The sequence below is a fragment of the Myiozetetes cayanensis genome, unplaced genomic scaffold (genome assembly GCF_022539395.1).
Source record: "Myiozetetes cayanensis isolate MyiCay16 unplaced genomic scaffold, myiCay2020 scf3, whole genome shotgun sequence".
Classification (NCBI taxonomy): domain Eukaryota; kingdom Metazoa; phylum Chordata; class Aves; order Passeriformes; family Tyrannidae; genus Myiozetetes; species Myiozetetes cayanensis.
In genome coordinates this window covers 37,834,728-37,969,605 of record NW_026087521.1, presented here as the reverse complement: position 1 = coordinate 37,969,605, position 134,878 = coordinate 37,834,728, and the positions used below count along the sequence as shown (strand labels likewise).

The window sequence follows — 134,878 nt, the reverse complement described above, 5'->3', positions numbered from 1 at the left end:
CTTGCCTTTATCTTAAACTGCAGCAACAAGTTCTCCTGTGAAAATCCTTTCTATATGGCAGCACAAACTATAAATAGAGTTGTCTGGTTTTAAGAAAATAAATAGCGCTGTAAGGCCTACGTGGATGGGATCTGGAGGCCTGTCTGAAGCTGCACAACACAACATTACCAGCATCTGAAAGGACATAAGATTATCTATACTACCCTGTCATTTTCTATAACATCGATGGTAATAAATAGCATTTTAAACACAGCTTGTCATATTCTAAATGCCTTTCTTACTGGCATAAAAAAGCAGCACCTCTTGGTGTAAAACAGCATTTAAGAAAGCAGTGACCAAGTCTGCACTCTTCTTTATCTATAAGATGGGTGTCATTGCTCCTGTAGTTTTCCTCTCAGAAGGTGCTTAATTAGACTGGAAAAGCTGTATCTTGCTTGAAATTCTTTTTCCTCATCAACTGAGAGCACCATTCAGTTTGACTTTCATACTCCTAATTTTTGTGTCTTTTATTTGCCTTGTTCTGTCCAATACACGTGGTTGAGACTTCCGATACTACCCTAAAAATCTCTCTCTTTTTTGTCCTTTTCTTGATGTTTAGCGTAATTTGATTCTAAAAAAGAATTTTCAGGTCATCAGCCTACGCGTCACCAACCTCCCGGTCACTCAGCTCAGTGATTTCCTGACAGACCCTGGATGTTCATCTTGGTTGCTCAAAAGCTTCTTGAGCATTGACTTGCTACTAAGCAAATGAGACATGAAACCGAAATGTTTTACCCTCAGAGTGAACATTTTTCAACCTGTTTCTTTTCCTATTCTCCACCGAACTGAAATACACAGATGTTAGATATTTGTATCTGGTGCTAATTAACAAGTACCACATATCAGAGTTGTTAAACACAACCTTGGTTTTATCCTGTGAAGAGATTCACTGATTTTGTTTCATGTAGGTGCTGTTCTTTCCTTTCCGATTGTTCCTTCCGTTTCTCCTTAGGTAGAGCATCATCTTTTTTATCACTTGCTTTCAGCCAGAGATTCCTTAAGAGTATCCCTTGGCTATTTTTTCAGATATCTCCCTTATGCCTATAACACAAGAAGCGTGATAACATCATGGAGCTATCAGTGCTGACTTGGAATCAGCTTAACACAGCACAGCTCCCTTCCTGAAGGTGCTCACTCAGCCAATTAGCTCTGCTGAGAAACCACTGAGATTAAATCCCAGACAAATGGCACAGTGATACCTCTACCTTGTTTTCAACACCTAAGCTGTGCATTGTGCCTTTTTTTTTTTTTTCTCCTCCCCAGGGCTCGTACCATTTTTCTGCTTGCACTACCATTTTGAGCAACTGAATATATGAAAGCATGCTTTGAGTATTGTCACTATGCTGTTCCCACACCTGTCTACATGTATTGGACATCCCTTTCTCCAAACTGAAATTTTGCTTTTTTTCTTCTTTTGGGTTGTGTGGGGGTTTTTTTATTTGTATCTCTTCATGGACTGTCCACATTAAAAACTTATCCAGAGTAGAATATGCTCTTCTTCTCTTGCATGTCCTCATGATAAACGTCCTGAGTGACAAACAAGAAAATTAAGAAAGTTCATTAACTTTGTTTCCACTGCTTGTGTTCAAGCAAAGGGGAAATGAAAATGCTTACAAAGTACAACCGTGGTGGTTTGACCCTGGCTGAAGGACAGGTACTCACCAAAGCTGCTCTATCACTCCCTTCCTCAGCTGCACAGGGGAGAGAAAATATGACAAAAGCCTCATGAGCTGAGACAAGGACAGCAAGAGATACCTCACTGATTACTGTCATGGGCAAAACAGACTTGATTTAGGGAAATTAGTTGAATTTATTACCAATCAAAATCAGAGTAGGATAATGAGAAATAAAATAAATCTTAAAAACACTTTCCCTCCATCCCTCCCTCCTTTCTGGGCTAAACTTTACTCCTGATTCTCTACCTCCTCCCCCACAGTGGCACAGGGAGTCAGCGAATGGAGATGATGGTCAGTTCATCACATGTTGTTTCTGCCATGACTTCTTCCTCAGGGACAGAAGTCCTTTCCCCTTCCCCAGTGTGGGGTCTCTCCCATGGGAGACAGTCCTCCATGAACTTCTCCAACATGACTCCTTCCCGTGGGCTACAGTTCTTCATGAACTGCTCCAGGATGGGTTCTTTCCACAGGGTGCAGTCCTTCAGGAACAGATCGCTCCAGTGTGAGTCTCCCACAGGGTCACAACTCCTGTCAGCAAACCTACTCCGGTGTTCACTCCTCTTCCAGGTACCTGCCAGGAACCTGCTTCAGCATCTGTTTCCCACTGGGTCACAACATTCTTTTGGGCAGCCACCTGCTCTGGTGGGGATCTCCTCTACAGGCTGCAGGCCGATTGCTGCTCACCCATGGACCTACATGGGCCACAGGGGAACAGCTTCCCCACGGGCTGCATCACAGGCTGCAGGGAAATCACTGTTCCAGTGCCTGGAGAACCTCCTCCCCCTTCTTCCTCACTGATGGTGGTGTCTGCAAAGACTTTTCTCATATGTTCTCAGTCCTCTCTTCTCTGGTTGCAATGACTTCTGTGATATAACTTTTTTTTCCTTCTTAAATATGTTATCAAAGAGGCATTACTACCACCACTGATGAGCTTAGCCTTGGTCAGCAGTGGGCCCATCTTGGAGCTGACTGACATTGGCTCTTGTCAGACATGGGGAAAGCTTCTGGCAGAATCTCAAAGAAGTCACCCTTGGATCATTGTGTGGACTGAGGAGAAGGGAGATGTGACTAAAGTCACCTTCTTTGAGCCTCTACATTCCCCTGATAACATAACCTCGCCACGCAAATGCAATACAGTAACCAACCAAAAAAAACCACAAGATAGCTTTGTTCTGCAGTAACTCAATAAAAAAAAGAAATTATAATAGATGCATGATATTTAGATAAGATAAAAATAATCCTTAAGCTGTGGAAGAAAATCAGTGTAATCAAAATGAACATGCTCAGAATCCATATGGAATTAATACACCATTATTTGTACAGGGTAAATATTTTTCACATAAACAAGAAGTTTCAGCATTTCATTGCAAGAATTGGGCAAAATCCAAATGGCTTATTGACAAGTGATAGTAACTGTGTACAAACAAGAGATGAAAAATTTTAGCTTGTCATTGATTATATATCCTGAAAACATATAAATGAAGCATTCTCCAGTAAGCCTTATGCTGACTAAAGCAAAAAGGCGAATCTAGCCTCCAGTTCTACAAAATAATTTTTAAGAAGTGCCTAGAACTTTTATCTTTGACATTCCTTTAGTGCTTAGTACTGGTTTGTGAATTCTCAGAGATTAAAGATTGCTTCCTTTGTTGCTTCCTTGCAACAAGGAATTATTAGCAAAGCATGAATATTAATTTTTTTTTTGGAAGGGGAAAGGAAGAGAAATGGATTTCAGGAAAGATTATTTATTTTGTAAGTCACAATGATGACTGAAAAATTTGAATAAACTTAGGATCTCTTCATCTAAAATTAAATGTGTCTGTTGGTATACAGTTTGGGAAATAATGTAGCAGTTGAGGTTAAATCTCATTAATAGTTCTGGAAAAATTGGATGGGTGAAACTGCTCTGTGGGACATATAAGCAGAGAGGGAATCTGTGTGAACACAGGGCAGCTGCAGGGTCCCCATATGCAAGAGAATTGCTGGCTGAGGAGATGATGTTGCTGATGCCATTCTTTGGTTGTACAAAAACACGACCAAGTAAAGGAAGTGCTCTTTGTATTGATGAGGTTGCACCACTTTATGCTATCTAAATCTCGCAAGACTGGGTAACTGCAAGAAATAGCCAGTAATTTCACTTTAGTTTTGCTGGCAAAAATCAGTCTGCAGCTATCAGATGTCCCTTAGGTTAATACTGAAGGACCTCTAATAATACCTTTACCAAATAATTTACTTTTTTCTTCTTTAAAGTATAGAACACAGAGATTTGTCATGCTGTTGCATATATAAGCCTGGCGTGATTGTGTATATGTACACAAACACATGTATAAGTTCATACACACAGACTTCTCTATATTTTGATAGTGCTTAGGCTAGTGTAGTAGGTATGAGCCAGAGACGTGGATAAATTAAAGATAGCTTCTTAATCAATCCTAGCCTTCCAGTCCTCTACTTTGCTCATTATGGTCTTCTAAATTGCACGTTTGTGGTGAATTGCCTTAAAAGTACTGGACTTTGGGAGAAAGGGGAGTGGGGAAGTGGAGGAAGAAAAAAAGAAAGTAATGTTCCTTTAAACCTATCATTTCAAGTCTTGGAGTAATTTTAATTTTTTTTTTTTTTTTTTGGTAAAATGCTTCATTGTAACTCAGAAGCAATTGTCTACCCAGGTTACTGTAATTATGTTGATTGTCATTAACCATGCATTATGGAATTGTGTTTATTAATGAAGTGAAATCCTGTAAATAACACAGACATAGCTCATGAATACTGTATACTTAATTGGGGTCTTGGTTTGAAATAGTCCCCAGCTGACAGTGAAAAGATGGACAGCATTATCTTAGATGCAACCCCACTGAAGTGATGCACCATAAATGTCTTACTCTTCCATGCATTTAAGGGAATTGGAAATAGTTTACTGAAACTGATCTAAAGAATATGCACATCTTTCATGCTTTCAAATCCGTGTCATTGATTCTCATAATGGTCTTGGACTCCAAGTAACTTTCACTGTATGCTTTAAATCATTTCCAGCCTGAGTACTGTTGTGAAAATGCCAAGAATTTCTTAAGAAAAACTCATTTGATATTTCCCTTGTGGTGTTAGATAGCTTAGGACATAAACACTTGCATGCCCTGGTAAAGGAGAAAATTGGAAAAGCTAGCACCATCCAGCAGAGTATCAGCAACACAGGGTTTAAATTAAAAAATGAATATGGATAGTGTTACTTGGAGAACTCTGTTAGCTCCTCAGTGGGGTCAGACAAGTACAGAGGTTGTTGAGAGTTACAGTAACAAGAAACCAATGTATTTCCAACAATTAAGACAATAAAAGCATCTTTTATTATCTATCTACAAATAATATAAATTTCCATATATGACCCAGTAGAATGGGATTTTCTGCCAAGATCATAAAGTCATAGAATAATTCAAGCTAGAAGGGCCCCCTGGAGGTCACCTAGTTCAGCTGCCTGCTCAAAACAGGTATGGTTAGAAAAGATTGTTCAGAATCCCATCAAGAGTAGAACACCTCCAGAGAGGGAGAGTCACTAACCTCTGATGACCCTTTTTTCAGTGCCTAACCACCCTGACCCCCAGCCTCAGAGTCAAGCTTTTCAAAGCCTCTGGGTGACTGTATCTTTCTGTGTTACAGTGATTGTTTGAATGTCATCTTACACCCAGTGGTCTCTACAAAACCAGACAAGTCCCCAGTGGTGCAGTGGGTGGAGGTGGCTTGATCCTGCACCACCTGTCTCAGCAGTGCTCCAACTGCTGATGTAGCACTTTAAAGCTCTAGGGAGCTCCTACAGTTTAGGTTAATGGTAGAGACTACTCCTGGGGAAGGAAAGTGCAGACACAATGCAGAACCACTGTTGCTCCCTCACTGACATTTCTGTAAAAAAAAGAAAAAAAAAAGAATGAAGCCAGTTATTTTTAGTGGAGATTTTTAAAAAGAAAACTCTAAGAAAAACTTTACTTTGCAACCTTCTTTGTAGCATAAAAGTATCTGTTAAACTTTGGAACTAGCTTACATTTATGTAGTACCTTAATGCTAAAATACAAACACGGGGTTTATAAATACAATACACAATATCTAAACATATAAATACAGTGTTTAACATGTATATGTTACTTTTCATTCTCTAGACTGTCAGCTTGGCTCCTTTGCCTTAGTACATATAAACAGGTAAAACCTTAATAAAATGAACCAAACTCCTCACCGATCATTTCTGCTAAGGATATGAGTTCATGGACACTCATTTCCATGTGGGCATCATGAAAATCTCAGTAGTTATCATGGCCCTTTCTTTTCTGATATACATTTCACCGAGAATATGCAGACACTGATCATGCAGGGACAGAGGACCTGTAAAAGGGCTTCCAGGTGCCTACAGTAAACCTGTTGACTCCAGCTGATAATAGTCAATCTTTGCAAAGCAGCCCTTTTGCTCTTGGGCCTGGGTGATGACAAGAAAATTCACTTATTCTGGAGAACAACTCAGCTCCTGGCACAGGGAGATGAATATGGTTCTCCCTACTGTCTACTGGTTTTCCCATGAAGCTGAATCATATAATATGTTGAGTTGGAAGGGACCCACAAGGATTATCAAGTCCAACTCTAAGCCCTGCATAGAATCATCCCCAAGAGTCACACCATGTGCCCAAGACTATTATCCAAGCACTTCTTGAACTCTGGCAGGCTTGGTGCTGTGACCACTTCCCTGGGGATGCTCTGCCTGATGCCCCCTACGACATGGTTGGCCCTCCTGTCTGCCAGGGCACTGCTGACTCATATTCAACTTGTTGCTGACCAGGACCCCCAGGTCCCTTTCCACAGCACTGCTTTCCAGCACCTCATTCCCCAGCCTGTACATCTGGAGTTGCCTCATCCCAGGTGCAGAATCTGACACTTCCTCTTGTTGAAATGATGTAGTGTCCCTGTCCCAAACCCTTTTCTTCATAAGAGAACCTGGGTTATGGCTTATATCTGGATAATGGGAGTGGTTAAAACATCTCATGCTTTCCCTGTGTATAAAGTAACTGCATTGATACCTTAGGATGGTTTGTACCCAGCACAGATCTATCCGGCTACACCTCAAGGGACAAAAATGGACTAAGGCAGGCCTTGGTATCATCGCTATTAAGCAACAGCATCAACTCTACTGTAAGTTGAACACTGAGCAGTCCCTGATCTGGGCACTTGGTTTGTTCCCTATGCAGCATGTGCCAAGTGCATGAAGTGCATGAGTCAGGCAAGACATGAGTGCAGCATCTGCTGAAGAGACCAAGAGCAAGAAAGAACAAAGGGCTACTGCAAACCGTTGCACCGTGGTAGTGGCAAGGAATTGAGACTAGCAGGAACAAGCAGCCTATGCCATCCAGACCACAAACCCCAGCCTTGCAGCGTGTGGGCACAAACCACACCACCTGGCTCAGGAGTGAAGGCTTGCTCACTGCTATGGGTATCAAAACCAATCCAGAGTCTAGTAGCCTTGATTCTTTCCTTCCTTCTGCTACCCCACACTGTTTAATTATTGCATCCCACACCCATCCGACTTTTCCAAGTGGCTGCTTTTTTGCTGTGCTAAACCAGCACCACTGACAGCCTTGAACCTGTCACTCCACAAGAGCTGCTTCCCTGCCTGCTGAGTCACGACAGATGGCAGAAGGGAACACAGCAAGGAAGTTAATGAGACTGGGGAGCAGAGGGAGGACAAACTGCCCCATGGCTTAAAAATAGCAAATTAATATTTTAAGAAAGGAAAAGTGTGTTTGTGCATTGGAGATGGCTATTTTACTTCTCCCTGCTTTCCCACCGATTTCAGTTGCAGAGATACCTTTGCTGGTATGTCTCTGTTCCAAACAGCCAGACTGGGCTTACGGAACAGATCTGTACAGCCCTGCCAAACTCCTGCTGGCATCAGTATCTTAAGTGTTTCTTCCCTCATCCCCTATCACCCTTTTCCTTCCTTTATCATCTCGTCTGTGGTCATACATGGAACTTGGCAGCTAGTTGGAGAGGGCTCTCCCAGGCCACCAGCATTGTCAGCCACAGTGTGCATTTCTTGGGTTTTATCTACAAAGAAAGTTTTCTGGCCGATATGATAGGAAACTTCACTCACAGAATCCAAGAATGCCCCAAAAAAGGAACAATATAATTTTAGATAAGCCCTAGAGAATTAGATAAGGGATGGAACTCAAAAAACCAGGATGTAAATTAAGCTCTGTGTACCCAGATAAGATAAAGAACAAACATTACAATTTTTGATGGTGAAACACAATGATGCTGTGCCTGCTCAAGATCTGAGGTCAAAGCAACAAAGAAGACCTGGAAGGACAAAAAAAGGACTTCCAATAGAGCTGTGACTACATAAAGCAAACTAATGAATATGTATTAAGTAGGCAAGCCTATCTAATGAATACATAAATATCTGAATATGGGTAATAAAAAGCCCTGTCTATCTTTTGGCACATTCAATTAGAGGAGCTATTCTCCAAATGTCCAGAATGCTGAATAAAAAATGCCCTTTTTAACACCCACAAATTGCTGTTGAGGAGTTTGTCACTTTTTCGTATCAGATTGTGGAGGGAGCAATAACATTCTCCAGTTTATTGACAAAACTAAGCTTGACAGTTCATCCCACCTGCCCTGCAGTCCCCATAGTGTGAGATAAAAAAGTTAAGTAAGCTATTTTATCACTGGTCACTTGTTTAATTTCTTGGGGGAAAGTGGTAAAAATGCCCCACCCCTTGCCCTCATTCCCCTCATTTCTTCCTGGGCCCAAGCTTGTTTAAGAAACCAGCTACTTGCTCTAGGCTTATCTGGTTCTCTAGAACCCTAAATAGTGTTCTCACAGAGATTTCCAGGAAATAAAACACTGATGAATGAGAGTTAAGGAAAGGCCACAGTTTTAAACCCAGCATAGCGGGGGTTTGTTTGGACAAGTTGCAATACTAAGAAAAAGGAGCATCACCTTGTGCATTAGAATTTGCCACCTCCTGGTGACCACCTGCCAGACATGTGCAGGAATTCCCACCTCATCTGCAACTTCCATTTCACCCCTTTTAAGAAAAGGAAGGGAAGAGAATGAGATAGGTTACAACAACCACAAAACAAGGTCATTTCACTCAAGTCCATCCCGGCAGAAACCCGTTCTGAGAGACCTTCTCACACTCTTTCCCTGATTCCACTCTTGGCTTCAGGCAGACCCCTCTCCACTGTGTAACCCACATAGTCACTTTTCTGCCCAGGTGGCTTTTATCCTGGGATCTCTCACTGCAGGTGCTCCATTTGATATCTTCTCTTTCCTGCCTGCTGTAGGCTCCTGTGTCTCCAGTAGGGTGCAGGTTACGCAGGCCTCCTCTTAGAAGCACAACAAGTACCTTTCATTCCATTGTTCCTGCAGGATACTGTTCCTGCATTATCCTCTGCTCTTTGGCCCAAGTGAAGATCTGGTCCTTTTCTGTAAGCAATATTTTAGAGAAAATTAGAGCAACCTTTCTTGCACAGATATATCAGCCAAAGGATTGGAGGGGACAGCTGAAATGTGACATGGAAACATCTCCCAGTGAAAAAAAAGTGCCTACAGGCACTAAATTTAAAGCTGCATTTTAGTTGACTGAGTTATCAGATTGTGTTTAACAGCAACAGTGATACTTGTGGTAGACCCAACGTTTTGGAGCAGATACTGCTGTAGCAGAACAATTTGCATGTGATACTGTGTGAGTGAATACAGAGTCTAAATTCAGTTCTATACCAATTAAAGGACTGGATCAAGACCAAAAGCCATTACTGTTAAGACCACTGTCTTCCAGGCTGTCTTTGGAAATATTCCAGCAAGAGGCTAAGGATTCACCTCATGCAGTGTGACTTCTCTGTTAAGTTAGCCACCCACTATTTCACTAACGACTTTTTCTTCTCCAGTCTCTTTTGTTTCTCTTCCAATTTCATAGAATCCTAGAATAGTTTGGGTAGGAAAGGGCCTTTAAAGGTCATCTAGTCAAAGCCCCCTGGAACGAGCAGGGACAGCTTCAACTAGATCAGGCTGCTGATATTTGTTAAATATAAGTTAAATACCTCCACTCTTCCTTACACTTACCACAGCTTTGCTCCTTTGGGAAGAAGAGGTCACCAGGAAGCTTTTAAATATGACAATCTGGCATTTTGTTTAAGATTAATATAGTTATTTCTGTGAACTGTTCTCTGTGGGACTTCTATGCTGCTAAGGAGATCCTGTATATCAAAGGCTCTATTTGTAACAGAGTCCATATACATCACAAACAGAGCCAAAGTCATCCATTTATTAAGATCTAATCAGTAATGAAATATTTAATAGAATGGAGTTTAAGTCTCCTAAATAGTATCTTATACCTTTCCAGAAAGATAAAGCAAAACTTAGACTGTCAGAAAATCAGGAAATCAAGATTTAAATGTGAAGCCCTAAATCTAATAACTCATCCAGACTCATCCAACTGTTTCAACATAGGAGGAACATATGGAACACTAGAAAAATGCAGAAGTCCCAATTCTTCATATAGTTACATTGATAAATTATATCAGCTTCCTTCAAACATCACAATACCATCATAAAACCAGTATCATATTGGTTGGTTTGATAAATATCATTAATTTCAAGTAAATTTGCAAATGAACCATTCTATGATCTTTGCTTGGTAAATACCACTAAGTTTTGCTCTTTGTTGAACACAAACTTGATTTTACCTGTTGAGTTGCAAATTGGCCCAGCTGAGCCCCAGCTTGCAGTGACCAGCAAACTGGACATGAAGCTTCCCTCAAAGCCACAGGCTGCTATAGGAGATCCTGCCAAGCTCACATTATCTCCCTATGTAATTACAGCTTTTTAGTTCAGTGGGGTGTGATTAGCTCAAGCTGTAACTCATTTAGCGCACTATAATTACAGTGCACTCAGCTTCATGGTTGGTTTTGACCTAGAAAGGGTGTGTTCCTGGGCTTATTTTAACAATCTGTTGGCAGTGCCCATAGGCATCACCAAGCCTCACAGCTATAACATCTGAAATTCGACAGGCATTTGACAGTCTCATTACTGGCTGCCAGTGTCAAATGTGTGGATATTTCTGAGTGTTCTGCATGTTGGTTCCATTTGTGTGTCTTTACCTGACATTTCAAGACTTTCTCTTCTTTTAGCAACAGATGTCCAGTGGAAAAAAAAAAAAAAAAAGGTTTATTTATTAACTATGAGATTGTTACTTTGTTAATTTCTGATTGGAATATTCAGAAATATAAACATGCAGTAGGTGCTGGAGTTTTAAAAGGCAGTAAAAACTACAAGCTGTGCACAGGAAAAGTCTCATTTTATGATGAGGAATTATATCAATGCAATTAGGGCAGCAGATGCTTAATGACTGGCCTGAAAAAAAAAACACAGCTTCTAAAAATTTTTCATGACAATTTACCATTACAGATATGTATAAAAGATCAGTGGTAAAGCCACATTCAAAAGATTGTTCTTGATTTTTTGCATGTTTTTTTTAAAAAGAAAATATTTATTTGAATTTAAGTTGCCAGGTATCAAAGAATCAATTTTACCACCCCCATGGAGAAAAGCTGCCAGTTCATTTCCACAATGGTGATGGCTTGGTGACATAAAATCTTGCCTGCTGGTCACATCAAATAATCTCTCTCTTTTTTTCTGTGTTAAAAAGAGTCTTCCTGAAAATCTCTCTCATCTGTGTTGCTTTCATCAGGTATTTCTGGACATATGAATGATAAACTGATAAATTACCAGAACTGCTTTTCACTTAAGACAGAAGAATTGATTACATGAACTATAGAGAAAAGCCAAAACTAAATTGCATATTTCTTTGATCAGTAAGGAAGGAGCATTTTCCATTCAAAAATGTCTGGAGGATTGGCCCATGTTTTTAAATCACACACAACTAAGCACAGTGGCCTGCAATATTGTGAAAGCTTGGTATGACTTTCTTTTGGTGTTTTATACCCTTGGGTGGCAGAAAGGGATGCAGAAAATCAACACTGGTACAGATGAGACTGAGAACAGCCTGTAGCATAATAGATAGACTATACTATTGTTGCAGAAAACAAACTTTTCAACTTTGATTCTATGAAAAATACCCTTGTTCTGCAAGAAGTGCTGTTCCCATCAGGGAGGCATAGTGGAAGAGCTCAGAAGCATGCCTGCTTCCAAGGAAAAAGATGTAACAGGCAGATTTTCCTCAACAGCAAGTTAACTTCACTCTTCTGTGTAAGACTGAGCTCTCTAAATTGCTCTCAGGTTCCCCTGTCACCTATGCCTTGCTGATCTGGTCTTTTAATCCAAAGGCCTCCAAGACACCCCCAGACAAAGCATGAAGAAACATCCTCCCCTCTGGATGATGAAGGTGTCCCAGCAGATTAGCAGAGCACTGCTTGCAGCAGGCAATAATATCTGTGTGAACTGTGGATTACAAAGCCAAGTTACTGGGCTTTCTTACACAGAGAAATTGAAAGCAAACTATCAGTCAGACCTGCTGAGGGAATCTGAAAGAGATGAAATCCAAGGACCTTCAAGAACTCCTTTTCTTTAGGCTCTGCATGCCTGCATGTGTTGTACAGGCTCTGTGGCTAACAAGCATAAACGATGCTGGTAAAAAGCAACAGGAAGTTAATGTAATCCTTCTAAAGTGACATTATTACAGATGGCGACTGTGGGAAAGGGATTCATTTACCATCCATTACAAACACAGGGGCTACACTTTACACATAACAACACTATTCTTACATGTCCCAAAGGGTTGTGTAATTCTAACAAAAGCTTGTGCTGCTCTAGCTGAGGGTGATTGGGATTTGAGGAACTTTTCCCAAGGTTTCTTGTGGTTAAATGTGCATTTTATTAAAAGCACAAGTCTGCTACTGTTTGCCATGCTGAGAAATGTTGTGGGCAGTCAGGACAAAGGAAAATTAGGCAATGGAAACTTTATAGGTTGACAGACTTGACTCAGAGTAAAACTATATTAAGCCCTTTTCTGTGTCCTCTCTGCATTTTTCTCCTGTCACTTTTCTAAGACATTATTTCACAAATTCAGTTTCTGCAACTGGGACAGAAAACTGATTATAAGAGCAGTTACTTCTTCATGAAACCTTGCCCAGCTGATTTTATTATTAGGGGTAATAATAATATAATAATGGCCAGTCTTCGCGAGCGAAGATCCGGGGAAGGTCTTTACACCTTCCAGCCTGCGCATTGGATTTTTTAGGTGAGACACAGTGTGCGCGGAACTGAGCCCACCCTTTAATCCTAAGGTTCATCTGCCGGGGCCAAGCGAGCTTGGACGGTGGCAGCGAGGTCCTCAGGACGTAGATGGGTTGCCTTTAAGGGCTAACGAGCTCCACCAGCCCGGGAGTGGCCCTGACTGGGAATCGAACCCGGGCCTCGGCGGTGACAGCGCCGCGCCCTTACCACTAGACCACCAGGGGCTCCATTATTATTAGGGGTCCTGCTTAAATAAATACATAATTGTGCAGAGACTGAGTGTTTTCTTCCAAGAAGAGGGTGGAACATATGTCATGAGCTAGCTATTACAACAACAATGTGCACTAATACAGATGGATTCACTGATTAAGTGGCATTTTGATGACAGTGGCATTTCAGTGATTTTATCAACACCTAATTTCTTTTTTTTTTTTTTTTCATTTTGTAGTGGCATTTCAACTGTTCCAGCTATCAAGTTAAAAAGAAAAAAAAGATTATTCTTGTGTATTAGAGTTCCAAAGATGTACTCTTCACAGAAAACTAATTTAAATATGAGTTGTATCTTTGTACAAGTGGTGCACTGGAGTCAGCAGAAGTGTGAGGTCAGCTTCTCAAATGTTTAGGACTTTTCTAGAGAAGTGATTTCTGCAATTGAGCTGCTGGGGCAGCAGAATAGGATGTATGCAGCTTGATTCAAGTCTTTGTTTTGGACAAGTTTTCCATAGTCAATAGCCCTTCTTTTCTAGCAGTGTTCACATACAGAATCATTGAATCATCAAGGCTGGAAGAGACCTGTAAGATCATCAACCCAGAGATTACCACTGTAATCTCTAAACTGCTAAACTACATCACCCAGTACCAAATCCAGATTTTAATCTTAAATCCAAATCTGAACCCACTTTCCTGGGCAACCTATTTCACCAAATATGGTCACCCCAACAATGAATTTTTTTCTAATATCAAAGAAGATCGGGGGGAAGGGGGAAAAGGATATTACAGTCTGCCTATTAAAGCTGGACAACTGTGCAGCAAAGATGAAGATTTCCAAGGCAGGGAAACCAGAGAGCAAGAGACAACATGAACCTGCAGCATGCAGTGAAAAGAGGTGAAAAGAGGATTTGGAGGTGAGAACCCGTTTCCCACTCTGCCTATCTCTCCTCACTAGCCTATGAACAAGCTCTTTGTCCTGAAAACGTCAAATTTCCTTCTATGCTGTGCCCCTCTAAAAGGCAGAGTGGGAAGGGAGGGCACCCACTCAAGAACATCCTCAGCAGTATACTTTCTTCATGTCTGTGTTTCCCTAAGCCTATCTTTAGAGCAGACAGGTTTGTTTTCATTCTGTTTCTGACTCACCACAGAGAGAGAAGAGGTTCATAACTTCTGTGCATGGATTTGAGGATCTGACTACAGCAATAAAGTTTTGTGGATCCAAATCAGTAAGAAGTAGTACATCAAAGAGAACATGCTGCTTAGTTACCAGGATATCAGGGGCCATCTTCATGCCCTTTGGTTATGTGCCACATGTAACTCTGCATCAAGTCCCTCATAACATATACCAATTACTAAAAGTGACCCTTGCCACCAAAGAGCAGAGAATAATCTCAGACCTTCCCAATCTGTTCTATCTCTTTTAACATTTCCTTTATGTGAATATATACATATTACACTTATAATGGAGGCAAGAGCCTACCACATCTGCTCTCACGATTGTTCCTTTGTCACTCCTCTGAAATACATTCCAGCTCCTTACCCTGCTTGAACTGATTAGAGTAATGAGCAGTTTTATTCAACATCTTGGCTGTTCTCTGCCTCGTGTTTCACTTCTTAATGAGCGGAAAGGGTCAAATCACCAGCATCAGTTCACTCCAGTAGCTGGTCTGACTATCTGTACCTTCAACCAGTGCTACTTTACTGGTACCAGCTACATTCTTGTCATTTCCTTTTCCTTACCAGTGTCAGTGTCTCACTGCCTGATGGATTCTTACAGTTTCCATTAATATATCTCTATCCAGCAGTTCTGACCCAAATACGCCATCCTCTTTGGGAGAATTCAAACATCTTCACTATATTACCCCAACAATTATGTAGCTTCCTTCACCATGTAATGTAGTCAGTCTCTTTCCCCACCATGCAGACATGAGAGTGCACTCCAAGGGACATGCTTCCCTTGCTCTGCTCTGGGGAAGTGCAGGTTCCTATGGCACACTTCAGACACACATTTGCTGACTGCAGGGCTCAAGAAATTAACTCTGAAGCAGAGTGAGAGAATTGGAGGTGATAACCTCCCCCACAAATTAAGAGTCACAAATGTAAGGTGAAGAAAAGAATGAAAAGTACAGGTCTTTTTGTTAGATTGCAACTTGAAGTGTCTTCTAATTCAACCTTTCATCTCTAAGTCTTTGATCTGTCCATGGAAACACATAAAAATCAGAAAGGGTTAAAAGTTACTGAGAAAGACACTTTTTGTAGACCATAATTGATTCTTTCATTGATTTTCTGTACTTATATTACACTCTCTTGTGCATCTCAGTTTTAGTCCTGTGTCTGTAAGTTGAAATGAACGTACAAGATATTTCTCCTTAGCTCTTTCAGCAGGGTAGCAGCTATCCATCAGTGTCACATTTATTTGTTGCTCTGGTTATCACCCACCCAAACCTATGCTCTATGGAGATGTCCTTTTGAGAGATGTGGCCTTCCTTTGCTGACTACTCCTTGCAGACAATTACTGTTAATTTAGAAATAATTGCTCTTTTCAGGCATACATGCCTCTTGCCTACTTTTCTAAAGTATAACGTTTTTTCTACTCCTTGGAAACCCACGGAGGTTTACAAGTGAATTTGAGGATTTGTGCAGATTTGAAAAGAGACCAAAGGGACCCTCTCTGTGCAGAAAGCAGCATAACAACATCATCCAGTGGATTCTGTTGATTTAAAATGGTTTCTATGGTATTAGATCCACAGTAATTGCTATAATTGACACAAAACATTTAGTGCCAGGTGAACATATGTAGTCATAATATAAAACAAACTACAAGGAATTATTTTTCAAAAAAAAAAGAAAAAAAGAAGAAAAAAAGTGTTTTCACATAGTTCTACAATATGAAATGAGACTTTGATTACAGGGTGGTGGGCTAGAAAGGGAGGACTAGGGTTGTTAAACACATTCAAGTTCCTTTTCTTGATTAATTTGGTATTGGTTTCCAGTCAAGGAGAAAATATTAGAAGATGGTGCTGCTTAGGCAGAACAAACATGTATATATCATTTTTTAAAGACTAGAAAGGCCATTCAGGAATCTGCTGAGAACACTACATTGCTCTTTATTGAATTGGGTAATGCACACACATTCTAGTCCCATCTGTACCAGATTTCCAGAGATTAATATAGGATTGCAGCATTATAGTTGTCATTATAAAGCCTTTCCTCTAAAGATAAAAAAGCTTCAGTCATTAGTAAATGAGACCATACGATATTCTGCTGAAACAAGCTTTGTAGAGATGAAACACAGAAGCAGCAGTGAAAAGGACTCCCAGAGTTTCTGCTTGCTTTGAGAGGTGTGATGGAGCTGTGTGTCCATTTGTGGTTTCTCACAGAGGCTTTCATCACCAGCAAACAAAACACAATGGCTGGAGTAGAAAGTGCTGTACTCTGATATCTTTTCACAATAGGAACACGAATATTTTTGAAACGTCATTCAACTTTGGGAGGTATGGACAGCGTTGTCCACCCCTGCTCTCCTCAATCCCAGGCACTGTTGTGCTCCTCGAGTCCTGAAGTACACATTTTTGGCCAAAGAGTTGGGCCTGGCACAAGGAGCAAAGTCTGCATTGGCTTGTAGGCAGCAGGAGTGAGAAAGGCAATCCTACACAGAAACTAACCGCATCAACAGTATCATTTTGGTAAGTCAGCGTCAAAGCTAGAAACAGAATCTCATTTGTCTTCCACTTTTCTTCTATATAGGCACAATTAATTTAGATGTTCCCTACAAGGAAAACATAAGAGAGCCAAGGCTTTTTTCAGTACTACTCTGTCTCCAGTGGTCAGTGGATGGGCAGCAAGGACGAAATTTCTCTTGGCCTAACTCACAGTGCAAAAGGGTGCCTAATCAGATAGCTATTTGCTATGGAGTCCATTTTCATGTTTCTCTTTGTTCTTTTCCTTTCATTCTCCTCTTCTATTTCTGCAGTTAATCTTGTTCAGTCTTTTTGCAGGAGCTCTACAGAGAAAGAATAATGAAGCTACCGGTATCCTGTTAATTAAACTCCCTTCCTTTATTTATTGTGCCTGGAACACTCAGAAGTGAAGGGAGAATTTTGATAATTTTGTTCATGACTGAACATTACCAGTTCCTCTAAATTGCCAACACTATAAAAGAAATCACAGGTATAACAGTCCTTCAACAATTAGTGTAGGAACCTGGAGGGTAAATTCTTTTTGAAAGAACAGTTGTGTGAGATACCACATAAGATATGGTCTATTTACATAGGTGGTAAAGTCTTGTAGATGTGTAGGAAATTGCTGTTTCTAGTTTTAAAGCTGGCCTGTAAAGCTTCATGACAGCTCTTGTCATCTTCATGTTTATTTTCTTTATCTATCAACAGTTTCATATTTTAAATTACTTTCCTATTCTCTTCCCTCTGCCCCTTCAGTATCCAATGTTTCAAGCAATATCTTTGCAGCTCTATTTTATTGCTACTCCCTCTTCTGTTTCTTGTCTTCTCTACTTTCTAATTTCCATTACTAGGTAATTATTGTGACTTTTGATTCCATTCCATTTGGAAATAGGTTGTTGGTCTTTCATACTGTCACAATGTGGTTTCTTATCCTTAGGAGAAATTAATTTTTCTTGCATTCCAGACTCTTTACTCAAAGTACCTGAAACAGTCAAATCCCTTACCCTTATGCAGTCTTTTACAGGTTCCAGTGTTTGTCCTCTTCCAACAACTCCCTGCTCCAGGTCTTCTTTCTAGACACTTTGTCCCTTTTCACCACTCTACCTCCCCATCACTGCCTAATGTACTCCAGTTCTTGTTCTGTTGCTGCCAGGATTTGTGCAGTAGTAGGAGAACTGAAAATCCTCAAGAGGTTGGCTCACTGCTCTCAGGTGTTTTGTCAAGGACCACAAAGTCTTCATCAGCCAGAAGGAGCTGCTCCCCACATCTCAGCTTGGGCAAGAACTGTGCTTACTGCAGATCAGATTTCCTGGGAAAATGGGTACCAAACTCCAGCAAGTCCTTATGGAGTTCACATTAACTGAGCTACCAGAGTGCTTTATAACCTTTTCAAAAATGGTGTATTGTCTGGAGACAAGAAAATAGCAAATCTATGACATAAGGGCATTCCTCTGCCAAATATCAACTTCCATCTCTAACGTAGCCTTCATGGTAATGTGGAAAACTTGTTTTAATATGGAGCAGCACTTACTCATGCCATGGAGCCAAGTGAGGCTGCCAGGATGGGGAATTTCTGTGTGACCAGTAAGGTGGCAGCTGAAGAGTCTCCATGCCTTCCTGGTGTTCATATCTTCTCTTCCTAAGTTCAACTGAATAAAAGGGTCCCTTCAGTGAAGTGCCTCCTGTGAGAGACTGAAATGTTAGTGGTTAATGACACAAAACAATTGTTCATTTGCAGAGGTGGGGGGTGTTTTGCTGGGGCCGGGTTCGCACCCCTGGCTGAAGAGGAGGAGGATCCATTGACAAGAACCTGAGTTACCCTTGCCTTCGGAGGGGGGCATCATAACACCTCCTAACCTGGACGTTCACATTACCCAAAAGAAGCTCTGAAGATCACTGTGAAGGTCCAGATTATTACTCAACATGATATTGAAACAAATTATACTGACAACATTAATTGCTGTATCTCTACAGCACAAGATTCACAATACATCCCTAGCAAACCACATACAGCTCTGCACTGTTAAGAGTTTTGTTCTGCTCTACTCTATTCTTCCTTTTGCACATTTTGGCTTCTGAAACTGGGGGTGGATGTCTCTCTCTCCAATTATCCCTCTTTCCTTCCTATGATTAGACTTAATCAGCCTCTCAGACTCACTTATAAAACATCTTTCTCTTTACAGAGATATGGTTCCTGATGCTATCCCATTACTTCAACACAATCACATAATATCCCAATTCCTTCAGTCATTTACATAGAAAAGAAGCATTAGGAAATAACTGTTTGGCTGTTTATTGATGCACCTCAGTATGTGAAGAAAAATAAGAATGAGCCCTCCAATGCTGCCTTCTGTGAGTCACTAATAATTTCTCTATGAAATGCAGATGTGTGAGTCTAGCTGTGACAGGGAAGCAGGTGTGAAAAGGAAGTATGGCAACATTCTCCAGTTTTATGCTCACATGGCTGGTATAGAACTTATAAGGTGAAGCACTGAGGAAAGGAGAGCCTGTACGGGAACCATGAATTACCAAAGTGCACCCACAGCTGAAAGATGAATACATTCTGTGCCCCAGACCTGAGCTAAGATCACTAAATCAATAGATATCATTTCTTTTTTTGGGTATTATTCCCAAGTCACTCCCTCTACTAGCTCTGAAAGCTTTTTCCCATCTCCAATATTATCCCATCCCCCAAAACATAAAGAATTACTTGCCTCCATTCTCCACCCATCCTATACCATGCAGAGAAGTCAGCTGTGCTTGTGCCTTCCGTTCTGAGCAACAGAGGGGATAACTGGCCATCCTACAGATAGTTATGTCCAGAAGACATAACTTTTCTCCTTACTGCTTGGTTGCACAGAAATAAATTGTTTATTGTTTGCTGGGTCAACTGGTCTGACCATCAGGCAAAATGGAATCAAGGCTCTGCACTCTGTCCAGCTACCTGTGGTGAGGGGAATCATCTTAACAGCTCTGAACATTCAGATGTCAGCACCCTTAAGGTTGCAGGGGAGCTTCTCAATTCCCAGGACTAGTACACGGCCTTGACCATGGTCTAACTCTGAGTCAACCCTAATCTGCAGGGCTCTGAAGCCGTTAATTCCTGCTGCTGGCCTGCCAGCTCCCAGCAGCACTAGCACACAACAGAAGGCTCCAAATGTTGCTCTTGCTGTCAGTGAAAGCAGCAAAATCTTCTGGGGCATATTAGTAATGCTGATAGGTTAGAAGGCAACAGATGGAAAATAGGTTTAGAAGCTCTGGGGACATCCGTGATGCTCCAGGGACTACAGATGGCTGGGAATGAACCCAGTAAAAGCCACAGCAAAATTATTCAGGGTCTCTTACCTTACAGGCTGAAGGACCAACTTGGCCACCTTGTAAACAATGCCCATGACAGATGGTTGAATACCTATCTATTCAGAAGTTGCTAACACAGGGAAGTATTATGGCAAACCTTGAATTCTGCTAATCCAAAACTTCTAAACCTTCATAAAAGATACATGGTAAGGTTTGCTCAGAAACCAAAGCATAAATAAAACCTACACATTTTAGAGATGACTTAGTACTTCCTTACCCTTATTTAATATGGCTCATTAAAAGAACAAGGAACATATGACAGCTGATTTGTTCCGCTGACCTCAATTTTGAATAGAATGTATGAATTCATGCAGAACCACACTGCATTCAATCCTCTCCTATTACTTTCCTGAAAAGAGGGGGGAAAGTTCTTGAAACCTCATCTATTTTAAATTCTGCTTGTATTAAGAGAGCACAGGTGGAAGAATTACATTTAATTGCAGGATTTCACAGCTGGGCTACAATCTGAGGAATACAGAAGCTGGTAGGAGGGCAGGGAACAACACACTACCCACCCAATTCTAATGGGTTTACTTGCAGGATAGGACACCAGATAAGAAACGTGCCAGAACTGGTCTCTGAAAAAAAACCCAAATTATTTGACCACATATTTCTGTAGTTGAAAATAATTTTATTTATTTATCATAAAAATCAAGCAACGTATAAAAAACCGAATTTTGGCACAAGTTACATGAGTACCTGGTAACTAGTTGCTGTTGTTGCCAGTGGAAGGAAATCCTTCCTACTTGGGCTATTTTAAGAAGTTTCTAAACCCTCAAGCAACAATTTCAACAACAAAAAAAGAATCAATGGTTATTGTTAGAAAACCTAAAATGCAGTGTTTGCTAGAATATGAGATCTCAAAGCTTAGCCAAAAAGATGTATTTAGATAAAGAGTTCATGCTTACAGTCCATCTTCGTAGCCATTATTCTAACTCTTCTCTATTGTATCTGAGCACCTAATAAAGATGAAGTCATCCAACAAATATAACCTTATCTCTTGAGGGTATTGCACCCAATCTTCAGGTAGAAATTTGAAAACCTGACTGATGAGTGACTTGCCAAAAGATATACAGAGAATATCTGTATTGGTCCTGAAGTTAACACCTTGCTGCCTTACCCAGCAGCTCCTTCATCACAAGGTGGTGAATAAGGACCTAAATAACATCTGTAGCAAAATTTTATTTACTCACATTATTTAAATCATTTACTACAGTAAGTAACATAGTAAAGCATCACAAGAGCAGCCATATGATGCCATATGAAAGGTCTGTTTAGCACAGTATCCTACCTTCATCAGTGGCTGAAAATAGATGCTGAAAGCTGTCACAAAAGCTAAAATATCCTTCTACTACCCTTCTACTCAGCACACTTGCTTGTCTGATCTTCCTAAATTGCATGTCAAAGTTACGTAGAAAAACTCTGTGGGCTTTAATATGTATTATGGACAAGCTACAACAATTCAGCTGTAGTGTAAATCTGACCTACACGGAATACAGCTACCAGTCCTGCCAGGTAACTTTCAAATCTCATCCATCAGAAGTGATTATCTATTTTGTTATTTATTGAACTCCTAACTCCACAAAATTTTCTAGGGATCTGCTAGTCAAAAAAGGCTGGAGACTGCCTCTTTAGAGATTAGGTTTTGGGTGATTCAGCTTGCTGTTGCCTGTTCGTAGCTGAGAGAATTCTACCATCTGCTGGAGAGAAGAAAATCTTCTCTGCTTCCTGCAGCTATAACTACTCTTCCTGTACCTCATGTGCTCATCTCATCGTTGTTTCAGTATTTTTTTTATTTTACCTAAAAGTTTAAGATGGTTTAATGATCCTGTGTGCACACAGATTTGTCTAAGTCACTTGTGTGCATACACATATTGGTATCTCGGATGTTTACTCTATTTTTTAATTCCCACTGCTTTTTCATAGTGAGGCAAACACAGCTTCACTTCATTCATAGTAATTAGAAGCTGTATGTAGGGAAAAGAGCTTACTTGACCATAGTTTATTACTTCTTGAGGTATAAGGTGACTTGATCCAGGATGTTTCTGAAAGGCAGGCTTTTCATGCTGACTACAACAGAATATAAGCAAATTAACCCAACAGTATCACTCCAATCCAGTACAGCTCTTTACTTACCACTTTGCAACTTCCCACTAGCTTATTCCTAGGAATCAGGACCAACAATTTTGCCTGAGCCTTTGTCTGGGAACAGAAATGGCTTCAGTCAGCTCTTCAAATCCTGGCCAGTATTGCAGGTGGGCTGAGCCACTCAAGCAAAGTACTTGTCACAGCAGATACTTTTCCAAACTTTGGAGGCCATCTAATGATGAAAACAAAGAGAAGCCCCTGAACTCCATTACCTGCTGCGAGGTTTGACCACCATTTTTTCTTAAAGCACACAGCAAATGCAGCACTGACTCATGCAGTACCTCTCTCCCTTGCAATTAAAGAAATGCTGTGGAAGACTGGGCTGGCAGTTCTTTGGGACCCTTTCACAGTCAGCTTTCTTCAAGACCCCAACCCAGTACAGAGCATGTGCTCATTACAGATTTAAAGCACGGTAACAGTTTCTTTTTGTCCATCCTGCCAGCCTGATACCAGTTTCAACGTTAATTCAAGTTATCTGAAGGAAGAACACATTATGGCGACAGCCCTGCCTATGAAAGTGCATTCAATTCCAGACCTTTGTCAAAGAAGACAGAAGGCTGGCATATTTGCCATCACTACCTCACAGTGTTTATGTCCTGCATTAAACACAGGACACCAGCTCTAGATGCATGCAAACATTCATGCCTACAGGCTTGGTCATGCATCCTGGCTCCCTCTGCCAAGGCTTTGATGGATGCATTTGTTGGAGCCAAATCAACAGCTATAGCCCTCTTCTATACTGCTTCTCCAGTAGCACCATCCTCACTCCTGCAGCAAGCCCAAGAGCAAAAACACCAGGAATGCATTCCTGGGTGGGTCTGCTGGGCTCACATGGAGCTTGGCAGTATGATAGAATTTATTGCAACTCTAACTACCCCTTCATCCATGCAAATACTAGTCATATTTCTCTTCCAGGTAAATTAGCTTTTGTCCTACAACGAACCATAACAAAAACCAGCAGGAAGCCAGGCAGACAGAGAAGTTTTTTGCTCTATTCTTCTTCAGTTTCACTACTTTCACTACCATAATGTAACCCCAATGTTCAACATATATCTGTCTAGACACCCAGTTTTTAAACACTATTTATAATGATATACAATCTAAGAGTCAAACTCTTCCATAATCTGCAAGTCACAGGTTTAAAAAATACTATTTTATTCTTTCTATCGTGCATAAAAGCAAGGAAAGCAAAAGCAATGTGACCATATTTTGAACACTGTTATTCTGCTTTGGTCACCTGCAGTAACACCATCAAAAGAAACAGAATGATTTATGGCCTAATATATAGCTGTCCGCATTATGAAACAGTAAAACAAAAAGGAGCAGATGAAAATCTGGGAAGGTAGCTAAGGTATCTTTGATCTTATATGTTATTTCTCACTTCAAGTACATAAATGAAAACAGTAGGTTTCACTCTGCATTCTGTATATCTTATATCTAGAATAATATGAATCAGTTCCTTAGTGTGCATAAGGTATTCTAAACAAGAACATCATAGATTTTCTCTAGGAATGTCAGAAAGCAACACTGTAAATAACTTAAAATCCATATATGCAAGGAGATGCAGAAAAGACGTAAAAATAAAAAACCTGGAAGAATTCAAACAGCTAATTCTTATGATGTTTAAGTGAGGATAGAAAATACACACTAAAATCTTGCTTGCAGACACACTTTTATTACTGCATCTACATTATGACTTCAATTGGTTTGTCTAATGTAACACCCCCGTGCAGATACCTGCGTTATTTTATCAGTTACTTGTTTGGATAATCAGCTTGAAAAAAATCAACATAAAACAACTTAGGGCTACCTACATATTGGCCTGCACTGGTATAATTAAACAACTTCTAAAAATGTCATTGAATTCTGTATACGGATAAGACTTGAAATATCTGACTGGATATTGCTCAAAACAGCAAAAAAACATCTTCTGGAGAATCCACTGATAATGCTTCCATCATTCTAGAAACCAAGGTCAGAGAAAAACATTCTCTCTCATAGGCTTGTGAGTGAAAAGACTGTAAGCATGTCCTTGCTGTTTGATTGCTCTTGCTTCCCAAACACCTAGGAATCTCAACACCACTCAGATTTATGCATGCAAGGCCACCCCCACCAAGAAACCAGAATTAGAAGAATATCAGTGTTTGAGAAATGCAGTAAGATCCAGGAAATAACTTAGAGAAAAGTGCCTTTGCTGGTTTGTTTCAGTGTCTGGCAAGATGCAGTACTCAGCCAGTACAATTACTCTTTTGAATCAGGACTCTGGCTTGAACATAGCACACAGAATACACCTGTGCTGGGGATAAGCAGTGAGCAATAATAAGTAAACAATAGCTGCTTTCAGAGATCAAAACGGGGGTGTTTTTAAAGGTAATAGAGCCTAGAAAGAACATTCAGACAGTGAAAACATTCATTCAATTTCCAAATCATGTGAAGAAGGTCACCATCATTAAAAATTTGTAAAGATTTAATTAATTAGAAAAAAAGCCATACCCATCAGTAGAAATGAGAATTCTCTCTCCTGAGCCCACCCTTACCAAATCAGCAATTGAGTTCCTGTCTCCCACAGCCACTGAGCTCAGCATTGCTCCAGCTACAGATGCTTCCTCTTGCCTACAAGTTCTTTTCCTCACAAACCCTAAGCATTTCTGTTTGCCCTATTGTTTTCCTATAGCCTTTCCCTCAGACTGCATCATCCTGTATAGTTCACTCTCTGTAGCTGAGACAATATTAACTGTTTCCTTCATCTGGTGTCTTGCCCCCTACTCATCCCCAGTAAAAATTTCCTTGAACAAAACTCAACATGTAGCATAAGTAAACTGCTTTTAATGTGATTTATTCTAGACACGATTGTAGAAATCCAAGCCAAATCCCAAAATAGTTAAAAAGCAGCATGAAAATAGCTTCCTATTGCCAGCAACGGAGTAAGAAGCTGTGAATTCTTTTATTCTGACTGTATGCTATTTATAGTAAGCAGGCAAGCACAGGGGTGACTGCAAGTGACTCCAGGCCAAACAGAATGATGGTGAGATTTGCCAGGATATGAACTCATCATCACTCTCTCGCTGCAAAGTACAGATAAACAGGGAATGATGATTTCCTGCCTGATATTCCAGGTTTTTTGAATAGCCCATTTTCTACCTTGATCAAAGCACAAAATTAAGCAGGCATTTCTTCCTGCGACAGAGTGCTAGCAAAATGCTGAGGCATGGGTTTTCCTGGGGGTTGAAAGTCTTGTGCTTTTTGGTAAAGCCCTTGCTGTTTGGGATGAGTTTCCCTGCCACCTCCTAATGAGTTATAATGCCCAAGATGCTGAAAGAAATAGCAGCCAGATGGAGCTAGTGATTTATGCATTGTCGGGCACAGAGGATAAGTGAGAGTGCTTACAGGAGCCATGTGCAGCTTTATAAACTAATCCTGTAGTCCATTCATTATATTTGGGCTTGACAGCAGCAAGAGGAAACTTCAGTACACAAGCAGCTGTGAACTGCAGTGGAAGTACACTAAGATCAGTTGTAATGAAGGTTTTTAGCTCCCTGGGAAGAGTAGCTTACCTCAGTCTTTTGTTGAAGAAGAAAGCTCCTCCTGAAGATACCCCAACGCATCACTCACAGACATAACAGTCTTTTCAGGGTAAAGTTTTCCTCTGTTTGAGAAACAGGCATAAATCCTGGTATGCTTATTCTTTGTCACTTGGGTCAAATATTTTTGACTTTCTACTTCACTAATTCCATTTATGAAAAAAAGGCAATACTTTAAGTAGCTCTTATAGATATTGTGAAGCCATTTCTATATTACTAAATTGCTTTTCACATGCAAATGCACTCTACGGTGAAATACAATGCATTTTGCTTTTGAAAGGCCACCAGCCCATGTTTTAGGACATACAAAGCATGTGTTTCAAATGCCTGTCTAGCCATTATTGCAGTACCACAGGAAACCATGGATTTAGCAGAAGTAAAAGGTGTTTAAGACCTTTGTTACAGCTGGGGATGTCATGGCAGATGCTGTCTGGGCACATGAAGCCCCAGGGAGGCCTGAAGTGAAGGAGTGAGAAACAAAGAGTGGCAGAGAGCAGCCATTGCTCAAATAATCAGTACCTTCCCTTGGGATGACTGTGTGGGAGCTGCAGCGAAATAGAGGACTGGCATGGGAGCAGGAGAGATGTTCAGCCAAAGCAGAGCTTGAGGAAGGAAACGTGTTTCTTAAAGTGTTTAATTATATTCTCTCTTTTTCCCCACCCAATATCTGAATCAGTGATCAGTAGTTGGGGCTAACTGGGAGTAAATAAAAATTCCCTGATTTGAGAGTGTTTCACCTGTAACAGGACAAAAAGAAAAAAAACCAAACCCAGTTCCCTCCCCTCTGTGCAATTCCAGGAAGTTCAAAACTACCTCCCCCCCCCCCCTTTTCTTATTAATCATAGCAATGGTCTGGTTTTGCAGAGGCTCACAGGTTATGTACATATCTGTAGTTACTTTCCCCCCACCACTACTTGCGCAGCTGTGCCTGTCCTGCTGTCCCATACGCCCTCTCTTTTCATCTCTTTCGCTTTCAGGTCTCACCTCCACATTTTTTCTCCTCTGCCTATTCCTATGCCTTCCTTTGCTGTTGTTTTTTTTATATTCTAAACTTCACAGCTGTGCCGTTTGTATGAAGTATAGCAGCTCAAAACACATTCTCCTAGCAAGCAGTGCTTTTCTGAGGAGTGCTGGGACAGGAGCAGGTGGTTTTAGTCCTACTCAGTTTATATGGTAATGATCACTCCCCTGACTTAACAGAACCCTACCCAGGAAGGCAGGATTGAATTCAGAATCACTAAAATTTATTAGAAGTAATCACCTAGGTTCAGATTCAGCCACTTTTAGTTATGAGAAGCATTGTTTAATGAAGCTATTTGCCAAGTGAAAACTTTCATGAAAAAAATCAGCCCTTGAAATTTTGGGTTTCAGATCTCAGGATGCAATAATCTTGAATCTACACCCATTCCCACTGGTGCAACTCACTTGGATGAGGTGGGTCCATGTATGTAGTAAAAGTACCACGGTGCAGAATCAGGGCAGAAATACACACTGGAGAATAATGTAATAAAGTGTCCAACTACGGTGGTTTTTTTCAGTCCTATGTGTTCATGGCTATTGAAGACAAACTGTGTAAATGTTTTTCTTCAGTAAACAAATGCTATGCACAGGCTGGACTTCATGAAGCCTTTACACAAGCAAAAACAGAAGAAAAAGCATCACAGCTACCAGGGTTCTCACGACCAGAGAACTTTCACATTCATTTCAGTAGAGTACATGAAATTAAGGATACTGTTATATTACCTTTAATCCTTTTCTAAAACCCACAGAAGTCACTGGCAACTTTTCCGTTTTTCAAACCAGAAAACTAAAATTAGGAGTAGTTTATATTCCTACTCTGCAGATGTTCTATTTAGACTTCTATTTGTTCCTATGTACTAAAGTATTACTAAATTTGAAACATATCACATTGATTTCCTCCTATTCAGAAATTTCCTCAGGTAGAAGAAAAGAGGGTAATTCAACATGATTTTTTCTGATGTATTAATGCCAACTGTTGCTCATTATCTTGTTATCTTTTAGTGTTTACACAGATAACTTATCCTGGGCTATTTCTAGGAAATGAAAGTGGGCTAAGTGTATTTTCCTTGGTTGCTTTCTTCTCTCCTTCCATCCTTTCAAGGACCGTCACTGTGATTTCCATTTCACAGGCCTCTAGAATTTCCCTCATCCTCAATAATGTATATTTTCTTCTGCAAATAAATAAGGGCCTCAAGACTCCTGGGCTGTTGCTCATGGAGAAGTTTCATGGCAACTGCACTCACACAAATAAAACCTAAAATGAAAAGACAGCTCAGATATTTCATGAGACAGGAATGCAAAAACATTTAGGCAACTTCCAACTCTATTTGCAGACAGCAAGGTTACAAGCAGAGAGGAATGACAAGAATTTTTCTGTAGCTGGAGCAATGGTGAGCATACACATCATATTTAATTTGTGATGTTTATAGTTATAAACGTAGCTCTCAGCATATAAAGATCAGCTGTCAAGTCCAGATGTGAGACCCTGGCTTTTAACTTATTAAGAAGGTAAAAAAGCCACGATGAAGAATGAAAAATAGTAATGGTAAGGAAAAATAGTCATGGTAAGCATGACATGGTAAGGACCTAAACATGTGGGATATATTGCTTTTACATAGTTTTCTCTGCCTCAGATTTTCTTATGACATAGTGTCAGATAATACAGGAACTGTGTAGTACAAGAACTGAACTAGAGAAAATTGCCTGAGTTGCCTTTCCCTTGAAAGGCAGAAAATGTTTCATAAGACAGATGGGAGACCATGTAATCACAACACACATTTGCAGAGGTGTATGGAGTCTTGATTCAATTGCCCTACTGTTGCCTCCTGCGAGCCCCAATGGAAGCTTCCAAAACATCATATTGGTGTCTGTGAAGTTTCCATTGAGGCTCGCACAAGGCAACACCCTACTGCTAAATAAAAATCCTAATAAGACTCTGACAGATGTCTATGCTTTACACTGAATTAATGAATATTTGTCTGTGAGAGGAAATCAAATGTGACAGTAGACTTTCTTTGACAAAATCCCCCAAGCACTGACTATATAACCACCCTGAACAGTGAATATATAAGTTTTGTTCTCAGTAATGATGTGCTAGAGACCAAGCATTTACAAACTAAGTAAACTTAGCTATCTACCAAGAAAACGAAGGAACTGATATGTGGTCAACACTACTTAAGGTTAAGATGAGGCCTGGATAGAGTATGTTTTGTGGATAATGCATTAAGGACATACAATATAATAGCTATCATGGTCTAGCTGCATGGTCTGGCTTAGCCAGCAACTGAAAATACATCTGAGAAAAAGAAGGGCCTGGACTCACGCTGAATTAACTGAACTTTCTTTTTCCACATTTAGGCTATAGAATAGTATTGCATTCTATATAGTGGAGAGTTATTGAAAGAAATGTAAGGGTGAAAGAATCATCCAGAGGACAAAAGGACTTCAAAAGGAGACTGAAAAGAGAGCCTTGATAAAAAGCCTGTGATGGAAGGACCAGCAGATTCTGCCCAGTGACTTGACAAGGAACCAGAAAGAAGCCTCACAGATACAGAGGTCCCTTCTTCCACCACAAGCAGGCTATGTCCTTTCAAAAGACATAGTCCGTATGAGTTTGAGTATATTTACTTCCATTTTGTACACTTAGGAAGAATGATGCCAATGGTTTGGTCCCAGACACCATCTTAGTCCCAGGCAGCTCCTCCCTCACCCACCCCTCCCACCTGTAGGATGGGGAGAGAACCCAAAATGTGAAAATGAGAAAACTTGTGGGCTGAGATAGACAGTTTAATATGGACAGCTAAATCCATGCATGAAAACAAAGCAAAACAAGGAATTCACTTACTGCTTCCCACCAGCAGGCAAAAAGAACTGACATTCTGTATGACATACGAATGTTTTACATCCTTCATGTACATTTACCATTTAGTGCAAGAGTGGATGCATTTTTGTTTTCTATTTCTATTTCCTCACAATACCAAACACCAATACAAAGAGTTCTGACAAAACTAACTGCAAAGATGTGGCAGGTGAAACAGGTGCATTAGGTCTCCTTGCTGGAAGAACTTACTCTCAGTAGGATTACTGGATTAAAATCCTACTGATACAGCTAAATATAATCTTATCAAGATCAGTTCTCTGCACATAAGAAATATGAAGCTCTCTGCATGAAAGTTGGAGGCTAAAAAGAGGTACATGAGGAAAAAGAGCTTCTTCAAGACAGAAAAGGAGCTGACACAGCAGATATTTAAAGAGGACTTGTCAGACAAGAGCATACTGAAAACTGCAAAAATGACAAACCGGATCAGGGCTAAGAATACTTGAACTGATGGTGCAGAAGAATAAAAATATGCTTGTACTTGAAAAATGCCTGAGTTGAATTAAAAATCCTGTAACATCATGTCCTAAATAACTAAATATAATGCAGAAGATCAGGACTGGCATATCTCATAGAGACAAGCTTAGATCTAAAGGAAGGAGGAACATTCTGTAGTGCCAGTGTCTGTGACAGAATGAATAGTTCTACATCTTATAAACTAAAAATGAGATCTAACACTGGAAAACTAAGTTTGATTTTTTTTTATGTTAGTCTTTTGAATGACTGGAGTAAGTGATGGATTACTGCAGCAGAAGTAATTTCATAAGGATAGCATTCATAACTGAAGACAATGAGAATTTCTGTACTGAAAATTATAAATACTTCAGATACCTGCCACACAGTTTTTAGAATCAAAGTGGAAGCATTGTCATCTCATTTTTAATTAGCACAAACATGCTCACTTCAAACTAGAGGCTCAAATAATTAGCAATGTCTGTAGTTTTAAAGCTTCAAAACATTGCTTCTAAAACAGCCATGCATTACCAAACTCCATGACAAAAAGGGTACCACTAAACATTATTTCATACCATGTACAATGTACTTACCACCAAATAATAACCCTTTCTAATTTTAATTAAAACTCCAATTTCACTGATGTCAGAATGCAGATAATTTCAGAAGTGTCAGTGGCTGCAGAGCTGAAGGCTCTGTCAGCAGCACTGAGGGTCTCCCACAGAGAGACATGGAGGGACACAAAACTGCGCTTCTTTCCATCAGAACAGGCTAAAACCACTTTAGGTGAGCATTTGACTAAAAAGTCTTTTGTTACTCTGCTCAACCCCAGCTACTTTTTAATTAAAACCAAGATTTGTTAATTAGAACTAAGATCTAAATTTTAACTTTTACCAAAAAGGTTTTCTTTTTCAAGCTGAGAACAAAAGCCTCCATTCTCTTTGACAGGTGTTGGAAGCCAAAACTTTCAGGAAGAGTGAGGAAAGGACAGCTTCCCTGAAAACATAAAACTGCTGTATCTTTCCTACTCATGTTTTTAATACAATATTTCTAGTTTACTTCTGGTTTTGTAACTTTTTCCCTAGCTGTCAGAGCTCTCTATGTCTACAGATGTAGCAGGAAACTACTATACACTTCAGAGAACCCAAAATATAAAGGGAATGTGTGCAGAAGTCTCCCTTGCCAGGACTGTAGACTTCTCACTTTACTTCAGACCTTACTGTTGCTTTTAGTCTTTCTCCATTTTCCTTTACCCCTAAAGCCCCATGTGGTGAGTGTTACCACTAGATAATAAGATAACACTCAGTAGGATTACAATGAACAATCCTCTAGCGACTCTGCAAGTATTTTATCTGAGAATAATGCAAATTTTCTTATCTTCTCTTTGAACAGACCTTGTTTGTGTTCCTATAGCACCTACCAGCCCTAATCAAGTGCATATCATAATCACAGATATGTACAACCACAAAACAAAACAAAATACTCTGCCTTTTTGTTGTTGTTCACCTTCAACTCTCAAGTACAGATGAACTTGGGAACGCACCATGAGATGGCAGCACTGTCAGAAGCTCCCACGCTCCACATGGAAGCTGCTCTTGCCTGTGACTGAGTCTCATGTCTAGCACACAGCTCTTTGCTCACCATTTTACCCTTCCTTTTGCAAGAGCTGAGTCAGGAGGGAGCAGCTGTAGGTAGCTGATGTGAAAGGCTTGGTTCAATATGTTAGTGCAAATTTTATCCTGTAAGGAAAAAAGGAACTAGATCCTTTGTAGTCCTGAGTGCACTTTGTGGTCCTGAGTGCACTAATAAACCTTAACGGCTATGAGCAGCCTCATCTGCAGCTTCTGCTCATACCCATAGGCCCAGGAGCTCTATTTAAGCTTAGCCCTGGGCCTTCAGTCCTCACCTGAACTATGTTAGAAGGTTGGTCTCACTGCCTCTGTGGTTGCTGGACCTCACCCTAAGCATGACTGAGGGATCTTGCTCCTGGCTTCACCTTGGGTCTCGCTCTTCATTCTGATGCTGCCTTATGATCTGGACTCTTGGCTGAATGTGACCTCTGTCTCTAGGTCTACCTGGCTCAAGTACTGTGAGAGTGGGTCCTGGATGGTGAAGTCCCTGCCCTGACAGTACAAGCAGTTATTAAGTTACCCCTTTTGGCTCCTAGCTCACCTTCCCCTCATGGAACAATCCTGTTCTTACTGTTCCCTGACAACCTCAAACACCAGATCCACCTTAAAGTTACCTGAATCACTGCTATTTTAAATGGGTTGGAAATACGGTCTAATTAAAAGCCTATGTCAAAGATGAAACAGCTTCTCCCCTTTCATGCAGCATTTTTCATATCTTTTTTCTGATCATCGTATTAACAGTGTTGGTAGTTGTGGTGTTCCTACAGGAAAAAATAGATCTTTCTTTCCCTACTGCCTGTGGGCCTCTTATTGGTTTATACCTGGTCACAGATGCAGGCAAATGCTTTCCCTAGTCCAGCTCCTTCTCCAATATAGGAAGGATGTGGACCTCCTGAAGCAAGTCCAGAGGAAGGCCATGAAGATGACCAGAGAGATGGAGCACCTTTCCTCTGAGGACAAGCTGAGAGAGTTGAGGCTGTTCAGCCCAGAGGACAGAAGTCTCTAGGGTGACCTTACAGCACCTGAAGGGGACCTACAAGAAAGCTGAGGACAGACTTTTTACAAGGGCATATGATAGGACAAGGGGGAATGGCTTCAAAGTGAAAGAGGACAGATCCAAACTAGATATAAGGAAGAAATTTCTTATAATGAAGGGTGGTAAAACATTGGAACAGGTTCTCCAGAGAGGTGATTGTTGTTCCATCTCTGAAAACATTTAAGGCTGAGTTGGACAGGACTATGAGCACCCTGGTCCGGGTGAAGGCACTTTGCAGGGGAGTTGGATTACATGACCTTCAAAGGTCCCTTCCTACCCACACCTTTCTATGACTCTATGCAATTGTAGTATCTTCAAAATGAAATAGGGTAGATTCAGATTAGATATTAAGAAGAAATTCTTTACTGTAAGGGTAGTAAAACACTGGAATAAACTGTACGGAGAAGTTGTGGATGCCCCATCCCTGGAAGTGCTCAAGGCCACGTTGGATGGGGCTCTGAGCAACCTGGTCTAGTTGAAGGTGTCCCCGCTCATGGCAGGGGACTTGGAGGTAGATGGTCTTTAAGGTCCCTTCCAACCCAAAGCATTCCATGATTCTATGTATTTGTGGTAATAGCTGAGTATTTCTTCCACCTAACAGCCCTACGAATTGAGGTACAAGATCCCACTACTCATAATTTTTCTGTCCTCAAATCTGAAAACATGATACTTTGTGGTCATTTCCTCCCATTTTCCCCATATGAGGTCCTTAAATGCAAAATATCTATGACATAATTCAACTTTGTGCAACTTATGAAAACATCAGCATGTATGTGACTCAGTGTAAGCCATGTGAGCAGAGGCCTGAGCCTCTCCATAAACTGTTGTTTTTTGGTGTGCTGCCAGCCTCCCCTTTTATCACAGACAAGAATACAAGAACTCTGTAAAGCTACAAAAGCACTCCAAGGAGTAAGTAACAAGAGTTTATTGGTGACCTCCAGGAGAAGCAAAAAGCATAGTGTGGTGTCCTGGTTTAAAGACAAATATTAGAGTGGGAGCTCCAGTAAAATGAACTCTCTCCCCAGATAGACAAAAATGCAAGGAGGTATAAGTGAAAAAATAACAATTTACTGACAAGCAAAATAGCAACACATAAAGATACAAAACTGTCTTACCCACAAAAAAGGGGGAATTCATGGCCTCATGTGGTCCCCTGGGAACAACAGGGAAAGAAAATGGCAGAGGGTCCTCTCCAGCAACTACCCCAGTCCACCCAACTAAACCAAAGAAGCAATGGGAGAACAGGAGCAAAAGCAAAAACCCAAGAAAACTGTGTTGATCACAAGAAACTACGCTATTAAACTGGCCACTCTAAGTCACCCCGTCAGGTTCAGGTCTTAACTGCAGTGGTGGTATTAGTTCGGAGTCTCTTTGTTCCATGCCACATGTTGCCTCTGGCACGGTGTCTTGACCCACTTGGCTGGGCTGTGGAGCAGCAGCAGGGGCTGCTCTGTCACGGGGGAGCAGCGGGAGCAGCGATTCACGCGGTGGGAGCTGGATCAGTTGGGCAGCGGTTCGGTCAGATGGCTGGGGCTCCCCATGTGGGCTGTCGCGGTCCCGCGTGGTGGCAGCGATCAGTTTCACTGTTTTTCTTTCCCCACCTACAGTGGAGGGTGAGTGGCGAAGGCAACGGCGCGACCCCCGGGGCTGCTTCGATCCCAGAGTGGAGATGCGAGGCAGCAGCTCCCAGCTTTGCTGCTGTTCCCAGTGAGGCAGGAGTGATTAATGACAGCGAAGTGAGACCGCGGAGCAACTCCGATCCGCAACAAAAACCCTCTCGAACTCCCCGCGCCAGGTGGGCGGAGTGGCCCCTTCAGGTGACATACGAATAGTCTGTGCTATACCTCCCTCCCCTGGCATGTAACCATAACATGTGGATTCACCTGGCATATTCACTCAGTGAATCAATACCAGGCTGCACACAACAGCCTGGTATCACATCCTTTGTACATCTGAAACTGTAACCCCTCCACAGTTGTTTAGCATGACTTGAAGAATTCCGTGGGTTTTTTAATGGAATTTTCGAAGTGTTAAAGTGTGAAATACTGTGCCCTTGAAAATAGCTTTTAAAGCATTGCTCTGTCACACAGTAAGACATAAATGAGTCACAAATTGCACACACTTGCAGGACTGCTTCCCAAAGCTAGCCTCAGTCTATTGCCTGGACCATGACCAGCCTTGCGAATTAAGGCATTACAATGAGAAACTCCCTGTGAGTAGCTCTTGCAAGAGTGAATTATCTCATTACAGGCAGAAATCTTGTTTAATTATAAAAAACTTTGTACAAAGAAGCTTCATATCTAATGATGAAAACAGAATTGTTCTCTATATTATTCAACATTTTATACCTCATTGTTGAGAAGACAAAGCAATCTTCCAAAGTCACGAATATATGCCTATCTTTCTACAGAAGTATTAAAAAGTATTGAGGAAAGAATACTCAGCCTTTTAATTGACTGATTATTCAAGGAAGCAGAATGAAAAGATTGTGAGTGGAACATTAGCCCATGATAATGGACTCCTAGTGACACTGCTACATAATTGAGGTACAGCAGATAATTCTACGAAAAACAGATTGAGCTAAAAGGCTTATTTTCAGAGTTGGAAACATTAATCCTTTGTCGACTTTTCTGCGTCATTAGTGAGCAGATCAGCGCTGAAGGTGCCAGATACCTTCTAAATGTACTGACAGTACTTTCCATTGAAATAAGTAGAGAGAAGATGCTCAGCATTTCCAAAAGTTATGCATTTTACAGTTGTTTTCAGTATCGTCAACTGACAGCTGATGAAAACCTGAGGTACATGCTGATGTTATTTTAAATATAGTAAGAGATGTAAGTTGCTCCCAATGGGTGGATCTTCTTACCATGGATGTGTTTAAAACTGCTAGGAGAAGAGGAGGCTGCTGGAGAGGAGGAGGCTCAAGGGGTAACCTTATCACTCTTTACAACTACCTGAAAGGAGGTTGTAGCCAGGTGGGGGTCGGCCTCTTCTCCCAGGCAACCAGCAACAGAAGGAAAGGACACAAACCCAAGCTGCACCAAGGGAGGTGTAGGTCGGATATCAGGAAGAATTTCTTCACTGAAAGGGTGGTTAGACATTGCAACGGGCTGCCCAAGGAGGTGGTGGAGACTCAGTCCCTGGAGGTGTGGAAAGACTGGATGTGGCACTCAGTGCCATGGTGTAGTTAACGTGGTGGTTATAGGCTGGTTCGGTCATAGGCTGGACTCGATGATTTCAGAGGTCTTTTCTGACCTAACTGATTCTGTGATTCTGAGAAGTCACATTTTGAGATGGAAGAAAATGGAACGGGGAAAAAAAAAAAAAAAAAAAAGCAATGCACGGTTCTTGTTGGGATGTTGGGAGAGACCACGTCTCTCGCTGACTTACGGGCATCCTTCAGATGGTATATTATTTCCATTGTTACTACCTTTCGGCTGCCTATGTTATTCCTTAACACCACGCTAACAGAGCTCCCACTCGCACGCACAGCGCCGCCTGGGAGGGAGCAGCACCGCACTGTCCGTGCGGGCAGCAGGGACCCCTCACAGCCCCCTCTCCCGCCGCTCCCCGCGGGGGTGCCCGCTCGGCCGGGGGGCCCGCTCGGTCCCGGGGCCGCGGGGCGGGGCCGCTGCGGCCGCGCCTGCGCGCGCGCTCCTGCCGCGGCGGATGAGCGGATCAAGCGGCGACCGGGCGGCGCCGCGCGGGCGGGGCAGGAGCGGCGGCAGCGGCACTGGCAGAGGTATTGGCACTGGCAGTGGCAGTGGAAGTGGCAGGAGCAGGGACGGGGCAGGAGCGGCGGCGGCAGGAGCAGGAGCGGTTGGTGCCGCGCGGGGCAGGCGGAGCCCGCGGCGGGGAGGGGTCCTGGCCGCCGCCCACCCCGCACCGTCCGACTGCCCCTCCGCGCCTCCCGCCGGACGCGGCTGCGGGCAGAGGTGAGAGCGGCGGCGGGTCCGGGGCAGCGGACGGGAGTCGGGGTGGGGGTGTGCCATAATGCCACCCCGGTCCCTGCCGGCGCTGCGCTGCCGGCGGTGGCAGGAGGAGGTGGCGTGTGTGTCGCCGCCCCGGCGCTGGGCGGGAGGGGGCTCTGGGAGCCCCTCGGAGTCTCCGGCGGTGCTGGGCCCGCGGTGGGTGTTGCGGGATGCTCGGCGCTGGCCGGACCGGGTCCCGCAGAGGAGGCCGAGCGGGGCGCGACAGCCTGGGTCGGTGTCGGACCCCCGCGCTCCGGTGGAGGGGGCATCTCGGCCGGGGACTGCGGGGCCGCCTCGCCATCCCTGGCTATTCTGATTGCCGCGGTGACACCCCGGGACACCCCGGGGTCCCCCAGCCGCGGGTGGAAACCGGCCACGTTAAGTACCGAGCGCAGTCAAAATTTAGCTCCTTTGCCTGTCGGCGGCCGCCTTCCCCTCGCACTGGGAAAACAATCTTCTAACGTAGCAATGCCGCGGGGAATGAAGCCTAGATGCCTGTTACTGTCCCTGGTCCCTTGCTGCTGCCAGCCGCGCTTGTGACTCTATTAGCAGGCCCTCTAAATGGCTCACTTCCGAAAGAGCGCGTTCCCCTGCTGTCCGAGGGGGTTTGTGCTTAACGTACTCGGAGATCGTTCAGGTGAGCTGCGGACGTTTGCTTGAAATAGCAGTCTGCATAAATTGTGTGTTACAGCAACGTGCTATAGAATTCCTTCTCTGGAAGGAGGAAAGCCATCAATTCAGTGTGTCTCTGAAGATGTTTCTGACGAGTTTTATTGCTGCTACTGTCCAAACAAAACAGAGTTCTTGGGACTGAGGACAGGAAACCTTTCAAGAACGGCTGTTTTTCACCTGGCAATTTTCAGAACTTCAGTAATTTCAACTTAATCATAGGAAATATAAATCTATTTGATCTATTAAATTTTCATGCATTTGTGGCCCTGCTGATGCTTGTTAATTATCAACCTCATTTTTTAAGCATTAAAGAGATAGGAGTTGATTCTGAGTTGTTAGTCCACAGTGAATGGACAGTAGCAGAAATGTGTATGGAGTGGTGCTTCCCACTTTGTCAGGTCTGTTCGTCAGCAAATGAGAATTGAGAGTTGATACAGTTCCGGTTTTAAATGATGGAAAAAAAGAAGAGAAGAACATAATTGCATTTGTTGGCTATCAAGTAGCTGTAGAAAGGACTGGTGAAATTTTCTGTGTGCTGTTTTGGTTTAGAGTTCTCTGAAAACTTTTAAGGTCATTTGTTGTTTTAGCCATGTACTAGGTTTTAATCAAAACTCCTGAACTCTGAAGTAATTTGTTTTGTGATTACGCAACTTTCCAAAACTTGGCGTTAGAGCCCTCCTTTCCAGATGCTGGTTTAACGCTTCAGAATTGAAACTAGTTGGGAAAAGAGAGATGTGTAATTGTGGTCACTCGTGGGCTTTTTTTTTTTTTTTTTTAATTGTTGTAGAGTTGTGAAGAACATAGTCGTTTAGCTTGGAAAAGACCCTAAAAATCATGTTGTAAGTAAACTGAATTTGTCAAGGCTGATACAGCTTAGACCTACCAATGAATAGATCTTTTTTTCTACTTTAAACATGGTTGAGGGAAAGAGCTCTTTTAAACATACTGCTCTGTCAAATGAGTTAAAAACTGACTTTTCAGTAAAGGGCCATCCAGCTCATATTTCTGCTGCATGTGTAAACTTCCAGGGTACTTCAAACTCTGTTCTATAAATGCTTGTTAAAGTTTGTTAACTCTTGCAACATAAGGAGGGATTTTCTGATTTGCCGGAAAAAATGTTGAACTTGTATACTTTTAGCAGGGAACTGAATTGGGACAGAAAGTCAGAGTTCTCCTGTTCTTTTAGTAGCACTTGCTGTATAATCTCAGGGTTTTGCTCAAAAGGGAAATAAAAATGCAGGAATTATTGGAAAGTAATTTGAGGGGAAAGGAAGTTTATTGGAGACTGCTCATTTTTAGATTGCCTTTTCTTAAATTCTGTTGAAGTCATCGAAAAGGGTCTGAGATGATGCAACACTTACCCATTTTCTTTTGTCTGCTGTTATGCTTTCAAAGAAATTGTTGTGCAGTTACCTAGTACAAGAAAATGCATACTTTGTGTTCTGTGAAGCTGTGTTCCAGCCTCCTCTCCATCCAGTAATCTTTCCATGGAGCACTCAGTCAAGTTTTAATGAACTGTGTCAAGTCGGTTATTAGGCTTTCATCTCTTCACTGATTACTGTTTTACTACCTGCCTCCTCCACCTTCCTCCCCCCACATTTCCCACAAATTCTGTTTCCTGAATCATGTAGAGGAGTTTTCTAAGCGTTTTTGCTCACTTCACCTTCCTAGTGCTGTGAAATTCCTCTTGCTTTAGGCTGTCAGGTAACTTATCTGTTAGTCTCTTGGTCCTCTGTTTCAGAATGGAAAATAAATTTTTTTGAGAAATTACGTGATGTCATATACTTAAAACTTTGCAGTGGGTCAAGCAGTGGAGTTTGTTTTAGTTTTGTTTGTTTCTTTTTAATGAACATGCATCAAGCTCTGCATTACTCAAATTTATGATTAAACACAATTTTTATTGTTCAGCAAAATGGAGAATTGTGAAGGAAGACAGAAAAAGACCTTGTGAAGAAATAGTGATAGCTGTAGAAAACAGCAGTCTCACTACCAACAAGTGTGGATTTTGCTTCAGTCTGTGCAATGTGATAGAAGTAGTACAAACACAGAAGTCGATGATCCTGTTCCCCAAACTGTAATGTGGACATCTTGATCGAGTAATTGCGGTTCATAATACAGTATGCTGTTAATGAAGATCTTGCTTCTTCGGCAGATGTGCTGTTGGAGAGGAGCGGAGCAGTAGCAGAAAGCTTTTTGAGGCAGGTATTTGTGCAGTTGCTGTTTTTACAGGAAGTGAAGCAGCGTAGTTCTTTGCCTAGGCTATTTCAGTGAACTGGTGAGGAAGTAAAAAAAAGCACTTCTAAATGTTGAGTGATTCATTACTTTATTTCCTGAGTGAACTGTCTTTACTTTTTTTTCCCCTCCATATTCTTATGTGGTCATAATGATGTTGAATTAATTAATATTTTCTGATTTTTTAGTCAATATTTACAATTAACTTTTATTATAACAGGTAGTTGATGCTAATATAATTCAGAAATATATATCCTTTAAGGTAGAAGAGGTGATAGACAGTCTTAGTTGTTTGCTTTGGTTTAAAAAAACCAAACAAAACCCCTCATCTAACAAAAAACCCCACAGCAAGAAAAAATGTTTTGGTATTTTGGTGTTTTTGTTTTGTTTTATTTTGTTTTCCCAAAGGCTTTGATTCATTTTAGAGCACTGTTTCTGGATTTTGCTTGAGGGATTTCTTTTGCTGTTCTCTTGTGTTTTGGGTTGATAACCTCTCTATTGAGCTTCAGCCTGTCAAGACTTTCCTTCCTTCCATCTACCATCTACAGCTCTCCCACTAATACAGAGTGGAGAGTCATGCTTTGAGTTTAAAGCTGGAGCAATGTAAAGGGTTTGTAAAGGTCCTGCTTTTGTTGAGAACATGTGAACAAATATTGAGACAAGTGTGACTTTTGCAAATTTTCTAGATCTTAGAAGGTTTCATTGTAACCAGAAAATATAAAAAATATGTCACTGACTTTGAACAATAAACACGTACTTCATGGTATTGATAATTAGTAGAGGAGGTATACTGTTGCTGCCTTGTGGAATAATTGGAACACACTTGAAAAATCTGCATAGTTTCAGGGATGCTTTTGTAAATTAGCTTCTGATAAAGGAGATGGTTTCTCTGCCTAAGAAACTCCATCAGTTTAGACACAGTAGAAGCAGCTCTGTGTAGCTTTATCTTAAAATACACACTCTTCCACCTTGTGAGAATAGCAAGTTGCGTGCTTTCCCGGTGGTTTGTCTCATTTTTGTAATTTCATACTGTAGTAAAGAGACTTGGTGGAGCTTGATGTTTTGAGGACTGACACTGACTTTTAAAAAAAGGCCTATGTGCAGTGTTGAATCCTCTAAATGGATCACGTGAAGTTTGGGAAACAGTGCTCATAATAGGCCACTGATTAGTAGCAGATATGTTAGAAGTGTTTTATTCAGAGGAACTGTTTCTGAATTGTACACAGTTGAAATCTGGTGCAGTATTTCGCTATATTTGTTATAAAACAATGTTTTATTCCATCTGTACTCTACAAGAAGAAAATCTGTTGCAGATGTAACATATACAGTAGCATAAGAAGCCTCTTGAGAACAGCTAAAACTGCTTGACAGATGGTAAGAGACATTTGGGAAGTGATATTTTAATTTTGAGGAAATAGCTTGGACTTCTGGTGTTAGGAGAAGAATAAATAAACCTCATTTTCTTCACATTCTTAATTGTGGATATGAGGTTTTATCTCTGCATGTTCCCTCAGTGCACTGATCATTCATCCACTAAATACTACATCTGTCTCTCTAGAAATTCTTAAAGGTTACAGTGACTTTGATACAATAGCGGAAGGTGTGTATATGATCTTACTCTTTTTTCCATTCAGGCATTCATTTGTCCATTTGAAAGTGTCCTAGCTTGAGCTAGTTCATATGCTATCTGTATGTTCATACATTTTCCAGTGCATTAATCCTGTCACCCAGTGTTTGTGTTGTAGTACTGCAGAAGCTGTTAATATGACTATTCAGTTGAGATAAGGAAAACCAGCATGTTTCTTTCCAGAGTTATCTTTTGCTTACCTGCAAACAGAAGCCATGGTATTTTGAAGATTAGTTCAAAAGACCAGTGGGTTGCTTTTGAAAAGGATTGGACTTGGAAGTGCAGCTGAAATACTGGTCATTTAAACATGTGAAAAAATATTTTTATTGAATTTAGTGTTCTTGCACAGCTTCTGGAAGCATGTATGTTGTAGGAGACTTCTTTTGATTGATGGTTCTGGTTATTTAAGGAAGTACGCATGAGAAAATAGGTGGGGTTTTTTTAGAATTCACATGTTTAAAGCTGGTAGTAAGCAGGTGGTCTAGTAAACCAGGTTGGGTACTTAACTGTGGCTTGGGCTTTATTTATCCATTCCTAAGATAAAGCATTCCCAAGGCTTAATAAATTAAAATATGCTTTTCACCTCTCCTCCACTCTAACATAATGAATTACACTTGTAAATTATTTCCTTGACTCTTCAAGTAGCATAAGCATCATTCCAAACCTGTCTTTGTCTCATGTGCATCAGGGTTTTTTCTAAATACCTCACGTGGCCACAGTGATTGCATATTGTTCCTCAAAAATGTTCTTTAGATGTTATATTTCTTACAGATGATTTGGAGAGTTAAGGCAAACAATTTATTACTTAGAACTAGGTGGTGATACTTAAAGAGCGTTATAATCTTGATACAAGATTTGTGTGGTAAATTGTAGATTCAGTTGATTTCTAGTTCATGAATTATAGAAGATTCCTGGATTTATTCTAAAGGCAAAATGTGACTTATTAAGATTCAAGAAATACTTTTGGCCAGGTACACAGCAAGTTCCTTTGCTTGAAATTTTGTGGATTTTTTTTTTCTAATTACTTTGAAGACGTAGTAGAAAGGATGCTTTTATGGACAAAGTGAATACTTTTTCTAAGTAACATGGGTGGTGTTTGCTTAAATATTACATTGACCTAATTTTTTAGTTAATATATTCATATTTTATGGGCTTGCAGTCCTTGCAGGTTTTAAAAAGAAGTGTGAGGATGCTGTAAATCTGTGATTAGATACTCCTTAAATGGCACTGAATTAAGAAACTTGAAACCTTAGCTTCCCTTGTCTAATTGCAATGTAACAGGAAAGATCACTTGGTATGAGGATACATGGTGACAGATATAAGCCCTTTTAAATACTAAATAGTGTTATTTTTTTTAATTCTTGCACATTAAGTTCTGATATAAATAGCTGCTTATAGACCACCCTTTTTTCTTTGAAGCAGGCCATAGCATGGTTTGTTTCTGCAGGGGATGTAAATACTGTGGAGTGTATGACTGGAGCTAGGGAAAAATAATGTTCACAGCCATATGAAGCTTTCAAAATAAATCTCCACAAATTTTTCACCCCCTGCTCAAGCTGTTCCTCCCAGACTCGTCTCAGAGGTGGCTCCCTGAGGGACCTGGTGCGCCGTGCTCCTCTGTGCGTGGGGATGGGTGGTGAAGAGGAGCAGTGTAGGAGTTCTGTTCTTGGTGCAGTGGAATGCCAGTGCTGCTAAGCAGGAGACAGTTTATTTGCAGTGGAGGTTTTGGTGCAACTTGTGAAGCTTTATGCTGCATAAACCAAATACTGTTCTTTAACATAGAAGGGATAGCTAGGATATTGTTTAGGCATTAAACCAGTGAGTCTGAATAAACTGCAGTTCGTTGTTTTGCAACTGTGGGAATCGCATCCAGCAGCATCATACTGTACCAGGAGAGTGGGTTTACCATTGTTCGTCACTGGAGAACTAGTGTGAGAGGGACTGAAACATACTAGAGTTTGTCTGAAACTCTAAATACCTAACAGCCCAAACCCAAATATTTAATGTGGCTGTAGAAGATCACCAGTCTCCTTCCTTCCACAATTTTACCTTTGTCTCATAAGAACTCTGTTTTAAGGCTTTTGATGTAAGCAGAGTTCTCATGATATTTTTTTCAGTATTTTTTCCAGTGGAAAGCAATCACAAGTGCAAGTTTATTTGTGTAACTGAGCCAGTTTATATGTCTCTTTAAGAGTAGTGCAATTGACTTCATAATGCATGGATAATGTTTGAGTTGAAACAAATGTATTATGTCTTAATGCATTTGATGAAGTATGTGCTACTTGGGCCTGACTCTTGAGAGTGAACCACTTAGCTTTTTCTTCTCCCTTATCCCAACCCTTACATGTGTAGTATGAAAATGAGGCAGCTCATCTGCTTGATGGATTCATTTATTTATTCTTTCTTAGGCAGTTTACTATTGGTGCATCTCCTGCTTTGTGGGCAGGCACAGATAATCTTTGTGCTTCCTGTGAACCTGGCACTAGTGCCGACTCCTTGCCTGTGTTGCCACCTAGGCTATGGCTGCCTAACATGAAGCTGCATTTTTGTGTGTGCTTGACTGAACGCAGAGTAACTTCAGAGAGTTACAACTGGGAGCTAAACTAAATGTAAACCCTAGCAGTGATGCTGGGTGAAGGCTGTCTGAACACCTAGGGAGGCCTTGTTTCAAGGCTTGATCATTTCCAGGTGAAGAGAACCTGTGAAGTCAACCAAGTGCTTTAGAAAGTGGACCTCTTTTTCCCCAAGTAGGTGGATGTATAATTTAATTATTTTTGGTAGAAATCACATACTCTTATATGACTAATGCCAGTGTTGCCCTGTTTTTCCTTAAATCATGAAAACTGCTGCACTGCACTTTTTGAGGGACTACTGGATGCTCAAGTTTACTGGATTTTCTTTTGCAAAAAGGACTGAGTAACTTTAAAAAAGGATATATACTTTAAGTACTTGAAAGGTGCTGATTTTATTGATGCGTAGTCCATGTATAAATATGGAATAAAGTATCTGAAGACATGAGGTTGCTAACTAAGGGAAGTGTTAACTTTTTGTAGTATACTAGTCCTAGAAATATAAGAGTGATCTAGAGCTGAAATATTAACATGATGAAAATGACAAGACTTGGAAATGGCACAGCTATTGCTCCTTTTAGCAAACAGTCCTTGAGTAATCATGAATATCTGTAATTCAAGTCTAGAGGAAATAGCTTTGTCTGGAACCTGAAGGAGAATTAAATAAATAAAAGAAAAAACTTAAAAATTATTTGTTGAAGACTTCAAATAATAGCAAGTGTTACTGGGAGTTAAAAATGCAAGGGAAGAGTTCTTGTAGACTTGTGCCAGAAATAGGCATCAACTTGGTGTCAATTACTCATTATCTTTCTGGACAATATTGGCACATGGAGGTACTATACATCAACTAAACTTCATTAATACTCTGCACTGTAAAACTGGGGCAAATGCAGTGAAAATTTGGCTTTGACTGATCTTAGCGGGTTTATTATATTTCTATACAGCCGCCATACATTTATTCTGAGTATTGTATGCCAGACAGTGTCATTTTGGAAAACATATTAAGTTTTGCTAGTATGAGCTGTACACTTGAATAACTGATTATGCTGCAGCAGAAGTTAGTGCTTTATTCTTAATGCTGTCTTTCCCCTTCGGGAGGCAAAGAGAGAGGTCTGTGCATCAGGAGTCATTTAGGTCTTGTGCTGGGGAGCCAAAAGAGAAGGTTAACATTAGGAAATTTCAGCAACAATAATAATAGTGTTCAGACTTGTGTATTTTCAGCTCTCCAGATGCTTGACCAATAGTAATTCTCTGAATGAGTTATCTGTTCCTCTGCTCTTTCCATTTCTTATGGGGAGACCTTACAATCCTCTGTGATTCTCTGTGGTATTGTCTTGTGGTTTTTGTCCCTGATCATACTCTTTTCCAATTAAGGCAATGTCATGAAAATTATGGTAACATGGAGGAGAGGGGCAGGAGGATTGAGGAAGTCTTAAAATTCTTACCTGAAGTAACAGATAGGGTTAACTTAGTGTGACTGAACATCTGGCCATGCTTCTTAACATACTTAAGGTGGATGTAATGTGCACATCACTAATGGAGGAGTATCTTTTGTGAGTGAAGATGACTTCCATCACTTTCCTAACGTAACGGCATCTGCTCTGCTAATGTTGAGGTGACCTTTTTGCTTCTCTTCCATCCATTTTTTCTGTGCAAGTAGAATGGTGAGGGCCTCCTTCTTGTTAGTTTTATTGAAGAAGAGGCATTTGGGATTACTGCTTTCTCTTGTGAGATAATGACCTGTCTACTTTGTCCTGCAATTCCAGCTACATTACCTGTTCCAATTTTGGTGGATACTTCCATCTTTCCCCTGGCTTGGTCTCCTACAAAAATCACCATCAGAGTGCTGCAGGGAATTTTCTGTCTCATTTCTTGTAACTGTAGGCACCATCTGACTAACTGTGGCTTTCACAGCCTTATATTCTCTCCAGATAGCTCAGACACTGGAGGACTACTAGCTGGGGGAGGGGATTGGTTTTTTGGTTGTTTTGTTTGTTTTTTCTGAAGCTATATACCTGCTTGTGTTATTTAGGCAGTAGTGTGTGCTGTCTGTATGTGATACACACAGTGCCCATGTGGTATCTGCTTCACTGCAAGGACTTGCTGAACCTGTAGAACATAATTTGTGTGTGTGCACGTATATATTTGCATTGAAAATAAGTGTACTAGTAATACACTGGAAGGAGATGACCTCCTGTGAACTGCTAGCTGGCAATCCTCAGTTCAGGGCTCTCAGGTAGGTCTTCAGGCTGTCACAAGAGTTGGGGTACCTGTGACCTGGAGCCCTTAATTTATTTTTACCTCACTGTTTATATACTAATAAATATTATTTAATAATATAACATGTATATTATGTAAATGTATAAGTTATGTATTATAAAATTATATATATAATATAAAATGACTTCATTATTTGCAGTCTCCTTTAGAGAAATGAAGCTTTTTGTATGGGTAAGTAAAGCAACTTTGATTAATCTGTATGATGCAAATTGTAGACTTTGAAGGTATATCCTCACTTCAGTTAGTGTATTTAAAAAAAAATCCAACTCTAAATTGGGTCTGCACAGTACACGAAAAGTTGGATTTCTAACACTAAAGATCTTGCTGGGCTGTCTTTTATGATCTGTCAGAGGCTGAAAGATTGATGTAATAGCACATATTTCCTGTACTGAAATTACAATTTTGTAGTATTTCTTTTGTTAGCAAATGAAAAATCTCATCGGTAATTAAAACGTACTCCTAGTGATTGTAGAGAGAAGCCAATAGGCTGATGTTTGAATCTTGTTTTGTACGCAGAACTAAGGACCCTGCACTAACCTACCTATAGAGATTTACTGCTTGCTGTTTTTACAAACAGTGCCTTGATTGTAGCTTGCAAATAGGACTGTAGTTATACTTAACTGTCACTAAACTGTACTGCCTTGAAAAGGGTCAGGATAAACCTTAATGCAAACAGCTACATTAAAATACCTGGGATAGAAAATCATCAGGGGAAAGAATGGACTGAAGGCTTGTGATAGTTGTAAGCTGAATCACAGAATACTCTGGGTGGAAGGGACTCACAAGGATCGTGGAGTCCAACTCTTAAGTGAATGGCCCATATAGGGATTGAACCCACAACTGTGATGTTATTGGCACCATGTTCTAACCCACTGAGCTGAAACACCTCTTCAGAAATGAGGATTACATCTGTTTAAATGGTGCACAAAATTATTGAGTATAAAGAGAGGTTCTAAGACATAATTTTGAAATCTTCAACAAGAACGAATGTTCTACCTTGATGAAAAGAGTTCTCCTTTGATTAAAAAAAGCAAGTCTGCTAAGGCAAAGAAGCACCTAGCAGAAAGCTTGTACATGCTAATCAAGGTAGAACACAGAATAGAGATCAATGAGCTGCCCTATAAAATGAGGGAAATGGTGAAAAATAAACCTGAGAGAGTGTTCAGATAGGTCTGTACCATGTCAGCTAGTTTAATTAAATATTAACTATACCCGCTTACTGTCAGCGCTTCAAAGAACAGTGCTCAACATTCCTCTCTGTTCATTAACAAGAATATTTTCTTTGAAGCTTAATAATCAGTTTCTTTCAGTGTCATATGCTCCGTTTGGTTCTCAGCTTGGAGCAGGGAAACATACTTTATTTCTACGTAAGCTAAGAACCAGTGTAAGGAAAGGAGGCCTGTGGCATCAGAGGGCTTGGCTTTTGGTGGTTTACTTTGTTTTCTTTTTAAATTTGGATATCTCTGCTCTGGTCACTGTCAGATCACATGTTACAAACTGTACCACCTTGCTGTTCACAGACATATTCCTGTTCAATTAAAACAAGCTTTAGTACTTTCCCAATGTTTTCGGGTTATAAACAATATTTGTATTCAGTGAAACTTTAAAAATTTGTCCTTGTATATCTTATTGTTGATTTCTACATTCTTCCCGTACAGAGCTTGATTTATGTCAAAAACATTAAAGATCTGGTGGTTATTTTCGAGCCTAACAAATCAGTGACTGCATGTTGTACCATTTACTGAGTATAAATATTTATTTTTTGTTACTAATTGACCAGAAAAGAACTTAAATACCCAATATTTTTTACTATTTATTTCATCCCTTTTTATGAAATGAAGAAAAGTGGTTGTTTTTGCTTAAGCTACTTTGCTCTCTGATTGACAGATTGTTTTTGTAAATATAACCCACTTGTGAACAGGACTTGTGTTATCTCTTAATGTAAACATACTGAAATAACCTCCATTTTAACAGTTGCCATATAAACAGCATAGATGGAATTGGAGCATGAATAAGAATAAGGTAAAAGTCAACATTGAACTGTACTGTTTCAGTTCCTGTAGTCTGTGAGTGCTTTCAAGTATCACCTGTAGTCTTTCGTTTAAAGGGAGGAGAAATTATTTGCCTTTACATGCTATATAGGTTAAATATTTACCAATAGGAATCTCAGACACATGTATTGCAGATCTTGCTCTGCCTATCTTCCTGCATTGTAGTTCTTTGTTCCCTTACATGGATTTATTTCTGAACTCTATTCCTTAATTATTCTGCATAATAATTTGTGGACTCCTCCTTCCTCTTATTACAGCTACAAGAATTCATTATGCCTCTGAAATACTTCTCGGTATGACACTTCTCATGCTGTGAACAGTTAAAAATTATATCTTCCTGTCTTCTTCATCAGAACTTACACATCAGTCTGATGAAGATCCAGCAGAAAAAATAGACTACTGCATGGCTTAGTCTGCTTTTCGTAAAAGAGACCAGTAATTCTTCTGCAACACTGTGGTACTGCTGTGTAGTAACAGCAGGCTCAGGCTTTTCAAACCACTGACACTTTTGGTTTTAATTTTAAACTTCAGGAAGCTAAGGCTTGTTGCATCTTAAAAAAAGAGTGTTAAGGGTAAATTGATTGTGTGTTGTTCTTAAGAACTAAAGACAGTGAGTTTTAATTTTTTTGCTTTTAATTCTGTATACGGAATATTGGCTGGCAGTTGACCTTTTGTGAATTTGTTATGTACAAAAGCATTTGTGCCGGCAGGCATGGTAGGGGAAGAGGAAACCAGAGTGAGAGAGACATGATGTTACTCTCAGGGTACAGTGTCCAGAAATGATAGCTGAAATATGTCTGTGGTATTGAACCTAAGTTTGGACTGTGATTCATTATAGGCATTTTGTAGATATTTCTGTGGGTTTTTAAAAATGCTTAAGTTTCCAGTGTTAACAAACAATTTCATTTAAACAGTTCGGTGTTTATTTTGGTTTTGTTTTTTTTTTTTCCTTCACGGTTAGTTTCTTGTGGATGATTAAAACATAAACTGCTTGTTTAGTGGATGTTTCTATCGTGAAAATGCAGACTTAAGAAGCTTGGGTTGTCTTTCTTGCCAGATGAGTAACATCTGTTGTGATTCATTTGGTTTTAAGGTGTTGGGAAAAGTGTTATAGAAGTGAGCACTTGGCTTGGAGGATGTGTTTCTAAATATGGTTTAGTGCCTTGATAAGCAGATGATGTTTGAATTTCCACCTCTGTCTGTAAACTCTTGGATGGAGGGAAGAGAGGAATGTGGTGGGTTTTTGTGGTTTTGTTGGTTTTGTTTTGTCTGCGAGTAGCTGGTGTTTTTATGACTTGTAACTTGCTAGAGCTGACCTTCTGCATCTTGCACTCTGTGTTCTGCAGCAGGGCAGCCCAGACAAGGCAAATTGTAGAGTAGGAAAAGTAATTTCTAAACAACTTTCATGTTGGTGAAGACTTGGAAGAAGACCTGAGTAAAGGAAGGTGTGTGCATGTTTTTGGGGTTTTAATTTGCAATCTGAAGGTCTCATTGAATCCTCACCCCCTTTTCCGGTGTCAAGGGTCCCAAGAGTTGTGTCTTGAAGGAGGAGAGAAGAAATAATAGGGCTTTTCTCTTACCACTTCCAGTTATAGTAGGTACAGTTTTCCAGCTTCACTTGTAATCTGTCCTCTTCATGTGAGACAATGTTGCTGTTGCCCTCAGTACTCAAGGAAAGCCCCCTTAAGCTCTGGGGGCCTTAGTCAGCACACTGTTACAGGGCCATGTTCACTTGAAATTTGTTTTGTGTTTAAAAAAAAAAAAAGATTTATTTAAAAAAAATGTTTTGGTGTTTGTCCTGCTGTAGCTGTCTTTTGGATGATAGCTCTGTGTCATTAACTGTTTTGGTTATAATTGACACTTCTAAATGTCTTTTTTCCATCCCACCTTTATTCCATGTCCATAATAGTTTTATCTTTAGCCCCACGTTTAGCTCTCTTCTTCCACTTAAGGATATAGTAGCATATTTGTTTTTCCTTCTTTGCTGCTGTCCTACCTGTCTTAGCAATTCAGAAACCTAGTAGCATCCTTCTATGTTCTTGTTCTTTGCTTTACTTTCTCTGGAGGGAAATACAGGTGTTCCCTGATGTAAGCTTGCATGATGCATGCATATTTTGCAGTTGTGAAATTTTAAATCCTATGCATGGCAATCTTTGCTGCTTAACTTGCAAAGATCGTGCTTTTGTAACAGTGTGGGAGAAGCTGCAGTGCAGGTGCTTATGTCAGTGTCTCCTCCCTCCTTAAATTGCTGCAAGCATAAGCTGTACAAGCAAAAATAGTAACACTCCACTCCTCCCAGAACTGTGTCCAGGGAGGTTGTTACCAGCATAAATTTATTTCCTAGGAGCAACACTTGTAGGAGCCCCACTGCTGATATCAGATCTGGTGGAATGCAGTGGTATCAGTCTGCTCTCCATTACATCCTTGGACTTTGTTTGCAGAGTTAATGAAGATGACATATTATTGTGTCTTGGCTTCTGCTCCTCCTTCATAACTGTTTCTGCTATCTCATGCATTTTCTCTTTACCAGCAAATATTTTACTGAGTGGTAAAGAAAGTAATTTTGGTCTTTAGCAGGCTGTCCTTCCTCATAGGGAATGGAAATGAATCTCTTAGGAATTCTGATCTGTGAGCATTACAAAGAGACACTTGCATGCTCTGTGTCCTGAGAGCTTGTGTGTTTGTGCTTTGCTGGAGATGCGTAATGAGGCTGACAGCTAGGAGGAGGCTTTAATCTGGGGGAGCATTGAAATTGCTGGGGAGGTGGTTCCTAAAGCTTCTGATTTGGTAGTGATTGTGCCATTTTTCTACCCACTATGAAACAATGTGAACCCACCACGACGGTGGCATGGGATTTGCATAGTTTGCTCTTGATTCAATCTGTTTCTGATGGGCAGCAGAACCTCTAAGAGTTTTAGCAGGGGGATAGAACATACTTTGCTTTTGTCAACTCCAGTTAAAATTTTAGTAAGAAATGGAATTATGGGTCAAGGCAATATATACTTGGATTCATGTGACTTTTGTTTCCAGGAGTGAGCAGTAGTTCCTTCTTGTGAAGCTCCTGCTGTATTTCTCATGATGTGGACAGTCAACTTTAAGACAAAAGTGTCTGCTTCTGGGAGGTTCTACATGGAAACTGTGTTGCTGACAGTTTAGTGTGTTTCACCATCTTTTATTGTGAAACTGAGATGTTTGCTGTGCAGGCCATTATATTCTGGAAAGTGCCCCGATTTCAGGTCAATTGGAAGCTCAGAGGGTCCAGGTGTACCCACTTACACTAGAACAGCACTTTCTAGTCAGGAATTCAGAGTTACTACAGAAAACCTAATTTCATTTTGGTCAGCTGAAAGGAAATGTCTTGAGTGTGCTCAAATTCCGTACACAGGAACAGTTTATTATGAATCTCTGTTTTAAGGATGATCTCACCTTAAAATTTTTTAACTGGCATTATTTATTACTATTTCTTTAGTCGGTTGAGAAAATTGTTTTTCAAATTAATGCATCTTGCATACTTTCTTACCATGTATGGTATGTTCTGGAAGGGCCTGAGCTGAAGATTCTTGCAGCACCCTTACAGCGTATTTCAATAATATTCAACAATATTTTCTGTATTGTAGTCCTTGGCCCAGATTAAGGCAGGGAGGTCAGTTTTGTGAAATACCGCCATCTACAGCACTGTCAAGGGTAATTGAACAGCAACCAAGAGAACTCCTTGGAAGTTACAAGGCTTGTAGTATGCCTTAACTGAACATGGAGATGATTCTGACTTTTAGCCACCTTATAAAGGGTCTGTTTTTGAAACGAAGAGCTAATTCAAGATTGTTTATATACCCAAACAAATGCTTGTTGAGCAGATATATTGTGTATATTTGAAAATAAATTTTAAAAATGGAAAAAAATAATTAACACCATTCTGAACTCCAGTAGTGAATGAAGGTATACTAAGATATAACATGTATATTAGTGGAAACAAAATTCTGATGTTAAAACTGAGTCACAAATATAAAATCATGCTCATTGGCTCAGAATCACTAAAGAATCAGAAATCACTTTACCTGCTTTTCCTTCTGTTGAAAAAGTAATGTTTCTACCTAGTGTGTTAACTGGAAAAAAAGGCATGACTTTATTTGTTCTGACACTAAACACTAATAATGATGATTAATATGAAGGCATAGATGCAACAAGAAAGTACAGAGAGATACAGATTTTTTTTTCTGTTGTTATGATGCGACAGCCTCCTGTACCTGAACAACTTAGAAAAATTGTATTGTCCTTAAAAGAGGAGAATTTCATACCTGGCTTAAAATCTTTGAGTATAATATGAATTGCAACATCAAATGGAAAATTTTGGAAACCAGGCATGGTAATAATTTACTTTTAAGCAAACCTAGAGAGTGCTTTTGGTCTGCACCTGTGACTGCATTTGTCATGCAGAATAGCTCTTGTTCAGAGTATGGATACTCTGAAAGGCTCTTGTAAGTGACTGGGCATATGTTTACTATGGTCTTCTGTTCCCTTTGATATTTAGGAGTGTGACTATAGTCTTCTATTTCCTTCATTATTCAGGGGTCTGGTAATAGAGTAATATAGGGGTTGCCCCAGCTGCAGCAAAACCAAGGGGTTGAAAAGAAATCTGGTCATCAGAGATTCACATGCATCTGAATTTCATGGCAAGTAGGCATGATTTATTTTTTTTAAGAGGAAGTAACTATCATCTAGGAAAGAAGTTAGAAAGAAAAATGAGAATTCCAGGTTCTTCTGCCTGTCCAGTTGTTTTACTAATTTAAAAATTGCAGCCAAGGAAAAAGCAGGTTGGATGGCATAAATTTTATTTCCTTGTCAATAGCCAGTCTAAAAGGCAGAATGAATGAAGATACTTCACAGACTTAAGCTCCATGAATGTGAACTGTACCGTATGATTAATATCTGTTGTTAAAGGTAAGTGTGAGAAGGCAAAATCAAACTTCATAGCCCACCTAGCTCATCTTTATCCTTCATTTCTATACCTGTTTTTTTTCTGTTAAATCTACAGTTTTGCCTTCGTAAACCTTAGATGTTTTGGGATCTTTGTGAAGAATTGAAGAATTTTTCAGTTCTTTTTAAAATGTGATTTATTTATGAATTACGATTTTTACTAAAACAGCTAACAGATCCTTGAAGGTGTCTAAGGAGTCAATTGTGCTATGCTTTGTTTTTTGATTGAATACAGTATGCTATTCTCCAGTCCCAGAGTAGATAGACTGCTTAGCATTTTAATTGGTTTTCAAGATGAATTCAGCTTTAATGTTCAAGGCCAAAGACAGGGTTATGAAGGTTAATTATACTTACCAACATTTGGGAACAGTCAATTCTCGTATGTGAAGCGTTGGCATAGTGCTCTTCTCTTGGGGCGGAAATTGCTTATTACTTCATGACATATCTGGATTGCTTGTGGGCTTATTGTGGTTAGGTAGTTTTGATAGGTAAGCCTCTCAGTTATTTTACAGTTTGGGCTTTGAAATATCCAGCTGGCTTTTCACTTTAAATCTGGATTTTATCAAGTTAATAGCACTCCTGGAGTTACCAGGTCTTAATTTTATATTCTCTGTGTGTTGCACACAACTTGGATATGAAAAAGCTGAAGTTGTGGATGTCACAGACTTTCCAAAAGCCATTATGGGAGAGTAAAATGTGCCATTGTATTAAGAACTACTGGCTTTTGGTATTTTTCCTCAGGTTGTGATCATCAGGAAGCAGACAACTCATCCTTCTCTGAATTCTGTTGAGGGCTACAAAAGGAAGGAACAAAATCCTTTCTTATGGGAAAGATTATGTATGCCCCTGTTTTTGAGATGTTTTGAGGTGTTTTTGAGATTAGAGGCTCTGCATGCTTGTTGATGTCATTGAAAGCAATATTACATGTCCTTTTTGACCATTTTGAGAAAAAAACAAACCAACAAACTTTTACTCTCCTACATGTTCATGATAAGATTTCTTGGACAAATCAGAGTTTTTAGAAGTTAAAGACTCTTGTTGTAACTACAGTGTACCTGCTGAAGTTGACTGGTTTGTATCTGTGACAGCTGGTTTTGAATATTCAGTCTGGGCACTCAGTTAATGGTGAATTAAAAATGCAGGACACGAGGCTTCTCCTGTCACCCCTTTTAGCATTCCACATAGTTGAAAGCATGTAGTGCTGGTTACTCTTACACCTGCTCCTGCAGGAAGTCTCAATGGGTACATGCAGTTTTCCTCCTTCCGACATATCAGTGCAATGTGTGAAAGTGAGCGTCAGAGAATGGATGTGCCCCAGGAACAGTCTCTTACTCTATGAGGAAGTTGGACATAGGTTTTTGTTCAGTTACAGCTTTTGAGCTGTTGCTGCCTGGCTCCATATATATACATTGTGAAGTGTAGAAATGAGCGTTTCATTCTTTTTCTACATGCCAGACTTGAAGGCAGCTTACACATGTATTTCCAAGGGAATAAAATGTGTAACATTATACACAGAGGTGTAGCTAACTGCTGTGGCAGAGATACAGGGTATTGAATTGCTTTATGCTAATATTATCTTGGTACTTTAGCTCGCGTTATCTTGGTATAGTGTGTAATTTTAAATGTGAAAGTAAATCATAAAATGTTAATAACTGATAACTCTTGTCAGTTTGGGTGACAGTACTGGAATGAGGTAATGCTGTGAAAGGGAGGGATGTAGTTTTTGTCTTTTGAAAGACAAATACATGCTTTTTTGGAATTATTCTTTCCCTTACTTACTATAAAAATAGGAACAGAATTTGTTTGACCTCACAAGCGTTGCATCCTTCCTTCCAAGCACTTGTGCCTGTCTTCTGTCTGACCCTGCATTCCTGAGCTCTGTGATGTCTCTCACAACCTGCACCATGCTGTTCTGACTCCCTTAGCTAAATGAGTACGGGGAGGCTGGATAGAGGATGGTGGGGAAGCAGGATTCAAAACTTCCTATCACACAATGTTATGGTATTGCACAGCTGAGAGGATTGTATTCAGTTTAAATCAGGTGCTCAAACTATCTGATGGCCCTCTTAAACCATTTTATGGAAAAGAGAATTCCCCCTACTACAGTAGACTGGGTGAAAGGGCAAGAGGAGGTGCCCTGTCCGTTAAATATTTGTTTAGCCTTGAACAGAATAATTCTTTGTCCAGGATGCTATTTTTTCTCTCTTTGTTTTCTTCTCTGAGGCATTTCAAAGAACTTTCAAGGAAGTGTCAAGACTTTGTTTTCCTGTACATACTTACAACCACTCCCTGGTTGTCAGGGAACAGAACCCTTTATCCCAACCATGACACGTACTAAATTCACGCAGGCAGAGGAGAAAGCATCTCCTTTATTGGTCCCTGAAGCAAAATGTTAAATATACCCTGATAATATGTATTTCGTGCTGTGAAGAATCTTGGTGTCTCCTCCCAGTACTGGGAGCAAAAAGCATTCTGCTCTTCAGAAATGGGATAGCTTGGGGAACAAAATGTCCAACTCCTTGCTTAAGGCCTGGCTTTGATGTGTGAAAGGCTTGCCTTCTAATTTCAGCTCTGGCAAAAATTATATAAGTTCCTTGTTTGTTTGTTGCAAAGAGTGTGATCAGTTGTCTGACTTACCTTAGGCAGTGATATTGACCTGATTTCTGAGAGCTGTGAATTACAGATACGTTGTCACTTGATGATGCTTGTAATTCTTCCATAGCTGCTTGTTGTGGCAGGCTAGGTGCTTCTCCTGGCCCAAAGAAATGTCATGGAGGAGCATGTAATTTGTTAAATAGAAATGGGTGGGTAAACAAGGGGTTCGGTGCTAGGTCAGTTGCCAAGTCTGCAATGCAACAGTATTTTACAGTTGCAGTGGATCAGGCTATGTTGTTTTAATGTTATTAGAATCTTGTTAAACTAAAAACCATGTAAGATTCTTGCAGCAGTTCCAAATCTAAGTTGATCAGCAGTTACTCAGTAGCTTCAGAAGACAATCTTGGATGTTTGATGCTAAAAGCGCTAGTCCTTGCTAAGGCTCTGCAAAGTCCATTTGTAATATTTTTTACCTGTCTTTAAAAAACTCCCATTAAAAAAAAAACAACTTCCCCAAATAAAAAAACCAACCCCCCCAAAAAAACCTATGAAAGATTATGACTTGCGAACGTGTAGAATAGCACTGACACCTGAAAACCAAATTTATGTTCATCAGCTTATTTTAATTTAGTATTAAAGTGAAAAAAATAAACTTGGTGTAAACAATGGAAACCTAAATTAGACTTTCTAAATCTTTTTAATAAACCATGATGTGTAAGCCAGATAGTATCACTGCCTGTTTGAACCTGCTGCTACTCTAAGTTAGGATTTCTAGAGTTTTTCCTATTGCAGTAAGCTGCTCTGACCTTTTGTTCCTAAATTTTCATACAGATATCCTCTGTCTTGAAATTGTGGAAACTACCTTCTAGCACTAGCCAAAAGAAATCCAAATGAAGGCCATCTCTTTTGTCATCAACTCTATTTTAATATTAAGAAGAGGCACTGCTGCCAAGATACAGAAATTAAATTGCACGTGAGAATAAACATTAGATTCCTGTTTAAAATATCCAAATTTAATCCTGTAGAAAGTCCATTTCTTAAAAACCTCTCAAACACAATATAACTGTGTTACATCTAAGCACAGCTCAACTGAGACATGTTTGTCTGTGTTAAGTCTTCTTTCACACTTTTAATCTTGGAACTTCCCTTGATTTTTCCATTTTATGTATTTCAGTTTAGAGCAGAAATTAGGATTGTAGTTGCTTTCTTACCTGAGCTCCTGTGAAATGTATTCATGATGCTCATTAGCAGGACCCAGAGAGGTAATATCAGTTCTTATTTCTCTGAAACAACTTTGGGGTACAGAAAATGATTCTGCACTGGTAGGTCTTTGGGAGCTCTGGATGAATAAAGATCATCTATTTTATTCACTCCACATTAAAGCTATTCTTCAATAGTACTTGCTAGTGAAAAAAAATGATTACCACTTCCAGCGGTTCTTGCTACCTTTGAAAGCAATAGTTCGTATATACCTTCAGAACAGCTTTCTGCAACTTTATTCCTTATAAAATTGATTGTATTTTTGACCTGCAGCTAAGGCTTAAAATATTTCTGTATCTATGATCTCATTGTAACTAAGATGTTAAGATACATCATTTGATGTATTAGACTTTTAATACCTTCTAGAGGCTTTTTCAGCAGAATGGATGAATTTTTTTTCATATTCTTAAAATGTTTTTCATAGTCTTGAAATAGTTTTCTTTTTTTTCTTTCTTTTTAATGCTTTGACTCTGTGTTTGACAGTAATGTCTGTCAAGCTGAAGCATTTCTTTTAGGAAAAGCAAGGTTGGATTTTGTTTTGGAATGTTCCTTACAGAGGAAATCCAAATCTATCTCCTGTCTCAGGATGGCAACTGATTCTACTTTGGCATCAGAAACAGAAGGATTTGTTCTGCCACCTATCCAACTTGTCTGGGGAAACATATCTGCTGACTTATCTTAATTTTTCATTTCAGAAAAACCTTTAACAACAACACTGCTTTTCCTTTTGCCTTGGCTTGATTCCCTTCATATCCTGCAGGTGTTGGGCGAGTGTGTAGTTGTAAGCACAGTCCATGCTTACACAGGCTGTTATGGTTGGAATGGAGGCGAGTTAAAAGATGACCCTTAGCTGTTCTTTACCGCTGCTGTGCCAGGCCTGTAGGAGTCCTATGACCTAGCTCAGTTTAAATTATGTGCATTCTGTGTCTGTTTATTTGCAATAGGGGGGATTTCTCTGACAGAAGAAGGTTAGGGAGCACCTGCACAGACAGTTCAGAAAGGCAGCAGCCACAGTGGGAAAAGAGGGGTAAGGACCAGGTGTGGGGGACTAGTAATCTCCTAATCCCTTTCACATGTTTCTAAAAGAATGTGTCATACTGCATCTTCATACAGCTGCCAAAATGAGAGAGGAGAAATGACAGGGTGCCATCTGGCCTCTCATAACAGTGCAGAGCAACCTTTTTTTTTTTTAGAACTCTGAGCTATTATGAGAGGCATCTTGGTTTCTAATGCAAACTTTTAGATGAACATGAATTAACTAGACATCTGGGGAGATGTGGTGTATGCGAAAGACTATTAGTATTACCTTTACAGGTGTGAAAGAAAAGTGCTAATGCTGTTAGAAGAAAGGCAGGATTCCTTGACTTTAAATTACTAAATTTATCATGTTGCTTTCTTAAACCTTTTTTAGCTTTTTGTCCTTGTGCAGGAAAAATGCAAGGCCCAAATAGCAAATGTACCCTTAAGTGGCAGGGCAGAGTTCTGAAAGGAGTATGGTTTGCAATGTGTCTAACCATTAGTTTGAGCGCATCGTTTTTGCTTCAAAACCAAGACTGTCATTGGCCAATTTAACCTTGTTTTAAGGTTCTGTACAGCATCCCCATAGTTATTTTACTGGTTGGTACTGCAGTAAAATAATGTAAAAAATAAAATGTATGTAAAAATAAAATGCTAGGTTTGGTGTTGTAAGGTTAGATTAAATCTTCTTTCCCTAATTCACAATGAAGCAAAAAAAAAAAATCTTCTGGATATTTTATGAAGCTTCATAGGATCTCTCTGATTCTAACTTAAATGATCAAAACCAATGATTTATTTCCTCTCTTGTTCTTATGCTCAAAAGTTAGACTGAGGCCTAGGTAAAAATGTCTTACGGAGGAAAAGTGTGTAATGCTTCAAGTAACTAGACACCTGTAAGTGAAGAAATAGACATTTTTACCATCAAAACTAACAACTCATTTGAATTATGGGAACAGTCCTGCAGAATGTATCTTGAGGACTGGGACAGGTTGGCCATTGAAATACACTTCAAAGCTCTCCAAAGGACTTCTGAACTCTTGGACATAAGCTTTTAGAGAGGATGATGGATTTTATTACCTGATTCTTACCATCTCTTCTGTACTCCATTTTTATCAGGACAAGTTTGTCTGTGGGACACCTGTTTAAGGTAGTAATTATTAAAGTTGCAGTGGATATTCAGAAGTTAGCTACACTTTCCTTGGTGTTCATTGCCATCTAACTCTTTTAAAAGATGCAAAGTCCAGATACCTCAGCTAACTTATTTCTAGATGAGAGATGTTTTCAAGTCGTTTTCTTAAACTTCAACTTCCCTTTTTTTTGGTGTTTTGGTATTTGATATTTTTTTGCCTTCTGAAAACAGCACTACAGAAACAAAGGAAATAGCTGTCTTTGCATGTGGACTGTTTATTTGGAAAACAAAGAGGTAGATGATGAAACTCAGGGTGGAACTGTTTTGTACAGGTAGATTTGATGGCTGATAGCACTAAGTGATCACAGTATACTTGGGGGACTTGGGGCAGTTGTTGAGTTCTGCTGTGCTTATACTTGTAGCAGACTTTTGGGCATTCAAACATTGCAATTCAGAGTTAACATAACTGTGTCGTTTGTCATCTATGACTTCTCCTATATAATTACTGATTTTGTCAAGCTCTTCTGTTTGGACTGACCTGACAGTAGAAAAAACCTAGAGATTTACTCAACTCTCAAATTTCTCTTGTAGAATTGCACAATGCAACATCTTTCTAGTTCTTCCAAGTTCTTATTAGTGTAAGATGCTTAGCTTGAGAGTTGAGGAAAAGTCGTGATTTCTTTGTTTACCAGATATTTTACTGAACTGTATTATTCTGTTGCCCCTCCTCCATGTTTACCAGTAACTGAGCTTCAGTTCCTGCTTTCTCAGAACTAATCTGAACAAACACAGAGTACTTGGCATGCAGTAACACTGTATCATGTGCAAGAAGTTGGCCTGATCTGTAGCTTGTTGATGAAGTGTACTTGGTGTGTGGACTTGGTAACTAAGAGGGATGGATGATCTGTGGCCTTAGACTACAACCAGGAGGCTGCACTTCTTCTGGTCCACTGGATTCAAAGAACCTTTCTTGAAAGTAAGGTGTACTTCTATGATCATCTATGCTGTTGCTGCTCCCTCACTGCACGGAGCAAAGTGAAAGTGCCTTCATCGGTTGTATGACAGCGTGAGTGACATTTAGGTTATTTGAGAGCCTTGGTTTGATCACCTAGTTAGATTTAGGAAGTAGATTTCCTTTAATGTCTTAAAACTGTTCCTATAGTTACTAGCTCTTAATTTCTGTGAATCTTGTTCTTTTTATTTGGTTATTTTAGCACTTTCTCAAGAGCATTAGTTTAAACTTCCTTATGGACCTTACAGAACTGAATACACTCATAACCACACCTCAGAACTGCTTACCTAGGGTTCACCTGGTTATCCGATGAGTGGTTGAACACAAGTCATCAACATGTCCTTGCCACAAAGAAGGGGAATGGTGTCCTTGGATCCATTAGATGAAGCATTTCCAGCAGGCAAATAGTGATCCTTCCTCTCTACTTAGCACTGCTGAGTCCGTTTCTGCAGTGTTGGCTCCAGTTCAGGGCTACCCAGTACAAGAGAGACATGGACATATTGAAGAGAGTCCAATGAAGGGCCAGGAAGATGATCAAAGGCCTGGATCATCTCTTTTATGAGAAAAGGTTGAAAGAGCTGGGACTGTTAAGTCTGGGGAAGAGAAGGCTCAGGGAGATCTCATCTATGTGTATAAATAGCTGAAGGGAGGGTGTAAAGGTGACAGAGCCAGTGATGCCCAGTGATGGGACAAGAGGCAATGGGCACAAACAGAAGCACAGGAGGTTTTGTCCCAACATCAGGAAACATTTTTTGACTCTGAGGGTGATGAAGTCAAGGACCTGGGTGAATTTTTATCCTTCTTGACATCAACGTAAACAACTAGTTTTCTGTTCTCCTGGCATGCCGTACCTGTGCTTGTTGCCACGTTGATCTTTGAAGTCAATGTATTATTATGCCTGTGTCATCTTAAAAAAATTGCAGTATATTCTTACCTGATACACATCTCAGGCAATTTAAATGCTTTTGCTTATTTTAGGCTTTAAGGAAAGAAGTCAGGCATCCAGCAGAACTTAGGTCAGTTTGGATGTCAGACCCCTGGAGAACACTTCCCCTTTGGAAAGGGGATCAGCACACAGTAGCCATTTCAGCATGCGCTTGGTGCTGCCCAGTGACAGATCCCAGGTGAGGCTGTACCTTGCCCATGAGGTGTGATGCTGGAGAGCAAGAGGGTACTCTGATACTACAGTTTGGTATCATCAGCAAAAATAAGTTAAGATGGAATGCAGATGTTAACAAGTTATGGATCATGTGGATCATGCATTAAATGTATGTTTCTGACCCATTCAACCCTCTTCACACTTGGAGAGAAATAACTTCTTTTGTGGCATGATTTGTCTGATTGGTACAGCTGCTTTAAAATAAGCAATACCTTTGTAAGAGCTGGATTGTATCCATTTCTATAAAATGGGTGACTAGCTGGATGCCATCATATAGTTATTTTCAAATAATTTCAGCTTGTGTGTGTCCTCCTGAACACTTAAGCTTTTAAGAATTCTGATTGTGAAGGAACATTTGTTAACCTCAAACCAACCAAACTGCAAACACTTGGGAAGGTGGAGAGAGCAGCAAAGGCGTGTCATATATGTCCCCCAAAAACTAAAACAAACAAACAAACAAAAAACCAAACAATGAAATTATACATTTGTGGTTGTATCTTTAAATCTAATGGTTGGGTTAACTGAAGTAGAAAAGAGCTTGCTCACTTGTGGAAGCACCCCACATAGTAACCTGGCTGCGTTTGCAAATATTTCCCCTTCTCTACATTGATTAGAAAGTTGTTTCAAAACCCTGGGGCTTAGATGGTTAGAAACATTCTGTAATTTTCAAAATAAATCTCTTCTCCAATTTCATACTTATTTGACTCTTTGGCAATATCCTTTTGCTGAGAGAGCCTTTTTCCTTCCTTGGTATTTATTTTGGCATATTTCAGAGGCAATATTGTTCACTTTTAGCCTTCATTTTGCCAAGAAAAATAAGCGAAGCTAGCTGTCTACTCATAAGCTAAACAATGTAGGGGAAGGTAGTCCTTAACCATTTCTGCACCTGCTTTACTGGTCAAACATGAGCAGGCCAAATTTTCTCCTTCCCTCTTCCAGAAAACTTCACTGCAGCCTTCAAGACCCTGCTGGATTATAAGTATCTTGGGCACCACAAGTGACTGTGAATGAATGCTAGGGATTAGACAGTAGGGTACCTGTCTGATGATACTGCTCTTGAGACTGAGATAAGGAAGGGGTGTAGTGGCTGTGGTCATGTGAACAAATGGAGGAGCAGAATACACCCAGGAGCATTGGCAATAAAAATTAAGAGTTAAAAAATATTAAATATAGAGATGGGTTAAAATTTTTTTTAGGGTAAATGTTCTTGTGTCAGGAAAGATCTGTTTATTCAGATAACTTGAATGTGGTTGCAAGTTTGTATAACTAAAAAAAGCTGACAAACTGCTTTAAATATGAGTGCATACATCTGTTTGCTATGCAACTAATTTTTCATCCTGTTTAGAAGAGTTTAGCATTTCCGTAAATTGAATATGCATGCAGTCTGGTGTTGCTGAATTTCCTGCTAATAAGAGAACCTAAAATGGGTGTGGGGGGGAGAGATGACAAGGAACAGACATCGAGTTGTTACGCAGTTCTGCATCCTTGTGCTGGGGTGTGGAAGGTGTGCGTCGCAGTGCCTGCTGCTCCAGGAAACAGACCTTCTGGGGCGAATTCCTCCTCCTGCGGTAATGCCATATTTTCTTTTATTAATGCAAATTAATCACTTGTAGTAATCTCCTTTCAGATGTCTACTGTTTCTAATTTACATGAGAACATGTAGCCCAGTTATCCTTTCCAGTTACATGCCACCTCAGTTAATTACTTAGGAGTTTGAGCAGTATCCTCATCAGTTATTTGCATTAAGTCATAGGGAACTATTAACTTTGCAGTTTTGTTAGCACTCAGTCATTTTGTTAAACTTTTTTTTTTAATGCTTCCTTTTGTGTTTTAGTGACATGTGGTAAATTGCTATAGTGTGTTAATACTGCATGTTTTTCCTGAGGAAAAATTCTAATTCTAATGTGCATTTACATAATACAAAACAAACAGACAAGATAATAAAAACATATAGAAGTAGTTGAATAAATGTTTATTCTTTATAGTGAGATTTGTTTTCACAAGTGTCTATTTCTTGAGACAGGCCTTGAAACAGAAGACCTTGTGCATTCTGGTCATCTGTTTGACTTTCTCCTATCCTCCTGCACCCAGGATGCTCCTTAGGTTCCCTGGTGGGGACACTTCCTCCCACCTCACCCTTCTGTCCTCATTTAAACTGTTTCTACTAAAGCTTGCTGTAGCTTGATATCTACATTAAGCACCATATGCTAACATCCTATCTTAAAAAAAACCCACCACGTCCATGCTACCACTGCTCTTGCACAAGTGTTGGTTTAGCAATCTAGTTTGTAATTCATCTGCTTCCTGCCCCCACACCCTGCCCAAGACAAAATTAAATGGAAAAAAGTGTCCTTGGGCTAATTCTCTGATCAAACACTTGCTCTGGGTGGTGGTGAGAGCAGAGTGAGCATGGCTTCGCTGACAGTGGAACCACAGGGTATTCTTCCTGTGGAATACTAACTGTACTGTTTCACACAGTTCAGTGTACAGCTTTCTCATCTACTTGTATCTTGCTGATGAAGGCTTTGTACAGACCAGCAGAGCAGTGACTGTAGTTGGGCATCTCAGTAGGCATCCCAATCTGATTTGCTCCTCTCCTGAAACCCCTAAACGAACAAGTGGTTAAAGTGTGTTTTCCCCACCAAGTTTTGCTTGATCCCAAAACATTTTCTTGTCTCACTTGTGACTTCAGATGTGCTGCGAATACTAAGATTCATTGTAGATTTCATTCTCGTGCAAAAAAATTAAATAGGAAATGCTTAAAGAATGAGGCATTGCTTTCTGTCTGTGTGTGGTGACCCCCAGCTGAGTGCTTGCTCTGCCACAGAGGGTGCTGGCTTGCACAAATTATTTAATTTGTGTGTCTTGGTTCCACAAAGCGATACGTGGCTGTTTTTGGAGTTACACTGGGAAACCCTCAAGTCTGACTGCTCTGGAATAGCTTTTTTGTACCCAAACAGCTTGTGTGCACACGCCTGTGGGGCGGGAGTGTTGTGGCTGCTGGGAACTCTGGAACAAGGGGAAGTACAGCACAAAACGTATGCATTTCTGGGTTTTTTTGCAAAACTTTTCCTTATTTGTAAAAATAAATGCTTGCCTCTGTGAGTAGCTTCTGTTTTGGCCATTTTATTTGAAAGTATTTTATCCATTCCTAAAAAGTTAATTTCTCTGGGTAAATATCCATGTTTTGCAAGCAACTGTAAAATGCAGAGCTTGCATTTAGGACTGTTTACCCTCTTAAAACTTATAGGAGAGAAAGGGTAGCTCTATAACAGATTTCAACCCTTGGAATTGAATTATTGTATTTTTCTTCTCTAGGGTCTCAAGTGGCAGGATGGAAGAACTCTAACTGGTAGAGAGACAGACAACAGGCCCTTTCAGCATGGAGACAACTCCGGTTGATGGGGAACTTGATAGAAATTCAGTGAGTAACTTAAATGTGCCTTTACGTAATGAGATGAATGTGAAGATACTTTTGCAGGGAGAAGATAAAGTGGATTGAATCTGTTCAGTTTTGGGTTGAATTGATACTTTTCTGGTGAATGTATTTGGAATATCATGTAGTATCATGTACCATTTCCTAGATTCTCATGGCAAGAAGGCTGAATGTCAAAAATCATTTGGATTTTGGATTTGATTTTTTTGGATTTTATCTCAGAGTCTCAAAGAAAAAAGGTATTCCTCTCAGTCTAATTGGCATTTGCTAGTTAGTGACTATGAACAATAGAAAAAATAATGTATTTCTTTATGGAATGAGGAGCAGAAAAAGCAGGAGAAGTGATAATTATACGTTATCAGAGCAATCTGAGGTTAAGAGTTGATAATCTGTACTGATTATAAAATTTCTGAGTTAGCAAAGCTCTTTTTAAGCACAGTTTAAAACCAGGAAAGGCTAGTGATTACTATCACACTTCATCATCATCATATTGAAATTATATAAGAATCTGGTTTTCCACAAGCTGTGTTATGTAGAAGCACTCCAATAGCTGAAGCAGGAAGTGTTTTTCAGTTTCCAGAGTTACTTTGTGATAGAAAGCACTGCCTCCCAAAGGCAAAAATAGGATATGTTTTCTGTAACTGTGGTGAAGGTCAAGTTTAACGCTTCATTAGTGACAAACTTTATTTGTGACAGTCAGCTACTACATAGAGCTATTAATTTGTTCAAGTGTTTTATTACTGTTTTTATCTTAAGCGATGAATTTGTAGACAAACTATTTTGCAGTGCATTAAGAAAATCCTTGACTTTTTCCTGTAATAAACAAATTCATTATTTTGTTGCATGGACAACACATCTATATTCTAGATGCAAACATACTCTGACTATCAACTCTCACTGTTTTTTAAAAAACCTGTCAGTTCAGTTGCTGTGCTCCTTGTTTCCTAAAATAAAAAAAAAGTACCAGTTTACAAAAAACTTCAAGTAACATAAAATGTGCTAGTTTTCTTTTTGTGACATGCATTCAGAATAGCATGATCTTAAAAAGGTATCCTGAAATGAATCTCTGTATGTCTTACCAAGTCTCCTTCAAAAGAATGGTAATTGTAAGGATAGATTGCCTTTCATCCTGTGTGCTTATGCACCTAAAGTGTAATCTCAGAACATTTTTTTTTAACTGGTATACTGTTATAGGCTACTCTAAGCATTTCTTACCAAAATATCAGCTCATCTGTCTTAACAGCTGTTACAATGTCAAGTTTTTTGTTTTGTAGGCAAGTGTTAAAAACGTTTTTGAAAGCTTATCTGGTAGTCTAATATTCTTGATCTGGTGTACAACATAGTAAAAAAAGTGAAAATTAAATACTAAAACCCTCATATACATTTTAAGAGAGATCGACCAAGTAATTTTGAAGACCTTGAATCAATGCAAATCCTGACTCTTCCCAGAAGTTTAAATTTTTTGAAATAATTTTTAAAAGTTTTCTGTATTCCAGACTTTGAACTGCAAGAGGTTGGTTTGGTTTGGTTTTTTGTTTTTTTTTTAATGTTCCATTTGTCTAATTAAGATTCATTAAATACATGAGGTGCAACATGTGTGATGAATACTGATTAATATTTTTTCCCACCATTTTAACTCCTTTAGGATGTTTCTAGGAGGTACCTGAGAGAGCTCTTTTTAGAGGTGTCAGCTTTCTAATTTGTTTTTTGTTTGTGTGTAAAAACAAAACAAAATATAACAAACAAACAAACAAACCAGAGGAGATTATAGAACTTAATACTGGGATCTTTTTTCAGAATCAATATAGGGAGAAAATGAAATTCTTTTCTAATGATTAGGTTTATACATACTGCATATAAATCTGAACACAAAGGCTGTTGCAGCTTAGCAAACTATTTTTGTAGTCTGGCACCATTAAAACAATGCAAAATACTAGAACCTTTGGTTTGAGTTCTTGTTTGACAACAGTTTTTGCCTATCTTTCTACAAAATAGTAATTTAATTTTAACAGGCCTCACCAACTCAGAACATTACCTAGAAAGATGGGTAAAAAACATTCTTTTTCAAAATTAATTTTTTACTAATTCTCAGTTGCCTCTAATTTTTACCAAAACATATATTTAATAAATAAATTACCTGTGATATAGCTTTGACAGTCAGTCCCTGCTATTTAAATACATCAATAGACATAGAAGTACCTTTTTTCCTTGAAGTATAGGATAGAGGTCCTCTTTACTGATCAGATTAGCAGGGTGGGTTAGTGGTCCTGAACTTAAATGTAACTGGAATAATATTGATGATTTACACATATTCAGTGACTACCTTCAGGAAAAGTCTGTCTTCAGCAGAATGAAAACTCTAACTTGGCTTTAGAATGGACATTTCAACTCTTATTAAAAATGTAACTGTAGGTTTTGATTGTAAAACTAGTAAGTATATTTTAAAAACTTATCTTTGTAGTATGACATTCAGACATGTTAGTATGACACATGCTTTTTCTTTTACCCTAAAATTCAACAGGAAAAGGATTTGTTTTTTTAGGACAACTTGGCATATATAACTTAAAGTTTAGTAGCAGTTGTTATTAGTTTTATTTCTGAGAAATGAATGTCTAAAAATAGTGCTTTTCTGAAGTACGTGAACTACCTTTGTATAAAACCAGAATTATGGTTGCTGTCTGATGGGATGCTTTATATTGCTCGTTTTATTCCTAAATCTTACTTAAAAATTTTACTGTGAGGAGGACTAGGTTTTGTATGTTTTGATAGCAGCATTTTAAGGAAATTGTGCCTCAGTAGAAGCTGAATTAAAAATGTAGTGTTGAGAACCTGCCTTGTGAAAGGACTTGTTCTGTAATCTGTAATAATCAAAGTCATCGATTATGTAATGTGAAAAAAAGGGTAGGCTGTGTCTCTGGAAATATGCATATGTTTCTCTTAATTTTGTATATTTAGAATAAGAGTTGTGGGAGGTGATGGACAGTAATGTCCTGTGAACATGCTTTTCAGAGCAAACACTGAAGTAGTAAAACTGTTATGTTTTATTCCTTTGGTGGTTTGGATCCCAAATCCGCAGAGATATGAATTGCAGATGATAGAGGTGCAGTAGGCCACCAGAAAATGAAGAGGTCTTTTTTCCCAAAATAGTCTTATTTCAGTACCTTAACATCTTGCATCAGTGTTTAGAAATACATCTTCTGCATATTTTAGGTAAATATGCAGGCCCAAATGCGTCTAACGAAGAGAGGAGGTTGACCAGCAACGGAGGTAGTTTGGTGTGTAAACAGAATGTCTGTTGGAGAAGATCAGGGACAGAGTTAGACAGGCTTGTGTTTCAGCCTCTGGCGTAGGAGCTGTTTGTACCAGTTCATAGGATTAACCATGCAATGCTAAAATATTTACATGAAAAGCCCCTGCACCATCGTCTCCGGTGACAGGTTGCCCTGCTCTGTGGTGTCATGTTGTATCTTGGTCAGGGCTACTTGAGAGGCAGGCAGTGAGACTGAATCTGCTGCGGTGCTTTTTCACTCTCATTTCTTCAATATGTAAGTACTCGGTGTGAGTGAACATTCTGTCCCAGTCTCTGATACTTCTGATCCTATATGTCTGTTTACAATGTATTTTTCCAGATCTGTGCTCTTGGTTTCCAGTTGTGAAATAAAGCAGACCAGCGCTGAATAGCAGTGTTCCCCGTCCTTCAGTCAGTTGCTGGATCTCTGTACAGGCTTCTTGCTCTCTTGTCAGTCACTATTCTCTTGAATCTAAAATCACCATAGGGTAGTACAGTTACAGTCCAAACATAAATTGTTTCCTAATCTGCTGTTATATTATCTGTACGTTAAAAGAAATACTTTGACTTGAAAACCATTGAATTCTTGAATACTTTTCATGTACTAGTACCGAAACCTGCCTGTAAGTTCATGGGTTCCCTGAGCACCATTTCACTTTGATGTCAGTTTAGTCTCTGACAGGAATTGAAGGTTATTTACCAAGTTTGCTTATATTTTATTTCAACCTTCGTTGTTTAATCAAATCTTGTTACAGAAACTGCAGAATTATGAAAGGTTCCCTCACATTTCTAATGATGTGTACTGCAGTTGCTGTATTCTCACTGCAAGACTTTACCTTTGCAGATTGCACTGTCAATTCAACACCCCTAGGCACATGTGAAGGTTAACAAAAAGAAACATATATTAAAAAAAAAATCTGTTTTGAGATCAGGAGTGCAAACCAAGACACTTACTTGCAAAGATTTTGATTATGATTTTTTTTTTGTGTGTTTCTTGCTGTTTAGTCCTGATAAGAGAGGCAAGATTGGATCCTCTTTAAAGCAGGGCAAGAATTTCTCTTCTTTATGGAACATAAGTTTTTTTCTTGAGGATATAGAAGATACATTATGTTTGGATTAATTTTGAAGGAGGAAATGTTCATGCTGATCAGTATACTTGTTTTCTCCTTTTCAGAAATTTCAAATGTAGTAAATCCTTTAAGGCGTAGGTGAAATTTGCCTTACGTCTGTACATGGCTGAGCGCAGCAGGATCTTAGCCTTGATTTTGGTCTTGGCTAGCAACAATTTAAAAAAAGATTTCAGATCAGATATCAAAAAGGAGTACAGGCAGTTATTATGTAGTTACCCTCCACTAGTGCCTATATTTGATGCATTCAGTGGAACAGAAATAATTTTTTATACATGATTCTTTGGAAGAACTTTGATGTAAAATATCTGCTTAAATTTAAAACTGCACTACTTGTCTTGCATCCTAAGCAATTTAAAATATTACCTGTGTTTGTAGATAAGCTAATCTGTGGTTTCTAAGTTGTGTCTGTGTGCAAAAGCAGTTAGGTTTGGATCAAACATTAGTGGGCACTGACATGTTTTTGATGACGTTAAAGGTTTTTTCTTTCCAAAACGCTTGTCTGAAAGTGAAATGGTTTTGGAAACAAATTTTATGTTATTTCAACTTTTTTCAGAGCCTCAGTCTTTCGAAAACATTCCAGCTCAAAATTTCTTAAAAAATGTTGCGTATCAAGTCGTATGAGCACTAAGTTGCTGGTGGAAAAGTTCCACTCACAATAAGCAGTTGAGGTAGTTGCTGTTTACTAATGATAGCTTCTAATTATGGCTTTTCTATAAGCATATTTGTCTGTCAGTTTTGTTGCTTCAACTTTTCTGAACTGCTGAGTCTTTTGAGGTCTTGCCTTTGGCATTGAGGTGCATGTTGTATTTTAGTTATGAACTAACACTGTTTTCGTTGTCCTTCTTTCCCGCTGCTGCTGCTTTTGTGCACTTGCTTCTTCCTGGCCTGGATTTTTATGTTTGCTGTTCTTCGTTCTTCAACTATATGTGTACACAGCAACATGGTGAGAATAGAGATTCTCATGGACCATCAAGTAAGTAACTGCTCTCTCCTACAGTATGTTTGCACATATGTTCATAATAGCATATATTTTGCATATGGGCTGCTGGGCTAAATACTAGGTTTTCTTCTGTATCATAATTGAGAATTTGAAATATGATGAAAATTTGCTGTTGGAAAAGTATTTTGCCTGGCAAACAACTCATCTGAATTTTTCCCTACCTTTTTTTTTTTTTTTTTTTTTTTTTTTTTTTCCAAGCGGGAAAAGTTTTTTCTTCACTTCTCCCAGTCATGGCTGAAAAAAATATATCTTTCATATTACTTATCTGGAAGAGAAGCTATTTTTATGTGTTTGAAATGAAACCTTTAAATGCTACTGTAGTATAGATAGTAAAGATATGGAAATAATGGTTCAGAAAGGCTTTTGTTTTTGAGCTTGTCTGTTTATAGTGCTATATGGTTCACTTAATTTCAACAGTTTTATGTATTCAGAACTGAACAGGTGTGTATACTGTATTACTCCAGGACTGGATCTGGTGAGGTGAAAGGAAAAACTTCAGACATGTGGGTATATATATGCTTGCATGCAACCAAGGACTTATCGGTGCCATTGGTTCATGGGTGTGATGATAGTATGATTGGCAGAATAATTTTGCCTGGGATTAAGAGTTTGCATGTGTGGGGAAAGGAGAGGTGCAGGTACAAATTGATTCTTTTTGAAAAGAAATCTGTGCAGAAGCTGTGGTCCTAGCTGATATGGCTTACTATAGACATGAAGAAAACAATGTTGAATTGAATCATAATAAACCTTTTCCTATATCTGATGTTATTGTACTATTTTCAGGGGTATAGGCACTTTGATATGCTCCTTATAGAAACAGAAGAACTCCAAATCTGACACTTCAGATTTTTTCTTTCATAGTCTTACTTGAAATAAATTGACTGTAAATACCCTGATTTGTATTTCTGCAATCACATGAATTGTACTGAAAAACATGTAATCTAATGACCAGTATGATGAAAATGAACAAAGAATGTATCCTCAACTCTAACAGTTCTGTTGGTATTGAAATGTGGCCTCTAAAGAGTCAGGAGGAGGCTTTGGCATTTACTAATTCATGTTTCTTCTCTTAAATTATCTTCTGCTTGTCTTCAAGAAGATAGATGGTATGAGTTTAAACTCAGTTGAAGGAAGGTATGAAGAGAGGTTGCCTTTCTCTTGGATGGATGCTCTGAAGCCTGAGTGAAAGTCTAAAAATAAATCACCACTTTGAGGCCTTTGAGTGGTTGGCAATGCCATTGTATGTTTTCTCAGACACACTGAGCATATACACATTAAATCTGTTTTTCAAGTGGCAGAAATGGCATGTGAAACCTAAGAAGAATTAGAATAATAGAATGGAAGGAACCTTAAAGATCATCTAGACCCACCCCCTTGCTGTAAGGAGGAACATATTCTATTAGCTCAGATTGCTCTGAGCCCCATCCAACCTGACCTTGAACACTTCCAGGGATGAAGCGTCCACTACTTCTCTGGGCCACATGTTCCAGTGCCCCATCACCCTCACAGTAAAGAATTTTTTCCTAATATCTAATCTAAACCTGCCCTCTTTGAGTTTAAAACCATTTTCCCTTGTCTTGTCACTATAGACCATGGTAAAAAGTCTTTCTTTTATTTAATTAAAGACTGCAGTAAGGTCTCCCCAGAGCCTTCTCTTCTCCAGGCCAATCAACCTCAACTCTGTTACTTTTCTTTATAGGATGTGGTTTTTCCCCCTGATAATTTCAGTAGATGATGCCTTCCCCAGGAACATTTTAAAAAACCCATAAAACTCCTATTTTGGTTGTTCTCACCTAAATTCATTGGAAAGTGTAAGTGCTTTGAAGATTAGTCAGAAACTGAGTGTGGGTTTTGAGACTTAACATGTTTTGATTAGTTTGCCAAGATTTCACTGCAAAGCTATTTCCTGGGTTGACTGAATTGTGGCTATCACAAAAGTGGCAAAGAAAGAAGTATTTCAGGAGTAGTTTAATGCTGTGTCTGTATTCAGTAGCAGCCTTTTCACCACCTCCTAGTTTTGTTTCCATCTTCTGTCTTGTGTCTTAGACCAGCCAGTCTTATTACCTTCTTTCAACCATCTTCTCCAAAGCAAATTTCAGACTTGAAAACCTAATTTTCTAGAATGAAATGTTTTGCAAGACAGCAGTTGAGTACCAGTTTCATAAATAGCAGTGAAGTTCTTAATAGAAATCTATGCACAAGCACATAACATCATTGATGGAGAATCATTTTATATTTCAGCAGTGGTAACAAACAGCGATGAATCACAGCTTGTAACTCCAGGAAAAATGAACCAACAACAGGGGAAAGAAGCCTATTTTACTCCAACCAAAGAGTTACTCCAGCCGTGTCTGAGCCCAGGAACTGCCCATAGCCATGGTAAGACAAAGCTGTTTTTTACAGAGGTTTTCAAGAATTTAAATTCTGATGTTAGTTATCTGTTCCAAAATCGGTTCAAAACCACTGCCTTTTACAATAAAGAGGTAAGAAAGAAAGCATATTGAAATGTGTGTAATTATTATTATTATTAAATGCATATTAATCTGAAACAGGAAAAAATGCGTTATGTGGGGCACTAATTTATTAAAACATGCTGTGATTTGTGGGATGGGAGAGCAGTCCACATGATGGTAAATCATATTTGTATGTAACTGATGGTAACATCCTTTTCTCAGTACTTAAGTTGTGTCTTTACTGAAAACTTCAGGCTTTTAAAATTAATATTCTCTCCCCTTTTACTCTTGGCAACCATGCTAGTCAAAATGCTTCCTTTACTTCTTTCCACGAGTAGTGTTTCTATTTTTTACTTTTTTTGGATATGAACCTCCCTAACTCCCATAGCTTGCTTTGTCAAAGTAGTATTAGTGTATCAGAGTAATAAAGGTGTTGTCTCAGGTAACAAAATCATTTTCCTGTTTTCCTATTCAGTATTATTTAGATAAGAAAAAACCTTTTAAATAAAAGGTAGTTTGTTACTATGCTGAAAGTGGTAATCTTTTAGCGTATTTTAAGAGTTATTATGGTAGTATTTTCAGTATTACACATAGCTAGCTCTGATATATTTTCTAATCGCTGCTGTTATCTCACTGGAACAGCTCTTGATGTTCTCTGGCTTGTGTTATGCTTAATTTGGAAATATTTTCTATATAATATACAGAATATATCTTGTTTGTAATTTTTATTATTTTTAAAGAGTTTTTTTGTTATTCTCTCTACTTGCTGTGTTGTATTTCTTATTAGACAAATGTTATAGTTATATGTGTATTTGAATATTCTAATAAATTCTTCCTTTTAGTGTTGCTATTTCCACTAATGCATAAAGTTGCATACTGTTGTGGGTTTTTTCAGGGCTTTCACTCATAGGAATATCATTAAAAAGGGCTTTAAATGCCCTAAGACTTGGTGGTGCTACGTCAAAGTCTTTTCAGAGATTGTTTTCTCGCCTGACTTTTTTTTTCCTTCTGATTATTTCAGGCCTTATATAAGTATTGATGTTAAATGTATTTGTGCCTTTTTTAGCATCAGTCATCACTGCCTTAGTCTTCCAGGAGTACTAGAAATAAAGCTGTAGTTTCATGAAACAAGAAATTTGGCTTGCATTCAATTTGAGTAGTGAAAAGGTAGGATGTGGGCTAGGCTTCCGCAACCCACAGTTACTAACTTGTAGCCTACCTGCAACTCAGGAGGCATGCCTTTGATTTTTATGGAGGTGGATGACCCATATTTAAAAATTGAGTTGAATATTCTATGGTAGTTATTCCTATGGCAAAATTACAGTACTAGAGAAAATGTGGGCTTATTACATATGGGGAAAAGAGATGCTGTGGAAGCCTGAAAAATCTGAAGTAAACCAGAGTTTAAAGTGATGGAGTATTTGAGGTTAACAGTTGTAATTGAAATCCAGTTAATGAAGGTATTTACAATAAGCCCGTATGATGAGATAGGAGATGTTTAAATACAGAATTTAAAGGCATTTACTGTGAAGTAAACGGAAAATACTTTTAGTCACTGGCACCTGAATTCATCCTTAGGAGATAGGTAATGTAAATAATTCAAAATCATACTGGGCTTAGGATAAAGAGAATCAAAACAGAAAAATATACGGTACAGTCTACAAAGAACTGATTACATGTATATAAAGGAGAGCTGGGACATGGGTACTTAGCTTTTGGTGCTGGACAGTTGGACGTTGTCGAATGCTATTTGGCTGCTGTTACCCTGGGTTGTGCTTCCTGCTGCAAGAACAAAAGTGCCTGTGTTGCAAGGCCAGTTTTGTATAGAGCTTGTAGTTCAAAACCAGGTGAGTTGGAATGAAACAAAACCTGTCAAGAGGCAATCTCTGGAGCATCCAGCACTAACTTTGGTGTTAGCAGAGAAATATCACCGTGCGTGCTGATTTTTTGGCTGGCCAGCAGCTGTCCAGGGAGAGTCATGCTCAGTGACCATCTCATGGAAAATCTACTGGAATAAGCCTCATTTGTGTCTTCTGCTTGTGTTTTAAGCAAGATCCTAATGACAAATATTAAAAATATAGTTAAAACTAGATGAGATTTAGTATGAGGGAGTGGAGATCAACATTTAATTTCAGTTTGGCAGCATTGTCTAGTGACTGTTCAGCGAAAGTCTATTTACAATATTGCTGTTCTGTATAATTTTTATCCTTCGTTCCAAGGCTGAAGTAGCTTACCTTTGAGGCTGCTGACTGGCAAGTGTAGGTGTGGAGGTCAGACTCGCTTCCATAGAAAGGTTCAGCAAGTTTTTTTGATGGAAATATATTTAAAAAACCCTTATGGTAGGGATTTTTCTTGTATGATCTTAACATGTTTATGTAGAAAGTTCAGAATTTTAGTAGTGGAACACTAACTCAGCCATATATAGCACTGAGTCCGAGATGGACTTTTAATTCTTATGGATTAATTTATTTCTGCCTTGCCCATCAAGTAGTTAACTAGAGTGTCAGAATAACCTAGTCCTGATCATGATGCTGCAATTAATGTCTTGAACATATTAAATGATTATAGTATGTTTTTTTGTAAATATTTTATTTAGAATTGTCAGACTTGGAATTGGACCTAAATAATTCAGTAGCCTTTCAATGGAAACTTTAATGAGCTTGGAAAGTTAGCTTTATCTGTAAAGCTTTGCTTATGTTTGTGGGGTGGTGTGTTTTTAGGCCCTGGTGAGCAGCATAGCCTTGCCAACTCAGTAAAGATGATGTTTTTTAACTGTAGCGCATGTAGGTGTTAGTACTACTAAATCATCTTCCAGTTCTAGTAGCTGACACACAGACTGTATAATGCCAATTTAGCTCATTTTCTGTGTTTGCATTCTGTGATTGAAAATGTTATAAACTATTAATGGACAAACAACTGAATTTTTATCAAGCTTGGTTTTGGAATTTTTCCTTTTTTAACCTGCTGTGTGACCAAAAGGAATAACTGAAAAAATTATTTTATTGCAGTTAAAAAATGAACATGAAAAATATCAAGTACAAGACTACATTTTCAAAAGTTGTAAAGCAGAACTGTGCTTGCTGATGTGATCAACAAGTGAAATTATCCCTGGTGAACTGGATACTTGTAAATATTTTTAACTCAGACATACTGATTTATTTCTTTGATAAAATGGTTTAATATAGAAATAGCGATTACTTAAAATCTATGTTAAAAATCAGAAATCTCCTTAAATATGGTTTTTTATATTTTTAACTTATAAACATGTTCCTGAAACATATTGCTAAGTTTTTATGAAGACAGCATAGATGCTTAAATAGCAATAAGCTCTATTGGTAATAAAGAGAAAAATCTAGTTAAGATAGTATTATTACAAGGATGCTTGAAAATGTCAGACTTTTCTGTATTTTTCCTGTCTTGAGTTTTATTCAAAACACTGAGATGCAGGTGGGGTGAAAATGTGACTAGTATCTGGGAAAAGCATTACGAGGAATGTAAATCTCTCAGCTAAATTAACAGCCTCTTGCTGTTGGGCTTGGGTTTTGGTGCTTTTGGGGTTGATTTTTTTTTTTTAATTCTTTTCCAGTCAGTTCGTCAAATAAGGGTAAGCAATGTGTGTGTAAGGAAGTGTGTGCCCAGAAGGAGCATGACTTGAGATGAGAAACAGCCCCTCTTTTCCAGTAGAGGAGTAGTAGTTGTTAATTCAATTTGCAATATGATAAAAACATATTCAGTGTTACGTGACTGAGAAATGAAGTGGCTTAGGTGCAGGGAGGTGGGTTGACAGCGGAAACAAAATTAGAGGTCAGCCAGTGGTGTTGATCACCATGAATTGGAAGGAGGAGGTAAAGCTGATTTTTGGATAAGAGTGAGGGCATGTATGGCTCTGCTGATCTTGTACTTTAAACAACTCCAGAGTAAACATTTGAAGGATGCACTAGTGCTAGGATTTTAATCCACAGGATACTCCATTTTGGGAGAAAATACAAATTTAACTATTTTTGTATGTGAGAGAAGGTGGAAAGTGAAGAATAGGTGTTTTCAAGCAGTAGGTCTTAAAGAACACCTACTGGCTGTTGAAGGGATGAGATAGATACCATAATGACCAGGAAAATACAAAACTCAGATGTTACTGACCGTCTGCCCGAGGCAGCAAACAAGTAAAGTTGGTTTGTTGTTGACCTGTGCAACTTGCAGTTTTTAAAAAACATGTTTGTTTTGGTTGTTTGGCTCAGTTGATAGCAGCAGCACATTTTGTTTCACTGGGCAGTAAGAAATGTGGGAGCTCCTGACCCATCATCCCTGTTCTTGGGTCACTGCTGGTCAGTGTGAAGAAGACCCTGAGGTGTAACACACACCTCCTCTCAACCATGAGTCAGCTGTGAGTGGAAGACAGGTTGCTGTGGACCAGTGGAGGGAAAGATACAGCCCCATGTCAGTGAACTTGGAACCCCTTTCAAAGTATTAGCAGCTCTACCTGAGATGGGCACTTGGCTTTGGTGATCTGGGCACGTTTCTTCCAAGAGGTCATATGAGCCTGTTCTTTCATGTGGATGCATGACACTGGCACCACAGCAGAGAAGAACTGCCTTGGAGCTAGAGAGACAAATCCTACTGTCTATAGTTATAGCACATGGATGCATCAAGCACAGGGGAGGCTGTAACTCCACTGCGAGTTGATCACTGTTTAAATGCCAGTTCCTGCTTTTTTTTTTTTTTCCAAAAAGTGCTTTCAGTGTGTTAATGATTCTTTTTGATTTTATTTTGTTTTAATTTGTTTTACCTTGTCTTTTGATGATGAGGAAGTATCTTGTAATCAACAGTGTATAGGAGCCATGTGCACTGGTTGTTCTTTAGGTAGTTCTGGATTAATATCTGTTGTACTGCTGCAGGGACCTGACCCAGTGACACGGGTGGTCACTTTCAAAGTTTTGACAGCGAGTACCTCACAAAAGGGAAGCCCCACTTCCACAGAATTGTGTAACTTACTTCAGATAGCTTTAGTGATGCTTTTCTCAAATGCGATGTAAGTGGGGTTTTGGTCACAGCAATCGAGGAAGGAGCTTGAGCCCTAAATAATCTGATTTTAGTCTGTGTTATCAGACTGAATTTCTTGTAAAATGTTTTAAGTTCTGCTGGGTGAGATTAGTCTCCTGAATATATTATCTTGACCTCCTGCTTTCTTATTGTAATGCATTGTCTGGCACATTCCTCTCTGCAAGTCATTGTGTGTTTATTAAAACTTGCAATTTCTGCAATGCTACTCCACCCAGTGTTTGTGGCTCGAGTAAATTGCATGTACTCCCTTCTGTGTGGGTTTTAGCTTTATGAAAGTGTGTTATTGAGTTTCAAAAGCACAGTAAGGCTGATTGCTGTGAAACATCTCAAACAATTTTTCGTTCTTCATGACAGTCTCTGGACTACTTGAACCTGAGCTGTGACCTTGAGAATTTCATCAGGGCTGAGATGACAAACGTTGAGACCTGAGCAGTGAGCAGGGCTGTTTACTCTCTCTGGGAGGAGCTGAGCAGACTGTTAGCAAGTGAGAAGGTGCAGCCTACTAGTTGTCAACAGTACATGGGGATCCTTAGTGTTCATTGAAAACACTCTGAGGCTTGCTTCTGGAATTACTCTTCAGCTAAACTGCACTGGACTCGGAAACGCCAGAGAACAGAAGAATATTTGGTGAAAGAAACTTACTGTCCCAACTTGTAACCTCATGGTTTAGGTATCTTTTTTCTGAATCAAATATCAGTGCTGAAGGCAAGTATATCTTTAATACCTTTTTTGTTAAATAGGGGAAACTCACTTTCACTTCAAGTCCATGTTCAAAAATCAGGTGTAGAATAAAACTTTTATAGGTATGACAGTCTAGCTGTTTTTCCTGTTTTCTGTCTGCTGCAAAGCATGTGTTTATGCTGCATGTAGAGAATTATTTATGATCTTTTCTTTTCTTGGACTGGGAAGAGAATTCTACTGGAAAAGGTAGCATTGTCAAAATGTCAGGGCAAATTACCGTCAGAATTGAAATGCAAGTCTAAAAGGCTTCTGCCTTCTACTATACTGACAGTTTCCCTTCCTACTTCTTTTCCCTTTACCTTTCACATAGTTTGTTTTTAAGAAGATTTTGGCTTTTCCTTGTGTACCTACCTCGAAGGGGAAAAGGATGTTTTAAAAAAATTTGTATCACTAGATACAGTCTTATTTGTATTAACTGCATCAGTATCAGTTTGTATAATGTGATTGTTATTTTAAACTTCTAAAATCTATGTAAAAAGGATTGTTACATTTAAAATTTCGGAGTTGGATAGTCCAATGAGATTTGATTTGAGTTCAGTTTCCATACTTGGAGCTCATACCTGTACAATTCAGAAATGTCTTTACTGATAAGCCTGTGTTTTTCTCAACTGTAAATATTTTTCAGTTGGAGTCTAAAACCAGGCTTTGTCAAAACTGTTCATGAGCTGTTGGAATTGCATGTGTCTTCCATTTGACTTTGTTTTGTATACTGAGATTTACATTTTTCTCCAGGCAATATCCTGCAAGAATGTCTTAAGCACAGGATTATGATTTGTTTGTCAGCCAGCATTTACTACTGAAGAAACCCTGATTGAATAGCTGATATGAGAAATGCATTCTGCCCTTTAGAAAAAATTATACAACAGTTTTCCTCCTCTGAAGAGATGTTCAACAGATTGACTGAGAATGGTTTCTTCCCCTCATGCTCCCCCACCCCCCCAGCCTGAGATACGTGAACTAAATATTTCAGTCATCCAGGCTTTTTTGTCTTCCTACTGATTTAGGTGTTATATAAAACAGAGAAAAACTAGGACACTTTTTCTCCCTTTCAGTGTTATACTTAGTCTAGTGCCTACTTCCATGAGGTAAACTTTTGTTATGAGAACTCATATTTTCATGTACAGATACACTGTCACACACCTGATGCATTTAGGCTCGCGTGGAGGTGCTTTCTTGTTTATGCAGGCTCTTCAGCTGTATCTGACTTCTGCAGTTGGACTTGGCTGTAACTGTGATATTCTCAAACTGTGTAAACTTTTCAGCTGTATATATTAACACATTTTATAAGTATATCAATTTATTAAGGCACTGGGAACTGATATCAAAAAGGATAGAAGGCTTCCTGGGACATTATTCTAAGATCACTGAAGTCTGATTTCATCAGTACATTGCTCTGTTCTATCTAAATAATTTTCAGGGATGCGAGAAGTAGAAGAAGGATTTAATGGGATTTTTCATCTAATAGGTGATGGCTAATGAAGTGCATATTTCCAAAACAGAACATGCAAATAAAAGTACTTTCAACTACTTAAAAGTACCTCTTCTTCCTTTCAGGAATCCAGTTTATTGCAAGGAAGTAAAAGGTTTTCTAAGAGCTTTGAGCACTGAGTATGTGGAGAGCAGAAACCCCTCTAATATTGCAGGCTGATGCTCAAGAGTTAAAATAAAATTGAGCTTAGAATTACACCATGTAGAAGAATCCTGATGTTTATTAGAAGTTACAGATTCCTTTTTCTCTAACAGCCTTTCAGTTGTGTTAGGTGTCTGTGCTACAACACATACTGCTTTAAAGTAGTTGAAGCAAATGAACATGTGCATACAGGTATTCGCAGGCATAATAAGTCACAGGGTGTTGAAAAGTTGAAGAACTAATGATTTTTTACATGATTTGACTATAAATAACTGTTTTACTGCTGCAGATTTAAGTGAAACTTGAAGATGACCGGGGAGAGGAGGGAGGGGAAGATGGAGGAAGCTTAAATTTGATTTTTGCTTTTCTGCCTCTTTTGTGGTGGTGAGACAGTGATACCTTGGCAAGAGGCACAGAACCTGCCTCTTCTGCTTTGCTGTTTAGTTAAGGGGAGGGTTCTTAGAATACCTGGGTAGCAGCTTTTTTGATTGGAGAAAGATTCACAGGGAGGAAATGTAACATTATCTGTATTGAAATGTTAATTTTATCTACCCACAGATTTCAGTTTCAATTCTAATTGGAAAAGAGGTCATAGGAAGGAGAAGAAGGTGTTTGAATCTGTTCCTGTTTACAGTTTGGCTACATGAACAGTGTCAAGGGAACTGAGAGGGCATGGAGAGACATAAGGGGAAGGCCTTCAGGATTATGTTGTTTTCTCAAACCACTGGAAGCCTATTCACTTTTTCGTGATGTGGACATAAGGTGGCAGAAAAGACTAAGTTGTGGAAGAACCAGATAAGCTGGTTCTTCCAGCCTTACAGAGTCATGGTCAGTAGGGCTGCAGAACTGGCCCAGCAGAGGCACATGCAGACCAAGCGGTGTGCGGGTGGCTGATGTTGGAGCCTCCCCTCCCATTAGTCTGTGTGACCCAGCTATTCCAGTACAAGACATGGAAACGTCCTGATACCAGTGTCAGCAGAGCTTTCCAGGCAGGGTCATAGCCCTGACTCTGAAAGAGGAGATAATAGCCACATTAACTGGGCAAGATAGGTGTGTAATGAGAGGATACAGTTCCTTCTGGGTGTAAGGAGAGTTCTACTGCAACTTTCTCTTGATTTTTATTAGAAAAAAAAATAAAATGCACATTCTGAATAGATTTGGATCAAGGTAGTTGCTCTGTTTGGTAGTTAAGAAGATAGATTTGGAGAAGTGATGTGGAGCTGTGTTTATTAAAAAAGAAAAAAAAGAAAAAAAATTGTGTTCTCTCTCCTTGTGTTTCTTCCTGATTGCCCCAGCATTCCACTCCTTTAGTTTTTCAGCTGCTTTTCCTGTTCCTTCTGGGATATTTGGACAAGGACTGTTTCAGATGAGAGGAGTGTGAGACACAGTAATGGATAAATGAAGACAGGCCTGAATACATGACATGCTCATACAGTTTTTCCCACTCCCTGTGCTCAAGTGAATAGTGGTTTTCATATTGCATATAATGGTTTCTATTGATGGCTAATTGATGCCTCATATTTGTTTTTTTCTGGTACATCTTTTCTCCTTGTCATGTATTGGGACATGAGTCTGTTACAAGGCATGAAGAAGTTCTAGTAATTCGTAGGATCCTGGAAGCAACTATGTTTCATAATTAGAAGAATTCTTTTCAGTGTTTTCTGCATGTGTCCTACTGTATGTATCTCTAGCTACTAATGCACATACACTATGCACAATTAAAACCTTTCATAGGGGTTATAAAATACTTCAGTCTACTGTAGTATCCTTCAGCCAATGTGAACTGAAATTACTGAACCACAAATATTAAGGACACTTTTTTGCATAAGCAGATGGAGTAAACATTATTATTTGAGAATTAATTGCATTCATGGTACCATTGATTTGATTTAATTTGTGGGCTGTGTTTCACTTTGTAAGAGGAGATACCTACTTTCTCCTAAGGGAGAAGGCAAGTTCTTATTTGCAAACCAATTCTTAGTGCGTTATTTTTCTGCTTTCCAGCAGACAGAGAAGGTTTCAAAACCTATTTTGTCAGAAATAAGGTGTGATGGAGAAAATAGGATCAGCAGAGAAACACCAAATGGGAAGGAAATTCCACATGTAGAAGAGGGTGCCTGTGCAAGGTAGTCATCAGGGCAGAGAAATAGCTGAACTAACATGCAGTGGAGAAGGAGGTTAGGCAGAGCTTACTTGACTTTATTCTGGTAGTTGCCAGCAAGAAGAGTTTGGATCATGAGACTTCTAGTCTTGAAGCACAATTTAGTGGAATATTTTTTATGTTTAAAATTTAAGTTGGTCCATTTAAGTGTTTTATTTGTTGCATAAAATATTTGGAGCATTAACAATAAAAAGCCTTTTTTTGTGGAGATTATTTATTACTTCTCCAGGTGTCAGGCTGGTTTGTATGTATAAATATGGGAGAGTTTTAGAGAAGAAAAAGCAATCACCTCACCTTTTAAATAAGAAACGAAGATGTTTAGGCTATGACAATCAGTTGATAAAAACTAGTATGGTGAGTGCCTGAACAGGAAAGTTCAGCATGTCTGCATAATGTAAACCATTGACTCCCTTTTCAGATTTTTGTAAGTGTACCACAGTATCAAATGGGGAAACCACATAGCTTGTGAGTTGTGCTTTCTTCAGTAGAAATTTAGGATTTGAAAGACTAAAAGGAACTTGATTTAAGGAATCCTTAAAAGCTAAATAAACACCATTTTTGTGTGCTAAGAAAAGAGTGGGACCAAAACTGATACGATAAAAATGAGATGTGGTGTATTTCTGGAAAAGAAGAGCTGAAGCAAAGCCATTCCACTTTAAGCATTGTAATGGCTTTGATGAGAGGAGTGTAGTGTTGCTTGGCTTGCTGCTGATTTGGCAGCTTCTGTCTCTTCACTGCATTTTTCATGTGTGCCCTTCGTTTGTTTCTTCCCCCCCCCCCCTTTTGTATCTTACTCATCAGAATGTGAGGTAAAAAGCTGTTACTGCAACACTCTTATTCCAAGCAGCTAATGCTAACCAGCTTTCCCAGAGAACATAATCCTTACACAAACATCTTAACTCATGAAGGAAGAGGGTCCAGTGCGACGTAGGTTTTCTTCATGTGCTGGGATTTCATCTGTATTTTCTCCAAGAGCTGATGGCCGAAAGCTTGTCCGGAATGCTTCATTTGGAGGATATAACGAGCTCTCTCCTGCTTTACCAGGTTTGTTTTGGTCTTGCATTTCTTAAAATGTACAGAATAGGATATAATTTCCATTTCCAGTTTTTAAGCTTAAATGAGAGTAATGTACTGAGATGTTGGTAGAAATCAGAAAGAGTATTGCTTCTATGCATTTAGGTAACAGCTCTTCATAGTGGTAAGATTTGCAGATGGGCAAATGAGTAAGTTAGCTTTTACACTGCCGAAAATCTTGCTTTAAAATGCACTGGTGTACACATGGAGACCGACTGGAATGTTTGTTTTGGTTGTTTGGACTTTAATGACTGATGTTCTGTGGTAGGGTTTATAAATGCCTTCCTCCCTTGTGCTTTCCACTACCCCCCTGCCCTGCTCCCAATGGATTTGCTTTAAAATAATAAGGTACAGCAGAAAGTCTTCATTTAGTTCAAACTGTGGGAGAATCTGCATACTTGTCATCAGTGGTTTGACATAAACTAACAAGGTAGAAAATGAGGGCTGAAAACATAGCCTTGCTAAACTCTGTAGTGCAAGATTTTTAAGATTTATAACCCCTGAAAGGGCTTGAATCTCCTTTTCCTTGGATTTGTTGTTTCCTGAAAATCAGTAGTGGAATATTGAAATAAATTTGTAGAGTTTCCTTGTCCATAGTGTGTGCCTCTGGTATAGGTACCTGAATTTCAGCAGTTTATTTCAGGAAGCTTCAGTGCTTGAAAATGTGTTACAAGGTCACCTTTTACTGAAAGGGGACATTGTAGAAATTGTGCATTCTTACCAGAATTACTCTGTATGTGTGATTTATCTTGTGCATGCGCACACATGCGCTTTCTTGCATAGTCCTATGGGTGGAGGGGGGTGGGGAACGACTAAAATAGCTTTCACTTTGTATTGCACATGTTCTGCAGTAGGACTCACTGAATTTGTAAGCCCTGGTTCTGAAGACACGGGGAAGAGTTGGGTGCAGCGCGTAGGGGAGGTTGCAAACAGCGATTAGGGGGCTCTCCGTATCAGTGGGCAGTCCTGGCTTGTAGAATCATTGGAGCAGTGTGTTTGACCCCAGGTGGGTGGGAGTAGTTGTTTGAGACATGACATCTTATTAAACTTCCTGTTTTACTCTATAACATTTCCTTTCACTCTGCATTCAGGAAATGATTAACCTTGTGCCAAGCATCTAACACTTTTATTGAAGCTGCTCAGGAAATAAAGATCTCAAAGCCTGAAAGTGTGGGGCTGGCAACTAGACAGATCCTTCCTACCTTTAAAATAAGTGTGTGTAATCTGGTAATTACTGAAGCAAAAAAGGTTTAGTTTTGTATTTGCTTCCTTCATATAGAATTCTGCAGTTGAAGGTGATCGCTGTCCATAAGTGGACAATGACTGACTTCTTAACTTCTTAACTGTTTTCCATTTGTTCTGCATTTTTTAATGAAAAAATTCAAGTGTAAATATTTAACTAAAAATGTTTTCTCTTCTGGAATTTTTCATGTATCGCTGAAGAATTTAAAACATTCTTAATAGGTGTAGTCTTTTAGACCTGTTTAAAAAAAGAGTAGGTGTTGCCTTTCTAAAAGATGTTCATGTGTAGTTAGTGTTGACTGTCTTTGGTTATTGTTTATTTTATGTGGTATTTGTGAAAGAAAAGACAACTATGAGAAAATAAAAAGGACTTTGCTTACTTTTCTGATTACTTCAGTTTCATAATCCATGGAGGAATCTGAATTAGTTAATATGAGACTGTATTCTTAAAACTGGTCATCAGTAAGCTTTTGAAAATCAGTCAGTTAAGAAGACTATTGTTCCCTGTGTTCAGTTCTTTAAAAAAGATTTTTTTTCCTGACCTGTTTATTATATAGCACCAGTACTGATATTTCCCACTAAATGTTGCTCATACTTCTTCCAGAAGCATATAATTTTTCAGCTCAATTATTTGTTCTTCACAACTGCACATGCACACCAGTGATCAAATCAGGCTGTTCCTTTCTTTTCGTTTTGTAGTCAGTAATATTGTTGCTTGGCTTGCTATTTGTCATCTTTTAATGCATTGCTTTGCTTTTTTACTGGTTCTTCTGTATGCTGGAGAAAGATCTCCCAGTGAATAGTTATTATGTGTTTTACAGATAAAATAGATCTGACGTTAGAAAGTAACATGTTTTTTTCTGGTGTATTTTTTCATGTGTCCTAATTGCAGATGGCATTTACTGAGAGGTACAAAACTAGTATTTTGAGATGTAGGAGTTATTATGTGGTCAGTTTTGCTTTTTCCATTGGGGTGAACAAAACCACAAAACTGATTGAAGGGACATATTGTGGGTGCAACTTTAAAGAATAATCCTTTTGTTACACTTGAAAATTGAAATGTATTAACTGGACATTTTTGTTTGAAAATGTACCCTACTACAGACTTTATCCTAAGCAGTCTTTAAGCTTAATTTAATCCTCTTTTTTGTCATCGACAGTGTTTTGAAGGATTTTTTTTTTCTTTTGGTATTGACTACATATTCTGGCTCAGTCTCCAAAGAAGCACAGCTTGATTTTTTAGTTTGTTTGTTTCTTCAACATCTTGTGTGCAGAGGGTTCTAGTTTCTTCAGCTCTGTGCAGTTGTCAGGCTCTTGCATCTGTGTGAAAGCTTATCATGGGTTTTTATGTAGGTTTTTGGCCTGCAAGTTTTGGAAGGACTTGATGAGTGCTTACAGTAGGAACACACTAATGGAGAGTTTCCCTTGGCTTCAAAGGTTATACCATGAACTGCAGCTGACTGCACTGGCATTGGGATCAGCTTTCAGAGCCCGTGGGGCGTGTGCTGTTAAGACATGGAAGGCCACACTTAGAGGAAGTCTGTTAAGACATGTTGCTTTGCACACAATTCCTGGTGTTGAGAACTGCTTTAGACAGTACATAGTGGAGCTCTTAACTCTGAAGATTGCTTTCAGGTTTGTAGATAGAAAATCATACACATATTCAAGAGATTTAATAGAGAGGAAAGTACAGAAAGGGACTGCATCCTCAACACCTGAATTTCTCCATTGTGAAATGTGAGCTCAGGTTATTTTGCTGATGATTTTCTGACTGAATTACAAGATGGGAAAGAGAAAGTAAACTAAAATATTAAGTCCAAGACCACTGCTGATAAACACTGAAAAGCTTGAAACACTTCCTTTTTATTAGACTCTGCCTCTCACCTCTCATACCCTGCTAGTCTCTGCTCCAGACACTGATTCAATGACTTTTTGTGGTGCAATTTTCAGTACTGTTGGAGTGAACAAAAGTACAAAAACCCCCACCTTTAGAGATGTGGCTTTATTGGTTTTGTTGTTGTATTTGTCTGAAATCCATAGATTTATTCTTCATAACTGGTAGCAGGAAGAGTGAAAACAGTACTTCTTATTGATGATTCTGTGAATGTAATTGTTCTGTTGTTGTTGTTTCCTTGACCAAGTGTTTCCATGGCAAAGTGTGTGCTGTCCCACATATAACCTTTTGTGATGTTTCAGTACAAATTTACCTCTGGGTATGAGTATCAAAATGTTTTTATTAGAAGAAGTAAGACTGCTTTCTGGTATTGAAGGTGTATCCATCTCAACAGAGGCTCCCTGGAAAACGTGTCTTTAGAGTGGGTGAGGCTGTGTCTGGATTAGCACCTGAGTTAGGATTAATTTTTTTAACATACATTTTAGCACATGGAGGAGAAGAACCATTTGTATTGTGAGTGAGCTGATCCCTTCTATACAGAGGGACGTTACAAGTAGGATGGTGTGGGATGTGAAGTTGACTGGGTTTCCTCACAGGCCGAGATGGAGCAATGCAAGGTGCATGAGCAGGTTCAGCACCCTGACTTGGCTTTGCTGAAGAACCCCTGAGAGAGCCCTTTTCTGTGCATATGGGTGAGGAAGAAAACAGTGAGTGTGGTGGCATGTTTATGGATCAGCAGGCACGCACACCTCTTGGGCTCAAGACATTGAAAGGAAGGAGGTGAAATTCATGGAAATGGAACTGAGCTTTGGTTTTCATGTCCAGTTCTCTGGGACAGAATAGCTCTTTATGTTTTCATTTCTGCTTGGTGATACTGATAAAAAGTATTTGTGAAAATAAAAATGTATGTCTGTTGGATAAGGATGTATAAAATCTTTAAAGCCGTTGTGCTTTAGAAAGCACGCCTTGAATTATAACTTCTGTTCTGTTAGAACAATCCTGACTTAGCACTTCTTGCTGATTCTCGTCACTAAGTCTTCTGTATGTGCCATAAAATAAATAAGTAAAAACGGGAAAGTAACTAGAAAAGGCCTGCACTGCATTTTCCATGAAAGTTTGTCCATAGAAGTATCCCTAGAGGGATTTCTTTTCGGTTTTGGGGTGAGGATTAAGCCTCTATACTGTGGTTCTGGTGTGTGACTGCCTAAGACTGGCATCTATTCTAGTAACTTCTCAGTGAACTAAGGCAGACCTGTCCTCTGAGGCTTGAAGCAACTTTTGTTTTGTCTCAGCACCTGATAACTAGTGCTATAAAAAAGTGCTTTTGTATTTTGTGTTACATATGAAATGTGGCATTTGGTCTCTAGATCACGACAGGCCTTTTCTTCCCTGTGATCAAATGGTCTTCTGCATTATAGGTTTTCATTAGCTGAACAAACCTATTGCAGATGTGTTTGAAGAATTCCAAAATGAAGGGTTTAATAAACTGTGCATAGAATGGCTTCTATAAAGATGTGTAAAAATTGTTTGTTTTTTGGTTTGGTTTGGGTTGGGTTTCTTTAAGGCATGTAGGGTTTCCTTTATGTGAACATAAAATAAAATACTGTATTGCAGCATATAATTTTTAAAAATCTGTTTTTAGTAAAGGCTATTTGGAAAAGGTAATAATTATAATGAAAAATACCTCCAAAACCAAGAGGAATCTCCAGTTTCTCGTGTAACTTGAAGATCAACCTATACCTCTTTAACTCCGTGAAACATCCCAAGATGTGTATAATTTGTAATAATGTATGTAATGTGATAAATGAATAATTTCTGTATTGTAAGTTGTTGAAGGGTGAAGATGTTAATTAATAAAAAAAAATCCTACAATGAACAAACTACTCAACACTGCTACAGAGAGTTAATAAAAATTCTTTCAAGGGTCATAGTTTGCCTGCACATACACACATTTCCCTGAAAAACGTGAAATCAAGGAGTTTCTCCGATAACTCTTCTCATTTCTGTTTCAAAGTTGGGACCGTGTTCAAAGGGATGCTCTGAAGCGCTTGTGGTGTCTGTGGGTGCAGTTTGCCTGCTGGTGCAGTGCCCTCTGGTGGGCCGCAGCTCTAGGGCACCGCCTGTACCAGGCTTCTCAGCTGCCTGGGCTGTTCCTGAAATCCATGGATGACTTCGTGGTTATCTGCCTTCTCTCCAGAGAGCGTGCAGATGATGGCGTGTTTACTTACTCAGATACATGCATTGCACAATTCGCTTTGTTCCTGTTTATGAAAGCTTTAGGCTACCACCACCCTTGTCAAATCAAATGGATTGCTGAGATGTCGTGTCTTGTAACCAGATAAGATAATTTTTCTGCAAGAGGATGCTAGGTTCTCAGTGTATGTTCTGTGGCATGTGCCAGCTGTGTGGCAGCACCCATGCCAGTTGTGGACCTCTTTTCCGTAGTTGCACATACACCAACTCACTTTTTTGGATACTGGGAAAGTGTGCGGTTTGTACTGTAAGTAACAGAAGATAAATGTGAGATTTCAACAACTGTATTATATAAAACCTTGTACTTAGGCTTATTCAGTGTCAAGTTGAAAATATAAATTCAAGGCTAATGCAAGGAACCTTTTTAATTTTCATGCAAAAAAACATGACTGGTGATCAGATGGGTTTTCGTGTACGTGGTATGTAACAATTATTTCTAGCTACAGAAATGAACACATCAGAAAAGACTTTATTTAATATTCTGCTCTGTGCCTGCATGCATGCCGGCAGGAGAGAATGAGAAGATAAAAGAACAAAAATTGGCACATTATATTTACAATGCATCAGGATCGGGTGCAGCATTATCCAAATACAGTGGACTGTTCTTGCTTCTTAATGGGTATTAAATTAGTGTATATTGTAGGAGCTGGTACATTTTCAGCTGATAAGACAGACCGATATGTACGCATTATTTGAAAATCCAGTCTACTTGCACTTTACCTTTTTATGCTAAACACAATTTGCAAATTTATTTCAAGGGCTAGCTTGTGCAAATTGTTAATATCTTCGAATAATTTACAACAATGCTGTCTTTTCTTTAAGGTTTTGACAGAGGAAAGGATGATGTGTCACAAAGTAAAGAGGATGCAGCATATTCTATGTCGAAAAGTAAGGTAAGGAAAGCAACCTCCTAATTTGGCTTAAAAATGTTGGTATGTAAAGGAGTTACACATTTTTAATTAAAGGCAAATGTATTTAACTTTTGTGTAGATAATCTTGAAGATTACTCTTCAGAATCAGCAATAGGTAAAGATTAAAGGGAATTTCTTAATATACTTCCCTGGATGACATCACATGAAAATTTACGGTTCAAAGATCAAAGTAGTGAAAATGAAATATGGAGTCTTCTTCTTGTCATCTTAGGGTGGAATGTTGCTTTGCCATAGATGGAATTGAAAAGCTTTAGCTTACCCAGCTGTGTTTCTTTTCTGTTCTGTGGTTTTCTGTATTCTGCTACGATGTCTTTTTACAGAGGCAAATGTGGTAACAAACACTTAAACAGACTGTCAAGGCACAGCAGGTGTGGGCTGCTCTGGGAGGGGAGGACCTGAGCTTGAACACAAGTAGGTCCCAGCGGGAATGGGAGAGATGCCTCGCGCACAGGTGGGCACTACATCTGTTGGAGGTGGTGCTGGCCAAGGCAGTTGCACTTTGGAGACAGAAGGGTTGCACTTGAGATCTTGACACAAATTTTTCTGTGATATTTGATGTGGCAGAGCCTTAAAGGGAAATGTTAAAAAGATGCTGAAGGAAAATCAAGAGACTTAAAGATTATGGTAGTGTTTCCTGGCTGAAATGGTGTCATCAGAATTAGTTCCTGCAGCTGATGGTGCATTTTGTGGTGTGTAGCTAAGCATTTCAAGCTGTTGGTGTCTTACATGTGACTTGGAATTATGAAACTTTGTGTCTTTTAGCTTTACTGCATCCTAGAATGGATTCCTTGTCAGGAATATCAAGGAAGTATGCTTTACCATCCAACTCACTTCTGATAAAAATATTTATTTTGGTCTAGAAATCTAAATAATTTTTGACTTGGAAATCAAATTAATATGGTCTCTTTTGATTTGCATTTATTTCAGACACTTTTAATCACTTCTCTTTAACTATCCAGTTCAGTTCCTTTTTTCTCTTTCTTACATTTATTTTTCTTGGTTCTTGTCTTTCCTGGATCTTAGGTCTGTTTGTTCTTTGTTGTTACTTTTGTTTGTGTCTTTCTGCTATCAAAGATGAGATCAATATTCGTACTTCTACCAGTACATATTTTTCTTCATCTGTCTTTTTGCAATTACTGCATGTGAGGCTTGATTATACTAGTGGAGATGAAGTAGCAGCCCTTCTTTCTAAGTGAGAATGGAAAAGCAATGGTGGTACTCGCCTGGAATCTGGTACTGAATGTACCTCATTGGGAGTTGCAGCAGGTTCTCTTAAAATGTTTTCTTCTAAATTTTTTATCCCATCCACTTTGTGTAGATGTAACACTGAGGAAGTTAATATCTTAAAAATACACAGATCACTGACATGTCTCATAATCCATTGGACAGGTAAATGTTAGAACTCTACTCAGTGTCCTATTAATGAGCTTTAAAACTGAGACAATGAGAAAATGAGTTTTTGTAGCCTATGATACTTTCTGGTTTGGAGCTTTTTATATGCATGACCTTTGGATTGTCTTAGTTTCTGTTAGTGAGCAACTAGAATATTTATGAATGTTTTGCTTAAGTTGCTCCATTATAGCTTGCATAATGAGTTTGTTACCTCTTCTTATGTGACAGTGATAAGCATTTTCCCCCTCTTCTGTTATTACATTTGAAGTACTGTATTTCCTTTAACATCTAGAGAGAGGAATTTAATTTCAAGGTGTATGCTCATCTTAAAGCTAAATTTTGAGTGTCGAGAACATACCTTTATTACAAAATGAAGAGGCTTCATTTTTCTAAGATATGTATGGAAATTAAAGAACATCTACCTACCGCTGAAATAATGTTGAGCTACAGTTTTTCCAGTTACTGCACATATTTTGTACAGTAGCTTAGTAGATTCCTGTAAAGTCTTAGTACTTAGAATAAAAGGCATGAAAGTAGAATAAAGTTAAATGGCTTTATTCTGCTTGTAAATCTTTAATCTTTGTTTCTTTTGCTTGAGCAGCTTGTGAGTTGAGTGCTCAGGTACACTATTTTTATTATTGCAATAAGATTTCCTCAAAGCTTGCATGTTTTTGATTGTCATTTTATAGTATTCCAGAATCCAAATTCTGTGAATAGACTTTGTACTGTAGTCTGAGATTTGAAATGCTGAACAGTTTGAGAAGCAGTTTTCATGAATTGTCCTTGAATTGAATACACAATTTAGAATGTTACATTGATTTTCCTATTTATTTGGTTTATTGACAAGGCAGAAGCTTTGGGTCCACCTAAAGGCTTACGTTTCAGTGCACAAAGAAATAGAACTCTTAGTAATTTATCTATGTTTGTATATAGTGTATTCCCACTCAGTGTTCTCTGACCTCCAGTAGGAATGATAGGAGAACTCTGTGATAGACTCCTCTTTTTCCCTTTCCACCCCACTTCCCTTCCAAGAGTGCTGTGTCCCACAGTGAATATTTGGTGGCTTTAGTTCCCTTTCAACTAGTAGACAACGAATGCCAAGGAGTAAACTTTGAACCTTAGAAGACGTGGGGAGAGGTGGGAGGGGGGGGAGGAATCATGTGGTGCTGAGGCAGCTTATTGTCCTGCATGAACAAGGACTTGGGTGTCATAAACAAACCTGAGTCTTCTCCCCTGTCTGTTGCCACTGTGAGCTTCTTGGAGATGAGTTGCAAAGTAATCAGAGTGTGGGACTAGGGAGCAAGGAGCAGAACGAGTGCCATTAGTGGACAGTTCTGTTTTGATGATTTATAAAGCACTGAATCCTAGATTGAAGAGGCTGTATTTTCCTTCATGAGTCACAGGGTAAGTGCCTCTATAGCAGTCCATTCGGAGGAGCTGTCAAGTAGTGGATGAAGACATTGGGATTCGTATATCATGGGATCAACTCTTATGTTTAAACAACAGGATTCTCCTAAAACATTCTCTCTCTGCTAAAATAATGCCAAACTGTTCAAGCCCACTCTATCGAGTTAACATGCTACATGAGCTAAATATATACTATATGTAGTTTGCTGCTTCTGGAGGAATCACTTCTTTCCCATAAAACCTGTGTGAAAAGAGACTCCATAAATAGGTGGTGAACAGCTCATGTTACAAGTTGTGGTTTGTTGCCTTGGGGTTTTTTTTGAAGTGGGGAAAACAGTAGAGAAGTGAGTGGGAATGGGAACCTTACAAACATAACTGCACTTCAAACACTTTCTAATGTGCCTGCATCAGTAATATATCCTTGTATCTATCATTGTAATTTATTTGTTATGTGTTTTGTGAATTTCAGTCTGAATCCAAGCTTTTCAATGGCTCTGAGAAGGATGTCTCTTCACCTTCAAGCAAACTCACAAAAAAAGAATCTCTCAAGGTGAATTAATTTCCTAGTAACTCCTTAGGAACTACAAATGCATTCACATAATTTTACCTTTTTCCCTAATGAGAAGACGAAAATGCCAAATAATCATGAAACTTACAGAATATTTAAGTATTGTGAGAAGTTGTGCTGTTGAGTCTCTTCAAATTTTACTGTACTGTTACTTGCATAATGTGCTTCTGTAATGAAGTCTTTAAGATGGCACAAGGTTGTTGATAACTCAGAAGATTATAGGATAATTCAGGTTGGCAGTGACCTCAGGATATCTACATGCAATGAAATGACAAATGGAATTACCAAAATCACAGTTTGAATGCATTACTTGTTTTTCCACTACCTTCTTCCCCCTGTGTTGTAACTATACCATAGTCCTCTATTTGGCAGATACCATGTCAGGAGAAACATAAAATTATTTGACTCTAAAAGAGGGAGATACATTGCTGAAAATTTCTACTGGGAAGGGAACATAATTGATGGGTAAAGACTATCGATCAGATAATGTACCTGTAAATCTGAATCTAGCCCATTTCTGGTTTTCTGCTTTACACCAGGAAAGGAAGAGGGAGGGAGATTGGTTTGGTTGTTTTTCCTCTGGTGTGATTCTAATGGGAGTTTCAAAGTCCTCAGTTCTAAAAGCAAATTGCAGAAGAATCTGAAATTGGCTACATCATAGCTGCTCTTGAAACAGATTATGAAATAGTTGTTTGGACCTTGAAGTCAAATACTGTTTTAAAGCTAATTCTCTGTATCTATACTGCAAATCGAATTTAGCAGGTTTTTCCTCACCTTGTATTAGTCAATGCCTTTTTATGCTGATTACTGGCTTATGGCTGTGACAGTATAAATATTTTTATTTACAGGTTCAAAAGAAAAATTACAGAGAAGAAAAGAAGAGAGCCACAAAAGAATTACTTAGCACGATCACAGACCCATCAGTTATTGTTATGGCTGACTGGTTGAAGGTCAGAATCCAAGTGTGAAACCTGAGTTGAAGATATAGCAGCTGCTTGCTGCTTTCTGACCAGAACAGAAAAGGCTCAATCTTTTACTTGCTGTTAATGTTTTTCTACAGGCACAGCAGCCACTAATTGAATCCCAAGGTCTCTGTGCTCAAATCCTAGGGGAGTAATAGAGGAACCTAAGTGCCACTTGGTGCAGTCATCCTAGTCACATGCATCTTGCACGTATAGCCATTAACTTTGGATGAGTTGGTTTTGCAATTCTTATTTTGTCCTTCTCATTTTACACTTTGAGGTGAAGCTCTGTTACATCCCTGACAGCAGTGAAAATGATTCAGTCAGATATTTGAATACAGGTTTCTCTCTGCATTTCTGGTGATTTTCTTTTCCTCTGTTAAGAACTAACTGGTACAAAAGGTGAGGAATTAATTTCTCAAAGATAGCAGTCAATGTTATCAACAGTAGTGCAGTTAATATATTTGTACATATTCCTTACATTAGTAAATATATTCTTTGGATAGAAATAGTACAGTAGTGCTGTACTAATAGTGCAAGAAAAAAAGACCTTTTACCTGGTTTTGTTTGCTTCAAACAGTAACTTGCCAGGAAAACATTTCTTCAGTTTTTGCAAAAATCAATATAAACAGGCTAAAATATTGCTCAGAGATTAAGTTGTCATTCAGTCCTACAGATAGAGAAGTGATTAAAATCCAAAATTGACAGAATTGATGCAAGCAGTCTAATGAGACGTGGAAATTCAAAGAGTTGAAAGGTTCTTTTATTTCACATACATGTTGAAGCTCACAGCTGTTCTAAAAGGTTTTATCTAAGAAATTCAAATATATATGAGTTAGTTTGTGAATATCTTGAATATATGTTTCAGATAGGAAAATTCATTAAGGTTTCAGATTAATTGTCGTACTTCCAATATCTGGGTATGTGTATACGTATTTGTAGAATTAAATACTCATAAAGAGAGAACAGAAGAGAGAGCACTGAAATTGTAACTTTGTATTCTTTGATAAACCTGGATAAACTTTTGATAGAGCTCATAAACTTTGCTTTGAAATAAAAGCTAATAAATAATTTCAGTTTTAATTTTGTTAAGGGGGATGGTTTTGGTATTGATTTCACTGAGATATAACTGTAACTATTTATCTTCTAGATTCGTGGTACCTTGAAAAGCTGGACCAAACTGTGGTGTGTACTGAAACCAGGAGTGTTGCTTATTTACAAAACTCCCAAAAATGGCCAGTGGGTAGGAACAGTGCTCCTGAATGCTTGTGAACTCATCGAGAGGCCTTCTAAAAAAGATGGCTTTTGTTTCAAACTTTTTCATCCTTTGGAGCAGTCCATATGGGCTATAAAGGTTAGTGGTAGCACAAATGGTTCTTAAAGGATGAGTAGCATTAGCGAGCCACGAGTAAAGACAACCTTAATGAAAAGCTGAACTGCATTTTCTGTTACAACTTTAATGGGTTTTTATTCTGAACATAAACCTTCAACATCTAGTCCTGTTCATCAGAAAAACTATTTGATTTATGCTGCTCTGTAAAGAGCTTTAGAGGTGTGGTATGCAACGGGATGCCATTAAAGAGGGTAATGCCATCACTGGCAATCACATGAAGGAATGAGTGTTTTAACATATTTTACATCAATCAAATCCGAGAAATTAAGGTGGGATCTGCCAAAATGAAAGAGTTGTGTTATAAATGTTTCTTAGTGTCCAACACCATATTCTTGTAATAAAATGTCACCCTAGTTCAATTTGATTGTAAGGGTAGAAATTCAAATAACTTCCTTGTTCAATAATAGCTAATATTGCAACTTGTTAGCCAAGTCTACTTGGTTTTGGCTACAATGTTAGGAAGATAAATATTTTCATCCAGTTCTGATGTCCATTTGCCTTGTCATAGATGGCATAATATTGTGAGCAGCTCCGATCTGTGTTGAACAGCACAGTGTGTGTTCTGCACAGCAAAGGTTTATTTTAATTTCTCATAAGAATCTTTAATGCTTGCTATTATTGTTTATAATCTGATGAACTACTGTAGTCCTTGTTTTGTGTTTACATGTGGAGAGGGGGTGTGGAAGCACAGCACAAGTGAACATATTTTCCTCCTGAAATGACATCTTGCATTAGATGAAATTACAGTACAATATTAGAAACCTTGTCGTAATTAATTAATTATGCCCTCTGCAACATCTTACAATTGCACAATTAGTAACTATCTTATCTTCTAAATCTTAAATTGATACAGATGTACTGTCACATCTGTTGAATATGCTGAATTGATTTTGTCATCCTTTTCTTAGACAGGGAAGTCAGTATAATTCCTGATGCTTGTGATCATTCTGAATTGTTATCAATATCAGTGTTATCTAAATTTAGCAAACTTAGATCAAATCACTTGTAGTTGCTTTTGAATAATTTTATTCTTGCTTAGGAGGACTTTTCAGTAATTAGTGATCTCACATTTGCAGGATACAAACTTCATATCCTTTTCCAAAGCTATAACGTTTGGTGTTAATGTGCTTATTTATGACATGTATACATACATTGCAAAGCGTATGTGGTGGCCTGCCTGCAGAAGATCAGAAATCAGTCTTATATTTCTTTATTGCTTGGCAATGAGAAATGGATTTGTTTGTTTTTTTAACTAGATATTTAGAGTTTAGAGGACATGCCCCACCAGATTTTTACTTTTTTAAGGTAGGTCAAATTTTAAACCTGAACCAGTTGATATTGTCCATTCTAAATGTGCTGAGAGCTGGAGTGGCATTTGTTCATTTTGGTATGGCTATTTGCAGTTGAGAATTACTGGATTTCATTAGATGAAAGGCCTTGAAGTTTGAAACCTTTTTCTGCCTTGTTTACCTAGTCAATCATAATGTCCTAGTTACAGATTTATTACCATGAGGCCAACCTGCATAAGTGTAATAGCAGTTGACTGATCTAGAATAGATTTACCAGAAAGAGCCTCAAGTCTAAGGCAAAATGAGCCTTGTTTGCAGTCGGTGCAGGAAGATGGCATTGCAAAAAACAGGTACAGAGGTGTTAAGCTCTGCAGGAGATTTTCTCACTTGAACACATTTTCCCTAGTGTGTCCTTCTGGCAGACTGCAAATTCTCTTCTGCAGTAGTTTGTGACCAGTCACCTCACATGCTCCCTTAAGCCTGTTGCTGTGGTTTTTGATGTTCCTCCTGCACTCTGAGGTAGCGGATGCACTGTACCTTGTTTTGCCTTTCTCATATGCCTAGTCCTGATGCCATTTCAGTTTCCTAAAATTAATAACTAGAAAAGTTAGTGTGAATAATTTTTTGTGAGTAAATTTAGTCAGTGGTGGCTGCTTATCAGTTTTCACTGCTGTTTTTCAATGAACATTCATGGCATTTGAGTTTTATTGGCATGAATACTCTGTAGGAAGTAAACTACAAAATTTTTTTAATCTCATGGAATTTTTACCTTGACCATTACCTTGGAGTAGTTATAGCATCATCCATCAGGAGCAGGGTCAATCCAAATAAAATTACCTAGCGCATGGAAACTAATGAAACCTCTTGTACAGAACACTAACATATTGAAAATTGATTTTGAAACCATAATGGGTGTTATCAAAGAAAAGTATCCAGTGCCTTTTGAACAGTAATCCATTAGAGGAAATCAAGATCCATGAGCAGTTATTTAAATTAAGTCAACATATGTAAATGTCCGCTAAAAATTAATAATTTGGTTTTAATGTATTGTTAAAACACTTAGGGAACATAACTTTCTTGCATTAAAAAAAAGCAAAACCAGACTCCAAAACCACACTTCATCTCTAAATTACAGTGACTTGGTACAGAGGAAGTAGCATACCCTAAAGTGCCCCTAGTATAAACTGAAAGGGCAGATCTCGCGAGCAGAAGTCCGCCCTTAGTCCATGTCCTGGGACCCAAGAGCATTAAGGACTTGTGGTGGCTGAGGCCTGTGCACAGTGCTGGAGCCACGGCCCCTCCATGCAGCACCCCAACACCTCTCCCACCCCTGCCTGGCGTGGCACTGTGCCGTGGTGCTCTCCCCTCCTCAGGTGACAGTAGGCTTCTTCCCTCCCTTCCCACCCTTGGGGTGAGCTGTGGTCATGCATGGGGTTGCCCCTTCTGGTTCTTGGTACCCACTAACTCCTAATCCCAGTGTTGCTGTTTCACCAAAGACTTTTTGTAGGCACACCTTTCTGCTCACTAAGAGGGAGACTGAGGTTTGGAGTCTTGTTTCTAACACCCAATTGCTGTTACTCTATGCTGACTCTTTGTGAGTTTCCGAACATCGTTTACACCAGCACTAGCTTGTCTGTATTGGTATTTAAGTGCCACCAAGACTACTTGTTTACCCGCTTCTCACCCTCAGAAACGTTCTGGCTGTTTCATTTGCTTGCTTCTAAAATAATCTGCCTTTATCTGCTTTTGCTCAAAACTTCTGCTGGCTTTCCAATTCCCTCTTCTAAGCCTTGTACTGGCTTTTCATTAGGCTTCTCTGGGGGAAATCAGTGAAGACCAAAGTGTGTTAACTCATCAGTTAGGCAGACTTAATTCAGCTTTCAATGATAGCTTCAAGTATGTTTATACAGCCCTCTTTGCCTATCAATTGTCTTAAAGTTACCATACATAAACTTTATTTGGAAGGGGCTTTAAAATGGTTATTTGACATTTTATTCCAAAATAAAACTTGACAGAAATGGAAAGGTCTTTTGGATTTTATTTTTTTTTAATGTGAAGAACTTCCTGGTGAATGTAAAACTGTGGCATTTGATATCCTATGTGTATCTTTTGGTTGAACTTAATGTCATGGTTGCTGATGCCCCTTATAGAGAGACTTAAGCATCTAAATATCTTTTGTGGACCCATGCATCATCTTGTTTTTTTCTTGATAAAATGACAAGTCTACAGTTAGGCATCTGAATATTCTGTGGAATTGACTACTGCATAGGTAGAGAAGTTGAAGTGGGAGAAGGGAGGGAGAAAGGATTACTGGGTTTTACTAACAGTACATAACACTTATTTCCCTTTTATTTAAATAACAATTGACTCATCTGTTTTCTGAAGACAGGCAAAAATTGTGCAGTTCTGCATACTGTTGAGACACCAAGCACACTGGCATATAAAATAAGCATGAAATAGATCCCTGAATAAGACCTCCCATTTTCTGCAAGGGTTTGGCTTGCGCTGGTGTCTCTCTATTCTGTGAACCATGGCATCCTTCTATGAGTTGAGAGGAATCTGTGCTCTCATCAAGAGAAAGTGAGACTTCAGGGGGACAAAAGGCAGTTGCTGTACAAATGTGGGGTCTTCTACTGGGCAATATTTGTTGTAAATCAACTCACTTATGCCAGCCCAAAGGCATGTCTTTTGTTTTGCTTGTTTTCAGTCTTACCTTTTCGGCTGAAATACTGAGTGGAAGAGGAATAGCCTGTCCTTTGTGATCTCTCTGCACCCACCTGCAGGAATTCCTGTGCAGTGAGGGTGACCCCCATGCCATTCCTTACGATGCTTTTGTCACCTTGCTCTAAGTAGCATCAGCAGAGCATTTCCAAGTTACTATGCCAAGTCTGATTTACACACACACAAAAAAAAACAACAAAAAAGCCACACCAAAGTTTTTTTTAATCCCAAAGACCATTCCTTTTAAAGTGGGCTTGAATTGGGTCCTGTACTTAGAATGAAGACTTTGAAGGAGAAATCCAGTAAAAGAGGGCTGTCCATCTTTCCATTCATGTCTTTGTTAGATGTTGCTGAGTGACAGTAAATAGCTCTGCAGTGTGTCAGCTTGTTATTACATTGAATGATAAACTGCAAAACTGAATTGAAATATCTGATGCTGTTCCTTGTTTTATCTGTTTCAAGGGTCCCAAAGGTGAAGCAGTTGGTTCTATAACTCAGCCATTGCCTAGCAGTTATTTGATCATCCGAGCTGCTTCAGAATCAGATGGTAAATAGATATTTCATTGTTTTTCAGCAGTGACAACAGTTAGTTATTAGAAAGAGGTGCTTTTAGTTGTCTTATCATATCTGTTACAGCACTTTGATTGCAGTTTAGTTGTTGTTAAAGTTCTCGCTTAGTTTAGTACATTTGGTTGTGTTGGTACTTGTAGATTTTCCTGGTTATCGGAGAAGAATATTGACCTAAGAAAATGTCATTGAACTCCTTGCCTTATATTGACTGGGTAGAGGAGGGGGAACGGGTTATTTATGATTTAGCTGTATTAATGTATGTCTGAATATCAAGCTAGTGCCTTTCTAAAGTACTAATGTGGACGTATTCTCATGAAAGCATTTGTGTATTAAGTGCAGCAGTTGCAGAGAGTTCTAGTAGTAAAAATTCCCTCAAAACATAGTTTTGTGACACCCTTCATTGGAAGGTGGTGGTCAGTGCAAGTACCTTCCAAGGTTACAATGTGCAAACTTTAAGACTGTTGTTTAGCCTTCCTAGCAGTTGCTTTTCATCTACTAGTTAATTAAGCATACCCCTGCAGACTTTAAAAATAGTTTGCCTCCTGTATTGAGACATTGATTTGATACATGAAAATGAAAAATTATGAAGTGGAAAGAACACACAAATTTGTTTAGTTACTTTTTTCCAAAGAAAATTAGAATATCTACTTTTTATATTTTGAAACAGTATTTATATGCTATCTTTTTCTACATTGTTATTGTATTACTTGGGCAAAGTTTGCCATCTGATGCAGTTACTTAGTCTTCAGAATTAGAGCAGGGCTGCAGGCAACTTTGGGGGCATTCACAGTCAGGGCCTGGGTGTAGTCAGACTTGTATAAAGGAAGAAAAGCTGGAATATGCATCTAATGTAATCATAATTTACCTTGCACGTCCTGCTCTGAAACATCCCTTGTACCACAGCTGGGTAGTTGTAAAGTTGAAAACGCTGAAGTGTGTCTTCAAAGGCAATGTAAACAGACCTAAAAAACTAATTTTCCCAATTAGAAAATGGAAGTAGTATAGTTCTGTTAAATACTTAACTTTTAGTCTAATGCTTAATTTGTTTTCAGGCAGGTGTTGGATGGATGCTTTGGAACTGGCACTGAAATGTTCAAGTCTGCTTAAACGTACGATGATTAGGGAAGGTAAAGAACACGATTTGAACTCTTCAGCAGACAGTAGTCATGTCTCTTTCTATGGTCTGCTTCGTGCTAACAACATGCACAGTGGAGAAAACCTACCGTAAGTGAATTAATTACTAAACCTGATTGTCTTTTTGGCAGAACCTTGTAGTGATAACTTCTCCACAGGAATTAAGGCTGCAGTTCATTTTGCTCCTGAGTTCTCTTTATATGCCTTCTCTTTACTGTGTTTTATACCCTGCACATAAAACAAAAAAAATCTTTTTTCAAGCAAAGAGGAAAGTTTGGCCCAAGGAACTTGAAGCTGAGTATCACATCAGTAAGTTGTAAGTACTCAGTTGAAGTGTGCAAGATAGAAAAAACGAAAATTTTAAGTTGGTGTCTCTTGTTAGCTTCACTAAGAAGTTTAGTAAGTGGCAGAAGTTAGTAGATGTGAATTTAAGTTGCTGTTCTTTGGTTAAAGAAATTAATAATCTTCTTTAAATTATTTCATCATGTCTTATCTTTGAACCATCAGATGGATGTATAATAATTCAGTCACCCTACTATTAAATTAAATGCACAAAAGTTAAAATTGTCTGGTATCACCTGGTATCTAATGTCTGAGTGCCCTTGACTAACTCCCTCTTTATTTCACTAAATGCTTTCAGCCAGCTTTTGAGAGCATAAGCTTGTGTGGAAATACATTATTAAACAAGTGTAGTGAATGGTGTTTTCTAATGCTTCAGTTGTGTCACCAAATGCATTAAGAATTATAAAAGATTTAGTCCTTTATTTGAAATAATTGGGTGTAAAGCTTGTGCTATGAATAGTTTCTCTCAATAGTCTTCCACCAATTCAATATACTTTCAGGTGGACATAAATTTATTTCAAATATCTCCCACCTATGAAGACTTTGCTGTCCATCTGTCTTTTCTGGGAGGGCAGGAATTTTGTACTGCTGTTAAGATATGCTCCTGTATTTGAGACAGAGGCCTAAACTGGGAAAAATGCAATTCTTCTTAGCATATATAGTCTGAGAAAAGCACAAAAAAGGCAAATTGTTGCTTCTGGCAACAATTCAAGGCTCTATCCAGATGACCAGGCTTGGCTCAGCTGGAGTTTTGCTCCTTCTGTTGTCTTGTAGAAACAATATAACTGCTGTGTACAATTCAGGTGGAGATCTGTACTCTTGAATAGTAGTTTAATATCAGCTGCTGGCCCTGATTACAATCACAGCAATTAGCTACAGCTGTTAAGTCTAATTAAAACTAATGCTTTAATTATGTAGATCTTTTGATATAGCATATTCTAAGAATATTTAGTGTGTTTAACTATCTAAGCAAAAATCTGGCAGGTCTAGCTTTAGTGGGGTTGGCAGAAGAGGGAAAAGAAAGGTGATGAAAGCAATTTTACCTTCCACTGACAGTGAGCTTTTTTAAGTATGTTAATATCCAGAGGAAGTCTAAGGAAAGCAGTGGACCAGTATGTGCTGAAGATGGTCACCTGAAAAACAGGGATGAAGAAAAAGCAGGCAAATTCAATACTTTCTTTTGTTTTTTTACTTAGTTGTTAATAATACCAGTAGACCTCGGGCTGTCTTACCCTCCTGATTTTGAGGTCCATGAGTGGAAGGACCAGTGAATTTCCATTTGTGGACACTGAAATTTTAAGAGATCAGTGTATCAGCTGAACATTTTTAGGTCCATGGGGTCTGATGTGATACATCCCAGAGTACTGGGAGAGCTAGTGGATGTTATGGATACCTCTCAAGCATCCTAAGACTCAAGAGTCTTAGGAGTCTGAGGAGGACCCCACTGATTGGAAATTAGCCAACAGTATTCAGATATACAAGAAAGGCCTGAGGAAAGACCCAGGAACCTACAGACTTGTGAGTCTGTAGTACCTCAGTATCTGGAAAAATTATGGAGAAGGTCATACTGTGTCCTGTTGAAAGATATTTAAAGAACAATGCAGTCACCGGGCCTAGTCGGCATGGGGAAAGTCATGTTTAACTAATGTGGCATTCTTCTATGATAAGGTCACTTGCCTACTGGATGAAGGGAAGACAGTGGATGTAGTTTTCTGGATTTTCCTAAGGCTTTTGATATTGTCCCTCACAGGATCATTCTGGACAAGTTATCCAGCTATTAGATGAGCAGGGTCACAATGTGCTGGTTGAAGGCAGGACTCAAAGGGATGTGGTGAATGGGGCTGTGGGAAGGTGCCGGCATGTGGCTACATCTGGCCAGCAACTGGTCACCAGTGATGTCCCTCAGGGCTCAATCCTAGGGCCTGTTCTGTTTGGTATTTTTATCAGTCATCTGGATGTAGGAATTGAATGCACTATTAGCAAGTTTGCTGACAGTACCAAACTGGGAGGTGTTGTTGACTCTCTCAAGGGATGAGAGGCCTTGCAGAGGGATCTGGGTAGATTGGAGTGCTGGGCAATCATCGATGGCATGAAATTTAACAGGTCCAAATGTTGGAGTCTGCACCTAGGACAGAGTAACACTGGGCAAAAGTATAAATTGAGAGAAGAGTGGCTGGAGACCAGCCCTGCTCTCACCACAGCCCTTGGGGTGCTGAAGTGATTGTTGGGTGTGAAGTGGGCTGGGGCCCAGGTGAGGGGCAGTGGAAGGAGGTCTGGGGGTGCTGGCTGAGAGCGGGGTCAGCATGGATCACCAGTGTGCCCTGGCAGCCAAGAGGGCAAACCCCATCCTGGGGTGCATCAAACCCAAATAACCTGCTGGTCAGAGGTGATTATGCCGCTGTATTCAGAGGTCATGTGGCCTCATCTTGAGTGCTGTGTGCTCTTCTGGGCCCCACAGTTTAAGAAAGATATGAAGGTCCTTGACTGTGTCCTGAGGAGGTAGCAATGCTGGTGAAAGAGCTGGAAGGCGTGTCCTGTGAGGAGCGACTGAGAACTTCCAGTGTGTCTAGTTTGGAGAAAAGGAGGCTGAGGGACAACCTGATGGCTCTCTTGCAGCTTCCTGAGGCGAGGAGATAGAAAGGGAGCTGCTGAACTCTTCTCCCTGGTATCCAGGGATAGGAAGCATGGAAATGGTTCAAAACTGCATCAGGAGAGGTTTAGACTGGACATTACAGAATATTTCTTTACTGAGAGGGTGGTCAGACACTGGAACAGGCTTCCTAGAGAGGTGGTTGATGCCCCAGGCTCATCAGTGTTTAAGAGTCATTTGGACAATGCGTTCAGTACCGTGCTTCAACTGTTGGTCAGGCAGTTGGACCAGAAGACTTGCTAGTCCCTTCCAGTGTAACTATTCTAAACTTGGTGTGTTTGACACTTCAGTGAGAAGAGTACATCCTATATGTTTCCAGCAAAGCTAGTTTGACACTGCTGCCAGATCAGGCTTGATACTGGCAATTTTAGTGTATATTTTATTAAAATCCTGGTTTGGAAACAATGAAATTATTGTGTAAAGTTGAAGATTCATTTAGCTTTTTCTTCTTTTTAATAGGCTAAATGACAGTGAAATTGAAAGGCATCACTTTAAAGATCAAGATACGTACTCTGACAAATCTGATAAAGACAATGACCATGACCATGAGGAATCTGATAATGAAGGATTGGGGAAAAGCGAAGAAAGCGACAGCGACACATCAGAGCGACAGGATGATTCTTTTGTCGATCCAGAACCAATTGATATCAAGGAAACCACTTACTTAGAACAGAGTCATGAAGAACTTGGGGAGGTAAAAGTGCTGTCGATGTAGTGAGCAAGCAGCTTCGACAAATAGAAAGCTGATATTTTAGGGGTCAGACTACACTTGAAAGCTGACGTGCAGGATTGGCTTTTCGTATTTTTCAGTAATAATGAGTGGAAAAGGTTCTATTCACCCACTCTGCTTTGCCACTCTTGTGCTAATGTATGAGATTTTAACAGAGATAATGAAATTATCTGGACAGAAGGTGCTGTTTGAAAGGGCCACCTGCAGCAGAAGTTGACCATGACTACTTGTATTTTATTTTTATTAACTTAGTCCTGGTTTTTCTTCAAGTAAAAATCATCAAGTTGAGGGTTTGAATGCAAGCTGACCCTTCTTTTTTCTACTGCAAGCAAGGAGTAAAGCAGCTGTGGGGTCTGCAAAATTTAGTGGAAAACTGGCTGTGTTTCTGCTGTCACCTTGCATTCTAACAATACCCCGGATACCATTCCACTACACAGGCAAATATGACAGGGATTTGTAAACAAAAAGCTTAGTAACAGAAATTGAGGTAAACTTTCTTCTCAAATCTCTTCTTTCTCCTCTAGTGCTAACTATGAGATTTTTTTCATACCTATGGAACTTGCATATTTATACTTTAGTGCTTTCTGTTGTTGTGTCTAGACAGAGCAATATTTTAGGAAAGCTGAGGAATTTAGAATGTCTACAAATTCTTGAATATGCATTTTAGAACTGTTCCAAAAGGTGTTTTTGCTTGCTTTTCCTACAGTCAATGCTTTTGATTTCAGAAACTGTAAGGAAGAATATCTTCTCTTGGACAGAAGGGAGCATACTGGAGTGTGGCTGCTGATTTTACTCATTTACCTTTAAGTCATATGTTTTTTAAGAAAAACCACAGATACTGCTGACTGATCAAGGCAATGAAAAGCATAAATGTGTCAGCTTTCATGGTTGGGAAAAGCTGGTAGAATGAACAGCCCTTCAGTGTATAAGTTATGCACGTGAGAACTGAGTAATGCACTTGATGCCTAGGAAAGGACTAAGGAAGGTTTTCAAACAATATTCTACCTCAGGTTTTTCTGATCTAGGGCTGATGCAAACAAACACAGTTTTTAATGTTGAGTAGTATATCTATCATACTTCATTAAAAATGTATCATAAGCATATTTATAGAAACCTGATCTTTCTTCCATAGTTACTTCAGCATCTCTGAGTGGTTCATTTTAAGTATCCATTTTCCATTCTCACTGTAACCATAGAAAATGTTGACCTGTCTTCTGGAGGATTATTTTCTTTCTTGTTTCTGTAAGCAGTTTTTTGGTTCATCCTAGGCAGGGGAGGCTGCTCAGACAGAAGTAGTCTCGGAAGAAAATAAAAGTTTGATCTGGACACTATTAAAGCAAGTCCGGCCAGGAATGGATTTGTCCAAGGTTGTACTGCCTACATTTATCTTGGAACCTCGCTCTTTCCTGGACAAGCTGTCTGATTACTACTACCATGCAGACTTTTTGTCTGAGTAAGTAAATTCTATCTCTGGTTTTCATTCTTTCTAATTTTTTTTAATAAAAATAGGGCAACAGTGTCAGATATCCTTGTTTTCTGAAAGCTAACTGACTAAGAACTCATACAGTACATCTGGAAGTCTGCCCCCTCTTAGTAATTTAATAACAATCGTGTTGCAGGCATTTCTGGTTTAGCTTCTGAAGACTGATTAGAAGACTTCTCAAAATTAGTTTAACGATTTTTTTATCAAAGAAGCATCTTTAAAATTGTAATCCAGTATCAGTTAAACTTTCTAATACAGTGTTAAGTTCTGTCCAGATTGATAGTTGCCTGCTCAAATGTAGCTAATAAATTAAAGACTGTAAATTGAAATATTATTCAACTCAGAGCTCTCCACATGAGTAGGCTGGTTCTCTGGAGTAGTATCTTATAAATGGAAGAACTTGAGTGGAGGTGGAACAGAATTAATTGTTACAAAGAACAGACTTCAATATGGAAATACAATTTCTGATTTTTTTATTTTATTTCAGTTTTCTGAAAATTATTTGAAAGCTGAATTTGGTGAGATTAGGCTGTAAGTTTTACAGTACTATAAATCACAAACCCATTGTTTTAGTCAGCTCATAGGTTCAAGATATGTCGTAACAATTGATAGTGTTATAGCTGAAACAATACTGATTGTATTGTCTCAATAAGCTGACAGTGTGTGTTCTGTTTCACAGAGCTGCTCTTGAAGAGAATGCTTACAACCGCATGAAAAAAGTAGTGAAGTGGTATTTGTCAGGATTCTACAAAAAGCCAAAGGTGTACTTTCATGTATTATTTTATTGTTTAGTCATTGTATCTATTTTGAGGGCTCAGGATTGTGCTGGAGTAAATTTTTCCTTTTAAATTACATTGTTATGCATTTTTTTAAAAGCAAGTTTAAGTTTTTAGTTTTTATTTCTTACACAAATAGATCATGGAACTTTCTGGTCCTTAGCCATGCTTAAAATAGACTCTGTTCAATTTCTTTTGTCCCTCAGAGTAGAAGTTAAGCTAAATATTTTTTGATAAAGTTAAGCCAGTTCTATATTTACCATTCTTCGGTGATAACATTCTGCAATTGGAGGACTAATGCTTCCACTACTTCATTCAGCTTTTCACTAAATACTCTTTATATTCATGTTGGTTGGAAACAGTATTGAAAGTAAGTGCTTAATACCTAACTTCAGACAAAAGCTCTGTAATAATTCTACCCAAAAAAATCTTATATTCTGTGTGTCCTTACATGTAGCCTGGAATAGTTTACTGGATGTACTAAATGTATGACAATTTCCTTAGAATGAAGAGCAGAGCAACTGAGCACAATATTGAAATGATGAAATAAAATACTGTATACTTCAGCACATATATCATGTACTTCAGCATATATATTATTATTTTTTGTGTGTGTCTTCAGTGACAGACTGTGGCTTGTGTACATGCATAGTATGGTTACTCTCTATTTCTTTTTAGGGACTAAAAAAGCCGTACAATCCTATACTTGGAGAGACTTTCCGCTGCATGTGGATTCATCCAAGGACAAATAGCAAGACTTTTTATATTGCAGAACAGGTAGATGCAATGACTGGAACAAATATTTTTAAGAAAAATAAATGTGTTGTATATTTGTGCTAGCTAAATGACATGGTAGTTTCAGAAAATGTATTGAAATGTACGAATAGTATCCTAAAAGCTCTTCTGGTGAGCGTAGTTTTCTTACAGACCTCTCCTTTAAGTGTCCCTTCCTAGAGAGACAAAGGTGTTGACAGCATTTCTGTTCCCTCTTCCTCCAGGGCAATTCAGATGCTAATTTTCTTAACTCTTGAAATTCAGTAGGTGTTTGCTTGACCTTTATCTCCAAATATTACAGCCATATTTCACATAAATTAACTGTATTCTAGTATGTGCAGCCTGAAGTTTGCATTCTGTCATTATTAGCTCAAGTTTTACACTATATTGCATGTTCTTGGTTTTCTTTTTTTCCTTTTTTTTTTTTTTAATAAATGTGTGATTTTTTTTCAACAGGTATCACATCACCCTCCAATATCTGCCTTCTATGTTAGTAACCGCAAGGATGGTTTTTGCCTTAGTGGTAGCATTCTGGCCAAATCAAAGTTCTATGGTAAATAATGAGGTTTTTTTGGTTGTACTTTTATTGAGGAATGTAAAATAGGTGCACTTGAGCTGTGTTTTGTGGATGAAAGAAGGCTGTTAGAAGAGTCAGTGTTTGATTGTTGTATTATCCTTTCTGATTCCTATTTTTGGAGTATTTTAGTTTTTATTTGGAGACACTGTATTATAGTGGCTTCACTAGACAGGATAGATTGCAGTGCTAAATATACTGATGTTCTTAATTTTATTGCTCAGTTATTAGGAAATGTTGACTGTTGTGTTTCAGGGTGAGAAATATGATATTCTGTCTTTGAATTTCAGGGAATTCATTATCTGCCATACTAGATGGAGAAGGACGGCTAACATTTCTAAATAGGGGAGAAGATTACGTAATGACAATGCCATATGCTCATTGTAAAGGTAGTGGGGTTTTTTTTCATTCTCTAGATGGCAAAGTTATGAGAACAGAAGTTTGTTATTCTAAATAGTGCCATTATTGTAAATAACATACTGTGTTGGATTCAAGCCTGTCATCTGAGAAGAGTGTTCTGAACGTTGGCAACATTGGTGGATCTAGGCTTCTGCATATTTTATAAGGAGAAAAATACATCTGTTATTTAAGCCATGTTTTATTTTTTGGCACAGAAAAAGATTTTCAGAAATAGTAAGAGCATATATATATATAGCTGTCACTACATGATACTAATTTACTGTTTGAGGTGCCTTTTTTTTAGAAAAATTTTGAGCTTTTCCAATATTTTCCCCTTTTAAACATAAAAGGCAGTGTAGTATCTACACTACACTGTGCAATTCAGATGTAAATCGTGAACATTTGTCTTTATGGGAAACTAATCAGTTGTTTATAAAGCTTTCTGGAAGGTCAATAGTAGTGCAAAATACATTGCAGAATTGCTTATTTTTAAGCTGTAACTTATTCAGGATTGTATACCTATATATTCCAAAATTCTCATTCAGAATAGCTGGAATTCTCTTTCAGAAGGCCAACTATAAAGTCAGCAAATATATTACTTTCTTCATTTGAGGTGTATGAAGATCAGTTAGCAGAATTAGATAATTTGACATAAGCTTAGTAGGCTTTTCTCTTTCCATTGTTTTTTAATGTTTTTAATATTGTGTTCAATTTTTGTATGGCTTTGATGACTAAAATAATACTAAACAATTAAACTAGATAATATATATTCATACATTCAATTCAAACAGGAAGGAGGATTAGTGTGACTAATAAAGCTGCTAGAGAGGGACAAAGGTAGAAGAATATGCAGGGAAGGAGAATGTGCATGGTGAAACAAACGTAGTTGCCCATGCATCCACTGTATGTAAAATATATTCAGTGCTTCAAGCACTGGATTGCAAGGGAAAGGCAGTAATTGTGGGAAGGAGAATGTAGTCAGCATTGTCAACCTTGTACTTCCAAAAGTCTTCAGGGGGAGGTGATCAGTGTTGTTTTATATTGGTTGTCCATGGTTGCCTTCAACTGTGGTCTGACTGTACATACTGCTTCTGTTTGGGGGAAGTTTTTCTTTGTTCTTTTTTTTTTTGTAGGTTATTTTCTTAACCTCAGAAGCTTCCCTTCTCCAATCATTTCCAATAAGACTAAACATCACCATTGCTAGGGCCAGCAGCGTACACTGCCAAAGATATGTCTTCATAAACTTTTTTTCCTGCTTATCTGTAATTCACTTAGATCTCTTTGTTTCTGTTTGGGTTATCTTATTTGGCAGAAAAATCATGATTATCATTAGGAAAGGTCATCTGAAAATACAACTTTTCCTCTGGCACAAGCGTGTTTACTCTAGGAATTGTACCCACGTAGCTTGTGTTTTTTGTTTTGTTCAGTTAAAAACATTCATTTTAGCTTTTTTTTTTTCTCTTGCAGGAATTCTTTATGGCACAATGACCTTAGAGCTTGGAGGAACAGTCAACATCACCTGTGAGAAAACTGGCTACAGTGCAACAATTGAATTCAAACTCAAGGTTAGTAAATGCTGCTAGTGGGCACAAAAAGGAGAATGAACATAATGATACTTTTAAAAAAAAATCATTCAGTGACTCCTTAGATATGGTCTGATTTAGTATGGAATTATCCTTTGGAAAATAGAGAAATTTCTGGTTTAACTGCTATGTTTCCATATGTCTGAATCTATCAAACTGTGCTGGTTTTATGTTGGTTTTTTTTTTTTAATAAAAGGAGTTGTCATTCTTTTCTTAATGTATTCTTCTGCATCCAGAGGTTTTGACTGAAATTTACAGTGCTCTATACATGTCTAGTGATAAGAGATGCAAACATATTGTTAGTTGTATGACTCTTTAAGAACAGCTCTAATGGGGAAAAAGCAATGGTCTGTCTCATTTCCAGCAGCGGCAATAGTGTGTGTCTAGGAAAGTGTAGGAACAGGGGAAGTGTTTAGTGATCTGATCAGTGTTTCAGGCATTTTGTGTGTTGTTGTTAATACACTTTGGTGATTTTTATTTCTCTGAAAATGTTTAGGGTCTTTTTAAACTCCTAGAGAGCCCGTGGAGGAGGACTCATACCTATGTTCCCCTTTTTCATCCTGGGTAAATTTAAGTTGCTCATGCCACCTCAAATAAAAATGATTCAAAGGCCAACAGTTGGCTAACATTTATGTCAGCCTAATGCCCAGTGCTAAGCAACAGTTTACATGGACTATTTTTGGCAGCTGAGCATACTGTAGGAGCATCTCTCCATTCACATAAGCTAAACAAAGGTTTCTAAACTACTTCTAGATGGCTTGCACTTCTGAAAAATACATTTACCATCTTTGAGGCAGAAACTGATTTAAAACTGAACAAATAGTTGTCAAGAAGTGTGCACGTGGAGAGGGAAATTGTATGTGGGGGAAACATAAAAGGTGAGAGGCTGTGTTAAATGATAATTTTGCCTTGTCAGTCCACAGAATACATATGCAGTCTGTCAAAAGGCCAAAGAAAACCCCCGGTTGTTGCTGCTTGTGCAAGAGTTAATCTCTAGTAACAAATGGTCCCTGGCAAATTGGTGAAATTACCGTAGCAAATGACTCTGTCCTTCGGGATATTATTGTGTCACTGTTTTCTGCATTATTTACTGTTTTCTTGACACATTTCTTAGACAATACTTTTGCTTATCAAATCTCTTGAAATACAGCCTAAAGAAACTACTTAGTGTGGTTTTAGACTTCTTTTGGGAATTAAATAGGAAGAAGATATAATACTAAAAGCCATCAGGGCTGTTTACAGCACATTTCATAAACGCGCTTTTCTCCTTAACCCTAAACATAGAAACAAAAGTAATATGTTATCAAAATAAACATGAAACCATTTATTTTTATTTTGCAGCCTTTTTTGGGTAACAACGACAGTGTTAACCAAATATCAGGGAAAATTAAGCTTGGCAAAGAAGTTCTGGCTCTTTTAGAGGGTCACTGGGTAAGTAATGAGTGATGGTCTTTTTTAAATTCTGGCTGACAGTTGAGACAGGTGAAAATAGCAGTTACAAAAAAGACTCAAGTTTGAAAAAAAAAAGTTAAGTACTGCTTTTACAGAAAGTATTCAAGAAGGTATAGAATCAACATAGTGCTATTTGTAGCTGTTAGAAAATGGAGAAGTTGTGCATGTTTGAGTAGTGAATGAAAAAAGTGAAATGTTTCTTCACAATTAAGCTTGTGAAATGTTTTGGTATGTGCATTAGTACTATGAAGAATTGTTATGGCACCAACATGAAATATTTAAGCTTTTTCCAGTTCTTGTAAGATGACATGGCCTTCCTGGTTTTTGAACATGGTAATGATTCCATTGCATCTCTGCTCCAAGGTAGAACCTAGTACAGAAGGCAGAAATAGAATTTTAAAGTTAGCATATCTAAATATCCTTAACTGTATGCATTCAAAAGAAAGTAAATTCTCATTACAAAAAAAAAAAAAAAAGGCTTATTCCTCCCTTTTTTGTTATTTTGGCACTCTTTGATATAACTACAATTAAGGTATCAATCATATCTGTTACAGGACAGTGAAGTTACTATTACTGACAAGAAGACAGGTGTTTCAGAGACTTTCTGGAACCCAACATCTGATATCAAGCAGCGCAGATTACCTAGATACACAGTGAAGTTTGAAGAGCAAGATGACTTTGAGTCAGAGAAGTAAGTTGACTTCAGAAAGATGTATTTATTTTGACAAAACAAAACTCATCATCTTCTCCAAATTATAAGCAAATTATAATTTCTTTTCCATGTTTAATGATACTGGCCTGTAAAACAAAAAAATAACACTATTAAATATAAGATCATTATTTACAAACTTTACAATCATGGTAGAAATGTAGATAAAACATATTACAAATGTTCTGCTTAGAGCGTGGTCTATTTACTTAGCCTATAATTGAGGAAATAGTTTGCAATTATTTTGTCAACCAGATTCTGTCTGTATATTGTTCATCTGTCAGGCTTTGGCAACAAGTGACAAGAGCAATAAATAATAAAGACCAGACAGAAGCTACTCATGAGAAATATGTTCTGGAAGAAGCTCAAAGAAAGAGTGCCAAAGAGAGGAAACTTAAGGGTGAAGAGTGGACATGCAAGCTGTTTGATCAGGATTCAGTCACAGGAGAATGGCACTACAAATATGCTGAGTGAGTCTTGAAGTGCTTGTAGCAAAAGCTGCTTGTTAAATGCTTGAAGTAATGTTGCTGAGCCTCTTCCTGAGGCTTTAGGAGCAAAATTACTGAGACATATAGCTTACATATAGCGACAAATCCATACTATGTTCTAGATTTTGTTGGTCATGGCACCTTGGGGTTTGTTGTGCTCCCTTTTTCCCCCCTACACTGACCATAGATTTTCCATACCAGCTGGAAATGAGAACATCTAGTGTCTGAAAATCAGAGAAGCCTGTGCTTCATTGATTTGAGCTGTTTAATTTGTTATATATTAGAATAACTCTGAGAATAACAGGTTTACAGCAGTGGTTACTGCTGGGACCAGGTTGCTCTGCCTGGCTGTCGAATATGCCCTGCATACATGAGTGTGTGAATCAATTTGTGTGATTACCTGGATCAGAAGATGAAGATGTGGCTGTCTCCCTGACTGCTGGGATCCATTCTGTGTTCTCACCAATGTCGCAAAAGTCAGCTTGGAGCTGAAGCCTTTAGTTGTGATGGTTTTCATAGAACACCCACATTCAACTGATTGTTTTTCAGTACCCAGCATCGTTCTGTATTGTAGGGACTGTAAAAGTAAAATATCCAAAGATAATACATGCTGAGTTAAGTAACTCTGATGCCATGGATGATGGAAGTATATTCCTGTGGCTAAACCTGGGAGACCTTCTCCTTTCTGGAGAAGAATGGCAAATACTGGGGCAATGACCTAAGTGTAAATATAGGGAAGACTATGACAATCCTGAGTACTCTTCATGTCTTCAGGAAATTTGCAACTTGGAGGCTTCCTGGAACCAAGCAGAGAATCTGTGTATTTAGCAACTCTCAGTAAATTTATTTTCTGTGAATTTTCTTGGTTTCCTATTAAGTTTGTTCAGACTCTCACCACCAAAAACATCCAGTGCTGTTGATGCCTCTTCCTGTTAGAATGGCCCAGCTGAAATGACTGCCCTTACTCTCAAACCCTGTGTAAAACCATTAGGAAAAGTACTGTACTTCAAATCTGTTAGACTATCCCCTGCAGCTTTAATACCTATCTTGTTAATCTGCATTATTTCTTGTGTCCTTGAGGCCTTGCGGTTCAAGGATGTGTCATGGAAATTTTACTATGTGCTAGAAAGCACTGTCAGCATTCCCTGGAAGAAGCTTCTGTCTCCTTTTAAGCATATAATACTGGCTCACCACCTGGTCCATGTAGAGAGCATTTTTTTATGCTCAGTGTGAAAGATGTGGTCAGTGAGCAGTGGCATTTGTTAAGGTATCTGGATTATGGATTTAGGCATGTGGATTACAAATACAGAAGAGAGCAATGCCTAGTTCTTAACCCATTTACCTCAGATGGCATTTAATTCAAGTCAGGCTAAGCTAAGATGTAAGTGCAGGACTATGTTCACCGCATATAAAACATCTACAAACTATTTAAAAGGCATAAAGGAGCACCTGAAAAGAAATCCATGCTTAATCTACTCTCCCTAGAGCTGCATGTCAGAACGACCCTGATGCAGATCACTTGCAGTTTCTATCCTGAAACAGCTGTAATCAGTGGGGCCATTGGTCTTTGCCTTTGGCTACTTATTACTCTCCACTGAGCTACGTCTTATGCTTTTTTTTTTTAAGTTCTGTATCAGGCTGTACTTAGAAAAGCACTCTTAAAAATCAGAACAAGAAAACTGTGCATAGCTCATTAGTGTCTCATGAAACCAGTCTTGATTACAGCCCCCTTTGGGATGAAAGCAGGTTTGAGGTAACTGGTTCTTAACCTCTTCTTCCTAGGCATCTTTTAAAAGAAAAAAAAAATGCAACAAAAAGTTGTCAAAAACTAAAATAATTTTTATATTCCCCTAATTTCCCTGTTGTTCTAAAATAATAACTGTATCTTAAGCAGGAAATCTCTCCATGTTTGACAAATACATATCACTGGCCAAATACATTCATAATGATATTGTTGGTTAATACAATAGGTTGTACTCTTACCAGCTGGCTGAGGACCTGGATGTAAAGTTTATTTTTTGTCTCTCTTGGCCCTTTAGGTTAGGACTGGGCTATAAGTAAAAGATCAGATTACTTATTCCATGTCTGACTTCTATACAAGGAAGAGCTTTAGCCTCTTCATACTGAGTAGTTTCTGAGCAAGGAAATATCTTAATCATTGCAGTGTTAATAATATTTCCTTTTTCTAGTACCAGACCATGGGATCCTTTGAATGATATGATCCAGTTTGAAAAAGATGGCACAATCCAAACAAAAGTTCGACATCGGACACCAATGGTATGTTCCAGTTCTGATAGCACATGCAGCAATATCCAGGGACTTGTATATATTATGCATTATCTGTATAAAGGTCATTAAAGCATTGGCATTGATGGGAAGTGCTGTTATCCTACAAAAATGTTGTTTACCCAGTCCACAGTCTTTCACTTGTGTGTTGCATCCTAAGCAGTCAAGGTGAACTTAAATGGAAGGGAACATAAAATATGCAAACTTGAACTCAGCAGTTTAATGGGTATTATCCTATTAATGGGACTGCTTATGCCTCAAAAATTTTAATTTGGACTTCTATTGAATATTGTTCTTTTAACTGTAACTCTTAGAATGCCCTGCTTTGCTACAGTTCTGGTTCTCTGGAAATAACACATAAGTTTATCAATTTTAGGTTACTGTTCCAAAAATTAAACGGAAGCCAGCCAGTCAGAAGAAAGGAGAGTGTGGTTTCTCATCCCCAGAGCCTGATAACCAGGATTCCTCTGGGAGTGAAGGTATGAAAAGATACATTTGCATACAGAAATAATAAATTTATTTGACAGCTAAAGAGTTCAGAGTCACACATACTCTTTTTATCTTAATGACTGGATTATGCTTTATATCACCTTGGATACAATGTGAAGCACATTCTGGAAAACAAAAGGAGCAGAACAGCTCATGGTTTTAATTGCAAACTTTCCTGTCCTTTTAAATGCAGCGTAGGCAGGCTTAAATGCTGCACATATTTATACCTGGGGAAAAAGAATGGTGTTTGTAAACTCTTTTCTTTCTTAAAACAAGATGAATTGTTTTAATTTGTAGACTAGTATGTGGCTGGGGGCAGATTTTTGTTGTTGATAATGCGTGCCAAAATTAAACAACATGGTGAGTTTAAGATATTTCAAATGCTTAAATTGCTGTCCTTCTGTGCTATAGGTGACTCCGAAATAAAGTTTTCAATAGAAGATAGTTAAAAAACTTTCTCCTCATTTTTGCAACTGGTTTAGTTAGTCATTTGTACTTAATTCCTTTTTGGGGCTGAAGTCACTTCAATTACATCTGGCTTTTGAATCCTTCTAGCACAACTTCTGAAGCATAATACAAGAATAAGGAAAAAAGGGGCAGACCTTGGTGAACTGCAGAGTGCCATTGAATCTATAAAGGAAACGCAAGAAGACATTAAGAGGTAGTACTAATCAAAATGCTTTAAAATTGTTTAGAGAATAGTAATTCCATAGCTGGGGTTTTTTTCCCTTTCTGCTTTAGAGCCTTGCTGTCTTTATTCTTCTTCACAAATATTGATTGCTCATTGATATTTCATCATTTTCCCCAAAAGCTGCCTTCTGTAGGGAGCCTTAACATAGTAGAAAATTGTCTAGTTTGTAATTTACAGGATATTGTTTTCTATCTTACAGGGACATTATGGCTCTACGAAATAGAGTCTCTTCCAATTCACCACCTGCGGACTACCATTTCCTGCAGTTTAAGCACTATGTCTTCATTTTACTCTTGGTTCTACTACAGCTTATCATTAATTTCTTGTTCAAATAGGAAGTGTGAACAAGGGCCTTCTCAAACTGGAATGATCAAACTCTTACTGGGGACCATATTTTAAGCTGGACTTTAAACGATGCAATATTATCTAGAAGAACCATGTAGCAACAACTCACAGAACTTTGCCTCAGCGTTCATGGTTCAGAATCATACTCCTGTCTATCCAGTTGAAGTAAGAATTGTGTAAGTGCCAGTACACTCTTGCTCCTGGTGTGTGCCTCTGTCTCGTAGTCATACGACATCAGCCTTGTGTTTATATTACATCATACACTGTACTGATCAGTCTTCACCACAGAACAGATGAAGTTAAAAAGTCAGAGGTCAGACCCTGTAGGTAGAATGTGATTCCAATTATGGCAGAATGATAAACGAGCATACTTCATTACATATAAACTTATCATTTTTGTAACAAAGGAACTTCTGAAGTAGCCAACAGCTTTTGTAAATGGCATTGGGTGTTTGGAAGTAAGCTTTTGCTTAAGGTCAAACAAATACATTATTATACAAAAAATCATGAACATTAGGAACTGGCAAGTAAAAAGCTGAAGTCTTTAGGAAAACTGCAACATAATGTCCTTGGTTTGTTTTGGAAGTATGAGGTTTTTATCCTGAATCACTATAGGCTTGTAAACCAGCTGTTTTATAGTTTTAAAACTTCAGATTCTTCATAAAAACATTCCTTCATCTACTGTACAAAGCACGTTTTTAACAGTACAGCACCCAGGAAGGTACTGTCTTGGTCTACTCTCTCTCATGAATTGCAAATGTTAAGATTTTCTGGTATGTTTATAAGTCTTGATAAATCTACAGCTTTGAATTTACATTTGTGTACGGCCATGTCAGGGTAAGACTGCTGATGCCAGAACTCTTGCTTATTTTTGGAACAAAATGTGAAGATGAAGAGGTGTGTTCAGTGTGTAGCTTGAGCTGAACCTCCCAAGAGGTGGACAATGTAGAACAGGATTCGGGTACTGTCATGAGTTCACTTGCAAATGAAAGCATTTACAAGGGGAAGGTTCAGAAATTTTGCAGTGGCTAACACCACATACATCAAAGCAAATGAGAGGGAAACCCTGAGTACTTGTGAAATCCCTCCTCACTGCAAGTATATACTACCTGCCAGAATACATGAATGCACCTACTTAGTATGCTGTAGCCATACAAATTAATGTGAAGATTAAGTTTCAATTCAAAACCAGGGTTTCTAATGTTTTTTATTTGAAGAAATATATGCATGTGTAGAATTTGTAAAATTTCAGCAAAAAAAATTAGTACTGGTGTTTATCAGGTGAGTTCCTTGTGCCAGTCAAGTGCACCAAGTCAAGAAGGGGCTGTAGTATTGTAAAGATACTCTCAGTAGCCCAGACGAGACACCAGGAAGATGAGCGGCACAATATGAAGGGCAGGCAAGTTCATTTTTAGAAGATCCTCTCAGGAATCAAATCCATCCTGGGCAGTGGAACAGTTCAAAGGGCATGTTTGGCTTTTTGGCATGGCCAGGTTATCCCTCTGCCTTGGGCAGGCTCCTTGACTCACCAGGTGATCTGCCTTTCTGTTCTGCATCAGTCTCACTAGTATTTAGTGCAAATACTGTTTACTCTTTTATCTGTCTAACTTATATATTTCTGTGGCTGACAGCTTCACACACCTCCCCTTCTTTTTTACCTTTCCCCTTCTTTGAGCCTTAGCTATGTAAATGTTTATTGTGTAAGCAATCGACTTCAGCATACTGCTTACAGCTTCACATTAGCATGGTTTGGTCTTGAATAATTTTTCTGGAATGTGGTACCTTAAGCAGATCTTGCATCTGTGGGCAAGACCAAAGTCCCTTTGTAAACAAAAAATTACAAATGCCTAAGTCTCTAAGTGGAAACTGAAGTTGTTAGCCATGTATAAAATAGCATTAAGAAAGCAGAATATTATGGCTTTCACTTAACGTTCTCAGCCTGGAATTTGACCATTCATTATACATTCAGAAGTCAAAGCTTCACCTGTCTTAAGATCTACTCCGAGCCTTTAAACATATTCTGTACATGAGAATAATCCAGTAAGTGAGATTTGGGCCATGACTTCAATCCCCTAAAATAATACTCTGCTAAATTTGTGGTGCTGAAACTCCTGACTGATAGTTATAAGCTTCTATTTCCCTTGTAAAAAGAAATGTCCTTCTGCCTTTTCATGTTCATATTTTAATCACTTCCGTTCAAGACCAGTAGGTAACACAGTCTGTATGTATTTGTACGTGGACTGTGTGCTAGTAACTGGATTTGACCCAGCAAGCTGGCTGGCAGCTTGGTGTTGGACAAGGTCAGACTAAACAGATACTCTGTATCTGAAATTCATGCTCAGCTCAAGACAAGTAAAGCACTTGAATGGAGCGAGACAGAATCCCGATATGCTTATTTTCCCCTTCAACTTTGAGCTGAATTCTGTTGTAAAAGTGGTTTTAGTGATGATCTGAAAAGGTAAAGGATATGTGATGAAACTTTTTGAAAATTGCAGACTTCTTGACTGTATGATTAGATAAATTCTGAAAAGTAGTGAAAACCTAGTAATTCCTGTTCTGCTGGGTTTTATAGGATGTTCCCCCATTTGAATAGAACAAAGAAACTTCTTCCTGAATTTTTACAGTACAGCTGGTCACAGACATGTATGGAGCCTTTTCTTTAGTGTGTCACTATTGTCCTATTTAACCATGATGTGTAGCAGATCTTGACTCTGCTGCCTGCTTAAGACTGAGTTCTGCACATAATTATAAAAATGGATTGTACAGTTTGCAGGTGTCGGAGGGCTGTGGCCTCCTACTAGTTTTTAAGTTTAAAGCAGCACTTGTTTTCACATTTGATTTAGAAATCTTGTTTTGTTTGGGTTTCTTGTCCAGGAAATATTTTCAGAATTTGTTGCCATGTGGTTTTGTTGGGTTTGTTTTCAAATGCACTCTATGCCTTTAATTTGCCATTTAGGTACAGGTTGCCTAGTTGGGTACAGATGACCTAAGCTAAGAAAAAGTAAATATGCCATGTGAAATGCAATGGGTATCATTTTCAGCAGTGGATGATGTCTCTTGCATTCTCCTTTTAAACAGTTGACATTACATGAGAGTATATAGCCTGGTTGTTGTGTCATGTTTGGTTTGGTTTGGTGGTTGTTTGCTGCCCTCCTGTGCCTTTGGCAATTTTTTTTTTTGCTAGACTGGTGTTTATGAAACAGACTTGGGATTCAGTGTTTCCTATAGTTTCTTACAGGCTGTTACTTTTGATTATGTTTGTGTAAATAACGTATACAACAATTCTGTACATCTGTAAGTTTTAACTATTTTTATTTCAAGAGTATCCTCAAATCACAGAAAATTTAGCAGATATTCAAGTATTGTAAACAGTGCCTTCTTGATGGGTTTCTTGCTGTTCGGAGACATGTAAAGATTTGTCAAATTTGTGCCATATTGTAACATCTGATCTTTTGTGAGGGCTTTTGTGTTTGTGAACTGATTTTCCTGCTTAGTCAGACTCTGGGAGGGGAAAAAAAAACCTCTTAAAGCTCTTAAAAAATCTTTAAATTATTCCCTCTTCTTGGCTCGTGAGCCGAAAGCGGAGGATTTTTGGGTGTTTACAGTGAAGCTGCACTACTTTATAGTAATACAGAAATAGCCATAACGAAGTAAGAACTTCACGGGGAGATTATTTGGGCCTTTTCTGCTTAACTTTTTCTCCTTTCTCCCCTGGCCCGGCCTTTCCCTCTGCCAAGCGGGAAAATCAGCCCTCAGGACACAGCGCCCCCCCCGCGTGTCCCGCGCAGTCCGTCACCCGGGATCACCGCTCTCTGAGGGATCGGAATTGTAACGGGGCGGCCGAATCCGCCGCCGCCCACAATAAAGATGTGTCGCACCTCCGCTCAGCCTCTCGGCTCTGTGCGCCGGTCCCCGGGCCGGACGGATTCCTGCTCCTGCTCTCCCTGTCCCCGAGCGCACTCCCGCTCTCCCCGTCCCCCTGCCCCCTGTGCCGCCCCTCGCCCGGGCCGTGACGCGTGGGCGGAAGGGGCGGTGCGATGGCGGCGGCGATGGCGGAGCCGGTGCCGCAGCCAGGGCGGCTGTGGCAGGAGGCAGCGGCGCTGGCGGGGGCGGTGTGCGGCGCGCTGGGGCCGCGGGGCGGGCGGGCGCTGCTGCTGCGGCCCACGGGCGAGGCGGTGCCGACGCGGGACGGGCGGCGGCTGCTGGAGGCGCTGAGGCTGGAGCCGCCCGCGGCCAGGTACCGCGGCGGGGGGGCCGGGCGGGGCCAGCGGCGGCGGCTCCTTAACGCTGCCCGTGTGCCCGCAGGGTGATGACGGCCCGCGCCTGCAGCCACCGCGCCGCGACGGGGGACGGCGCCAAGAGCTTCGTGGTGCTGCTGGCGGCCGTGCTGGGCGGGCTGCGAGCGGCGGGCGGCAGCGCCGGGCTGCGGCGGGCGCTGCGGGCCTTCGAGACTCAGGTGCTGGAGCGGGCGGTGGCGCGGGGGCTGCGGCGGCACTGGCGGGCGGCGCCGCCCGGGCTCCCGGAGGCGCTGCTGGAGGCGCTGCTGGAGCCGTACCTGGCCGGCCGGCTGGGCTCCGGCGAGCGGCGGCGCCTGGCGCGGCTCTGCGCCGAGCTGTGCCGCCGCTGCGCCCCGGCAGCCGCCGCCCGCCCTGAGGCGCTGCGGGTCCTCGGGCGGCGCTTCGCGGCCCTGCACGCCGCGGTGCCCGGCCTGCCCCTGGCCAGCTCCACCGTCCTGCCCGGCATCGTTCTTAGCAGGGACTTCGCTGCTTACTGTCCGGCCGAAGGGGAGCTGCGGGCCGTGCTGGTCACCGAGCCCCTGCGGCCCGCCCTGACGGCCCCCGGCGTCGAGTTTGTTGTCGACTCCGAGGGTCAGTATCAGGCTTCCCTGCGCTGGATCACAAGGAGGACGGAAGCCTTAGTGAAACACTTGCAGAGCAACAACGTTAAGCTGTTACTGTCGAGCACGAAGCAAGACGAAGTAGTTATCTACTATGCCAAGCTATACGGTGTTTCTGTTGTAGAGTGTTTATTGTCAGAAGAAATGGCCCTAATCAGTGAAATCACCGGTGTCTCGCCTTATGCACCTTTTGGTGATAACATGTACAGGAAAATCACTGAAACTGCGGTGGCATCGTTTTGCCAGCCCTTGCTGCTAGGCTCCAAGAGGTGCGTCCACGTTGGCTTCGCCAGTGTGTGTGCCTTCCAGCCCCATTGCCTGATCCTTTGTGGGCCAGTCGATGGGGTCAATGAGCAACATGCTGCTGCTTTACAAGAGGCCTTCACAATGTTGCAGCAGCTGTTTAAAACAGTTGATCAGAAGGAGGAATGCAAAGCGAAAGGTGAAAGCCAGAACAAAGCTTCAGATGTTTGCAGTTGGCATTCTTTACCTAGTCAGAAACAAATCATAGTAGAAAATATTTCTTGTAATAGTGGCCAGGTTTCTGAATGTCAGCTGAAAGCGCTTAGTGATGAAACAGAGGCAAAAATTTTAGACTCTGATAAGAGTAGTTCACCGGTGGACAAGCAAAAGAGCTACAGCAGTGCTGTGTTAGCGGCATGTAACACTGATGGAGTGATGGCGTGTGAGCTCCTGGATGTTGGCAAAGGTCTAGAGAAAACACATTGCAGTATAGTTCCATTTAAAGAGGAAGAAAGTTGTGTAAGTATTGCACAGGATCATTCCAACTCCCTCATAGAAGCAGGATCAGTTTTGCCAGTAGGAGGTTACTTTGAAATCCTGTTACATTATTACATTCAGTACTATGCAAAACAGTGTCAGCAGTCAGAGGTAGCTGTCGTATCTAATGTGGTTGCTGATGCTTTGCTAAGTATCCCCAAGGCCTTGTACAGGACAACAGAACGAGACAGCTTTACCAAATTCTATCTCAAAGCCATTAATTCACTCCAAAAAAATCAGCCACTGCCAGGGAACAAGGAAGGCTTAGAGTCAGTGTATTGCAAATACCAGTTAGTCGTTTCAGTTCTTCATTGTGTTACAGAACTTCTCTCCATAGACTTAATAATTGGTATTAAGAGGCCAGTGCAAAAAATTGAGGACCATGACTCAGAAGATGACTTTTGAAATCATTAATAAAGAATGGTTTTGATTGTGTGTTGTTTCCTTATGTCTTCTTGTCAGATGGACATGTCTCAAAATTCAGTGCTAGAGACTAAAACGTATCTTTTTAGGCCTACAGACCTAATATGCTATTTCTTTTAGAAGAAAAGGGAAAAAAAAGGCTAGTCAGCTGAGGATAGCCTGGGACACCTTGGGAGAAGGTGTTTAGTCAGTTTACACACCACAGGGAGTGGTGTGTTTGGGCATGCACTGAGGTTGTAACAGCCTATGGGTTTTTCTTCATGCACTGTTTCCCAGAGATTATTTCTGTTTTGTTCTGTAACTCTTTCTAAGTATGGGTTGTCCTCCATGCAAAGTGAAAGTCAGGTACACATGGACACATGTTTTGACTCAGATCCAAATTCAAAATACAATGTAAAGTGCAGGCATACTGGTGTTAAAGAATGTTTTTTAAAAAAATCTTGATGTTTAATTCTCCTTTCTGCAGCCCTTGACAAACTTACATTCTGCCCCATGTGAAATTCAGCAGATTATTTAGAAGGTGCTCACTCCAACCACAAGGAGCATAGGTGCCTTCTAAGCATTGTAATCCTATTTGGCAGGTAACTGATTTACATCTACAGGCAGGTAGTTTGGATGGGGTTTTTTTTAATAAAAAAGACCCAAAAGCAGTTTTTAGAATGCATGAGTAATAATGTACAATAAGACTAGATTGAAACTGCATGCTGCATGCAGCTCTTGAGAATGGGAATGGTCTGTTTACATGGCAGGGACACACTGTTTTTGTTTGTTGATTGGTGTGGGGATCTAGTTGGAACAGACTTTTGCAGGTGCTGGGACTACACTGAGACAGCCTCCATTCCTCAGCTCTCCTCCAGCCACTGTCCCTGCTGCTGGCCGTGCCAGCTCCCTGCTCTGCACTTTCCCTGGTCCTTCTCAGTGATCTCTGGGACACCATCTCCCTGTTTACCAAATAGGCATTGCTTAGTTTCTGTAGTGAAAGTTATGCAACCTAAGTATGACCTTACATTTTCATCCGTGCTTAGCTGATTGCTGACCTTCAGCGTTTTTGGCAGCTATACAGAGAGCATCGTTAATGGGAACCAGGCACAACAAAGAATATTATCCTGTTGTGTCACAAATCTCATGCTGCTGAATCACATTTGTAAGAGGAAATAGGTAACTGCAACATTTTGTTCAGGAGCATAACTGTATAGTGGCATATTTTATATTTTTCTGTATATTTTACATGCAGAAAAATGTGTATTGTTTCTGTTGTTATCTTTATAAGTCATCTTCCAGAGCCCAAAGGTAGGGCATTAATCACACCATGTGAGAAGATTAAGGAAGATTAAATTCTTCGCTAGAATTCCACTCATCTGTTCTAAATTTGCTTTTTGTTATGTGACAAATCTGCTATTAGTGGTAGAGACTTCTGTTTTGATTTCTAAATTGTTTTTATGCTTGTTTAGGTTAATCCATCCCCTTGCATATTTTATTTTTTTTTTTAGTGAAGTTCTTTTAAATCTCATGCTAAGAGAGAAACTTTTTCAATATTCAGTTGCAAAATTCTGTTTAAATCTTGATCTTGAAATCTAAGAAACAGTGTGGTTTTGTCACTAGTAAACACAAATATTAAATACTTGCTCTGTTTACTATTGTATTTATCACATTATTGCTGTTAAGACTGAACAAATCAAGAGAGTAATGTCTGAATTTACCACAAGTTGCTTTGTAAATGCATTGGCTTTAACTAATGCAATTGTAATTTTGCAGCATGATTTTGTGCAAGGTGTCATTTATATTCTGTTAATGAGACCAGAAATAGATATTTGGACCTAAGATTATGCAAATTACTTCCCTCTGAGAGTATTAAGCTAATAATTACATCCAGGAATAGAAATTTTCATTTTTTCATTTCAAAACTAAAAATGATGATAGCAAAAATGTAATAGATGTAATATATAGTAGTTCCTTCTTTATTATATGATTCAGTAAAAGACTAAACTATGTAAGCAGTGTTTATTCCTGTGATAGATCAAGCAGTGCACTCTTTCTAAAAACAGTTCTGTCAAAAAGAATACAATATACTTTTCCATAGGAACACTATTTGTGCTAGTTCAGCAGACAGTTTGTTTCTCACAAAGTCACGAGGAGATAAAAGAACTGTTCCACTGAGGCTTTGGTTTAGTGTGGGATTAAGGGCACATCAGTAATACTGTGTCCTGCATGGCTGTGTCCTAAGCCACCTACAGCAGAAATCACATAAAAGATAAAATTTCCATTTAAGGTATTTTAAAAAAGGTATTGTTTTACCAAACAGAATCTCTAATCTGTTCTTATTTTGAGATTTCCAGTAAAATAATCCAGAATGGTGATCTTGCTTTTGATAATAATCATGACCTACTTTCAGTGGATGTCTTCATTTTGCAGGCTTAGCATCTGATTAAATATTACCTTAAAATGGGAATGCAGAGAGGGAACACGTGGTAGGGATTTCTCAGTGTATGTGGCAGAACAGACAGCTCCAGATGAGAGTAACGTCTGCTGAGATTTTAACGTTAGACTTGATACGTGTCTGGTGCCATGTATAAGGATTATATTTGTATGCCATTGCTTTTGGAACACTGAAAGTCATTGTAGAAACAGCTGGATTACATTCATAGGGCAAGTAAACTGCTTGGGAGCTGTTTCCTAAAATCAGAAATACTCTGAGGCATCTAATTACTGACGTAGTACTGAAAAAGGTACAAAACAGTTACACAGTGCTGAAAAAAAATTTAGTCTATTATCAATGTTGACTGTGCTGGAGATGTTTATTGGCATAAGCGTTTTTTAAAGTACTGGTGTTAGGAGTGTAATCCTGAGGACCAGTGCCCCACAGCAGGGCTTCTGCTGCCATTCATGTTGGGACTGGGGGTAGCTCTGCCCAGCAGCAGTTACACCTAAGAGGAGTCCTACTGTGCCTAGCCTAAGTTCACATAGCCAGAGTGTTTATGAATGAATTTTGGCATCTCAGTAAATCTTGCAAGATGTGGTGTCGGTAAGTGGAGGGGTTTTTTGGCATTTCCAAACAACCAGTGCTTATAATAGAGCAATTATCAGAAATTGCATTCCCTGTGATTTGAGACCTTTTTGTCACCTTGCAGAATTTTTTCAGTGAGACACTTTTTAAGCTTTAGCAGTTATTAGCAAGTATTATCAGCATTCTTTTGTTTTAGGACTCCCCTCTATTTCAGAAGTTCGCCTCCTGGGTTATAATCCTAAATGCTGCAGAATTTACATGGCTTGGATTTAGGAAGAGGAGCCAATTTGTAATCATGCAGAAAGCAGGAAATTTTCTCCTATTTTATTGCTTCTACTCTGCTTGACTGGGGAGCTCATGAGACAGTGTAATACAGTAATAACTGTGGGTGTGTGGGTGGAGAGGAGGGACAAAAATAAGTCAGGAGATAAGAAGACCCAGTTCAAAAGGAAGAGCAGAGAAAAGATGAAGGTTGAATGATGAATAGAACATAGAAAAGGACTGTCATGTAGAAGGAAGAATATAGTGTCAGATAGATGAATGGGAAGAAACAGCCCCAGCTTTCACACCTACCTCCGTGGGATGCAGTAGCAAAGGGAAGACATTAAGTTCTGCTCTCCCCTTGGAAGACTGGCAGAAGATGGTTGCCAAACGGAAACAAAATAAAATCCATGAAACTAATTTTCTCCTGTGCCAGTGTAGGAGAGTAGCTAAAGCATTAGGAGCCGTGGAGCAGCCTGTCTGCGTATCTCAAGGGAGTCCTGGGCTGTAAACTTGTGACAGCTCAAGATAACATTTCTGTTCCTGAAGCTCAAAGAATCTAGGAGTGGGTGAGAAATTAGTGGGTGTGGATTACATTTGTTTGGATAGCACATCTGACCCTCACTGTCCTGAGCCTCTGGAATGTGCTATGTTCCCTAGGTACCTCCAAAGTACAGGCAGGGATCATCAGCAATACAGTGCTTGGCTTCCCAGCCTCGTTGAGGAGGGTTCTGGGCTTGAGCTTGTGTGGTGCCCCGTGCCTGGGGAACACTGAGCCAGTGCATGTTACAGGTCACACGGTGAACAACACAGGGTTGTAATGGGAAGCTGCTGGGTTTACTGCTTTGAAAAGAATTGCATGAACTGTTATTGAAGTTATAAATCATCGCCTGATAAATTTGCCATCTGCTAGGCCTGAGATAATGAATCTAAATTTACTTGTGTTTGAGCATAGAAAGCCTGTCTAGGACCTTGAAGCTTATTTTTCATAGTGAATTATAACAGGAGTTCAGTGCTTTTAGCACAATTCATTATTGAATTGTAGGGAAAAATCAATTCTCCTGTGTAGCTCTGACTTCTCATAAGACTGAACAGTTTCAAGAGACACAATTATTCGAAAAATTATAGATTTCCAGCATTTCCAATACCAATCTGTTATTGACAACATCTTATTTGTTTAATAGGTAGCACTTATGACTATGAAAAAGGTATATCCCCACTGAAAATAGCATGTTTTTACCTCTGTGCATTCAGACTCCAGACCTCTAATCCAAATGTATTCAAGTGATCAGAAGATACTGAATTGACAGGCTACCAGACCAGTAAAATTAATTGCATAGTACTTTGGAGCAGATGATCATTGATACCAGATTTTTTTTTTTAATAATTGTTTTTCCTACAGAAAAAAAAATGGTTGAAATAAAATGTGTGAACAAGATCATAGATAATTTTCTTGCTATTGTGTTTAACAAATTTGAGCTGTAAGCAATTTTTCTGTGCTATCTCTAGGGTTTTGTAAATATGATTAATATCTGGTTTTAAAAGCTTCATATTGGTTCAGTAACTGCTGTAACATTTTAACTGCAAAGTTCAAATTATAATAAAAATGCAGCAAACATCTCTGAGTATCTTGGAAATTTGATACCATGAACCATTGGGGAAAACCAATGGATTTTGTCTTCCAGAGTTTTATAACAATGTGTACCTGAGGTTAGGATAGGGTTCTGAAACAGCAGCACCTACAAACTGTGTTTAGTATCTCATAAGTTATGCAACTTTTTAACAATTGTACCTTTACATTTTGACACTGCTCAGGTTTATAACAAAGTCTGAATCTATACTGAAATGCAAAGAAACAAATTTCTCATCATTATTCCCTTTGGATTTCTGTTGTCAGAATGAGTGGGTGTTCACGTCAGAAGGTAGAATAAATGCTAATGCCTTGAAGCACTGCCTCTACAGCTCCTAATGTTGCTGCACTTGTCATCGTGAGCTTTCTAAAAGCTCCAGTTTTGAACTTGGAATAAATTTGTTCCACTCATAAAAACACCCACATCTGTAGGAAAAAAGGTGTGTGTGTGTACCTTTCCTTAGTTTCCATAATGTGACAGGTGTTTTCCCTCACTAATTTTCCTCCCTTGCACTGTTTTGAAGTGCCATGTGACACTGGTCATTACTTATCCGTGTTTTTTCCAGAAGGTAGAAAGTTGTCATGTTCTGTTAAAATCTTAGATTCAAGAATTTCTCTTGACTTACTACTTATCTGTTCACATATTTTTAATCACCCTATTCAAAAAATATGTTTAAAAGTCATTGAATGATTCAGTAGAGAACAGCAGATATGAATAATCAATTTAAAGAAAGCAAATGCTGAGGACTTTTCCAGCTTTTCACAGTGACAGGCATTTCTTGTAGAAATAACTAACCAACAGTTGATCTTCTGCAGGAATAGCTGTTAAATATCATGGAGTGAAGACATCAGCTAGAGGAGGAGTCAGAGTTTAAGACCCCAGGATTTTATCATTGCTGGCACTGATTTACTGCAAAGCCTGGAGTAAGTCAGTTATTGCCCATGTGATCAATTTTTCATCATGAGATATTAGTGGGCTTCATATTCATGAAGGTTTCAGGCTGTGCTTTAAATCTTTGGGAATTCAAGGATGGATGCATCATTGTATCTTAAAAAAAAATAATGTATTGGATGTCCTCTCAATCTCAATTGTCTTTTTATATAGTGTGGAAAATTGTTTCTACCAGGATTGCAGATATTGTGTATTTTCCTTTACCCATGACTACTGTAGGAAAACTGAGTTGTTAATGAGGAAGCAGACACCATTGCTGTGTCTCTTTCCCTTCTAATAGAGGCCTGGCTCCCTGGCATACTAAGGATTCCTGCATGCAGTACCGTGAAGTGTTTAAAATGTAATGGCTTTAACGAGCCCATCCCTTTCCCTTGCTGCAGCCCCGTATTTGTTCCTGTGTTTTCCTGAGGCATTGCACGACTTGAACTCCAAGCAGCTTGGAAACAAGTGAAAATCAGGATATGTGGTATAGACCACATAGCAGTGACTTCTGAAAGGTGTGAAGGTCCAGGTCAATTATATGATCTTCTCCATAGTCAGACAACTAGGAGTGTTGCCGTACCGCCTGGCAATGGCTCTGTCTCCTAAAAGCGATGGAGGAGAAGCATATGGAAAAGCACTGCCTGGAAAGTTCGCTCTTCTTCCTGTGCAGCCTGATTTTTGATTTATTAGTTCCTTAATCCAAGTTCAGGTCTATTTTTTTAGGGAACAACACATGCTGAATTGTTATCTAGTGTGTCATTTGGTTTGCTGGGAGCCTGGGTTAAGTGGGCATCAGACTATCCATGTGACACTGGATGATTACATTAGAATGAAACGTGTAGAGACAGAGACCATTTAGTGGGTTATAGTTGTCACAAAATTCCAACATTTGCTTCTGTGAATCACCAGCACAACTAAAAATGTCTTGCAATTCTCCTTAGACTGCTAAATTTAACAATATTCATGAAATAGTCCACATTTTGGAAGATTTACTACTGCCTTTAAAATAGATAGTCCAATGCCTATGTATTTATATTTATCTGTGGAATTTTGCTTCTTTCTCCATAGCTATTGGAAATCACATTTTTTTTAAAATGCTAGAACCTTTGTGTTTACACTAAAACAGGTCCAACACAAACTTCTAGGTCAAAATAAAATACTTATCTGAGATCCTAATCCACATTTCAATATTTCAGCCCTAATCTACAAAGGAGGAAGAAGTAATTTTACTCAGATTTTTTCCCAGTGGGCCAAAAGCAACACTTTTAGGGGTTTTAAGAGATGACTGGGGTTGCTTGGGAGTCAGCTGTTTAATACTTAATTCACAGGTTGCCATTTCTATAGGAATTCTTTTACTCTGAATGTGTAGAGTATGAGATGTTTATTTATAGAGTTACGTATGTTAGTTGTGGTCAGGTTGTTGCGATGCTCTGACTTTGAATTAGCTTCCTCAGGTACCTTAACAAAGCATCCTAGCAGTAAGGAAAAGGACAGAGAGGCGTGACTGTATTAAAAAAGCTGACTAATTACCCTGAAAGTTGAGAATATGAGAAAGTCAGAGAGAAGTGAATCACACACCATTAGCAACTGAAACCCCAATTTTGTGTTAAAAAAAAAAAAAAAAAGAGTTGATGCCTATTGTTGCTCATAAAACAAGCAACAGATTATGATTCAAATCTGACTGCTGCTGCAAAGGAGATTGACTGGAGAATCCCAACCACACTAGTGTGTGGATGACATTAAATGTGGGACTACTGATGGAACTGGGAAGCAGGGGAAGCTTTTTTTCGGCTTTGCCATGACCAGGAGGGACAGAGTGGTCTCATGCCCTGAGCCGTGCATAGCTGGAAAGCTGCCTTGCCTCACTGCCTGCTGAAAGAAGTCACTTGCAGTGATTTGTCCTAATAAATAAAAATCAAATCCAGAGTACAAATGGAAAAGATACAGAATGTACAGTCCTGGAGCTTGAACTCCCCTTTGCATTTGGTGAAACAGGGACCTCTTTCATTTCCTAAATTCAGGATACTCTACAGAACGTGGGTTCCCATAGGATGTCAACTTGAAGGTTTTAGGTTTATGAGGCAAAGGGCATTTGGGAATGGTTGATCCTGAACTCAGGAGAGCTGACTAAATACTTGCACTGACTCCATAAGTTTGAATTCAGACTGTAAGAGCTGTGAAATGGGAATGGGAGTCAGGGGTTGGACTGATGGGGCCTATTTGCATTTGACTCTGGTTTCATTGAGAGCACCGTGCTTATTTATCGAGCCAAGGATATCTGCTGTCTGCAAGGCAATGACTCCCAGTTCCCACTGAGGTGCCAGAGCTGCAGGAGACAGAACTGGCCGTCTTCCAGAGGCAAGCTAACACTCCCCGTGACACAGCAGCCTCCCATGCCGAGGCTGGCAATCATTCTCTGACTGCTGTGTGCAGCACTAGAAAACCTTCCAAATAAGAGAATTTTTAGAAAAGAAACAACACTTCATATCAGTAATGAGAACAGATGTTAGCCTCAGATTCCACATCTACTTCAGGTATTCTGGATGTTCTTCAGAGCCTTATGCAAAAGCAGCTTGGGCACCTATATACTAAATGAGCCTGGCTCCCCTCAACCTCTTTTTTACTCCAGATGAAAGGAATTCTCTTTCTTTCACTGGAGGCCCTTCTTCCTGCTCCAGGCACCACATGTGAAACCAAGTAAAGGTTGTGCATGCTCCTGCCTTTGTTGATCTTCTTGAAATGTCACCAAATGATGATGGAGGAACCAGGAATCCTGAGAAGCTCTGAAGCATTTGTTTGGGAGGTGCCAACCTGCAGATTGAAGGACTGGAGAGAACCTTTGGCTGAGCTAGTAGTCCTGCTGTTGTCTTACGGTGCCCTTCTTTCCATCCACTTCTTTCTTTACTGTTGATATATTTTCGTAAACTCTTTGCCAGCAGCTCTCACTGAAGTGTCTGGTCTCCTCCAGGCTGCTTTTTACTCTTGGTTCCTTCACTTCTTTGAGGCTGAGAGAAAAACCAGCTCCAAAATATAGAATAAAATGGTATTTTTGGTGACAAGGTTTGGATCTTCAGTGTTTTTAATGCCTGCCTGTCTGCAGATTTTAGGTGTGAGGGATGTGCTCCCCTGGAACTGTCTTAGGCAAGCTGGGTCAGAGGGAGCCATGAACTCTCCCAATTTCTCATGGCAGATTTTGGATGTAAGAGATAAGCAGACTGCAGAGCTCGGTGTTTCATAGCTGTCTAGGCAGGCTGCCTTTCAGTTCACATTGGCTCCTTGTACGACAGACTGGCACAGCGCTGGCTAGAGCTATATCCCTGTTGGGATGGGGTGGGAGGGAGAAGAGCCTGTCAGAAATCTGCCCAACCCTCTCTACCAAATACAAGCCAAGAAAGGCTCACTTTCCTCATGACTGCATGGCAGGTGATTGCACATGAATGCACACCGTTAAAATTCCTATCTATGATTAAATGATGTTCTTCACTGACTGTGTCCACTTTTCTACTTTGCACATACAGCATTTATTTAGATCTTTTTACCTAATGATGGTTTACTTAAGTTGGCAGTCACAAGAAACAGCAGAAGAGAAAATTCCTTTCATAGGAGAGACACATATTAAAAGTAATGTCCCCTCTGGAAGAGGCAGTAGTTGACACTGGAACATTTCAACTCTCTTCAGTTGCTAATATTGTAAAAGTTGGCAGCTCTTTAAATTGATAGCAGTCCTCTAAATCCATCATGGGTTTTGGTTTTGTTGGGTTTTTTTTAAATAAGTAATCCATCAGAATGGCAAAGTACCTTTGGAAAGAAGAGCATTGTGTTATTAAGTTCATCTAGAAGTTGCAGAGAAAAACACAGCCTGACTGTTAATTGTTTTACTTCAATGCCTTTTTCTGATATTGAGAGCTTAGAAGGGCTCAATAGTGATTTCAATTACTTGGGTATAAATCCAGAAAGTGACAGTGAAGTTGGTTCAGATTTACATAAGTACAAATGAGATTTTAAGAAATGTCTGTGTAGTTTCCTTTCAGGCTTTAGATACAATTATCTTAATTAGCCTCTCAATTCAAGGGTCTAATTTCCACCATAGTTAATGAATAGCACTTACTAGCACTTACGTGACTGAATTATCTGACTTGAATTATCATTTTTAGGGAATATTTTAAAGGCTCCTAATGAGAAAAATAGCCTCAAAATTCTCCAGATTTGTTTTTCCAAGTATAAAGACTAAATATAGCATGTCTTCCCCAGAAAATGTGATTGACAGGGATTAGTAATTCATGAACAACGTGGCCCATTTATAGTCCTACCAGCATAGAATTCACCATGGCATGGAGAACATCAAACAAAAGAACTCAGTTGACTTCCATGCATTTAAAACAATGAGGAATAAAGGATTAATTCAAACTAAAACTGCAAATGCTCCTTGGGTTTAGTTACCACTAATAAAAACATTGAATAACAACTAAGAAATAATCTGAAAACCAAATTTTAAAAGACTGAAAAATGATGAATGAAATCCTGAAAGTATTAAACGTTGTAGTTGAAAATGAAGCTGTGTTCTGTCACAAGGCTTTGCTCAAAGAAGACTTTTGAAAAGTCTTACTGAAACCCATTGATTGTGTTTGATTGTCACTGTATTAAATCCTTACCAGCCCATTCTGAGAGGTACTACGCTGTGACTACAAGCAACCCTTTGAGTCTATGGTATTTATTAGCAGTTGATCATTTTCACATGGTTTTCTTTTAAAATAGATCTCAGGACTGCGTTGCAGGGGCCCCAGTTCCTCAGGACTCATTTAGGAAGGGAGCATTTTACGCTCGATGCCCTGGGCAGGTGTGGAAAGCAGAGCAGAGCAGTGTTGCCAAGCAAGCTGATCGCATCCCCTGTGTCACAGGTGGGGGAAGGTGGAAGTGTGCAGCAGCTGCCAGAGGGGCTCCAGAGCATTGAGGGGATGGCAGTGGCTCTGAGTGAGGATGGCAGAGCACACTCCAAACCCCTGTGGAGGGATACGACACCAGGCAAATGCCACCATGGCACGTGGTGCTCAAGTGCTGCAGCTGCCTTCACACCTTGCTGTCTGTACAGTGCTCCTGCAGCACCAAAAAAAGAGCAGCAAGCCTGAGATGTCCTGAAATTATTGGGTGAGCTATGGGATCAAATAACCTTTGAATGATTGGCATATCTCCCCTTTCTGAGACACATACTGCAGGAATATTTTTTTGTTGCATTGTCATAAGGTAACACAGTAGATTGAGCAGGAATTGCTGTGCTTCTCAGCAGAGGTAACATGAATTATCAAAAAAACACTCCTACTCATGGTCTTAAAATATTTCTTATTGTGTCCTCACAATAAGCCCTCTCCCTAGTCAATACTTTGTTTTGGTCTCCCCAGTCAGCTTCTTAGAGCACAACCCACTATTTAATCCTGTCTCTGTACAAGACTTCAACTCAGTCATTTTCTAATGTCATGCTTCTGGAAAAGGTGAAGTTGGTCCAGATATAACTCCAGTTGGCTGTGGACAAGAGAATGTTATGTGTTTGCTGCTTTCTCTGCCCTTGTGGAAATAACCAAAGTCCTTCTTGCAACTTTGAGTTTCGTCACGGACCTCTGCTGTGCTTCAGGTATAAATCAACCACAGCAGGCACTTACTCCCTGCTACACTACAAAGCATCAGACATTATCTGTAAGCACAGCACACAATTTTGCTTCAGTTCATTAAACAGCATACATGGCTGCTGTGCTCTGAGTGAGTCAGAGACCTAGAAATGAGCTGTTACTAAACTGCAGGGTGCAAGCTAGGCCTTTCTTTACTCGATCCAACACATAAAGCAAGTTATGGACGTAAATATTTTTCTCTCTGGCCTTTTCTTCACTGCAAAAAGAGGTGTGTTCCTAATGACTGTTAGAGATCCAAACCACAAATGTATTAAAATTTATTTGCTTGTTTATTATTGGTTTTTAA

At 39.2% G+C, this 134,878-nt stretch overlaps 2 protein-coding genes across 6 annotated transcripts; both read left to right on the top strand.

Annotated features, from left to right (window-relative positions):
- The first annotated feature begins 36,656 nt into the window (after positions 1–36,656).
- OSBPL8 (oxysterol binding protein like 8) lies at positions 36,657–120,864 on the top strand. Of its 5 annotated transcripts, none has more exons than XM_050324441.1 (24): positions 36,657–36,675; positions 64,801–64,906; positions 70,274–70,310; positions 72,579–72,716; positions 89,666–89,736; positions 93,044–93,124; positions 93,991–94,092; positions 95,255–95,458; positions 99,970–100,054; positions 101,130–101,301; positions 104,663–104,897; positions 106,202–106,386; positions 107,096–107,177; positions 107,871–107,969; positions 108,423–108,519; positions 108,831–108,929; positions 110,407–110,504; positions 111,864–111,953; positions 112,529–112,665; positions 112,968–113,153; positions 115,361–115,448; positions 115,834–115,936; positions 116,502–116,607; positions 116,837–120,864. In XM_050324441.1, the coding sequence occupies exons 2-24, from the start codon at positions 64,865–64,867 to the stop codon at positions 116,970–116,972; spliced, it is 2,673 nt and encodes an 890-aa protein (XP_050180398.1). In that variant the 5' UTR covers positions 36,657–36,675; positions 64,801–64,864; the 3' UTR covers positions 116,973–120,864. The 5 variants fall into 5 exon arrangements, with proteins under 5 accessions (XP_050180398.1, XP_050180399.1, XP_050180397.1 ...); XM_050324442.1 differs by lacking the exon at positions 36,657–36,675 and adding an exon at positions 36,692–36,868 and having other exon boundaries at positions 72,582–72,716; XM_050324440.1 differs by lacking the exon at positions 36,657–36,675 and adding an exon at positions 36,692–36,868.
- A 357-nt stretch (positions 120,865–121,221) lies between these two features.
- BBS10 (Bardet-Biedl syndrome 10) lies at positions 121,222–123,094 on the top strand. The gene has a single exon (XM_050324463.1). The coding sequence runs from the start codon at positions 121,292–121,294 to the stop codon at positions 123,062–123,064; it is 1,773 nt and encodes a 590-aa protein (XP_050180420.1). The 5' UTR covers positions 121,222–121,291; the 3' UTR covers positions 123,065–123,094.
- Positions 123,095–134,878: the final 11,784 nt, after the last annotated feature.

Coding starts and splice junctions, on each gene's coding strand:
- OSBPL8 (XM_050324441.1), top strand. CDS start 64,865: ATGGAGACAACTCCGGTTGATGGGGAACTTGATAGAAATTCA. Junction 107,178..107,870: donor GATTCTACAAAAAGCCAAAG/GTGTACTTTCAT, acceptor ATTTCTTTTTAG/GGACTAAAAAAGCCGTACAA. Junction 115,449..115,833: donor TTCGACATCGGACACCAATG/GTATGTTCCAGT, acceptor TATCAATTTTAG/GTTACTGTTCCAAAAATTAA.
- BBS10 (XM_050324463.1), top strand. CDS start 121,292: ATGACGGCCCGCGCCTGCAGCCACCGCGCCGCGACGGGGGACGGCGCC.